This window comes from Manacus candei, unplaced genomic scaffold, assembly GCF_025592945.1.
Source record: "Manacus candei isolate 608988 ecotype Guabito, Panama unplaced genomic scaffold, ASM2559294v1 h1tg000139l, whole genome shotgun sequence".
Classification (NCBI taxonomy): Eukaryota; Metazoa; Chordata; class Aves; order Passeriformes; family Pipridae; genus Manacus; species Manacus candei.
In genome coordinates this window covers 1398269-1535659 of record NW_026138187.1, presented here as the reverse complement: position 1 = coordinate 1535659, position 137391 = coordinate 1398269, and the positions used below count along the sequence as shown (strand labels likewise).

Sequence of the window (137391 nt, the reverse complement as noted above, 5' to 3'; positions counted from 1 at the left end):
TCCCAGTGGACATGCTCTTCCCAAGGCCAAAGGATGCTCTCCCAAGGAGCCTTCCTTCCCCAGGGCTCCAGCTCCGTTCCTGGTGGGGGTTGGCAGCAGGGTCCCCTCAGAGGTGCCACAGGGCAGTGGGGCCAGGAGGGAGGTTTGGGGGTGTCCCCACTCCCCTTCCTGCTGCCAGCCCTGCCACAGCCACACTTCCCATCCCCACACAGCACCCCTGGGCTGCCCCCTGCCCTCGCCCATGCTTTGGGATGCACCTTGTCCCTCTGGAGCCCCTCCAGCTGCTCCCCAGGGCATCTCCGCCCGCGGCTCCACCCGTGCTCTGACCCCCTCCATCGTCCCACAGGCGCTGGGGACCCTTCTCTGGGGTGCCAAAGGCTCCACTCTGGGTGCCATGGGCAGGCCCCAGGGATGCTGAGCCCGGGATGCAGATCCCTGACCAGGGTGGGGGTCGAGGGGGTGGGTTGGGGCGCGGGGATGGGGCTGGGGGGCGATGGGTGGCCCAGGAACCCAGCTGGCCTGGCAGGGTCAGGCTCTGCCCAACGCTGCTCCATAGCTCTGTGACCAAGGCAATACTCCTGTGTCCATCTGTCCTGCCCGCATGCCTGTCCCACCAACCTGTACCAGAGTTCCAATAAACACATGGATGAGCTGAGTCAGCTCCTGGACCCTCCTGACTCCCTGTTTCCTTTCTACCAGCTCCCTTCCTTTCTACCAGAGCCCTGTCCCAGCTGTCCCAGCACAGGCAATGGGGATTTCAGCAGTGGATCCCCTCGAGGGAGGTGATTCTGCTCCTCTACTCTGCCCTCCTGAGATCCCACCTGGAATACTCATCCAGGTTTGGTGCTCCCAACTTAAGAAGGGCTTGGAAGTGTTGGAGCAAGTCCAGAGAAGGCTGTGAGGTTGATAAGGGAGTGGAGCACCTCCCCTATGGAGACAGGCTGGGAGAGCTCGGGGGGTTCAGCCAGGAGAAGAGAAGGTTGTGTGGAGACCTCACAGCACCTTCCAGGATCTGATCTGAAGGGGCTACAGGGAAGCTGGAGAGGGACTGTTCATCAGGAACTGGAGACACAGGACAAGGGGAATGGATTCCAATGGAAAGAGGGAAAATTGGGAAGGAATTCTTCCCTGGGAGGGTGGGGAGGCCCTGGCACAGGTTGCCCAGAGAAGCTGTGGCTGCCCCATCCCTGGAAGTGTCCAAGGCCAGGCTGGACAGGGCTTGGAGCAACCTGGGCTAGTGGGAGGTGTCCCTGCCCATGGCAGGGGGTGGGACTGGACGAGCTTTCAGGTCCCTTCGAACCCAGACCAGTCTGGGATTCCACGACTCCCTGTTGTGGCTGAGCTCTTTGCTCTCTCACCCATCTTGGAGCAGAGCCCATGGAAAGCCCACAGCAGAATGGCTTCAACATCCCTGTGGAATCCCTTTGCTGGAGGAAAGGCCCTGCAGAGCTGCCACATCCACTGGTTTTGCCTGTTCTCAGTATCCAAGATGAAACAAGCAGCACTATGGCCCAGCAGTGCCATCCTTAGGCTTTGGAGTGAACACTGGGTTGAGGTGCAGGGGCTGTTCCTCCCCGGGCAGCTCCGAGCTCATCCATGAGCCCACAGCTAACATTCCTGCTGGGGCTGTACCCCCCAGGCACATTGTGAGCCCTCAGAGACCCACGGAGACCTGGGACTGCCAGTGCTCCAAATCACTGCTGCCATGAGCTGGGAGGGGCTCAGCTGCCCCCCTACCTGGAGACTTTGGGGCTCCACTTGTTGACAGCCCTCCCCAAGGAGGCACAGGGACAGGCTGGGATGGGTCAAACCAGGCACAGAGCTGAAAAGCTGCTGTGAAACTGGAGAGCAAACATTCCCAAACGTGAGCAGACCGTGGCCAGGGGCCAGAGAGCGACTCCAGGGAGAGGCTCTGGGAGAGGCTGCAGAGCCCCGGTGAGAGCCCAGAGGTGCTGCCAGTTGTGCCAGGCCCTTCCTGCTGTGGCTGTGGCCATGGATCCATCCCAGGACCTGTGCTGAGGGTGCTGGAGGAGGCTCAGTCAGGTGGTGCTGAGCACCTGCATCCCCCGGGTTCTGTTCGGGGCCACGAGCACTCGGAGCATCAGGACCTGCTCCAGGGGGACCTCGAGGGGACAGGGTGGTCATGCTGGGGGGGGTTGGGGCAAAGCTGGCTGGAGATGTTCCCTGAACGTCCCTCAGCAGCAGGACTAGGTCCCTGCTCCGTCCTGGACAAAGCCTCTTCCCATCACCATTCTGTACTGCACTGGCCAAATGCAGCCTGTTCCCACTGGTCCCTGGGCAAAACGGGAGTCAGGAGGAACAAACTGGAGGCTCAGGGACTGAAACTGTCCTCAGGGATTCCCCAGCTCTCCTGGGGGCCCCCTCTCCTTCCTCTTTCCACTTTGGGAGAGGGGAAAGTCCATCTACACCTGACCCTGGGGCTACAGGTTGGGAATTGTGGTCCCAGCCTAAATCCGCTGTGGGGGTGGGTGTGATGAGTGGCCAAATCTTCCTGGAGCTGCATGAAGGTGGATGTGACCCATCAGCCAGGAAAGGTCCTTCACCCCAGGACCCCATGGGGGTGTTGGAATGCAGGAGAGGATGAAGCCCCATCCCAAATCCCCATCCCAAACCCCTATCCCAAACTCCCATATCAAATCCCCATCTGGTGCAGGCCTTCCTGAGCTCTTGCTCTGGATGCTCCATCAGCTGGGCTGGGCTGGGCATGGGGTGCTGGGCAAGGTCATGGGCATCTTGACTTCCCAGCAGACCATGGAGACATGGGGAGGTTGTGGCAGGTGCAGGGATGGAGATGGGAAAGGCCAGACTCCAGCTGGGGGCAAAACCCTCTTGGGGGAGCACCAGGATCAGGTGTGGAAGAGCAACAGCTCCTGGAGGGAGCAGAAATCCCAAAGGAAGCAGAAAGGGTTCATCCACGTTTTGACTGTCCCCACAGGGACATTTTTGGGTCCAGCAGGCAGTGGGATGCTCCCGGTATTCCCCACATCCCCATGGAGCAGAGGATCCTCTCCGGTGGCTGATCCCGGCCCAGCTCCGGCAGCCCCAAGGCTGGCAGGGATTTCCTTGGTGCCACTGCTTGTTTGGAGCTGCAAGACTTGGACTGCGGTGCTTTTGGCGCGACTCCCCTCCTGGCCCGGGTTCCCTTGGCTCTCCCTCCCTCCAGGTGCAGACTCAGCCAAGCAGGAGAACGAGACAAGGGATGAGGACAGAGCCTGGCACACCCCGACACTGCTCCCTTTCTTTGCCCAGAGAAAAATCACCCTTTTTCCCCCATCATGCCACAGCGTTTTCCTTCTTTCCCTTTGTTTTCTGCAGCCAAAGAGACACATGGAGGGAGACCTGGGGACATGTGGCAGGGAGGGAGCACGGGCAGAAAGACCCAGGGGGGACGGTGACGGTATCCCTGGCTCGGGAATGGGATTGGCCACCAGGTGCACTCAGAGGAATTTTAATCAACAGAAGACAGGGCTGTCAATAAAAACAAGAGCGGGGGATGAGAGCAGGGTTTTTAATCTGGGAAAGTGGCTCCTGGGAGGGAAGAGCACAGGGATGGGCAGCGGCTCCCAGGGAGCTGCTTCCATGCCAGGGATAACTGGCATGGGGCTGGATCTGGGCTGAGAGAGGGGCTTCCCACCAGCTGGGCACCCTTTGGGGTGCCACTGCAGGGGCAGGGGGTGGGGAAGGGATGGTGGTTTCTCCACAGCTGGTTTGTGCCTCAGTTTCCCCTTTCCTAAGTGGAGAGGGGGGGTCACTCCTTTCAGACAGCCGGATTTGGGGGGTGGGAGGGTAAAAGGAGGGGTTTGCAGGGAGTGGGTGAGGGCACCAAGGGCTGTGGGATGAGTGTGGGAGAAGGGCAGCAGGAGCTGAGCATCCTGCTGGGAGCAGAATGAGCCAACTCTGGGCAACGATGGGTTTCCAGAGCTTCAGGAAATGCCAGAGCACAGGGACCTCCTCACACCCTGTTGGGTGCAGGTCAAGATGCCTCAAGCACATTCCCCGACTTCCAAGCCTGACTTGGCCTCACACCACACTCATCTCCAGGATGGTGGCACTGCTGGGGGGGGGGGGTTGGAAGGGGGAAACTCCTGCTTCCCACTGAACACCTCGGGAAAGATGAGAAGGTGAGTCCCTGCCCTAATCCCAGCTCTTACCTGGGGACAGCTGTGCTTGCCACTGCCTGTGGAACTGGTGGGATGCAGGAGGTGGAGCTGGGAGCACTGGAGAGGTTCTAAACCTACCCCAGAGAAGCTTCTGTGGCCAAACAAGTTGCTGGTGCAGTTGATGCCACTGGTCATGGTCTCAGAGAGGGGATGGTGAAGAGAAGCGAAGGGATGAAAGGGGCTGCCTTGCTCTGTGTGGGACTGGGGAGACCCTACAAAGCCCTTTTCTCCTGCAAAGCCTCAGCCTCATGTGCTGGATGCACGTTGGCAGCAGGTGGAACCCCTGCTGGGTTCTCCTGGGACACCTTCCACCAGAGCAGGTGGAAGCCCCATCCAACCTGGCCTTGGACACTTCCAGGGATGGGGCAGCCACAGCTCTATGGGCAACCTGTGCCAGGGCCTGCCCACCCTCACAGGGAGGAATTCCTTCCCAATATCCCATCTATCCCTGTCCTCTGTCAATGTGAAGCCATTCCCTGTGTCCTGTCCCTCCATCCCTTGTCCCCAGTCCCTCTCCAGCTCTCCTGGAGCCCCTTTAGGCCCTGGAAGGGGCTCCAAGGTGTCCCTGGAGCCTTCTCTTCTCCAGGGGAACCCCCCCAGCTCTCCCAGCCTGGCTCCAGAGCAGAGGGGCTCCAGCCCTGGGAGCATCTCCGGGGCCTCCTCTGGACTCTCTCCAGCAGCTCCACGTCCTCCTGCTGCTGTTCCCAGGGCTGGGGCAGCTCTGCAGGGGGGTGTCACCCGAGAGGCAGAGGGGCAGAATCCCCCCTCCCCTGCTGTGGGATCAGCCCAGGGCAGGGGGGGTTTGGGGTCCCAGCTCACGTGGCCGGGGCGTGTTGAGCTTCCTGTCCCACCAACACCCCAAGTTCTTCTCCTCAGGGTTAGTGCAGGACCTACCCAAACGTTGTGCTGGCCCAGCTGGGTGCTGGCAGCCCGTGGAGGCAGCACTTCAGGGGGTTTGGGAAGATGCTCCTGGTGGGACTGTGGGAACTCACCATCCCTGGAATTTTGGGGGGGGATTGGGCACATTGATGACCAGGCCATGTTGAGCTTCCCATCCCACACTATTCCCACAATCCCTGTTTCTACCAGTGCATCTCCCCACTTCGAAGCAACTGGAACCAGCTGCTGCTGGGGAGAGGGATTTGGGATCTCTCCCAAGTGTTGGTTCAGTGCCCAGTGAGCTCCCAGCCCCCGGAATGGCTCTGCCTGGAAACCTCTGCCAGGGGTGCTGAGCCAAACACGGGGCTGGGATGGATGAATCCCCCCATCCCATGGAAGTGGAGACTGGAATGTCCCCCAGGGGGATTTACAGCCCCTGAGCCCTCGTGGCCCCCACCCCCCTCCCCAGTGATGCTCCAGGCTCTCAGTTAATTAGTCCTGGCATGGAGGGGCCCTTGAATGTGTCCAGTTCCCACTCTTTTAACGTGATGAAATCTCATAAATAACTCAAGCCCAGAATGGTGATTTTTTTATCACCAAGGAACGAACGAGCCTTGCAGCCCATTTTTGGCTGAGCCCTGCATGGATTTATTTTACTGCTCTGGCTACTCGGAGCCAATGGCCTTAAATCCCACTGCTGCTGGAGTGAACCCACAAAAAATGACCTAAACTGTTCTTTTTTTCCCCCCATCCCTACTCTGCCGTATTGTAAGATGTGTTGAGAAAGGCAGACGAGAAGGGGAGAGGCTTAGGAGGGGTCCTGGAGTGCTGGGAATGGCTGAGCCCTGAAATGGTTTTACTGGGAAACTGGGTTTTCCCACTTTGGGCAGGACAGGGGGGAATTTTCCACTGCAAAACCCTGTTTATCATCCACCCTAAATCCTCTGACTGAGCTGGGGATGGCATCTCTCCTGCTTCTCCAGATCCTGGTAGAAATAAAGGTTTCAAGCAGCATCCCAGGAATGTGGCCGTTCTCCCACAGCTGGGACGAAAACAAATGTGTAAATGCAAAGTTTCCCGAGAAAAATCAATCTCAACTCTCCATCCAGCTCTGCAGGAGCCTCCACAAAACCACTTGGATGTGGGTGCACGTCCTTGCCATGGACTTTTGGCCTTTTAATGAGGAGGCAGCACTAATTAGGGGTAGGGGAGTTCCCTGGGCGGGGTGTGGCAGGATGAAATGCTTTAGGGGCGAAGGGCAATGCCTGACCCCTGCTCCCAGCCGGGGGGAGCCGGGAAGCCTGGATTCACTCCCAGCCCGCAGACAGGTCTTGCTAAAGCAGGATTGTGCCTCGTTTTCCCCATCCGGGTGTTCCCTCCCTGGGAATGCTGCGCTGCCGGGAGAAAACCTTTAAAAAATAATATAATCCGGGAGTTGTTTGTGTGTTCGGCAAAACGCAGCTCCGGGAGTCAGCTGAGGACAGTCCCGGCTAATTGGGAGAGCAGAGCGGGGTTGGATTTGCCTATTACGGCCCCTGCGAGGCCGGGCTGGCACAGGGGCACAGCGAGGGGCTGGCACGGGGGCACAGCGAGGGGCTGGCACGGGAGCACAGAGAGGGGCTGGCACAGGGGCACAGCGAGGGGCTGGAACGGGGGCACAGCGAGGGGCTGGCCCGGGGGCACAGCGAGGGGCTGGCACAGGGGCACAGCGAGGGGCTGGCACAGGGGCACAGCGAGGGGCTGGCACGGGAGCACAGCGAGGGGCTGGCACGGGAGCACAGCGAGGGGCTGGCACAGGGGCACAGCGAGGGGCTGGCCCGGGGGCACAGCGAGGGGCTGGCACAGGGGCACAGCGAGGGGCTGGCACGGGAGCACAGCGAGGGGCTGGCACAGGGGCACAGCGAGGGGCTGGCCCGGGGGCACAGCGAGGGGCTGGCCCGGGGGCACAGCGAGGGGCTGGCACTGCCCGCAGCCCCCGGGCCGGTTCGCTGGAGCTCGACATCCGTCCCTGGGCCAGGAGCAGGGAGGGAGCAGGGAAAGCCCCGTGCCAGGTCGTGGCTCGCCAGACCCCCTCCCCAGATTGTCCCCGACCCCTCGCTGGGGACAGTTGGCTCCTTCCCCCGCCCGTGTCGGTGCCACTTGGCGTGAGAGCGAACAGCGCGTCCCTCCCAGCCGGCCGGGCAGCGGGAAAAGCCCTGTTTTCCTGCTTTTACACCTGGAAAAGGGCACCTTGGAGAGGTGAAACAAAGCCCCAGGGACCCCACGTCCTGCCTATCCATTGCTCCTTCGCCATCCCTGCAGCAGGGACGTGCTTTTCCCCACGGAGCTGGTGCTCCATGAAAGCTGAGACCCCACCGGGACCTCCCCCATCCCTGTTTTTTTTCCAGCTGATTCATGAAATTTCTGCTCTGGCAGCACCGTGTTGCTTTAAGCTGTTTACTCGAGTTCAGGAGGCGACAGCACACAGGGTATTTTTAGCTCGCCGGGGAGAGGAGAGGGATTAAAATGCAGTCAGTGTTACAGACGCTGGGGCTGAATCAGTATTCCTGCACAAGCGTCTCCGTGCCAGCGTTTTCCATTGAGTGTCTGAAAAACCCAAGTTTCCATGGAGACCCAGCTCCAGGGCAACCCGTTTTCCTTGCAAAAATAATAATAAGAAAAAAAAAAAAAAGGCAAAGGCAGCAGGTAGAGAGAGGGAGGGAGGGAGGGGTGAGGGACGAGGGACGGCTCCAGGGGGAGGGCAGTGCAGATAAATCCTGGTCTCTTCTCACCTGGGGTGTTGGGGTGGAAGCAGAGATGGGGGTGTGAGGTTGTTGCTGGGTGTGGGTTGTGTTGCCTGACCCATCCCGTACCCCTTTGGTGGGTTTGGGGAGTTGGATGTGCTTTTTGGGTGGTGGGTTTGGGAGGTTGGGGGTGGGGGAAGGTGGGGGCTCTTGGTGCCTTGTCTGGAGAGAAAAGGAGTGGTGTGATGCCGAGGAGATGGGTTTGGGTTTGCTCTCCTGGAACAGTGAATTCTCCCCCCCATCCCCAGGAATAAAATGGGTGAAATCAGCAGATTCTCTTGCTTGTGTTGGGTCTTTGTCCTCTTCTGCCTTGAGGCCCCTCTGAAGGGCTTTGCCAGGGCAGGTTGTCTCTGGTCCAACGTGCTGGAGCAGAAATGCTCCCAGAGGACATGAGGATCAAGATGGTTGTTTAGGATCCCAGTGCAGAACTGTCCTGTCTTGGTTTGCACGTTGGCCAACATGGAGACATCAACCACAAAACTCTTCCATGGAGAAGAGACACTGGGCTTCTCCTTTATTTTCTAGCTTGGTATCTCCCCTTTTTCCCTCCTCCTGCTGCAAATATCTTGGAAATTTGGAGGAATAAAAGAGAAAACTATTAATTCTTGCTGGTCATTTCTCTAACTTCTCCTGCTCGTGCCCAGCACCGTGGTCAAGACCCTCCTCAGCTGGTGCAGGGACAGTGTTGGGTGGCAAAGCAGGAGAAAACGTGGTGCTCCAGCGGGGAGAGGATTTGGCAAGAGGGACCCGGGGCTGGGTCTGCAGCAATGAGATGATTGGTTTTCCTAATGAGCTCAAGACAATTGGCCTGTGGACTCGTTCAGTGGCACCCTTGGAGGAATTGTTTTGGTGGGAACGTGGACGTGGGTTGTGTGTTGAACCCCAGGAGCTGATCTCTGCTTTCCTACCTGGGCCATGATTTTCCCAAACAAGCCCCATCCTTGAACCCACCAGGATCCAAGTTGGAGGTAGGGCATCTCCTCCCAGTTGCTTTCCCTTTACTATGATGGGACTTCCCACAGAAAACCCAACGTGGAACTACTTGTAGCTGCCCCAACAGAGGCTGAAAAGCACGATGGGATCAAGGACAAAGCAGAGGCCAGTTCTTGGTCCACCCCATCACTGCTTCCCTGCTTGGGAATGTTGGCTCCACAGGGACAGGTCCATGGGGGATGTGTAAGATGGTGCAGCTTCTGGGCAGGGTTGGGATGGATCATCTCTGGGGGGATGAGCTGCTGCTGGGAGCAGAAGGCTCCCCATGTCCAGACCTCCTGGTGAGATCTTTGTTCTGGAGCAGGATCTGAGGGTGGGTGGAATTCATGGAGAGAGGGAAGGCCACAGACAGACACGAGCCACCAAAGCCCTGGTGTGACCGAGCACCTCAAGGCCACGTTCTCCACGATGCAGTTCATCATTTTGACTTTTCAAACCAGTCAGGAGCAACCATGGTTGAACAAATCACTCCATTTTCAAAGCAGAGTCTGTGCTTTGCCATCCTTCGCTTGGGGAAAAAAAAATCTCAAATCTGCAGAGAAGCTTTTTGGGTTTCTCCAAGGTGTTCCCATGGAAAGGGAAATGGGAGTTTAACACACCACGTCCTCTGAGCAAAATCCAGCCTGAGGACGTGGAGCAGAGCAGGTGATTTTACTGCAGCCCTTCCTGGCCTGATTGATTCACAGTTTTGCCCAAGCAAAGGCGACTCTCAATGAAAAGGCTTCTTTTGATCTAAAAACTGTTGTCATCAGCTTTTTAAAATCAAGAACCACTTCCAGTGGCATCAGTGGCTGTTCCCCCAGCCCCAGCCTGTGCTCAGCATGCCTGAAACTGCTCCTATCCAGCGGATTCTTTTCCAGGATTGGAAGCAGCCGATGGGATTGGGCTTTCATCTCCATTCACGGTGAATTTAGGCAGACTTGTTCCCATTCAGGCTGTGCTCAGAAAATGGGCTGTTTTCTTGTTCTGGGTAATAAAAGAGAGGGAAAAAAGTAATCTTGCATCCCAGCTCCTTGTTTTTTGTGGTCTTGGAAATCGTGTCGTTCCCCATGGAGTCAAGGGGGTGCTACCAGAGGGACTTTGTGTCATGGTTCAGCTCTTGGATCTTGGTTTTGGCCAAAGTTTGGGATGGGCTGGGAGAGGACCAGCACCATGAGCTGGATTTGGGGTAGACATCCAGCTGGGATGCAAGACATGGCCTGGTCACCTGGATATGGTGTCTCTGGCTTTGGGGACCACATGCCAGGGCCATCTCTTAACCCTGCCAGATCCTCAGTGCCACCAGGGAGTTAGGAGTTAAGAACCAGGGCCTTTGTGTGTGTCTGAGGCTGCATCGAACACGTGCCAATGACTTCCCTCTTATCACTGTCCAGGCTGCTCCATCCTCACTCAGCCTTTGGATTTTTCCCAGGGTGAGCAAGTCCTCAGCTTTGCTTCCTGCTCCCAGAAAAGGGTATTTGTGGAACAGCCTGCAGGAAAAAAAAAATAGACAACAAAACAAAGCCCCCACCCAAACTGCAGCACTCCTGACTTTCTCTCAGTTCCCTGACTAAATTTTCCATGGTTTTCCCCTGGGAAAGGAGGATTTGTGCAGCTTCATTGAAAGGTTGGACTTGATGATTTGGAGGCTTTTGGCCAGGAGATGGGGGATATGTTATAAACCTGTGGGAAGCAGTTTGGAGCAGAGGCTCGTGTCCTCCCTTGAGCATGAAGGTTGCAGGAGGCTTGGCCAGGGGAAGAGGGGAGAATCCCAAAGAGCAGCTTCCAGTATGGAACATGGAATTTCAGACTGGTTTGGGTTGGAAGGCACCTCAAAGCTCATGTCATTCCACCCCCTGCCATGGGCAGGGACACCTTCCATTACACCAGGTTGCTCCAAGCCCCGTCCAACCTGGCCTCGGACATTTTCAGGGATGGAGGGTTGCTTCCAGCTGGAAGAGATCCCATCTCCTTCCAGACTGCCAGAAAAAGGAAGGTCTGTCATGTCCGAGCAGCTCTGCCAGGCTGCAGCAGCTCCTCGCAGGGTCAGCACTGGCACTGGCCCCTTGGAACGTGTTCCCTCTTTCCCTACAAACAGGACCCTCCACTCCAGCCCCTGCTTTGCATTTTCAGCTGCCACTCGCAGCTCTTTTGTTATTTTCTGCTGTTCAATAATAATAAAAAAAAAAAAGCAGCTGATGTTATCTCACTGTTCATGGAAGGAAACTATTCAGGGACGTAACTGGTGGGTTTGGAAAACTTACCATAACGGGAGAGCTGGGGTTCCTTCCAGCCCTGCATCCTCCCAGCTCCCTGCCAGCCAGGACACTTTTAATGGCCTGTTAACAACTCCAAAAAACACCCCACAGCAGTTTCTGGGCAGAATAATTGGGAGTCAGCTGGAGCTGGGGGCTCTCTGTGTCTCTGGAGTGCTCGTCCTGCTCGGGGAAGGACATCACGTGCCTGCAGCTCTTTCCAAAGTGTCCTTGGTGCTGAGTGGGGTGTTGAAAGCCAGAGTGAGCTGAGGAGCTTGGCAGGGCTGGGATTTGTGGGGAGAGATGGCCTTTTAAGAGGCTGGAGCTGAACTGAAACAACCCCTCTGGAGCAGCACTTTGGAAGCCGTCAGGGAGAAGCTGGGAGAGGGGCAGGGTCCCCCCTCTGGTCTTGGTCGTGGCTGTGGTGGGGGAAATGTGTCGGTTCTGGGACCAGGGTGGGTATGGAGGAGGGTGGATGAGGGAGAAGGAGGAGAAGAAGCACCTTTCTCTTCATGTCCATTGTCTAATCAGAGGGAGCCTGACTTTAAAGGCTTCACATCCATCGTCCAGCCCGCGGGGAACATCCATCATTAAAAATGTTCCAGGGCCTTTGTCCCTCAGGACCTCTTTGAAATTGCTGGCAAGGACCAGGTTTGGAGCAACGTGTTCTAGTGAGAGGTGTCTCTGCCCATGGCAGGGGGTGGAACAAGATGGTCTTTAGGTCCCTTCCCATCCAAACCATTCCATGATTCCAGAATTCCATGCCAGGGCCTTGGCTGTGCTGCTCCTTGCCCTCCACACCAGCCCCAGGTACCCCAACGGAGACTTGGCTTCCACAGAAAGCAATTTAAATGGAGAGCACAAGGAGTGTTTGTGCCCTCAGGCACAGGGTGAGATTGTTGGGGTGTCCTGTGCAGTGCCAGGAGTTGGACTGGATGATCCTTGTGGGTCCCTTCCCACTCAGCATATCCTGGGATTCTGGGAAACGCAGGAGCTTCCAGGGCTGGTGGCATCTCCCCATCCCAAAGTGCAGCCTGTGCTGGAATTGTCCTGTTTGATGTTCCCCCCTCTCCCTCTGGAGCTGCACAGATGTTACCGAGGCATCTGGGGACAAAACAGCCCATTTTGGTCCCAGGGATGTGCTCTCCTTTCTCTCCTGGGTAAGAAAGCAGCTGGGTTGGGTCTGGCTGTTGTTCCCCAACAGCTGCACCCAAAAAGCCAGGCCAGGGAGGGGGGTGATGCACGCTGGGATTCAGCTCTCAGACCTGCGGGGTGTATTTGGGGCAGGACCCGATTTTCTCCCCTCTGCTGGACAGTTTTTGGGGCAATACGGGGTCAAGACACTCTGCAGAAGGATCTGTGGGGGAGGAGACGTGGCCAGGGAGGCCGGGAAGGGGGGGGGGACGCTCCGGGGGACCGTGAGGAGCCCGTGACGAGGCTGCTGCTCCTGGAAAATCGATCCTAATCCCGTTGTCTGCGCTGCAGAGCAGGCACCGCCCGGGCTGGCGGAGGGCGAGGGGAGCAGGGGGAGCTGAAGGGAGGGTGGAAATCGGGATGGCTCCCGTGTCTCCAAAGCATTGGGGCCCTCACTGCGGTTGTATGATCCTAAAAGAGGTGCCAGGGGGGCTCCCAACTCCCACAGGGGGCAGGGAGCTGCCCGTGCTGCTGAGGGAGGGTGTCCTGCCTCTCGTGGTCATGGTCTGGCCCATCCTCAAAACCTCACCAGGAGGGAGGAAAACCAAGAAATATCTCAAAGAGCCCCCTCCCGTGTGAGCTCCAGCCCCGGGGAGCCCCAGCCTTTGCTCCTGGCACGTTTCCTTGCTGCTTTTCCCCCCCAGATTTCCAGCCTGCAGGACAAAACTATCATCTCTGGAGCTGCCCTCCCCCCCAGCCAGCACCCACACCCCGTCCCACCTCCTCATCCCAGTCCTGGCAGCATTTCCACAGGATCAGCCTCTTCCCAAAGGTCGGGAAGAAGCATTTTCCAGGTTTCTCCCCCCGGATGGAGGATGCAGGTGGATGGGGCTTGCCTGGCCTGATTGGAATTCGCCTCAGCACACCCTGGCTGGCTCAGCCCTGCAGATCCCCACCCTGAGCCACTGCAGAGCAGCTGCTTTGTCCTGAGCTGGCACCGAGCAGCTCCCGAGACCCCCCAGCCTCGGCAGATCCGGCTGGGAAGGAGGGAAACCCGCTGGGCTGGGGGGGTGCAATTAGTCTGCAGGGGGGTAGAATTCCTGGGAGAGGATGGAAATCATCCATCCACATCTGGCACAGGGCTGTGGAGCACGAGGCTCGTGGACACGGGTGGGAGAGGAGCAAAGCAGCCACGAGTCCTGTCACCATGCACTTTTCAGCCTCAGGCACATCTTTGAACTCCCAAACCGAGCTTTGATATCCCAAATCAAGGCTGTTCTGCCGCTTCCAAAAGGCTGCTTTGTCTTTGTTGCCTGGATTATGGTTATTTTTGTGGCTAGAAGAGAGGCCATTGTGCTCAGTAACTTTGACTTCCTGCATTAGACAGGTCCTAAACTGCTGCGTGGGGCTGAGCCTCGTTATTACATTTATTACTGCCGAGGGGGGGAGCAGCTCCACGGGTGGGGAGCTTTTCAAAGGAATCACCTACGGCCACACAACCTCTTATGAAAGCTCTGCATAACCAGGATGGGTTTGTTACGTGGGTAATTAGAGGAAAACCAACATCTCTTGGCAGAGAAGGGCCTGGTGTGTTTGTTCTGGGAATTAGGGGGGGTTGGAGGTGTTTCCCCCACCTCAGGGTTGTTTTCCTCAGGCAGGTGGATGGTGGTGGTTGCCAGCCCAAGGGTTGCTGGCTGCCTGGCTCTCCTTGTGGGCACGGGGAGCTGTGCTGGCTGAATTCCCAGGTGGGAGTTTGCAGTGCTGAACACTTGATGAAACCTTTGCCTGACATCCCCCGCGCTCACACCGGGCTCTGCGATGGGGTGGGCTCAGCTCTGCCCCCTCCAGCCCTGCTGCCCGACAGGACACTGCTTTGGAGCACTGGCAGCTCCACTCTGGGCAGGATCTCACTGCAGGAGGGGCTTGAAGGGCATAAAATGGGACCTGTGTGGTCAAAACTGGAGTGGGATTCAGTTTTGAGTGGAAAGCAGGAGCCAGGAGGAGCCCTGAGATGGGGGAAGAGCTGGAGCTGGGCACTGGGACAGCTGCCCAGGGAGGGTGTGGAGTCTCCCTCTGGAGACATTCCAAACCCACCTGCTCCAGGTGACCCTGCCTTGGCAGGGGGGTCAGGCTGGGGGATCTCCAGAGGGCCCTTCCAACCCCAACCAACCTTCCAACCCTCCTGTGATCCTGGGAAGAGCTGGAAGTGTCCCGAAGTCTTGGGCACAGGGTGTGGGAGCAGAGCTTGGAGGGGAGTTTAGGAAGGGATTAATGGGCACTGTGATCGCTGGGAGGTCTCCAAGGAGCAGGACAGGAGGAGGAAGGGATTTAGCACAGGAGCCACAGTCCCTTTGGTCTTTATCCTTGCCTGAGCCAACCCCCGAGGGTTTTGCCCACCTTGGCCCCTCTCCATCGCTGTCCCCTCTGTCCCTGTGGTCCCTGGGGCACAGGGTGACTGTGCCACCCCCTCCAACGGTGCCAATACCTGTCACCAGTCCACCCCACAAAGTGAACATCTCAAGACCTTCTGTTGACCAAAACGATTTGCAAAGAGCTTTGGGGGAGGAAATTTTGCTGCACCTGGATATTTTTTTTTTCTCCATCCTCCTTGGGGAGCAGAAAGGATGAAAGGACCTGAGGAGCTCTGGGGCTGGATCCAGACTTCAGCTGCTGCTGGAGAAGGGTAGTGCAGAGAGGGGGAGAGACAGGAGAAGAGCCTGAACTCCTGGAGACGCTCAGACTGGCTCCTCTCCTCCCTGATTTTGTTTAAATTAAGCCATCTGCTCACATTAAATGGTGAATTATCTCAGCTGCTGCCGCTCTCCCTGCGGGAACAGTGGCCAGAGGGGAGGGGGGACACTGCAGGGCTGCACCCCTGGCCCTGGATCCGGGGAAAACGTGGCTCCATGGAGGTGGGTGTCACCCCCCCTTCTGTATCCCAGGGAAACTGGAGCTGGTCACCTGGGAAGATCAGAGCCCTGCTCCACTGGCCCTGGAGGAGGTTGGGAGCTCTAATCCATCTCACCCAGCCGAGCGTGGTGTGACCTTCCCTGTCTGGTGTCCTTGGGAGCCCTTTTCTGCTCCTGCTGGAGCCATCAGAGCTCTCCCTGTGATGCTGCAGCTCTGAGGAAGGGAGGGGTGGAGTGCACCGGGATGGAGGGGCTGGAACGACACCCCAGGACCTGGATTAGCTCAGGGTGGGATTTTCCCTGATTTCTGCCTATTCCCCGTGTTGTTTGGCTTGGAAAGACCTTCCTGGTGATGTCCAGGGATGTCCAGCCTGCTCTGGGTGAGCACCTACAGTCAAGGTGGGGGGAACCTTCTTCTCTTTGGGCAGCTCAGAGACACTCAAACCCTTCTGTGGGGTCCCACCTGGGTCCCCTCAGTGTGGGCTGACAGCCCCTGGCACTGGGGTCGGGCCCCTTCTGCTCCTGCCATGCTGGATGATCTCTGTGGCAGTGTCATGGAGTAATGGAACAGTTTGGGTTGGAAGGGACCTTAAATCCATCCAGTCCCACTCCCTGACATGGGCAGGGACACCTTCCACTAGCCCAGATTGCTCCCAGCCCTGTCCAACCCGGCCTTGGACACTTCCAGGGATGGGGCAGCCACAGCTTCTCTGGGCAACCTGTGCCAGGGTCTCCCCACCCTCCCAGGGAAGAATTCCTTCCCAATATCCCATCTAACCCTGCCCTCTTTCAGCTTGAATCCATTCCCCCTTGTCCTGTCACTCCAGTTCCTGATGAACAGTCCCTCTCCAGCTTCCCTGCAGCCCCTTCAGATCAGATCCTGGGAGGTGCTGTGAGGTCTCCACACGACCTTCTCTTCTCCTGGCTGAACATCCCCAATTTTCTCAGCCTTAGCAACGACCCAGCTCCCACATGACCCTCCCTGCAGCACCCAATGCTGGGCCAGCACCCCAAAAAATGCCACCCTTTCTGTGTTGCCACAGCTTTCCAAGGGGAAGGAGACCAGGGTGGAGGTGAAAAGGTTAAACCAACGAACCGGTTTCTCCTCAGCAGCAAAGGCTGGGGTTTTCCACGGGTTTGTGTTTCTCTCCTGGCAGTGTTTCCATGCACTAAACCCACGTGTGTGTCCACACAAGCTCTGCCCTTCCCCTGAGGGCTGCCTTGGGAAATATCAGGCCCCACAGATGGAAGAGGTTGAGCTCCAGGAATGGGGGATTTTCCACAGGTGTCCCGTGAGGAAGGGGAGATGCAGAGCAGAGAAACCCCTCGGTCCAAGGGGGAAAAGAAATCAGGCTTGGGGCTCTGGCTGGACCTGCTGTTTCTCTCTGCCTTTGAGCAGGGCTGGCCCAAAGCATCAGGACCATGAGCAGATCTCCTCCTGACCACATAGATCATCAAATTTAAGATCTGGGTCTGAAAGGTCTGTTGGGTGCCCAGGCAGGGCTGCAGAGGGGAATATTCCCCCCTGGATGCTCTTGGCTGGGGATGGCAGCACCCTGCACCTGGACCTTGCTGTGCTCTGCCCTGGGCCAGCCCTGTTGCTATTCTTGCTCAGCCCTGTGTGCTCTTTTTTGGGCTGCTTTTTGTCTTCAGCCAGCCAGGCACCCCATCTCCCAGACAGGAGAGATGAAAATGAGCTCTTGTCCTCTTTGGAGGAGAAGATCAGGGAGAGACACAGAGGAAAAGTGAGGGAAATTAAGCAGAAATAGCTTCAGGGGTCATTTAAAAATATCCCCACGACTGCCTTAAATATCTGTTTAACAAGAATGCATAGTCCATGGCTGAGGGAGCTCCAGGCACCAAATGTACAGAGAGGGTTTGGATAAAGACCCGTGGGATCTGTCCCAGCTCAGAGGGGAAGGAGGAGGCATGGAGGTGGCAGGAAGATGAGGGAGATCCCAGGGCAGGAGGAGGCCCCAGGGTTGTTCTCAGCCACCCTCCCGTGCCCATGAACTGCCCCCACACTGCACAGAGCCACGTTTTGAGCATTCTGGGTCTCTAAAATAAGGTCCTTTCCCACGAGGATCTACCAGCAGCCAAATCCAGATGTCCTGCTGATGAAATAGGGCTGGAATCCAACCTGTGGAGACCCTGTGGGCTCCCACCAATCTTCCTCAGGCATGCTTGTGGTGCCACCATCCCATCCTTCATGGTTTTCCTTCTTTGGGAGTTGCCTGTGCTGGTGCCTCTGCCTGGATAAGGACAGCCTGTCTTGGGTCCTTGTCCTCAGGAAGGCTGGAACTGGACGAGGAGTCATTGCACTTCCAGTCCTTCTGGAAGTGACCTGCTGATGGACCAGCTAGAGGGATGGAAAGGCATGGAATTAAATCCATAACACAATGCCCATGAGGAGACATGAGTGGCAGGTATGGTCCCCTGGGAGGAAGAGTGTGAAGCCACCATGGGGACGAAGCTTGGTGGGCGTGAAGCACCAGGAGTCACACTCTGCCCCTTGCACCAGCTGCTGTGTTGGGACTGAGATCCCAAAGTGTTTCCCAGCTCCCATTAGAAATGAGATGATTTCCTTGTTCTTTGGAGCATCCTGGGCTAAAAACCCCAGGTGGAGAGCAGCCCTCACTGCCCAGGTCTGCCCCAGGAGCTGCACCACCAGCCAGCCCCAGGAATTATTCATGACTCCTGGAGGATCCCATTACACCTGGAGAAGGCTCTCCTTGAGCAGCACAGCCTTGCCCAGAGGTTGGAAACCCAAGATGTTGAGGGAATTCAACTCACACATTCCTTCCCCAGGTCCAGCAGTTGCTCTGAGGCAAAGTCAGGCAAGATTTTGACTTTGGGGCCCCGGCTGAAGGTTGGGGGGTGTCTCCTTACAGACCTGAGGGCTTTATTGATTGTCTCCTGCCTGAGTTCCCACCCCATCCAGGCGGGAATTGTTCCCCTCCAGATGACAAATGGAGCTGCCAGCCTCTGATTTATTTTAATTGCCATTTTTTCCCTCCCACTGGTGACATAAAGACATGATGAATCTGTGCTGGAGCACATCCGAGGTGGGATGTGCTGGGGCTTGGTGGGGGCATCATCCATCTGAATGTGTGGAAAAATCCTTCTCCGAAAACCTACAGCATGGGGACACTGAGGCACTGGAGCTGCTCAGGAGGAGCTGGGAAATTGTTCAGGGGTGAAAGGGAAGAGAAACTGTTTCAGGGCTGCCTGTGCATGGGGTGGGAAAATCCCAGAGTTTTGTGGTCAGGATGAGCTGAGGAATTCCAGGCTCTGTCTGGGCTCCTCAGCAGCCCCATGGGGTGATGCATTTCAGCACAACACCTTTGTCACTTGGGAAGCTGTTGGAGAGGAGGGAAGATGTCAGGAAGATTCCATGTGTTCTCTGCGGCTGCAGGGACAGGGACGGGGACAGGGACAGGGACAGGGACGGGGACAGGGACAGGGACAGGGACAGGGACAGGGACAGGGACAGGGACAGGGACAGGGACAGGGACGGGGACGGGGACGGGGACAGGGACAGGGATGGGGATGGGGATGGGGATGGGGACAGGGATGGGAACAGGGACAGGGGAGGATGTGCTGTTCTACATGACACCATAGCTGGAGTCTGTCACAGGGAAGAGCTGGGATGGGACACACACCACCCTGAACACTACAGGGGACTATCCTTGGAGGTGTGGAAGAGAGGCACGAGATTCCAGGGAGCCACGTGGCACATGGAGAATCTCCTGGGGGCATCTCCTTTGTCCCCCTGTGTAAGCACTGGACGCTCCACAGGCTGCTGTCCAGCTTCTCCCTTCCAGCCGTCTGGAAAAACGTCTTTTGCCACAGGCTGTGTCCTTGCTTTGCTTCCCGCTGGGACACCGGGAGGGGCGCGGGTCCCAGTGCCGGGAGCCGGTGCCGCTGTCCCCGTCTGGCTCCCCAGAGCAGCCCTGGCACAGCCTCTCCCTCCCGGAGCAAGTGCCACCCGTGCTGCAGACACGGCACAGTCGGTGCTGACGTTACAGCCCAGAGCAGGGCTGGGGGCGTCTCCCCCATACCCCCTCCCTCTCCCTATCCAAGGAGAATCCTTCGCCAAAGGCAGCCAAGAGCCCTGGCTGGGATGAAGTTTGGGTGTTTGGGGCATTTTTGGGACCTGTGGTTATGTGATGTCCCCCTTCTGGAGCTGCCACCTGTTTGGTGTCTGCCCAGCAAATCCCAGCTCGTCCGTCATTCCCGGCTGTGTCACCGTCCTGTGGTGACATGGAAATGGCTCCAGCGTTTAAAGGCGCCTGCCAGGATCGGGATCGGGATCGGGATCGGGATCATGGCAGGAGCACAGACGGGCTGAGTCCTCCTGGGTCCCTCTGCTCCTCCTCAGCAGGGAGAGGAACCGAGGCAGGGAGTGGGGATGGACCAGATTCCGGTGGAAGGGTCTCTGAGGGAGCAGGTTGTGAATTTGGGCTCCTCTGAGCACAGGTAGAGTTTGGAAGGCAAAGGCAGCAGCTTGCAGGGGGCAGATGGACCGGAGACAGAACAGAGCCAAACCACCTGGAGCTCATGGATGTCTAGAGCTTCCCAGAGCTCCTCTTGGATTCCTTGGGCTGCATCCCTGGAGGAGCCTCCTGCCAGGAGGAACCAGAAGTGGGCACCCAAAATCAGGTGGCTCCACCCTGTACAGGCATCACTGTCCTGAGTGGGATCATTCCCAGTGAGTCCCGGGGAGCCAAGGGCTGGGAGGTCCCTGGGTGCCCAGATCTCTGTAATTATAGATCCAGGTCCATGCACCAGCTCTCCTCAGGACACAGTGCTTTGGGAAGGACGTGGCCCTGCAATGTGATCCCGGATCCCTGATCCTGCCTTAATTCTTTCTGTACTTTGAGGGTTTCTTCTTCCTTCTCCATTAATCTCTGAATATTAGGTGGAAAGCAAACAATTACCACACTAATGGCTCCATAAATTCCTTCATTACTTATTAAACTCGAGCGCTCCCCACGCACCGGAGGGAAAGAGATGAAACGGAGAAGAAATGGGAGCGGAGGGGGGTGAGGAGCCGGGTCAGAGGGGCTCGGGCTGGGCTGCGGCAGCGGGGCCGGAGCAGACCCGGTAATTCACGGGCTGCCGTTGCCCTCTGCCGGCAACGGGACGGAGAGGGGCTGCTCTTCCTTGTCCTGCTCTTCCTCGCTCCTCCCTGCCCGCTGGCAGAGCCCCGGGGTCCCCAGGGCCATGGGCTGGGCAGCCCCGGGGAGTCTGGGCCGCCGGTGGGGAGGATGCTCCGCCAGGATGTCACCACCCTGGCCGAGGGCCCAAAGCTGTCCCCAAAGTGTCCCCAGTGCCCTCGGGGACGGCGCTGAGCAGCGCTGCACATGGATAACATGAGCCTGGTTTCAGGAGAGGTTGGTTCCAGCAGAGGCACAGGGATATTGCAGTCCCCATCCCGTGCAGCCGGACACTGCACGGAGAAATCCGCTCCCTCCCGGCTTTCCTCGAGGTGCTGGGAGCTGTTTGCTGCCAAACCTCCCCGGCATCCCGCAGGGGGCATGTTCTCCAGCCTATTTGCTGCTGGCCCGGGCGAGGTCTGACCTGCAGGGATCGCCGGGGATCGCAGCCGCCGCGCCGGGGGGAAGCTTCGCCTCCTCTCCGGGTCGGAGGACGCGGCAGCTCCGCTCCCGGGAGGGCCCTTGTGGCCTCGCCTAAGTGGAGCTAATGGATTTCCACGTCTCCAAGAGCCAGCTGGGATCTGAGCACATCTCCTGGAAGAAAGGCAGCTCTTCTGAATGCAAAACTGCAAACAAGCAGATGCCTCCCCAGCCGAGGTGCTCACGAGTCCGCCTGGATCAGCAGGGTTGGAGTGGGAGCTCTGTATCCTGCCAGGAGCCCTTTGCTCCTCCATCAGACTGACCTGCTCCTCCACCATCCACTCCAACCAGGTTTGCAAAGTAAAATGCACAGTTAAACTCCAAGAAAATGTGGGTTTTTGCAGGCAAACAGCAAATTTCTGTGGTTCTGCAACAGCCCGGTATCCTGCGGGATGAGCCTGGCTCCACAGAGGGACGTGGCTGCCCAATCCCATGGACACCAGATGTAATTAGATGTTTAGATCTAGGCCAGGGGCTCCAGGGCCATCTGGCACCTGAATTATTCATACACTTATATCTAAGCACAGGCAGAGCAGAGCACAGCTCCTTATCCAGCCTGGGCCCAGGGGGACATTCCTGCCTGAGCCGGATGGTTTTTCATGGCCTGACAGAGCCTGATCCTTTCCAGAGCTCCTTCCCAACGCTGTGATGCCTTCTCCCAGTGCCAAACCTCCTCCAAAACACACCAGAGATGCACAGAGATCCAAATCAGCAGCAGTTGATGCAGAGGTGGAAAAATCCCAGAGGAGAAGAGCCTCCCCTTGGAAGGAGAGGACCAGGAGGCCTGAAATCAGATTAAATGTCTGTCAGGAGGGTGATGTGGCCCAGTGATCCTCCAAGGTGTCTTTTGCTCCATGACTCATCAGTTGAGGAATTTTAATCCCTGTCTTTCTCTCCCAAGCCCAGGCACCTGAAGAGAGGACCTTGGTGATGGATTTCTTCTCCAGCCAGTGGAGCTGTGCCAGGTTTTACCATGTGGAACCTCAAGGATGAAGCTGAAATATGGCAAAATAGGTTTTCCCCCAGTTTTCCCTCACCTGTTTGAGGATTAATTCCTCAGCTCCTCTGGGCAACCTGGGATAGTGGAAGGTGTACCTGCCCATGGCAGGGGGTGGAATGAGATGAGATTTAAGGTCCCTCCAACCCAAATCATTCCATGATCCTATAGACACACTGGGACACGCAGGAGAGGAGCTGGCAGAGAGGGGAGAGGTCTCTGCATGGGATGTGGGGGCATCTGATCCAGACTGAAGTGATGCCTTTTTATTGTAAACTGGGACATTTGCTCTCTAAAACCCTCTGTGTGCTAGGTTTCATTCCTCCATCAACTCCAACCCGCCCTCCAGAAACCTTTCCAGCAGCTCTTGAAGTGAGGTATTGCTGGAAAATGGTACCATCTTGACAGAGTAAGAACTTTTCCAGGGGGATATGGTAATGCCTAAGCTTTATCCTTCAGCTGTGTCTCCCTGGGAAGTGGCTCGAGCAAGTCCTGGGGAGGCCACAGAGGTGATGATGGGACCTGAGCCCCTCTGCTCTGGAGCCAGGCTGGGAAAGCTGGGAATGTTCACCTGGAGAAGAGAAGGCTCCAGGGAGAACCTGGAGCCCTTCCAATGCCTAAAGGGCTCCAGAGAGCTGGAGAGGAACTTTGGCCAAGGCCTGAAAGGAAAGGACAAGGGGGAATGGCTTCCCACTGCCAGAGAGCAGGGTTAGATGGGATATTGGGAAGGAATTCCTCCCTGTTAGGGCAACGAGGGGCTGGGATGGAATTCCCAGAGAAGCTGTGGCTGCCCCATCCCTGGAAGTGTCCAAGTCCAGGCTGGACAGGGCTTGGAGCAATCTGGGACAGTGGGAGGTGTCCCTGCCCGTGGCAGCCAGTGGGGCTGGATGAGCTTCAAGGTCCCTTCCAACCAGCTTGGAATTCTGTGGTTCTACACAGTCACTACTGGGGTTCCTCAGGGCTTGGTTTTAGGGCTGGTCCTGTTTAACATCCTTACTGATGATCTGGATGAGGGGATTGAGGGCACCCTCAGGCAGTTCAAATTGGGTGGGATGTGGATCTGCTGGAGGACAGGAAGCTCTGCAGAGGGATCTGGACAGGCTGGATCCATGGCCAAGGTCAACAGTGTGAGGGACAACGAGGCCCTTGCGTCACCACAACCCCATGGAATGCTCCAGGTGGGGGGAGAGGGGCTGGAATGCTGGGAAAGGACCTGAAGGGTGCTGGTGACAGCGGCTGACTGTGGGCACGGGTGTGCTCAGGTGGGCAAGGGGCCAAGGGCACCTGGATTGCCCAGCCATGGTGTGTCCAGCAGGAGCAGGGCAGTGTCTGTTCCCTGTGCTGGGCACTGGTGGGGTCACACCTCAAATCCTGGGGCCAGTTTGGGGCCCTGCTGCCAAGAAAGGCATTGAGGGGCTGGAATGTGTCCTGGGAAGGGAACGGAGCTGCGGAAGGGTCTGGAGCAGCAGGAATGGCTGAGGGAGCTGGGAAGGGTCTGGAGCACCAGGAGCAGCTGAGGGAGCTGGGAAGGGTCTGGAGCACCAGGAGCAGCTGAGGGAGCTGGGGGGGCTCAGCCTGGAGAAAAGGAGGCTCAGGGGGGACCCTCTGGCTCTGCAACTCCCTGACAGGAGGGGGGGGCCGGGAGGGGTGAAATTAGGGTTTGGGGGATGAAATTGGGGTTTGGTTGGGTAAAATTAGGGGTGGAGAGGTGGGATTGGAGTCTGGGTGTTGAAATTAGGGGGGTTTTGAGAAGGAATTAGGGTTTAGGGGAATGATTTTGGGATGCAGGGGCAGCACTTCCAGCAGGGATGGGGAAATCCAGCCCTGCCAGAGCTTTGTCACCCTTTGAACCCTTCTACAACTCCCTCAGGCAGAGTAGAGAGGGGGAAAGAGGAGGAAGAGCCCAGGGCACCATATGGCAGTGGGAACCTCACAAAATATACGGATTAGAGCGGGATTGGGATCCTCACAAAACACAGGGATTAGAGCAGGATTGGGAGCCTCACAAAACACAGGGATTAGAGCCATTCCTGCCCCACGGGAATGTGTTTTCCCTGACCCAGAGGCTGAAGTGGCTCTGAACCTTCCCCTCAGGCCCAACCCAAAGCTCTTCCCCTCCCCAGGCCACTGAGCCGAGCTCCAGCTCTCCGAGGAAAGATGAAATAGATCGGCATAACGCTGTTTTTCTGAAGCTTTAAGTAGGTAATATTGGCAGTGGTTCGGAGACTTCGAGGCAGATCAGGGCCCTGCAGCTCCTCAAGGTCCCTCAGCGGGCAGAGCAGGGCAGGGCAGGGAAGTCCCAGAGCCCTGCGGGCTCCCACAGCCGCGCCGGGAGCGCTTCCCTGTATTCTCTGGGGCGGATGTGTACAAGGAAACAGTGAGAGGGCGGAAAAAGCACCGACTGTAGCCGAGCTCCCCCCTTCCCACCCCAGCGGGTTTGTTGGTGGGGTCTGAAGGGACTCACGGGGAACACAGTGCCCCGCCCCGCCTCGCGCCGCCGCCCGGCGCGCTCTGAGCCCTCAGCGGCGGCCGCGCCGCGAGCCCCGCCGGGGAACCACCCCCCTCCCCGCCGCCACCAATGAGAGCCGGCGCAAACGTGACTGATCTCCGCTGCACCCAATCAGGTGGCTGAGGAGATTTTCTCGTCCAATGGGGACCTGAGGGTGGGGTCGCGCGGAAGCGCGCGCTTCTCCCTGAGCGGCGTAAGGCTCAGCCAATCAGAGAGGCACAGCGACGGCGAGTGGTGACCAATGAGGGGAGGGGGCGGGGAAAGAGAGGCTCGCGAGAATTCCGGAGGGACGTTGGGAACCCGCGTCTGAGCGAGGGGGCCAATGGAGGAGGGCGGGGCGGGGCGATAATAGCTGGCAGGTAAGGTAGCCAATCAGAAGGCGGACATAAGTTCCTCCCAGTGGCCGACGAGCAGCGAAAATCCTCCCGTGGTTGAACCGCCACGATTGACAAACCGGGCCGCCCAATCAGAACGCCGCGCCCTTTCTAACTGATCAATGAGCGGGCTGCTGCTCTCCCCGCCCCTCCCTGGGGGCAGGCGGGCGGACTGACAGTATGACAAGCCAATGGGAACGCGGAGCGCCGGGCGGTGGGCGGCACCTCCCCGCGCAGGCGGCCAATGGGCGCGGGCACCGCCCCGGGCAGCCAATGGGAGCCGGGGGGTGGGGGGGCGGTGGCGCGCGCTGCCGGCGCGGCTCCCAAGATGGCGGCGGGTGCGTGAGCGGGGCGGGCGGGAGGGCCCGGCGGGAGCGCGGCCGCCGCCGCCATGAAGGGCAAGGAGCGCTCGCCCGCCAAGGCCAAGCGCTCCCGGGGCGGCGAGGACTCGGCATCCTCCTCCTCCTCCTCCCGCGGCTCCAAAAAGCCCAGCGGCTCCTCCGGCAGCGGCGGCGGCGGCTCCAACGGCGGGAAAGCGGCGGCGTCCGGCGAGAGCAACAGCGGGAGCGGCCGGCGCGGCGCCCACACGGACAAGGGCCGCGCCGGCAGCCGCGAGTACGAGAGCGGCGCGGCCGCGAGCGGAGGGGGCCGGCACGGCTACAGCGGGAAAGCCGCGGAGGCGTCGCGGAGCAGCAGCAGCCGCGGCAGCGGAGAATCGCGGGCGGCCGCCGCCTCCTCCTCCTCGGAGCCGGGCGAGTACAAGACGCTGAAGATCAGCGAGCTGGGCTCGGCGCTCAGCGACGAGGCGGTGGAGGACGGGCTGTTCCACGAGTTCAAGCGGTTCGGCGACGTGAGCGTGAAGATCAGCCGCCTCCCGCCCGGCTCCGGCTCCGGCGCCGACGAGCGCGTGGCCTTCGTGAACTTCCGCCGGCCCGAGGACGCGCGGGCGGCCAAACACGCGCGCGGCCGCCTGGTGCTCTACGACCGCCCGCTGAAGATCGAGGCCGTCTATGTCGGCGGCGGCAGCGGCCGCCGGCGCAGCAGCCGCTCCCCGGCGCTGCTGGACAAGGAGTCTCCGTACGGGGCGGCGGCGGCGGTCGGGGCCGTGGCGGCGGCCGTGCGGCACCCGCCGGCCGGGGCCGCGCAGCGGGCGCTGTCACCCGCGGGCAGCGGCGGAGCGCTGGGATACCGGGACTACCGGCTGCAGCAGCTCGCCCTGGGCCGGCTGCCGCCTCCGCCGCCGCCGCTGCCGCGGGAGCTGGAGAGGGAGCGGGACTACGGCGGGTTCTACGAGGCGCGGGTGCGGCCCGCCTACGGGCTGGAGAGGGTGGCCGGCGTGGCGGCGGCCGGGGGCTTCCGCGGAGGAGGAGGAGCGGGAGGAGGAGGTGGTGCCGGAGCGGCCGGCGAGGAGGAGATCAGCCCCGAGGATGACCAGAGGGCCAACCGCACCTTGTTCCTGGGCAACCTGGACATCACCGTGAGCGAGTCGGACCTGAGGCGGGCGTTCGACCGTTTTGGGGTCATCACCGAGGTGGACATCAAGAGGCCGGGCCGCGGGCAGACCAGCACCTACGGGTTCCTGAAGTTCGAGAACCTGGACATGGCGCACCGGGCCAAGCTGGCCATGTCGGGGAAGGTGCTGCTGCGCAACCCCATCAAGATCGGGTACGGCAAAGCCACCCCCACCACCCGGCTCTGGGTGGGCGGCCTGGGGCCCTGGGTGCCCTTGGCCGCCCTGGCCCGGGAGTTTGACCGCTTTGGTACCATCCGCACCATCGACTACCGCAAAGGGGATTCCTGGGCCTACATCCAGTACGAAAGCCTGGACGCGGCACAGGCGGCCTGCACACACATGAGGGGCTTCCCTCTGGGGGGCCCGGACCGCCGGCTCCGCGTGGACTTTGCCGACACCGAGCACCGGTACCAGCAGCCCTACCTGCAGCCCCTGCCCCTGCCGCCCCCGGCTCACTACGAGCTCGTGGCAGAGGCGGCTGCTTTTGGGGCTCACCGGGGAGCTCCCCCCGACCCTCTGCGGGGGGCCCGGGACAGGACGCCACCGTTGCTTTATAGAGACCGCGACAGAGACCTTTACCCCGAGACAGAGTGGGTGCCCCCGCCGCCCCCTGTGCGGGACAGGAGTAACCGGGCGGCTGCCTACGACCCACTGGAAAGCCTGGAGCGCCGCCGGGACGGGTGGTCCTTGGAGCGGGACCGCGGGGAGAGGGAGCTGGGCAGTAGCAGTCGGGATCAGCCCAGGAAGCGGAGGCTGGCGGAGGACGGAGGCCGGCACTTGGACCGCTCCCCCGACAGCGAGCGCTCCTCGTCCTCCCGAAAGCGCCACTGCCTGGCCACCAGCTCCCCGCCGGACCGCAGCCCCGAGCTCCTGGGGGGCCGGGAGCGCTACAGCAGCGACCCCGAGCGCTCGTCCCGCCTGCTCCTCTTGGAGCGACCGTCCCCGGTGCGGGAGTCCCGCCGGGGCAGCCTGGAGCGGGGGCAGAACGAGAAGCGCGACCGCAAGAACTCGGCGGAGCGCGAGCGGAAGCACCGCGGCGGTGCCGCCGCCCAGGAGGGCAAGAGCCCGGCCAAAAAGGATGAGCGGGCGGCCGAGGGAGGCGGGGGGGGCTCCCGCCTCAAACCCCCTCCCCAAAAACAGCAGCAGGACGGGGCGGCGCAGGCTGGGGCGGCGCCCAAGCTGTGCTTGGCCTGGCAGGGGATGCTCCTGCTGAAGAACAGCAACTTCCCGTCCAACATGCACCTGCTCCAGGGGGACCTCGGTGTCGCCAGCAGCCTCCTCGTGGAGGGGGCCACGGGGGGGAAGGTGGCCCAGCTCAAGATCACCCAGCGGCTCCGGCTGGACCAGCCCAAGCTGGACGAGGTGAACCGGCGCATCAAGGTGGCGGGGCCCAATGGCTACGCCATCCTCTTGGCCGTGCCCGGCGCGGCGGAAAACCGCGCGGCCGCCGGAGCCGCCGAGCCTGCCACCACCTCCACGCAGAGGCCGCTCAGGAATCTGGTGTCCTACCTAAAGCAAAAGCAGGCTGCAGGGGTGATCAGCCTCCCCGTGGGGGGGAACAAAGACAAGGAGAACAGCGGGGTGCTGCACGCCTTCCCACCCTGCGACTTCTCCCAGCAGTTCCTGGACTCTACGGCCAAGGCGTTGGCCAAATCCGAGGATGACTATCTGGTCATGATCATTGTCCGGGGGGCGTCCTAAGGGCCCTCGTGTTCTGTTCCCAACCCTGCCTACTCCTCCACCCAGCCCCTCCAGCGTGTGCCAGGTGCTATGGGATACAGCCTTAGCCAGCCCTGTTGTTATTTTAATTAGACCTTTGTTTGTAGGTGACTTTCCCAGCCTGATTTTCTGTTACTACGTTTTTCTATAAAGGTAGAAGCCAGAGAGGTTGGTTTAGGCGTAGTGTGAATAGGATATTTTGAGAATTCCCTATCAGTGGGGACAGCAGGGAGGCTAGGCCTGCTTTGATTTACAAAAAAAAATAAAAAAAAAAAATAAGAAAAACGAGAACTGGGGAGGGGGAGGGAGGGGGAAAAGAAAAAACTCCCGTCTTCTTGATTTTGATTCGTGTCCTTTTTTCATTTCATGTTTTTTAAAGCAAGTCCAAGAGCTTGTCCTCCGACAGAGCTCCAAACCCAACAGACCAGGTTTAAAGCACTCGTTGGAAATGGAAAACCACACGTTTAGTGACAGACTGGTGTCAGCCCCTTTTTTGAGCCTTTGAAATTCCGTATGGGCCGTGGGGATCCCTTCCCCTGGGAGCTGGAATGGTTTCCCCTTTGGGTCGAGTGGATCAAGGTTGATGTTTTACAGGTGAGCAGCACCTGCTCTCGGTGACACAGCAGAACACAGCTCCTTTTGGGAAAGGAATTCCTTTCTCATCCAGCCCTCCCCACCCCCCAGGTGCATGCACTGAAACTGGGCTTTTTCCCAGGTGTACCCCCCCATTTCCCGGTGTATCCCATATGTTTTGGGTTTGTAGCAGTGAGGAGGTTTGGTGACAAGCTGGGAACTTTGTTACAAACCAGGAATGTTGTGCTCACTCCTGTGTGCAGGAAACAAGGAGGTGCTTTAAGGAGAACTTGAGTTCTGTTGTGGGTTTTTGGTTTTACTGCCTTTTTTGTGTTTTCCAAGAATTGCAGGTACAGTGGGGTCTGGTTCCAAACTCTGAGTAAGTAAGTGCTTCTCTCCAGAGATGCTTTTAATTCTGGGATAATTTAATTACATTAAAGTTCTCATTAACATTTTACCTCTTTGTTAATAGCAAGGAACTGCTGTCTGCTAGGGACTCTTCAGGTACAGTGCAGTGGGCATTACATGAGGTTTATAATTTCCTAGGCACCTGGAGGAAAATGGTTTTAGCATCTTGGAGAAGTATTAAAAATACTCCGAGATGCCAAGGTTTGAGCTCTTGTTCCTGTGATTCAAGGATGAAACAGTTCTGCTTTTTTTATTTTTTCTTTTCAAAGAACATCGTTAATTTTCTCTTATTTTTCCCCAGTAATTGGGCACTTTTCTTCAGCTGTCTCAGCCACTTTGGTAATCCAGGCATTTAGGAGGGAAGAAGGGGTTTAAATCCCTGAGGGGATCTAAATCCCCAGTGCCCTGTTTAACAACCAAAAGGATGTTGCAGCAACTTCTAAACTGAAGTGTAAATCTGACTGTATCCCTTTACAAGCCCCAAAATTGTGATCTTGCACTTAACCCCAGAATGTAATCTTGCACTTAGCCATGTTTTCAGGGATTTGGGCCACGGAAAAGCAACGCTGCTCCAGTAGATTCCTTGGGTGATGGATACAGGGATGGGTTGATTTGTGGTACAACTTGATCACATTCAAAATGGGGAATAGGTTGTGAGTAGGAGATGAAGGAGGAAATGTCTTGAATGTATTGTATGGGTGTAACTGAACTTGCTTGAGTTTCTGCCACAAAAGTAGAAATTTTTGTTACTGAGCCACTTTGATTCCTTTATCTGCCTGGAGCGAGTGGACACCGTGTCCCAAGAACTAAGAATTCCAATGTGGCAGGAGATTCTGGTTTTACAGCTACTTTTCTTTCTAAGTGAGAAGATAAAAGCCTCATTTAATGCTCTTAAATTTGAGGGGTACAACTCAGGAGTTCTGGGTTGTCCTTCAGGGTGAATGTAAGAGATGGCAGAATTCAGCTGTTCAGCTTCCTATTAACAACGAGAATTCTGGGGAATGACACCTTAAATGCAAATCACTGTGTTTTGGAAGATCCAGAGTGTTTACCACTTAATGCAAAGAATGTTTTGGTTGGAGCAGGTGTCTGTTGTGTGTCAGCAGGGGATCAACTCTGTTCAAGTGCTACTTGTGTTCAGAGGGGGTTTTCTCATTGCATCCGACACGAATCATTTGCAGAGTTTTCTAGGAAAGAAACTTGAACCTCTGGGAATTCAAATCTGCCCTAAACCAGGGGAAAAAAAGCACCAATGTTTGTGTTGGACACTGGAAGTCGCTGGGAGCAGCGTTTGTTCCGCTGAGGCATAGCAGGCACCTGCTTAAAAGCCCATAAAACTTGGGGTCAGCGTGGCTGGTCAAGGCAAACTCAGTGTGGGAAGAGCATCCTGGGTGCTCTTCCACTTTTTCTTGGAAAATCCTGATGGTTTTAACTGCCACTGGTTGTTATGAGCCAAATTGTGCTGCAGTGGAGGGTGAAAAGGAGCAGGTGAGGATGTGTTTGACTCCAGGTTTTCTGGCTCCTTATTTCGTGGAGTATCTCCTTTAAATCTGGTTTATTTGTGGTGGCTGCTCTGTTTTGCAAGCAAGGATTTTAACACCCTTTGAGGGTTCTTATGACAAATAATTGACTGGCAGCACTCTGCCAGCAGTGGATTCCAGTGCTGCCATCCCGCATGGGCTGTGCTTTCCTCCTTGGTCTGAGGGATTCCCCATTGGAGTAACTGTCCACTGAAGTTGTCTTGGCCAGGGCTGAGCATTCAGAAGCCCGTGGGTGATACCACTGTGTGCAGAACAAAGTAGATGTAGCAGTTGTTGCTCTCTCCTTGTGTCTGGCATTCGTCGCTCTGGCGAGAGCTCGGTTTTCCTCCACATTGTGTGCAGCTGATGTTCCTGTATTTCACTAGTGTGTTGAATTAGCCTGGAGAAAGGATGTCCTTTTCCTGAATCATTTCACCCTTGTGCTTTATGCTTTAGGGAAAGAACCTCAAATGACTCATAGTTTTGTTGGAGATTTTAGTTCGTTGGGTTTTTTTTTCTTCTTTTAATTAGAAACATTACGCAACTTCCTTGGCCTCCATCCAGTTGCTTTGTTTGCTCCTGCTGAGCTGCTGTGGTGGGAACACCAAGGTTACTCTCAATCCAGAGGTTTTAGTGTCAGAAATACCAACACATCCTTGTCAGCATTGCAGAGAGAAGGGCCAGGCAGACAAATCTTGCCTTCTCTCTTTTGTTTTCCCACGAGGATGTTAAAGATGGAATATTTCGGTGACAACTTTCTCGGCCCCTGTGGAGAGCAGAGAATGAGCTGAAATTTCTTCCACGGGTTTGGGAACCCTCTGGTTGATGGCAACTGAGGTGAAAGGCCTCAAGTGTTAATGGGAGAGGAGGAGTGAATCAAAATTGTGAAGACAGGTTCAAAAACTCTGAGGACTCAGGGAAAAATGGCTTGGAAAATGGTAATTCCTGGCTCTAAGTGAAACAGTGTTGAGGGACTCCTGGGGAGTCTGTGTGCCCGGAGGGGAAGAAATGATGCCGTGTGGCTCTCGAGCTTTTGGGGTTCTTTCCCCTTTGTCCCCCGCTTTGTAGCATTGAAGGACAGATATTCCAATGATTCATAGACTGAACGACGAGGTGATTTTTGCATCAGGCTTAAAACAGCCCGGCTGGTTCAGAGAATGGTTCGTTGAATATTCAACTTCTTGCAGTTCCGATTGTGTGCGAACGATGGCTGAGAAATATGACTTGAATAGTAACAATTTTCAGTTCCATGGGGTGTGTCTTTGATTTGACCTTTCCTTTACTGTTGGCGCAGCCAAACGAGGGCAGAAGAGCTGTGTAACAACACTACATTTCATGGTTTTGGTGATAAGTTGCCTTCAGGAAATAACCCTGGGAGGAAAGTCAACCCAATTAGCCGTAATTGGGTTGGTTTTTCTCGTGGTTAATGGTTTCAGTGTGTCCCATCAACTGTTACTGCAAGTTGGGTAATCCTCAGTACTGTAAGCCTAGTTTAACCTTGGTCCAAAACGAAGCCCTGCACTACTTGTTTTGCATCTCTCCCTGGAAGGCGACTTCATTCCGAGGTTTTGTGCCCGTGGGTGGAATTGGTGCTTTTTGAAATCCAAGTAGAATATTCAGAAAGGCCTCGTAGCTGTTTATGTTCATCTGTATAATGTAGGGAGGGGGAAAAAAAACCCAAATCTGGTGTAAACATTTGTATTGAAATAACGTTTTCTTTCCTCCTGCAAGCAAATCTGGTGGACTGCAGAAGACATGGGATACCAAGCTCTAAATGGACCTTTGGGAAGAGAAGCTGTGGCTTATGTGGAATTTCCATGGGCCTCCTGATGGAAGAAAGCTTATCTGTTTAGTATTTGTGCATTTTACTAAAAATGGCAGCTTTAAAAAAAAAAAAAAAGTTGTGTATCTGCTATTGTGATGCCAATGCCCGTGTTTTAAGTGGAAAAAAAAAATGACCTCTTTGCTTTGTGCTGTGTACACAAGATTGCTGGAAAAAAAGTAAAGGAATACCCTTTTTATGGCTCACACAGCTTGAAAGTAGCTGTCACTCAAACATGCGCTCACAGTTGAGCTGATTTTGTTTCATTCTAAATAAATTGTTTCTTTTGAGGAAAAATGGTTTTTCTGCCTGGGAGTTGAATTGACGACAAACGTTTGGCCCCGGTGTCGGCAGCGGAGGGGTCCCTGCTGCTGCTGCCCCGTGTCTGAGCTGATAGTTGTGGGGCTTTGAGCAAGAACAGGGGAGAGAAACCGACACCTTTTCGCGTTGACCGACCTGTTGTGCCAAAGCGGAGGAATTCTAGTTCACTGCCTTGCTGTGACCCCCCTGGTCTGTGGTGAAAAAGGGGGTCACTCGCTGCCTCACTCCTCACCGGGACAGGGAAACGGTCCTGCTGCTGGCACACAAGGAGCAGGGAAGCACCACCCTGCGTCTCACAACTGTGGCCAAGTCTTGGGGCTTCGCTGGTTGGAAGAGCCGGAGTTCCTGAATTTTTAAGTTTCTCGATTTGCTTTGTTCACCCAACGCGTTTTGCCTTTAGTTTTGATTCTTGGTTGTTGGTTTTGGTTTTTTGTTGTTTTTTTTTTTTTTAATTTGGAAGAAAAAAAAAAACAGGTTCGAGATTGCTTTGAATGTTGCACGTAAAAAAAAAAGCCACCTTTGCACCAAAATTGCCAAAAGAAAAGAGAAATGAGTCCTTAAGAGTGTTTTAAGTGCTGTTAATAAAACGAGGCGCTCCTCTGTCTCCAGGGGCTTTTCAGCAGTTGTGGGTTTAGTGCTGAATGGATGAAGAGTTCCTGAGAGCTGGAGGCGGTAATTTAAACCTTTGAGTTGGTGTCTCAGTGCCTTATTTTGACCGGTTTTGAAGCCAGCACGCCTCGGATGTGCATGTACCCTGCTCACGCCCCAGGGTCCCCTTGCAGCCGCCTCCCGGGGTCAGCACAAATCGGAGGCATCCCGAAAATCCCGTGCCACGTTCTCCTGTGCCGGGGGCTCCTGGGCCGTGGAAGCTGTTCCCGAGCAGGAGCACGACTCCACGTTTGCTGCAGGAGACTTCAGGGCGTGTTGGAGGACCGTCATCAAGAGGAAGCTGCCCCTGTTGCATCGTTGGCTTCAGAACCTCTCGTGGCGTTGCTTGGGTTCAGTTAATGTGACGTGCGATGAAGACGCTTCGAGTGGCACTTTGCCCTGATTGCCTTGACATACTTTAACTTCCGTGGATAACGAACCTAGTGCTGTCATAGTGCAGGATCTGTGCTAGGATGCAGTGCCTTCCACCCTACGGATGCTCTGCAAGGTGCCTGTTCCCGGGGCAAAGCGCTGTGTAAATCCCTGAAACAGGTAAGGGGGTGGAAGAGGTTGGACTGAATTGTAATGTGAAAGAAGTTTGTTGTTCTTTTTTGATCTTGATTCTCCAGTTGACTAACTCTTACTAACGTGTTTTATTCCATCGACGTGCTGCTCCACCTGCGTTGGGAACGGCAGCAATGGAGCCAATTCTTGGATGTGCTTCTGTGTTTGTTTGGGGTGTCCCGTTAACAAACAGGGCCATGTAGACCAGATTAAGGGTCCTCAGCTTGGCAAGCTGGAGCTGTTATTTGGAATTCATGAACTGCTTGAATTAACACTGCTTTAACCCAGAAGAGTGTTTGTGATCTCTGTGTGTTGATAAGGAAAAGCCAAGCCAGTGATTTGGCAAATGATCTGCTTGTGGGATGCTGGTGGTGTAATAATGTAAATTAAGCTGTTTGTTGTAAATGGGAGCAACTGTAGCTGTGTCTGGTAATGAGGGGAAGGAATTGAGGAGGGGAGACTCGGGAGATGCTGTTTCTTCTAGAAGTTGGTGTTTGTAGTTAAAATTTATGTTTTTTGCAATGTGTTCCATGTGCTGTTAAGGTCCAACCTCTGAGTCTCATTGGAAGTCTTGTACAGAAGGTTTGGGGTTGGTGGCAATAATGGCAGCTGTGTTTCAGCCTCTTTACCTAGGCTGGGGGAAGATGATCACATGAGTGATCTGTCAGTGTAACCCAAAAAAAGGGGATGTTTTTGGCACCTGCTCCAATATCCAGGTGTGCGTGTCGAGTCTTGGGGCATCTTCCCACTTTTTGGTTAAGCTTTGACTTGTAGGTGGCTGTTCCAGAAGATTTCTGCCTCTCTGCCTCAGATTTCACTGTGTGTTTAACTGGGAGCTTGTTCCCTGTCTCCTTTACATTCTGTATTTATTCCAGGGACTCGGAGTTATCGTGGGATGTGGTGTGGGATGATTCTGCTGTGGACACTTTTGTGCCAGCAACTTGTTTTTCGGGTGCTGGGTCTGCCTTTTGAGAGGGTTAGAGGGATGTTCCGGAGCCCAGGCTGGTGTTAAAATCAGTCTCTTGGAAGGGTTAATGTGCACCATATTAATTTGGCTAATGAGACTTCTGGGGAAGGTGATTTCTAACGAGCACCATTTAATTTAACTGCGCTGCAGCAGAAAGCAGCACAAGCGGATTAGTCAGGAGCCAGTTATTGGAATTCACACTTTTTTTAGGACTGTGCTTTTACCAGCTGCAGCTGAATTAATAAGTCTCAAACATCAGATGGCCCAGATTCTGCTCTTGGCCAATAACAAGCTTATGTTGGCCTTATCCTGCTGGTTTTACTGCAAGATGCCAAATGCTCCTGGAGGATTCACTCCCGCCACGTGTCACGGGGGTTGGGACAAGACCAGAAAGGTTTTGGTGGAAACCAAAGAGGAGAGGAGTAAAAAGATTCTTGAGGTGATGGATTTGTGACTCTCGTGGGGTCTCCTGCAGTTACTGGCTCAGAGCTGTGTGCTGAGTGTAATTAGACCTGGCCTGGGATCCGGGTGAGGTGTAAACTCCTAAGGCAGAGTCAGTTTTGAGGGACTGGATCAGCTCCACACGGAGTGATGGGTTTAAGAAGAGCCTCCTATTTGTCTGTGTGCTGGTGGAGTTGAGGTGCCTCTGGTAGGAGCAGAGAACATGAATGCAGTGGCCCAAAGGTCTCCTCTTTGTCAGTCCCGCTCCGGGAATGTGCTGATTAGCCGTGGTTGGAACACAGAGGTGTGGATGTGGGAAAGGTGCTGCTGTTGCTGCAGGTTAATGAGTTGCCACCTCCCAGCCCTGCTCCTCTTCCCAAGCCCTGTGTGTTGTCCTGGGTGGGGATGGGATGGGATGTGTGTGCCCGTGGCCGGCTCAGAGCAGCGGATGAGCTGGAGATTAATTGTGGGTCAGGGCAGTTTTATCTCCTTATCTCCCTGCCTTGACCTTCACACCCAGTTCTGCAATTGGATCTGGAGATTTTCAGTTCTCTTCAGTATTTCCTGTCCCCAGATCCGGTGATAGGTCAGCCTGACTTTTAGCAATGCTCACAATTCAACCCAGCCCCAAACTGGCAGATTTCCCTGGCACTTCCCAGTGATCCTTCAGCCTGTATCTGCTTTCATGTGCACGTTCTGCATTCCCAGCCTGTAAAATTAGACATTTGAGGGGTGTCTGAGGACACACATGGGGTGCAGGAGGGTTTGAGTGAAGGGACACCAGTGGAGTCTCACAGGGGGGCTGTTAAGCTCTGGTTGCCCGTGGAGAGGACCCTGGTGCTCTCTGCACCATGGTGGGGTTTGCAGCCCCCTTTGGCTGTTGCCAGGCCAGCCTGGGGTGCTCCAGCTCTGACCTGGGCTGGGCAGAGGTTTGGGGCAGGGTGAGGTCTTGAACCCCCTGTTGAGCTGAGGCTTGTGGGGAGGACGTGGTGAGAAAGGGGATGTTGGTGTTCCTCGTGCTGCTCCTCTCGGGTGGATGAACACAAGGCTGTGTCCAAGAGTACAGGACTCTCCATCAGGAACTGCAGTGACAGGACAAGGAGGAATAAGTTCAAGCTGAAAAAGGGGAAATTTAGCTTAGAGATATGGAAGACTGTGGTTGCCCCATCCCTGGGGGTGTCCAAGACCAGGTTGGACAGGACTTGGAGCAACCTGGGCTTGTGAAAGGTGTCCCTGCCCGTGGCAGGGGGTAGAATTGGATTAATTTTAAGGTCCCTTCCCACCCAAACCATTCCAGGATTCTAAGACCTACTTTTTCCCATCTGCCAGCTCAGCTTTCTCCCGTGGCACAGATTCATTCCTGGCTCTCAGATATCTGAAGTGCCTTTGCTCTTCCTCCAGGCACTCAGAGCTGCATCCCAGCAGCAGTTGGAGTCTGGGAGAGCCCAATCCCAGATATCCCATCCCTGTGACCACCCTTGTCTCAGCCAGGGGGGCTGTGACTCCCTTTCCCTGCCTGACCAAAGGCTGGAGCTCAGTTTATCGATGTTTTATTCATCACTGGGGTGCTGTAAAGACACTCTTTGCCTCTTCCATTCCAGGGTACAATCCCTGCTCCATTGGGCCCACGTGAGGAATATCTGTAGGGGAAAGTTTTGCAAAGCTTGGTGGTGGCTTTGGAGGCAAAGTCTGCTTTGGCAATGGGACTTTGGCCCATGAATTACTTCTGGAATTGCCCGTGGCCGTGAGCAAGAGCTCCCATCTCCTTGTCGTTACTGCAGGCTGGGAAGTTCTTCCATGAGGATCCCTCAGCTAGAGCTGAAACTTCTGATTTTCCAAACACTTGATTTGATTTTTGTTCATTACAGTTGCTGCTAAATTCCCATGGACTTCACTGAAAACCACTGTGGTACCTTTAAAGCTTTTTATTGTTATTTTCTAAACACCTCCCACCTCCTGGGGAGGCTTTTATCTCCCTGGAAGTGAAACTTTTTAATCCAAACTGCTGAATTTCAGCCTAATGATGTTCTGCGTTGTAAACACGGCTGCAGGCTGGAACCAGCTCCCAAAAAAGCCAAATGTTCCTGTTGTCAGTGGGTTTGAGGGCGAGTAAACAGCAGAAACCACACATGGTCTCTGGCAAGGCGGGTGAAGAAGGAGCAGCCCTGTTTCCTGTTGCTGGAAGGCCCTGTTATGGGATCCTCACCCAGCTCTTTGAAATTGCTTTGTGCTTTTGTCATGTGGCCTGAGGGAAAAGCAGAAACCTCAGGAGTGTTGGGAGCTGGAGCATCTCTGGGGTGTGTCGTGGCCACCACCCCAAACCCAGGCCAGACACAGCTGTGAAAAAGCCTCTTGCTCTCCTTTAAAATCAGAATTACATAGATTTTTGTCCCCCTGAGTGTCCTGGAACCTGGTGTTTCTCACAGTGGGTTTGTGTTTAAAGTGACCAAGGTGCCAAGAAAGGGTCAATGTGAGATGGCAGGTCATGGGTTAAACCCAGAAATTCCTGCCCCTCACCCTGGTCCCAGCCCCCTGAGTGTCCCTGTGATTCCCAGCCAGTTTTCCAAGCAAACCCATTCCCATACACGTGCCAAAAACAGCTGCAATAATTCCAGCCCAGCCCTTGGAGGGGATTTTATTGCACAATAAAGGTTGTTCCTTATTATACAATAAACATCAGGATCAACTTCCTCTGGATCCAGTGCCTGGGTTTATCTGATGGCAGCATCTGAGGAGTGCTGGGGAAGTCACAGCTTTGGTTATTAGAGATTATTTTTTTATCAAGGGCAGAGCCTGACCATGGAGACGTTTACTTTGTGAACTTAGGAAGGGCTAAATCCACGTTTTAAAAGCCCTTCCCTGACTTTCCATGACCCAGAGCAGGTTTCTAGGAATACAGAAGGAGGAAGGGGCACCTGCAGCTGATAACCAGGACCCTCAGTGATGTTCAGTGACTTTAATTAATGTAAAATGTTAATATAAAATAATTCAAGTGTGAGTCAGGGATGCAGGTTCCTTTTGTGATCTCTGATTGCACCGACTTCCAGAGCTGGGATAGGCCCGAGCTGAGTCTTAGCAGCTTTTAATCCTGGCATGTGTAAAACCACTTGAAGAAAGTTTAGGACCCAGCAGGTGCCCACACCATAAACCAGTCCTGCCAAAGCCTGGCACAGGCTGGGATCAGATCCAGAGGGTGCCCAGGCTCCTCCTCCAGGATTACACCTGGGAGTCACTGACTAACAATGGAAAAGCATTTCCTCCTCCTGAAACCTCCAGGGAGGTTGGGAGCTGTTTGGATGGCACAAACCCAGCATTAACTGCTCCTTGACTGCAGCAGTGTGTGCTGCAGTGTCTTGTTGGAGAAGCCAATTCCATGTTTTTTCCTTGCTTTCTTAATCCTGTGGTGTTAAAATTAATCAGGATTCAGGGAACCAGTCCCCTGTCTGTTGGTACTGAGAGAACTAATTATCTAAATGAAGTTTTGTTGGTTTTTTTTTCCAAAGGAACTCAGGTGTTGTGCCAGGTTTTTGTTGGAATACAGTGAAAATTGGGGGCTGGCTGTTTCCTTGGGCTCCTTGGAAAACCCTTTGGTTACTCAAGCTCTGGAGGTCACAGGGTCTTTTGGAGGCACCTTTAGTGTTTTGTTTCTTTGCACTGTGAATTTGAGAAGATTTTTTAAATCAGTGAATCTTGGTTAAAATGCTTCCAAATGGGATTTCCCATCAGGATCCAGCCATGGTGTGTTACCCCCTGGGCAGAAGATGAGTTTGGGGCAGGAAAACGTTCCACTGAGGGACTCCAGACTCGAGTGCTGTTACAGGGTTTTTGGTTTATTCCAAGTTAAATTATTTTCTTGGAAAGATCCAGGAGGTTATTGGTGATTTCTTTGCCATATGAAGTGTGGAGATGCTGCTTGTGAGGTCCACATGGGTTGGAAGCAGGAGGGAATCCAATCCCCTCTGCTCCTGGTCCAGCACCTTCCCAGGACCAGGAGGGATGGCTGGGAGGGCACCACATTTAACCAGCATTTTATTTGTGCTGAAGATCATTTTTAGCCATTGCTGCTCATTTTCTTCTACCCTGTGTTCTGCAGTTGAGAAAGGGAAGAGTTTCCCTTGAGTAAGGGAAGGATTTTCAGGAATAATTTCTTCCTGGGGCGGGTTGTTAAGCACTGGAATGAGCTTCCCAGGTTGGTGGTGGAATCACAGCCCTGCAGGTGTTTAAGGATGGGGCACTCAGTGCTCTGGTGTGGTTGAGAAGGGGGTGTTTGGTCACAGGTTGGACTTGATGACCTTGGAGGTCTTTTCCAACCTTAATGATCCTGTGATTCTGTGAAGGGAGTGGGGACAAAAGGACTTTTCCACTCAGCCTCAGAGATCACACCTTTTAACTTCATTTGTGCCCCAGCAACCCCTGCTCTTGCATTTGTCCCAGCTCTCACCTATGCAAAACCAGCTTTAGGAAGTCATTTGCAAGATGATTTCACTGGGATGGAGAAATCTCCCTCTGGGCAGGTCTTCCCACCCTCCACTGTTTGTTTCTCTAATGCACAGGTTCTGTTTTGCAAGTAAATAAATGCCTTTGATTTCTAGAGCTGCAAAGGAAACTAAAACATCTGCTCTGTGCTTCCCTTCCCAGGCAAAGGTGTGAGCAGAGAAGTGTGTTTGACCACCTGATGTTACCCTGAGCTTGATCAGCTGAAAGACAAAGGTTTGAAGACTCTTTTCCCACCTCCCATCCAGATGGAAGGACTCCCAGGGCACTGTTGTTTTCTCATTATGGACACTGGTTTCCTCCACATTTTTTTGGATAGATGAGAGGTAATTGTGGCTGGAGAAAGGCACTGTGCCCGTGCACAGGGATTTTGGGGGCAAAGAAAGGCTGGTGGTGCCCGTCTGGGAGGTTGGATGCTGTGGGAATGGGATCTCCTGAGCTTCCCTGAGGGAACAAGCACTTGGGAGGTCCATTTTGCTAACTAAGGGTAAGGAATTGGTCTGATGGAGAGGACAGGGAGGGCTCTCCTGGAAAAGCTGGAGGTTTGGAGGCAGCCCATGTGTTGGAGCACACAGGATGGGAGAGGTGGACACTGTGAGTAGTTCTGTGGTGGCAGAGCTGAAAGTCTGACAGGGATTGTGTTGAAAGGATGAAGGTGTTGAGCAGAGAGGTTTTATTCCCAGGGATTGAGCAGAGCCTGGGGAGTCACGTGGAGTGAGAGCCAGGGGGGCAAGGATGTGGTGGGTTGGCTCTTTGTCCCCACATTGCTTTGGCCTCACACTGTTAATAACTCAAAGCTCTGCTGAGCTCAGGGAGGTGCAGAACAAGAGGGTTTTAAAGGTTTGGGATTGGAAAACCTGAAGCCAAATGTCCCTCATAGCCCCTGTTACAGCAGCAGACCAGAGCTGCTGGGGATGTTTGGTTTGCTCAGCAGGAGAGTGAGGATCTCCAATGTTTCAAGAGGTGGAAATTCAGTTTTTTCACTAAAATCATCATCTCTGCTGCAGGAGGGCTTGACTGAATTAGTGCAGGATTGGCTGAGCCAAACTACACAGCATCAGCTCCCCTTCCTAAACCCCAGTGCCTTAAACTCTTCTTAAATAATAATCTTCTCCTTAAACCCTGGTGGCTTGGGAAATGTCCCCCTGGAGATCCTGTCCTGGACACAGACATTAACTGCTCCATCTGGATGCAGAGTGTTTGATGCTGTGGTTTGAGGTGTAAAAGGATGGGGGTTACAGTGTAAAAGGACCATTCCCAGAGCACTTCCTCCCTGTGGATTCCTGGGAGAAGCTACAAAACAAACCATTTTGTAGCATATTCCCCATTCCCTTTAATTTTTCCTGGTTTCAGCACAGTTTCTCTGCCACTGTGTAGTTGTGTAACTGCTGAATTTGGTCCATCATCTATGGAGGAGCTTTTTTTACCTATGACAATAATTCCTTTATGCTTTTATAATATTCCATAGCTTTTTATTAAATATAGACCACTTAATTTTGGGCTTGAAATGACCCATTTGACAGTTTAAAGGAGTGTTTCTATTGGGGAAACAACTGTCTTGATGCTTTAATATTAAAAAAAAGGGATGAAGAAAAAAAAGAGTGAGGGGAAAAAGGATAATTAAATCTCTTTGCAATTTAATAATAAAAAAAAAAGAGAGAGAGGAAAAAAGAAGGATAATGCCAATGGCTGGAATGAATCCTATGATATTCCAGGCTGACAGAATAATTTCAAACAATAATAATGCAAAAAATTGCAACTTCACTACTAGAAAGAAAGTCATAGCAGCTGTGTTGTGTCTTGACCTTCAAAATTAAATTTATGGGATGCTGGTTAAATACAGGCTCAGCATTGGAGCTGCCTTTGTGTGCACATGGAATCCAGGGAATCTCTGGGTGGTTGGGAAGGCAGGGAAGGGCAGGGGAGGCTGAGGTGGGGTTTGGTCTCTGGCTTTGCTGTGTTTTGGTTCTGGTTTAATTGGGCTGGTTTTGCCTCCAGGTCATCCATGCCTTGGGAAATAACAGATGCTGGGAGATGGAACTGCCATGTCCTTCCTGCAGGAGAAGAGGGCTCTGTGGAGCAGCTGTTGTCTGGATCCTCCTGGAAGTATCAGCCTCGTCTCCCTGTCCTTGGATCCCTCCCCAGGGCTCATGGGTTGGGTCTGAGCAGAACGAGCTGAGATCTCTCTGTGCTTTGGCACTTGGGAGCTCCTTGGCCACCCCATCCCAAGAGGTGACTCAGCTTTGCTCCTGGGAATGCTCAGGAAGCCAAGGGATGGCTCAGGTTTGGAACTGTCTGGATGGGCACACCGGGATGAAATCCAGGCTCTGGAAAAGCACAGCTCAGGAGCAAAAGCAGGTCCAAGGGGCTTGTTGTTCCCATCAAATGACACTTCACGTGAGAATCTCTCAGGTGGCTTTAATGAGGAGAAATAGCCAGGTATCCAAACAGAATCTAATCAGGAGAAACACCCAGATATCCAAACAGAATCTAATCAGGAGCAGTATCCAGATATCCAAACAGAATCTAATCAGGAGCAGTATCCAGATATCCAGACTGCATCTAGTCAGGAGAAATATCCAGGTATCCAAACAGAATCTAATCAGGAGAAATATCCAGGTATCAAACTGAATCTAATCAGGAGCAATATCCAGATATCCAGACTGAATCTAGTCAGGGGAAATATCCAGATAAAAAACCATAATCTAATCAGGAGCAATATCCAGATATCCAAAATAAATCTAATCAGGAGCAATATCCAGATATCCAAAATAAATCTAATCAGGAGAAATAACCAGATAAAAAACCATAATCTAATCAGGAGCAATATCCAGATATCCAGACTGAATCTAGTCAGGAGCAATATCCAGATATCCAGACTGAATCTAATCAGGAGCAATATCCAGATATCCAAAATAAATCTAATCAGGAGAAATACCCAGATAAAAACCCATTATCTAATCAGGAGCAATATCCAGATAGATATCCAGACTGAATCTAATCAGGAGAAATATCCAGATACAAAACCATAAGCTAATCAGGAGCAATATCCAGATATCAAAACTGAATCTAATCAGGAGCAATATCCAGATATCAAAACTGAATCTAATCAGGGGCAATATCCAGATATCAAAACTGAATCTAATCAGGGGCAATATCCAGATACCAAAAATAAATCTAATCAGGAGAAGTATCCAGATACCCAAAGTGAAGGTAATTGGGAGAAATATCCAGATATAACCCCAGAATCCAATCAGGAGCAATATCCAGATATTCAGACTGACCCTCTCCTCTGCAATTCCCGTCTCCACTGTTGCTGTGTTGGGATTCCCAGGACAGCTGGGCAGTGCTGGCCATGGCTTTGCCTGTGTCATACAGCTCCAGCCTTTCCCCCTCAGCCAGCCCTGGGGCTGGGGCTCAGACGGGCCCGTTTGAGTTTCCATCTCTGTGCCCAGGGCTCGAGGCAGAAGGACAGGGGCGAGAGCAGGGCACAGGCCCCGGCCAGGAGGAAGGAGCACGCGTAGGTCTGGGTGTAGTCGTAGAGCCAACCTGAGGAGACAAGGCTGGGGTTAAAGCTCTGGCATTTCCCTCACTGGAAAAAGTCATGTTGGGGAGGTGGGGGGGAGGCAAAGGTTGTGTGTTCTCGTTTCAGGATTCCTCAGTTATTTAAGCTCTTCCTGGGCAGCATTTCCAGTCAGCACTAAATGTGTCTTCCTTCCCAGGGCCAGCTTTGATCCTTGTTGTGGGCATTGGGTTTAATTTGATTGAATTTAAGCCCTGATTTATTTTTTTCCCCTGTTTAAGTGGGCCAAAAGCAGGGTGCCTGAGCAGGTGGAAGATCCCAATGGAATGACAGGATGACTTGCACGTGTTGGTGTTTCCAACATCTGGGCTGCAAACCCCTCGTTTCTCCAGCCTTTTTTCTGGTGCCCCAATTTAATTCAGTTTTCTTCAGCCCCAATTTAATTCAACCTGTCTAAATGAGAGACCCCAGGCCAGGAGCTGGGAGTGGACTTCCTTAAAAGCAGCTTTGTGAGGACTTAAAAGGAAAAGCTGAATTCCATAAAGCCTCAGGAATCTGCGAGGGTCACCTTTTAAAGTGACCTCCAAGTGTTGTGTCTAGTTCTGGCAAAGGTGGGCAATCACTGGAAAGGGGGATAATTCCTCTGGTGGAATCTAGAATATCCGGAGTGATGGGAGATGCTGCTGCACGTGGTCAAATCCTGACACACTCCCAAGGCTGGCATGGGAGGTGGGGGAGCAGCTGAGCCAGATCTGCTTCTGGTGAAGTGACATTCCTTTGGGGACATCCATGAGCTTCCAGGATTTCCACAAACAGCAGGTCTGGCCTAAATCTGGGATTCTGAAACCCAGGAAGGAACCTGAAGCATCCCTGAGATCCTGGGCTTGGCCTGTGGGAACTTTGATGAGCAGGCAAGGGAAGAAATGGGGCTGAGTGTGAAATGTGGGGCTCAGTGGTGGAGCTGCTCAGTGATTTCCCGGCTGCAGAAGGGTTTGTAAAGGCAGCAGAAGCTGCTCTTCCCCCCTTTCAGTTCCTCCTGGCTCATTCCTTTCTCAGGGGAGCTTCTCTGGGTTTCTTTCAGGAATTTCGTGGGAGCCACAGCGCAGGAGAAGCTGGAGCTGTTGGAGAAGGGGCTCCTGTGTTGCTGGACTCGGTGACATTCCCCTGACCCCGAGGGGTTTATTCTCCAAGGTGGGATCTGCTTTTCCTGCCTCAAGTCTCTGGGATGTGGAGAGGAGAAGGGATGCTGACCCAACCCTCTGGGAGATGTTCAGGACAGAGCTCCAGCTGAGCTCAGATTTATTGGAATTATTGGTAATTTATCCTTCCTTAAATTAAGGATGAATTACCCTTATTTTTAATATGTCCTTCAGAGTATTTTTTGATTTTCCTGTGGGTTGAAGGGGATTTTTTGGGACCAATGGGATTGAGGAGCAATGGGATTTTCCAGCATTGCCTCCTCAGTGGCAGCACAGCTTCACCTCCCACCACATCACACCTGTAAAGCACCTCCAGGGTCTGTGCCCCAATTTGTATAAGAAATATATATATTTTATATACTATATATTTCATATAGTAAATATGTTTTATATATTCTACATATTCTCTATATTTTATATATATTTTTTATATGTGTATTTTCATGTATCCATAAATTTTATATATTCTATATATTTATATTAAAATATATATTCTATATTTATATATTCAACATATTATATACTTCAGATAGTCTATATTATGTATATCTATATTCTATATTATATATATTCTCTATATTTTGTATATAGAATATATATTTATATATTTTCCCATGTATCTGTATATTTTATATAAGTATATAATATAAATATATATAATATATTTATATATTTAATATATACTTATAATTTAATGTTAATATTATATTATTAATAATATTAATTTAAATAGTAATATTTAATATATACTTATATAAGTATATTCTATATACTTATATTAAAAATACATATTATGTATATTTTACACATTCAATATACATTTTATATATTTAATATTTTATATATTTTATATATTATATATTTTTATATATATATTTATATATTGTATATGTTAATATTAAGATATATACTTTTATACATCCTATATAGTTATATTAAAAATATGTATTAGGTATGTTTTATATATTTTATATATTATATATATTTGACATATTTTCTGTATTCTGTATATTTATATTCAAAAATAATCCTTCCTGCTGCCAAAAACCGAATTAGAAGCTCCTGGTGTCCAAACACCAGCAGAGCAGCAGTTTTGGAAGGAGTGCTGGTAAATCCCAGGCACCAAAGCACTCCAGATGAAACACTCCTGGCACTGCTCCTGCTGGGCTCAGGTGGTTAAAATTACTCCTGATGCCCTAAGTTGGAAAATTCCGTGGGAAGGTGAAGGTAAAATGTCAATAAAAGTGCCAGCCCAGCTTTTGAGGGGGCCCATCCTCCCCCCTCCCAGCACTCAGCCTTCCTGGGGCTGCAGTTTGTGTCCTGAAATTGGGGTTGGAGGCAGAATATATCCTGAAATTCAGGTGATATATGTATTCTGTAATTTGGATTATGTTATATTCAGTTCTTTTGCACTTTGAATTAATGATCTGTGCTGTTTGTGGAAACAAAACAAGCCAAAATAATGTTTTTCTGATTTGATTTGATTTGAGGGGTTTTACCAGTGGTGCTGGTGGATGGGGAGCTCCAAAGGAGATTCCAGACTTTTCCCTCTGGGCTTTTCACTGAACAGATTTGCAGGTAAGTCACCTTTCCTTGCATTGGGCTTTCTAATGTGCAATATAATAATATTTGAAATATTATTAATTTTAAATGCACTTATTTTACATCTAGTATTTTAAATATTATTAATTTTAAATACACTTATTTTACATCTGATATTTTAAATATTATTAATTTTAAATACACTTATTTTACATCTGATATTTTATATATTTTATAATACTGTTATAAATATTTTAATAAATCTTAATGAAATCTTATAATTTTATAAAAAGTGATAAAATGAATTTATATTTTTGTGTTTTATAAATATTTACAAATATTTTGGTTTTTTATAAATATTCTTATAAATTATATAATTTATAGAGTATATGACAGATTTAATTATTGTTAAAATATTACAGTAGCTATAATATAACAATATATAATATTGTATATTGTTACATTATGTAATACTATATATTATATGTTTGAAATTATATATATATATAATATAATCTTATTTTAATATTTTTGACCATTTTAACCTTTGCAGTTCTCATTATCCATCAGGTTTTGCTGCATAAAAGCACTTGAATTTTATAAAATCCTAATTCTTGAGGTTTAGGGAGGTCAGAGCACCAAACCCCAAATCCTGAACTCTGGGTTTGGACACTTCATCAGTAGCATCTGGTTATATTCAGTTTTCATGAGAAAATGGAAGAATTTATTTGGATAAATTAATAACTGAACAATAAATTAACAAATGAATTAATAAATAACCTGGATCTTGAACTCTCAATTGTTTCCCTCTGGGTGGATCAGTGAGAGTTTTATTTCCTGGCTCTATTTGGCCTTTCTTTATCCCACCAGCATTAAACCAGATATCTTAAAAATCTGGAAAAAGCACGAAAAAGTTGGAAAAAAAGCTTTTTACTGGAAACCTTGTTTTCCACAACCCGGAAATGCAGCACTTCAGGGAGCAAAAGGCTTCCAGTTAATGAAAATACATTGCAAGGGCATGGAAATAAAACTGCAATGAGAGGCAGCCAAGTTATTCAGCTCCTTCCATGCTCTTCCCATGGAGGGAGTTCAGAGGGATTGCTTTGTGCTGGGAATTCCTCCCGTGCCAGCAGAGATCCCTCCCCCAGGGGGGAGCTCCCTGTCCATGAAATAAATATAAATGAAAATGTTTGGGCTGCTCGAAGTTGGATCCACTGACAGAGTTTTACCAGCCCGGAGATATTGATCAGAAAAATCAATTTTTGCCTGTGCTGGCCCTGCTAAAACTTCCCATTGAGCTGGGATTTCCAGAATCCTTGGCAGCTTCCAGCCAGGGGCCTTGGCAGGCCTTGGAGGGCAGGAGGCAACAAATGATGGTTTGGTTGGAAAGGACCTTAAAGCTCCTCCAGTGCCACGGGCAGGGACACCTCCCACCATCCAAGTTTATCCAGCCTGGCCTTGGACACTTGCAGGGATGGAGCATCCTCTGGGAATTCTGTTCCATCCCTCACCACACTCCCAGGGAAGGATTCACAGAATCACAGAATCAGCTGGGTTGGAAGGGACCTTTGAGATCATCCAGTCCAACCCTTGATCCAACCCCGCCGTGGTTCCCAGCCCATGGCACTGATGCCACATCCAGTCTGTCCTTAAACACCTCCAGGGATGGAGAATCCACCCCTTCCCTGGGCAGCCCATTCCAATGGCTGAGCATTGGAATTCTCCCATTCTCTCTGGAAAGAAATTCTTCCTGATCTCCAACCTACCCCTCCCCTGGCACAGCTCATGACCCAGCCCTCTTGTCTTGCTGATGGTTGCCTGGGAAAAGAGCCCGACCCCCCCTGGCTCCCCCCTCCTGTCAGGGAGTTGCAGAGAGTGAGGAGGTCTCCCCTGAGCCTCCTCTTCTCCAGGCTGAGCCCCCCCAGCTCCCTCAGCCTCTCCTCACAGCACTTGTGCTCCAGTCCCTTCCCCAGCCTTGTTGCTCTTCTCTGGACCTGCTCCAGCACCTCAATATCCTTCCCAATATCCCATCCATCCCTGCCCTCTGGCACTGGGAAGCCATTCCCTGTGTCCTGTCCCTCCATCCCTTGTCCCCAGTCCCTCTCCAGCTCTCCTGGAGCCCCTTTAGGCCCTACCAGGGGCTCTCAGCTCTCCCTGGATCCTTCTCTCCTCCAGGAGAACCCCCCAGCTCTCCCAGCCTGGCTCCAGAGCAGAGGGGCTCCAGCCCTGGAGCATCCCTGGGGCCTCCTCTGGACTCTCTCCAGTAGCTCCACGTCCTCCTGCTGTTGTTCCCAGGGCTGGGGCAGCTCTGCAGGGGGGTCTCACCTGAGCAGGGCAGAGGGGCAGAATCCCCCCTGCTGCCCCCACTGTGGAATTTTTCTGGGCTGGAAAATGCAGGGAGAGGAAAATATCCCAGGGACAGGAAAAGCTCTGCCCTGGCCAAGCTGTTTGGAGGAGAACAATTCCCGTGTTCCCAAGCAGAGGTGGGAGACTCACTTCTAAGAGCTTGAGATGTGCCAGATCCTCCCCAGTGCCTTGTTTTCCTGGCAGAGGAAGAAGGGGAAAAGCTTTTCATCCTCCCTGTCTTTGGGCCCAGCAGCTCTCAGGGCTGAGCTCTGGGGTCTGTCCCCAAACGAGAGGTTATTGAGGCTTTTCCTGATGTTCCAGAGCCCCTGTTTTATGGGAATGCTGCTGAGCCCATCCCTGCTTCACCTTCCTCTCCTTCCCTCCTCTCCAGTCCAAATTCAGTGTTAACTCCAACACTGTTGGGGGAAAATCCACGGGAATGGGGTCGTTATCCTGCCGTGGTCGGGGTTAAACTGGGCACATTTCCCAAGCTGCTGGTTGGGTTTTGCAAATTCCCCAGCAAAACGTTGCCTGTGTGGAAAGACATTCCTGAAATAGGATTTTACCCCCCCTGTTTGAACAGAAAACCAGGATGGATCCATGTGGGAGAGTGAACCAGCAGCACTCTTTATCACTGGATGTGTGTGGGGTGTGTGCATATATATATATATATAAAATACATATAATATTGTACTATATAGTATAAATAATATATAAAATATAGGCATATTTAATATTGGAGATGTATAAGAGTACAGAATATTAATGTTTATAATATAGAGTGCACAATATAGAATGTATAATACATATTGTATATTCTAATATATTATATTATATTGTATTATATTTATATTATACTTATATTATATAATATTTGTATTATATTTTGTACTATTTAATATTTATATTATATTTTTATTTTATAATCTATTATATTATATTAATTATATTATACTATATTATATTATATTAATTATATTATATTATATTATATATAGTATTTACCTGCCAGAGGAGGTCCTCCAATGGCTGCTATCCCTGCAAAGAAGGCAGCAAACCCCAGGTAGCTGTGGAGCTTTTCCACACCCACCAGATCCACCTGTTGGTAAACCAAAATGGATCATTAGTGATGGATTTCATGGGAATATGTGAACAGAAGAGATGTATTGATTTGTTTTTAAAGCACAAGAGATTAACTGATGTTTTTCCTGGGGAGTTTCCTCTTCAGCTGCAGCTTTGGAAGGACTTTGCCCCCCCTAGGTCTGATCCAGCCTGGAATCCCTTCGCCTCCCTAAGGCCAGGATGGAAATTACTGGGATGTGAGATACTTTTCTGGCTTCCAGACAATAAGACTTTGAGGAAGGTGTTTTAAACTGTAAATTCCTTCCTAGAAAGAAATGCCAAATTATAATTATGCCTCCTCATCCTGATCATGGAATCCTGGGATGGTTTGGGTTGGAAGGGCCCTTAAAGCCCATCCAGTGCCGTGGGCAGGGACACCTCCCACCATCCCAGGCTGCTCCAAGTTTATCCAGCTTGGCCATGGACACTTCCAGAGATGAAGCAGCCACAGCTTCTCTGGGAATTCCATCCCAGCCCCTCACCACTCTCCCAGGAAAGAATTCCTTCCCCATATCCCATCCATCCCTGCCCTCTGGCACTGGGAAGCCATTCCCTGTGTCCTGTCCCTCCATCCCTTGTCCCCAGTCCCTCTCCAGCTCTCCTGGAGCCCCTTCAGGCCCTGGAAGAGGCTCCAAGGTGTCTCTGGAGCCTTCTCTTCTCCAGAGGAACATTCCCAGCTCTCCCAGCCTGGCTCCAAAGCAAAGATTCTCCAGCCCTTGGAGCATCCCCGTGGCCTCTCTGGATTCCCTCCAGCCAGATCCTCCCATGACTGATCCCTGTGTGTTCCAGACAGTTCTGGGGTTGGGAGCAGGTCAGCACAACTCACCAGCACCGGGAGCACCAGAGCCATGAACCCCCCACAGGACACGGAGAAGGCCACGGTGTAGGCGAGGAGCAGCGGGAACGTCGTGGCCAGGGGCCCCAGGAGGTTTGTGAGCCCGCTCAGGACCAGGTAAGTCACGTGGAAATGGTACTTCTTGGTCCAGTTCTGGTCGGCCACCCAGCCCGAGAGCAGCTGGCTCAGCATCTCCGTGATGCCTGAGGGAACAGGAGCCACCAGAGCCTCAGAAAACACTTCATTGGGATAGTTTTTCCTCTTTTTCCTGGTGTCACGTCCCAGTTTCACCTGCCTGCTACGACCACAAAGGGCTGAAACGCCAAAGAGTTACAGGAAGGTGTTTTTAGGCTGTTGTAAAATTGATATTTGGGTTTTTTTTGCCTTTTCCCAGCTATTACCAGTCGGTAAAAATTCAGTCAAGGGCTCTGCACTCAGCAGAAATCTCTGAAATGCCCTTCAGTAAAAACAGGGGAGATAAACTTGCTGTCTGATCCCTTTTCTGAGATGGAGAAAAAGCGGAATATTAAGAAATATGTGCACGAGATTTTAATTTTTCTAAAGAAGCCAATTGCCCAGCATTTCTTTAAAGGCTCAGCAAACTTTTGATACTTGTTTTTTTACATTTCTCAATACATTTTTATGAACCAAAGATCAGAGGAGAGCTCACTGTCAGCTCGTGTCTTGCACCACTGTGTCCCTCCTACTCTTAGTTCAAAATACCCCCTGAATTTCTGGGTTCTCCTAAACCCCTTGACAGCACATCACTGCTAAATATCCCACAGCTCTGTAGAAGGAAAATGTATTTTTGTACAATAAAATATTTGAATATGACTGAGATTGGAGCTGCTTTCTTAACCCAGCGTGTTAATCCCAGTTTATAATCAGGCATGGGGTTGTTTTTGGGGGAGTTTAGGTTGGTTTTTCCACCACCCCGTGGAGGTGGATTTTTTCCACAATATTGAATTTTTCTCTCCTGGGTCAAACTGGAGCTCTTTGGGTTCTGAGTGATTTCTGTGGGTTGTGGGTTTAAGCAAGGCAGGGATGGTGGTGAGGAGGCTCCAGGAGGACAGAGAGCACCTTTTTACTGGAAAATTTGGTTTGTTGGGAGCAGGGAGGATGGGGAGTCATCCACGTGGGGATGGGAGAACCACCCACCCTGTGAGAGCAACTTGTGCTGTCCAGAAGGGGATTCTGAACATACAGAGGGATCAGGGCTGTGAGCTCAACCTCCACCAGGAGCATTCCTTCTAGGACATATCTGGGACTATTTCTTGGCAAAATTTGGGTTGGTTTTCTCTTCTGAAATGGGTTTAAAAGGTTCCTTTGCCTACCAGCCACTGAGATGAGGTAGGAGCCATCCATGCTGCTCATTCCCAGGGTCTTGGCTCTTGCCACCAGGTGAAAGAAGGGCACGAAATAGGCCAAGTGGCTGAACAAAAAAGACCACGTGAAGATGAAGAAAACAGGATCCTTCAGGGGGGACAAGTCCAGGAGAGGCTGAGGAGTTTCTTTTTTGGTTGCTGAAAGGGGTTTGTTGCTTCTCTTGGCCCCTGTGGCTGTTTCTGGTGAGGATCTGCCTGGGGTGGGTTTCTCCAGCTTTCCCAAAGCAGGTGGATTTGTGGGATCAGAGACATCTTTGCCGTGGGACATGAGGAGTCTCTCTGTGGTGGGAAGCTCCTGTGCCTTGTGAGGGTGTAATTCCCTGTCAGTGGTTCCATCTAAACCTCCATCAGGAGTTTCTGGGTCCTTCTGTGCCATTGGTGACTCACAGCCTTGGGTTTTGGCAGAGGAGTGTCGGGTGCTGATGGGTCTCAGCAACAGGCTGGAAGGCACCAGGTTCAACATGATGCCTCCAAAAATCAGGAGAGTTCCTGAGGGAGGACAGGAGGTGTTTTATTCTTGGAGTGAGAAGGAGGTACAGTAGAAAATAAGCTTTTATAACAGGCCGTGCATTGAACATGGAGAAAGTCTACCATAAGGAGAAGGCATTTTGCCCCCTCCTTATGGAGGAGGTAACAAAACAGGAAGTTTTATTCCTGTTTTTCTGCCTAGAAGTCCTTTCTGCTCTGATGCACACAACAAATCCAGAGCTGCCTCTGGGATCTGGGAGCTTGTTTTGTTTACCCTCATTAGAAGTTGTGATGGACCTTCAAGATGGCATGAAACTGCAGTAAAAGGAGGGATTTTTGGGTTTGATTTCTCAGGTCTCTGTTTTGACGCCGATTTTAATGCGTGATTAGGTGTTTAATCATTAAGATGTCCCCAAACCATCCCGGAAGAGGCAGAGCTGTTGAATTTTAATCTTTAAAAGGAGCCTCTTCCCGTGCCCAGCTCTCCCCAGACGCCCTCTCAGCGCTGATGAATTTGGCTAAGCAGGAGATCACTCACCTTGCCAGCCATAGAAGTCGAGGAGGAGCTGGGTGAAGGGTGCCATGAGGAAGGTGAGCCCCATCCCAGAGCGGGCCAGGGCGTTGGAGAAGCCCAGCCGTGCCCGGCAGCGCTTGGCCGTCATCACTGCGGCCGCCTGGTACAGGCAGGAAAAGCCCAGCCCTGGGGAGGGTCAGAAACAACACATCTGTGCCCAAACTGTACCATGAGCTCTTGGAATGTGAAGTCATGCCATGCCAAGTCTCTGGGATGCAGCGTTCCTGGGGGGGTTTCCCCTGAACGTGGGATTTCTGCTCTTGGAGTCAGTGGAGGTTTTGTGTGTGGTGTTAAATGTCTGGGGGGTTGGAGGCTGTGCCCTTTCAGTGAGAGGTTTTAAAAGGCCAGGATTTGTTGGAGCCAGAAAAAAATCAGAGTTAGTTGGGTCTAGTGTGTTGAAACTCTGTTTTATTCTCCTGAGCATGGAGTTTTGAGGGTTCACACAGCATCTCATAGAAAGGAGCTGGGGATGCTTTGCCACTCGAGGTTTACAGAATCACAAAATAATTGAGTTGAAGGGACCCCCAGGGATCATCAGTCCAACTCCTGGCTCTGCACAGACACCCCAACCATCCCTCCCTGTCCCTCAGAGTGTTGTCCAAACCCTCCTGGAGCTCTGGCAGCCTTGGGGCTGTGCCCACTGCCCTGGGGAGCCTGGGCAGTGCCCAACCAGCCTCTGGGGGAAGAACCTTTGCCTGAGATCCAACCTGAGCCTACCCTGGCACAGCTCCAGCCGTTCCCTGGCTGCTGTCCCTGCTCCCCCAGAGCAGAGATGGTTCTGCCCCTCTGAGGGAGCTGCAGACCCCCGGGAGCCCTGACCTGTCTCCTCTTCTCCAGCTGAACAATCCATGTGCCCTCCACTTCCCCTGCAGACCCTTCCCCAGGTTTGAGGTTAAAGGAGCCGATTCCTTGGTGGTGCCCAGGGGAAGGTGTGTCAGAGGCTGCTCACCCAGGAGGAGTCCCATGGAGATGCAGAGGAAGGGGACACTGGTGGCCTGGGTGCTGACCAGGCACCCCCCGGCCACCAGCCCGGCCCCGAGGAGGGAGGTGGGACGTTCCCCCAGCCCCCGGCACACGATGGACACGAGCGGGGCTGCAAGGGAGAGAGGGACAGAGCTCAGGCTGAAGGTGATAAAAGGGCCTCCCCACCCTCACAGCCAATTCCTTCCCCATATCCCATCCATCCCTGCCCTCTGGCACTGGGAAGTCATTCCCTGTGTCCTGTCCCTCCCTCCCTTGTCCCAAGTCCCCCTCCAGCTCTCCTGGAGCCCCTTTAGGCACTGGAAGGAGCTCCAAGGTCTCCCTGGAGCCTTCTCTTCTCCAGGAGAACACCCCCAGCTCTCCCAGCCTGGCTCCAGAGCAGAGGGGCTCCAGAATCCTGGAATCCTAGGATCTTTTGGATCGGAAGGGATCTTGAAGCTCAACCTATTCCACCCCCTGCCATGGGCAGGGACACCTTCCACTAGCCCAGGTTGCTCCAGCCTGGCCTTGGACACTTCCAGGGATGGGGCAGCCACAGCTTCTCTGGGAATCCCATCCTCACCACCTTCCAGGGAAGGATTCCTTCCCAATATCCCACCTAAATGACACACAACCCCATCTTTGACCACATTCCTGTGACGTCACGTGTGGGTACCAACCATGTCCAGCTTGGAGCAGTCTGGGAAGGGAATTGGATCTGCAGAACATCATCAGTGCTCTTAAAGCAAATGTGCCTGGGGTTGAAGCACTGTCCCAGTCCTGGGGAATGCCAACTCACCTCCTAGGAAGCGCAGGGAGGACATGATGGAGCCAATCCAGCTGACCTGCTCAGAGGAGCCCCCCACCTCCTCTCGGAAAGCCACAAAGAAAATCCCAAAGGTCTTGAGCATCCCCATCACGAGGACATTGACCTGAGTCAGGAGCAGACAGAGGTGAGGAGCCACAGGGGATCAGGAGGGGGGAAAAGCTTTTCCTTTTGCTTTTCTCGTGTGGGTAATTTGTTATGATGATGAACAAACTGGGACACTTGAGCTGGTGTTGGGGATTGTCAGCAGGGTGAGCTCATGGTGGCCGTGCTGCAGTTTCATCTTAACAGACCCTCAAAAACCCCTCTGCAAACTGCCTTTTCTAAGAAAAAGAAACAAAATCACACTAGAACCCAACTCTTCCAGGATATTTTTGCTCTATGAGTTACTTTTTAATACTAAAGCAACAATTAAATGGGTCTTGGCACTGCTGGAGATCCCTGGGAGTGGATGAGGGGGTGAGAGGAGCAGGATGGATGTTATCCAGGGCAGTTTCCCAGGCTTGTGCTGCCGTGGGAGCAAAGGACACACACGTTGTGTCCTTAATTTTAACTCCCTCTCACCTCCCTGGTAGCAGGGGGTTAATGATTGGCAGCAAGTTACTTGGGATGGGGTGGAACTGGGGAAAGCTTTCCCAGCTTGGAGGGTGGTGCCTTCATTACAGTTGGGCTTGACGACCTTAAAGATCTTTTCCAGCTTTAAGGATTCCTTGATTCATCACTGGTGGGAAGATTGTGTGGTGTTAAATCCTGTGGAATGGAGAACTGGTGCCTTTGAGTGGAGAAGGGAGTCCCAACTGTGTGTGTGCTGCTCTCAGTCAACCCCTGGCTCCATCTCACTGCCCAAGGTGGGATCCCACCCTTTCTGAAGGGACAGGACTCCCCAGTGGGGTGTGTTTGAGTAGAGAACAGTCATTTTATCCTTGCAAGGTGCCTTTGGCCCTGGGCTGTGGGCTGGGGACCCTCATGTCCATCCCTGGGATGTTTGCAGCTGCCATTCCATAGGGAAAGATGAAGCTGGGTGGGATCAGCCTGTCCTGTCCTCTGAGTGAGATTTGAGGCTTTCCCTCTACCTCAGATCACGGAGGGTTCAGTGGGATTTATTCTGTGCTTACCAGGAAGAAGTGAAGCACCACTGCCCAAGCCCACCCTCCATGTGCTGCTCTGGCCCCTGGGCTCTTCCCAGCTTCCTCAGGCTCTTCATGCTCCTTCCTTTCCCCTGAAATGGGAGTTTCAGGACACATTAACACCTTCCTGCGGTGCTGTTTCAGTTCAAAAGCTGTTCCCCTGAAGGCAGGAACTGCCTTGGAACCCCTTGGCTGCTGCCAGAGCAAACCCCACACTCTGCCTTCAGTTTGGAAGGTGGGGGAAGATCCACCAGCTTTTGTTGACAAGGGATGTTAAATTACACATTATCCCTGCCTGGAAACTGTTTAATATTCTTTCTCTTTCCCACCAAATTACTGTAACGACTTAAGCTTTAAGGGCTTTGAAGGGAAGCACCTTTACAGCTTTAGCAGTTTGGTTTGTGCCCCAGTCGGGGGGTCACGTCTGTCTGATCCAGTTTTGAGCCCCCGGGAAGCTCTTCCAATCCCATCCTCTGCTTGTCTGCCTTCCATCCCCTCTGGCAGAGGAAGGATCCTGCCCGAGGGAGCAGCTGGACCCTGGAGCAGCTGGGGCTGATGATCCTGAAATCTTTCCTTACCTCCTTGCTGCCTCATGCTGGAAAATCCTCCCCAGAACAGTCGATGGTGAAGAGGAATTGTCTCTTCATTTGCTCCAGAGCCTGAATCCCCCCTTCCTGACTTGGCAGCCCAAAGTCTGCTCCTTCCTTCACATCCCGAGGGGATGATGGTGTCTGTCCTTCCTGCGAGCCCCAAAGCAGAACGTGGAGCCTGGCAAGCGCTGGGGCTGAGTTACAGAGCCCATCCTCCTCCCCCTCCTCCTCCTCCTCTCTGTTAGGCCACAAGGCCGGAGTCCCTCCCCTTCTCCAGCTGGGAGCAGGAAATCCAGGGCGTTGGGAGCAGAAATCCTGTTGGGAAAGAGGAGGGGAAGCCTGCAAGGGCTGTAACTCCAGGGGAAGCTTTGAATGTGGCCGGATGAACGGAGCGGAGGTGGCAGTGCTGGACTGGATCCAGGCCTGTCCCTGTCCAGCCCTTGGCTTGGGAAACTGTCATTTAGGAGGGGATAGTCTGGAAAACTTTGGCGGGATGGAGCAGCTGGGATGGAGCAGCTGGGATGGAGCAGCTGTGCTGCTGCAGCCCCGGGACTCAGCGGGGTTGGCTCCCTGCCCCCAGTGTAAACGTGCCCCAGCTCCTGGATAAACGTGGCCCTGGTGCTTCCTGCCCTGCTCTGGGCTGACTGCCACCCCAGTCGGCATTCCTGAGCTCAGAGAAAACTGGGATCACTGTGGGACCCTGATACTGATCTCTGCTCCCTCCCTTGGCAAAGTTCCATCTTTCCAGAGGAGCCCAAGAAATAAGGGAGTCTCTGAGCTTTCCCTGTAGGAAGACTTTTAATACTTGTATTAGGCTTTATTTACATGGGATGGGGTTTGCAGGGAGGGTGGTTTAAAGGCCTGAAGGAGAGGGGGGGCAGCAGGGGCTGGGAGCAGCAGCATCTTCACTCAGAGCTCTTGGAATTCCAGGGGGAAATACTCCAGCTCCAGCTGCTCCACCTTGGTGGGATGCAGGTAGAGCAGAGAAGGACTCTTCGAGGCCACCACAGAGTTTGGGCATGCAGAGATCTCAGGGCTTTACTGAGAACTAACACTGAGCTGGACAGGACTGTGGACTCAGCTGTGCAGAGCCTCCTCCTGCCTGTTCCACGGGGGACTGGCACTGGCACTGCTGAACAGAGCAGCTCGTTGGAGTCCAGTCAGAGCAGCCTGAATGTCATTTTCTCTCTGACCCAGCCCAATTTTCACCTCATGCTCTGCTATGAAACTTCCCTTCCCCTCCTGCATGAGACCAGCTGCAGCCCAGCTCCTTTTCTCTCCCTGCCACACAGGAAGCATTGGAGTGTAGAAGCTTCCCAGGGCTTTTTTCAGGATTGTTTCCCTGCACTGTTTCAAATCTGGGGTCTGGGTTTGTGAGGATGTTGCCAACATCCATTTCCAGCTCACACAGGGCCAGCACATCCAGTTTTAATCCAAGGCACAGTGAGCAAGAAATTCTCCCACAGAACGTTTAACTCGAGGAGGTGAAATGTTTCCCAGGAGAAATTCCTTGGGAAGTGTTTGTACCTTTCCTGCTGGAGGAGCCTCCATTAATTCCACTTTCTTCTCTAGAGAAATGCTAATGAAGGGAGTGGGAGAAGTTACCTCACTTGGCTTTGGAAACAAAGCACCAGGCCCTGTTCCCACAGTGGACCAAAGAGAAGCAAAGGGGTGTTTTTACAGGTCATTTATTGATTTCTCCAACCAACACCACACATGCACCTGGTAGGATCTGACCTTCCACGAGCTGGGTGAGTGACCACGTGTCACCCTCAGCACCACAAGTGCTACAGTGGGAGTTGGAGACCTGGAGAGCTGCACAGGAGCTGTTCAGAAGAGAGGGAGAGCCTTCACCCCAGGACTGGGGTTCCAAACCAGAGCTGGAGTGCAGGGTTGTGCAGGGAGGAGGGGCTGGGAGTGCAGCTGGTTCCAAGGATCAGGATGCCAACTTATGCACTGCTACAGTGATGGTGTCGTGCTTCTGGATCATGATGTTCCTAAAACAAGGAGACAGTGCTGAGGGAGGGGAGGAGGAGCTGGTGGAGGTGGGAACTGGACCCGGGATCACTCAGCAGCTGCAGCAGCCCCAGCTCCAAGCCAGATCCTGCCTCTCTTCCCACTCTGTGAACTGGAGCCATCCCTGCTGCCACACTGACTCCCACAGCACCACCTGAGTTATCCACAGGGATCCCAAGTGTGGAAAAGGAACAGAGCTGCAGTAACCACCCCCCTCCCAAAAGCTTTCCCACTGCTTTTACAGTTCCTGCCTCTTAAAATCCTGTTAATCCAGTGAATCCCTGTGCCTGTGGCAGTGCCTCCTCCACAGCTTCAGAGCTGGGGCTTCCTCCAGGAGCTGCTCCCGAGATCTGACTCCGGGAGGCTCCCAGGGCTGGGGAAAAGGAAAACGGGGGGAGAAGTGGCCCCGGCAGGCTGGGAACTTACCCGGTGTCCGACTCCAGGCACACCACGGGGGTGTCCGTGGGGTCCGAGCTGAGCTTGGCCGCCTGCTGGGCCAGCACGGAAATGATCCCGGCGTGTTCGTCAGAGAGAGTCCCTCGGCCTGGAGGGGGGACACGATGGAAAAGCTCCGTGTGAAACCCATTTGCCTCCCCGGGGCCAAGGGGGGCTGATCCTCTCCCCAGACTTGCTCTCAAACCACCAAAATGTCCTGAATTTCGGTGGCAGGAAGGGCCGGCTCTGGTTTCCTCCACAGTGCAGGTGGGTGGTGGCCCCTGGGGACACCCAAAGGTGGGGCCAGGACAGCAGGGCAGGGCCTGGTGTCCCCAAAGCGGGGTTCATGCAGGACAAGGCCAGGTACCCCCAAACGGGGTGGGGGGGTTCCAGTAGGGCCAGTCCTGGTGCCCCCTCATCCCCCGTGGAGTCCTTACAGGGGATGGGCAGGGTTTGGGGACCCCCAGCCCGGGGACCCCCTCGGGGTAGGAACAACTGCCCCCCACCCCCGGGAGCTCTTAAAGGGACTGGGCGGGTCTTGGTGCCCCCCAGCCCGGGGTCCCCGTGGGACAGCACCCGGCGGCCCCAGCCCCAGGAGCCCTCAGATGGGACGGCAGGACCCGGGACCCCCACCCCCGGTGCCCCCAGCCCCGCAAGCCCTCGGAGGGCCCGTGCCGGCCCCGGCCTCCGGCGGCGCTCGCTCACTCACAGCCCAGGTTGAGCCCCTGCGAGTCGGTGCACAGGACGCCCACCACGGCCGGGCTCTTCATGCTGCGGGAACACAGCGCGCTCAGGGCCGGGACCTCCGCCCGCCGGGGCGTCAGGCCGGCCCAGCCCCGCTCCCCCATCCCCCCTCCGGCCCTGCCCGCGTCCCCCGTGTCCCCCCGTGTCCCCCCGTCCCCCCGTGTCCCCCCGTCCCCCTCGTGTCCCCCCGTGTCCCCACGTCTCCTCCAGGTGCTGCTCCAGGGTCCCCTCCATGGCCCCGCCGCCACTTCCGCCCCGCTCCGGGCGGCTGCGTCACCACGTGACCCCCTCGGACGGCGGCTCCGCGCGCCCAAAAGGGGCCGTTCCGCGTTCGGCGTCAGCGGCGCCGCCGGGGGAAATCCCGCCCGCGGCGTTCCCGGGATCCCCCCGGGAACCCCCCGGGATCATCCCTCACCATCCCTCACCATCCCTCACCATCCCTCACCATCCCTCACCATCCCTCACCATCCCTCACCATCCCTCACCATCTCTCACAATCCCTCACACCAGCACCGTGCCCTGATCTGGGGGGAGCTCGCAGCAAACCCGCACCCCCAAATCAGCCCTCCCTGGGTGCCTTTTCCCCGCAGAGCGTGTGATAGAGATGCAATTTTGGTTTTTTTTTTCCTTCCTTTCTCGACCTTTTCCCGCCCGAGCCTGGGTTAGTTGTGTCCCGCTCCCTTCCCGCAGCACCGCTCGGGGTTTGTGCAGCCAAATGAAATTCAAGCAGGGTTCTGATGGAGTCCCTGCAACTCTTCCCCGGCAAGAGCATCCTCTTGGAGCTGGAGCACGGCGGGGGATGCAGGTGGGGATGCAGGTTGGGATGCAGGCTGGGATGCAGGTGGGGATGCAGGTGGGGATGCAGGTGGGGATGCAGGCTGGGATGCAGGCTGGGATGCAGGCTGGGATGCAGGTTGGGATGCAGGTTGGGATGCAGGCTGGGATGCAGGTTGGGATGCAGGCTGGGATGCAGGTTGGGATGCAGGTTGGGATGCAGGTTGGGATGCAGGTTGGGATGCAGACTGGGATGCAGGTTGGGATGCAGGCTGGGATGCAGGCTGGGATGCAGGCTGGGATGCAGGTTGGGATGCAGGTTGGGATGCAGGCTGGGATGCAGGTTGGGATGCAGGCTGGGATGCAGGTTGGGATGCAGGCGGGGATGCAGGTTGGGATGCAGGCTGGGATGCAGGCTGGGATGCAGGTTGGGATGCAGGTTGGGATGCAGGCTGGGATGCAGGTTGGGATGCAGGTTGGGATGCAGGCTGGGATGCAGGCTGGGATGCAGGTTGGGATGCAGGTTGGGATGCAGGCTGGGATGCAGGCTGGGATGCAGGTTGGGATGCAGGTTGGGATGCAGGCGGGGATGCAGATTGGGATGCAGGTTGGGTGCAGGGACATGAGACACGAGGATACAGCTGGGGCCCAAAATTTGCAGCCATGCTGGACCCTCCTCACCTTCCCACTGGGCAGAGAGGTGATAAAAGTGATTCTCAGCCCAGATTTCCATAGAGAACCCCCTCAAAATCCAGCCCGTGCCAGACCAATAAACACAGTGGCAGGACAGCCAGGACCCCATTGCCCTCCCGAGGGGCAGAGAGGTGTTAAAAGTGATCCTCAGCCCGGTTTTCCACTGAGGACCCCCCCAAACTTCATCCCTGCTGCCAGCAGAGGGTGAGAGGTGATTTATGGCACAGCAGCCCCGGGCTGGGTGACGTTAATGAGGCCCCGGCTGCCGCCGCCCCCGGCTGCTCCTGCCGGTGGGTTTGGGCTTGGCAGGTCAGGAAATTAAAATGTTATTGATGGGGGGAGTGAAGTGCAGCAGGATCGTTTATTTTTCATGTGATTTTTCTTTCTCCTTGGTCCAGCTGGGAGCTCCCTCAGGCAGCACAAAGAGCCCCCATTCCAACTGTCCCGGGGCTTCCCACTGCATCCCACCCCGTGGGATGGCTGGGAATGGAGTTGCCTTTATTTGTTTGCTTTTCTTTTTTTCTTTTCATGCTTCTAGGAAGCAACCCTGGACAAAAATACAAATGGAGATGAGGGGCTGCAACCTCTCTGTCCCATCAGCCCCTTTGCAAGGAAACCTCCCCAGACCAGCAATTCCTGAGCCATTGTGGGCTGTGGGATTGCTGGGAGAGGTTTTTGGGAAAGTGGGGATTAATTAATTCAAGCCCAGGTGGAGGAGACTTCAGTGATGCAGCAGAGCAGCTGCCACATCAAAGGCTGGCCTGGGGGCAGGGCAGTGTTGGGGTTGGTTTTAACTAATTGAACTGATGATTTAGCACCAGATTGAACCTCTAGGGAAAAAATAAAGTTACCCAGAAAAGCCCCCTCAAATCCATATTTCAAATCCCAACCCACCTTGGGCCACGTTTCCCACATGGGGCGGCTCCTGGTCCCTGATTTGCCCCCATGGACCAGGTCTAGCCCCAAAATCAGCCCCGGGGTGTTTGTTCCTCAGTGGGAAAAACCAGAAGAGATGGAATTCATGGTGCTGGTGAGGAGCTGGGATCCCACCGGGGGGGCTCCTGCAATCCAGGGCTGAGAAAATCCGTCCTGCTCAGTCAGAATTACGAATCCAGTTTCTTTTTTTTGGGGAAAAAGGAATTTTATTCCCTGCTCTCATTGCAAAAAGGGTCTTGGGCATCATGTCTGCCCCAGCCAGCACTGGGAGCTTGGTCTGGGGAGTCTCAGACAAGTCCAGGATGCAGGATCCCAGGGTGGGTTGGCCATGGAAGGGTATTTAAATTTTTTAATTATTTTAATTCTTTTTATTGCTTATTTTATGGCTGAGGGTTCAGGAATTTCTTGCCCCCTGATGGACTGTGGTGCCTGGGGGTGTTTTATTTGAGTCCCCAAGCCCTGAGCACATTAGGATGTTGTCCTTTGCATCCTCACAGGAGGTAGAAATTAAAAAAGTAAGCAAATAATTCCACCTTTTCCTGCCTTTTTAGCCATCCTCTTATTCCCCTGCACTCCCAGGAGAGGCACCAAATGCAATTCGAGGTAGATGGGTTGTACTTTGAGCCATAAATCAACATATTTGCACATTATATTCAGATTGAAATGATGAAAAATACATTATTCCCTTTCTGCCTTCTTTTATTCTCCCAAATAAATGCAGCCAAGTCTCTATTTCTGGGGGATATTTATCACATTATTGCACCTTGGGCTCTTCCAAGATGGGGGGGGAGCAGCAGAACTTAATTCTTAGGTTTTCTTTTAGCTAAATAACCCCAAATTTTTAATTAAATTCTTCCATACACCTGTCAAGGCTACATATGGATTTAGGGGTGTACTTAGAAAATCCAGCTGTGCTGATAAATCCCCCTGGGGGGGGGATGAGGGTGGAGGGAGGAGACTTTTTTTCCCTTCTTGGTGATTTATTAACATTTCTTTGATGCCATTGGAGATTCAGGTCTTACCTGCTTCTTCTGGGATCATCAGGGGGGGAAAAAAAGCCCGGGATGGTGGAGCTGGAGGGGTTATAAAGGGTGTGAAGTGTGAGGCTGCTCAGAATTCCAGCACCATGGGCCTCATCCTGCAGCTCCTCTGCTTCCTCCTGCTCCTCCGTTCCTGCCCCTGTGCTGTCATCACTGGGGTAAGTCCTGCTCCCACCCCCCAGGGTTTATGTGGATTCATCTTCGTTATGTTGGGAAATAACACAGCAATCAGCCCTTTGTGCTGCTCGGTTTGTGTTGTTCTTCCCCCCCCCCCCCATTTTTTCCCAATTTATCTCTCATTTTCCCGACCTATGGGTGCTGTTCCCTCCACCAGCTTCTCCTCCCAGCCCCGTGTCAGCAGGGAAATGTGGGATTTTGGGAAGTTTTCCAGCAGGTAAAAATCAGTATATCTTTATGGACATCTCCCAGAGCATGTTACCGATTGGAACAAGGGTTCAAACACCCCAAATTGTCCTTTTTCCCCCTAAATTTAGAGGAATTATTAACAGAGGTGGGAGCTGTCAGGACGCCAAGGGCCGGTGATTGCTCACCCTGTCCATGGACTCAGAGTGTCCCTGAGCAAGCACTGGATTGAGGGTGGTGCTAAAAGTGAATTTTAGGGACAGAATCCAGGTTTTTGTGGTGCTCCCAGGGTCTGGATGCTGGTCTCAGCAAAGCCAGGCTTGGCTGAACCCCTCTTTTTCCTCTGGATTTTTCCTTGAAAAAACCAAGCATTTCCATCCCACTGATTTCTCCACTGACTCCTCAAAAAGAGGGATAATGATGCTTTCCTGGCTTTTCCCAGCCAATGGGAATTTGGGGGTTGACTTCAACTGGCTCTTGGCTCCTCTTTCCCTTCATAGCCAGACCTCTTTCTTTGCAGCCTGTGGTGATTTTGATCTCTCCAACCTGGAGCTTCAGAGCCAGGTCAGGGGGATCCACCTCCATCCAGGGCCAAACAGACCCAGCAGCTCCTGGAATTATTCCAGGACTTATCCCAGGGCTTGAAATTATTCCAGGGCCACATATTTTTAATACCACAAGGAAAGAGTTTGGATGTGCAGCTCCCTGGATACCTGCAGCCCCCACCAGCCCCCTGAGTCTGCAGGTGGGGGTTATTGAGATCTGATTTTTAACAGAATTTGGGATTTTTAAGGAGCTTTGGAAGCTCAGGGAGAATCAGGTTCCCACCAGGAAAGGGAATACTCTGTAAAATCCCCTTCCTGCCCAACCATGAGAGGGCTGCACCCCAAAACTTTGCTTTATGGTGGGTTTTTTTTTGTGGTTTTGCCCCAGCTGCAATTGTCACATCTCTTCAACCACAGCTTGTGCTGGGAACTCCTGGGACAGAAATCCCCTGGGAGGGGAGGGCCCCAGGGGGGTGTTGGGTGAATCCCATCAGTTCTCCTTGTGCTGCCAACCCACCATCAGGCAGAGGGGTCAGAGAAGGTTTGGGGAATGCAATGAGCCTCTCCAGTGAGGGCCACGACATCCTGAGGGGAAAAATGGGACCTGCTTGGGGCTCAGAATCTCCCCATCCACCTCTCCTGGCATCGTGGACTGCCAGGTGTGGGGGAGAGCTGAGGCAGTGTTTCCACCTGGGCCTCAGTTTCCCCATCCCTGTTTTCCAAAGTTTTGTGTATTCTTTGGAGGGGAGAGGTCGAGTTGTTGGAATTACTCTCCTCCCACTAACAATACAATTAAAGCTCTGGGAAATTGGGTTCCTGAGCAGTTTTCCAGGCTCGGCTGGGCAATATTCCCAGATCTGCACAGTGGGTTTATCCCTCGATGCTGCTGCTCTCCCTTGGCACCAATGCTGCTTTAAACTTTCCCTCTGTGCCTCCCCCCACTGTGCCCATGAGGGATTTCCCCTTCATCCCACAGACCTCAGCCCCCCAATCCCACCCATGCCCTGCCCCGAAACCTCCCCAGCTCAACCCAAACCGGCAGAACTGGGAACTGTCCCCTCCTTTTGGTTAAATCCCAACCCCAGCGTGGGCTGATTCCACCACTGACCCCCCCAAAAAGAGGGATAACGGTGCTTTCCCCTCCTCTTTTGGTTAAATCCCAACCCCAGCGCGGGCTGACTCTACCACTGACCCCCAAAAAGAGGGATAACGGTGCTTTCCCCTCCTCTTTTGGTTAAATCCCAACCCCAGCGTGGGCTGACTCCACCCCTGACCCCCCAAAAAGAGGGATAACGGTGCTTTCCCCTCCTCTCCTCCCCAGGCCTGCGAGCGGGACCCTCAGTGTGGCCGCGGGACCTGCTGTGCCCTGAGCCTGTGGCTGAGGGGGCTGCGGGTCTGCACCCCCCTGGGCCGGGAGGGGGACGAGTGTCACCCCTCCAGTCACAAGGTACAGCCTGGGAAGGGGGGACACAGACCAGGAAGGGGCTCCAGGCTCCTCACAGGGGGGAAGCTCCATTAAACCCTGGGGTGCAGAAGGGGTTGGTGTCGGGGGGGGGTTGGGAGGGTGGTTTTCCGGGGAGGAGGAGCTGGGAATGGAGCTGATTCCCGAGGAGCCGGGTGCCAGCACTGCTGCAGTGATGCTGTCGTGCTTCTGGATCGGGATATTCCAAGGAAAAGGTGCTGAGGGAGGTGAGGAGGCAGCTGTGGTGGGGGTGGGAACTGGACAAGGGAACCCAGTGCCAGACCTGTCCATCTCCAGCTCTTCCTCCCACTGCCCTGAACTCTGGGATGGACGTGGGGGACTGAGGGGGGAATTTGGGGTGAGGCTCTGGGTGGCACTGTGGGGTCCCAGAGCTGGAGCAGCTGTTTCAGCCTCTACATTATCTTGGGCAATCCACTGCATGTTCACAGCACCCGAAATCAGGGACTCATGGAGTGATTTGGGGTGGAATGGACCTTAAAGATCATCTTGTTCCACACCCTGCCGTGGGCAGGGACACCTTCCACTAGCCCAGGTTGCTCAGAGCTCCATCCAACCTGGGCTTGATCCCTCAGGAATGCTGTGGGTCTTGGCTGAGGGCTGGGGTTGAGCCACCAGCCCATTCCTTTGCAAGTAAAGCACAAACCACACTGCTCCAAACTGAGCCATAAATGCTCTGCTGAGCCAGAAGAAGCCAAGTTAAACCCTCAGAGCTTCCCCAGCTCCCTGATTTCTGTCGGATAAGAGCCCCCAGCACACTGGGATTAGCCCAAAGCCTGGTGCTGCTGCAGTCCCAGTGCCAGGAGGATTTAACAGCAGCGTTCCAGCCTCAGGGAGAGCATCCCCCTCCCTGTGCTGTATTGATTTAACGCTCTGGGAGCAAGATTTAATGACTCTGCACCTTCTGCTTGCAAAGGAAGGGCTTCAGAGGGATCACAAACTAATTTCAGGCACATTCCCATTAAACCTTTGAGAAAATCCACCGATTTTCTCAGGGCTATGGTGCCATTGATCATTCCTGGGGCCGTGACAGCTCGTTTCTCTCACTGTTTCTCTGCAGGTCCCTTTCTTTGGGAAGCGCCAGCACCACACCTGCCCCTGTCTGCCCAACCTCCTGTGCTCCAGGTTCCTTGACAGCCGCTTCCGCTGCTCCAGCCACTTCAAAAACATCCATTTTTAGGGGGATTCTCCCTAAAATCCCACCCATGAGCCCACAGCACCCGTGTCTTGCCCCTTCCCGTGGCTGTCAGGTGCCCACAGAGCACCAGGCAGCCTCAAAGTGCTTTTCTGAGATGGATGGTGTCGTTTTGAGCTGTTCTGGGGGGAAACTGAGGCCAAGCTGCTCCAACATGTGGCTCAGCAAAGCTCTGCCCCAGCAAAGCTCTGTCCCAGCAAAGCTCTGCCCCAGCCCAGAGCAGGATCTGGCTCCAGCATCCTCTGGATGTCCCTGGACTGAGGGACAGTGCATGGCAAATGTCTGTGGCCTCACAAATCCCTTTTCCCCAAGCTGTTGGCTCCATGTCCTGGATGCTTCCAGGGAGTTCCCACCTCCCTGCTTTGTTTTATCCAGCAGAAGTCAAGGATGAGGAAATTTGAGGAGTGAAAGCAGATGCCAAGCAGCCAAGAGCTTCCTCCCATGTTTTTTTAATCCTGGCACATGATAAATTTTGGGATGTGGAGCTGAGCAGCATCATCTCATGTTCCAGAGCACCTGCAGGGCTGGGGCAGACGTAGTTTAACCTATCTCATATTTTTCAGTTGTGTACAAGGAAAAACAAAAATCAAAGGGGCAGAAACTTCATTTTGTGGGGAGGTGGAGCATTTTGATCAACACCCAAAAACTGCAGCTTGTGCCCAAACTGCCCCAAATCCAAACCCTCTGCAGCATCCTCAGAGCTGCTTTGTCTCTGCAATTCCCACTGGATAAATCAGCTCTGTAATGATGGTTCCCATCGTGGCACTGCCCAGTTGTGGCTTATCAGGATGGTCTAATCTGACCCACAATTAGATCAAATCCATACCAAGTAGCTGTGGGGAATCAAGGAATGGCTTTTCCCAAAGTCCAGGCAGGAAGAGGCTGAAGCAGAGCTGGTTGGAGCTGTGCTGTGCCAGATGTGGGGCTGGGATGCAGGGAAAGGTTTTCCAGCCTCAGCATCTCCCTGAGGTTCAGGCACTGCACCAGGTTTTGGGGGTTCTCTTTCTGTCAGGTGAATCTGAGAGGAGAATGGGACATTAAAGGTCATTAAAGTGCTAAAAGTGATTTTGGACACGTGTTTTCAGTTCTGCTCTGAAATACATTGTGCAAAATGCGTGTGTTGCTTGAGTTTCTCTCCAGCTTCCAACAGCAACCCCCGGGCACAATAAAGACAAATATTAAAGAATAATAGACAGCATTTACAGCAAAAAAAATCTCAAAATTATTGGGAACCTTTCAGGCAGAAGCAGGGCTTAAACACAAATCTTAATTTTGGGTTTGGGTTCTCCTTGTGCAGAAATGACCTTGGAAAACCCTTGGAGTTGGGTGCTGGGGCTTCACCCTGGTGAGGCCTGGGTTTGGTGGGGCTTGCTGGGATTTGATGGGGTTTTGGGGGGGCTTACTGGGGGTTAGATGGGGTTTGGTGGGGATTAGTGGGCATTTTTGTGGGTTTTTGGTGGGATTATCATGGAATTTGTTGGGGTTTGCTGGGGCTTGATGGGTTTTAGTGGGGTTTTGAGGGGTTTGGATGGGTTTTGGTGCTATTCCAACACCTATTTCTATTTCTCCAGCCCCCAAAGGACCCCAGTGTGTGGCTGTGGCAGGCACTGCGTTGGGAGTTGGTGTTTGAGGCCAGGCAAAAGCTTCTCTGCACTTGTTCTTCCCCCCAAAAATCATAAATTTGGTGAAATCTAACCACTGCGACGATCAGGTTGATTCTATTTTAGGGTGGGGATTATTGTTTTACACATCAGAATTTTTGCTTTTTATTTACAAGAGAAAAGTCCTGCAGCATCTGCCCAGGTGGGTGAGTTTGTGCTACCATCACCTGGCACTGTGAACACCACAAAAAAAACCCCTCTAGAAATGGATCCCAGAGCAATACTGAGGGGAAAAGTCAAGAAAAAAACCCCATAATAATTCATAAAACTGTTAAAAATATACATAGTTTCATGGTTTGGGCCTGTTTCCTTAACCTGCTTTCTCTATTAGCTGCCTCTGGCCACCCACCAGCTTGGAAATGTGCAGAAGGGGCTCTGAGTTTGGGATTTTGTTTAATTTCTAGAGAACTCCCAGTGGAAAATATTGCCAAGTATTTTCTCCCAGCAGAAACAACAACAACAAGAAGAAATAAAACGACTTAACAGCTCCTTCCCATCCTCAGTTCCCATTCTGGGGGGACCTCCCAGACTCCAGGGCAGCACTGCCTGGTGGGAATTATCAAATTCCTGGTGGCTTTTAAACTACCGGAGGTGACAGTTTAGCGGGAAGTCACTGGATTCTGGCACAAATAGAGGAACATTCTCATTGAAAGACCAGGCTCTGCTTGATTTTAAATCGTAAATTGAAGGAGTCAGGAGTTGTCCATAATAAAGATCATGGATAAGGTCCCTTTCCTGCATCCCTGCAGGGTTTTCCCTGCAGTTAAGCAGAAAAAAAAACACTTTTAAACTGCTTTCGAATTGCATTTAGGGGAGCAAAACTTAGAAAATATCCTTTTTATTTTCCCCTAGAGGTGCAAAGTTCCACCCAGAGCAAAAGCAGCAAAGCTCCAGCTCCGTCCTCCTGGGGGGGCAAGGAGGAAAGTCAACTTTCCCTTGAAATCAGGAGCACCAGGGGCTGTTTGATTCCCAGGAGCTGCTTTTCCCCCCTGGAATGGTGCCAAGGGCCCCTTTCATCCCCCAGCACGTGTGTTTGATGTTCTGGCTCCAAGGTGAAACGTGCCTGGCTGGACATGCCAGAGTGGAATGGGACAGGGAGGGGACATGGCTGGGATCTGAGTGGGACAGGGTTTGGATCTGACTGGGACAGGGTTGGGATCTGACTGGGACAGGGCTGGGATCTGACTGGGACAGGGTTTGGATGTGACCAGGACAGGGTTTGGATCTGACTGGGACAGGGTTTGGATGTGACTGGGACAGGGTTGGGATCTGGTCAGGACATGGCTGAGGTATCAGAAACCTGCAACATCCTGGTGATGCTCCCAGGTCTGAATATTTTACACCTAAAATAATTGCATGGAGAGTTTCCAAATAGCAGGGAAATATTCTATTCCTATTCCTATTCCTATTCCTATTCCTATTCCTATTCCTATTCCTATTCCTATTCCTATTCCTATTCCTATTCCTATTCCTATTCTATTCTATTCTATTCTATAATTCTTCTATTTCTATTGTTATTAATCAATGCTGTTCTATTCTAATTAAATTCTAATTCTCTATTCTTCTCTAATGATATTTTAGTCTAGTCTATAATTCTCTTCTCATTCTCTTATTCTAATTGGTTCTAATTATCTTATGTTCTAATTTTCCTCTCTATTCTATACTATTCTATTTTATTCTAATTATTCTCTTCTCTAATGCTACTCCATTCTATAATTCTTCTATTATTCTACTCTACTCTGTTCTATTTTAATTATATTCAATTCTCTGTCCTACTCTAATTACTCTTGGAAGTCAGGGGGTAAATTTGATCCAAGAGCAACCTTTGGAAACTGCTTGGCTGTGCCAGAATTAATACTGGACTTTGGGAGCTTTATATACACATTTTTTTTGGGGGGGGGAGGCTTGGAGTGAGTCTCTGTTCTCAAGGCGGTTCCTAAAATTCATCCCAATGGTTTTCCTCGTTTAAATCCATCTTAAACTCCTGCCCGAGACCAAATTGGGATGAGCTTTGTTGCCTTTTTGGTGACCATAGCCCAGCCCCAGCCCCTTCCCACTCCTGCACAAACCACCTGGACGATTCCAGATGGTTCCCTTCCTGAAAAATCATTATAAATTCCCATTTCATTCAACAACAAGATCACAGGAACCCACTGACCCCCCTGACATCCCAGTGGGGAGGGGATGGAGGGGCTCTGCCCACAGCATCCTTCCTAAAAGTGGCAGTTCCCGCAGGAAATTCAACAGGAAACTAAAAATAAAGATCCAAAAGCCAAAAAGATCCATAGATCCATGCTGTCCACAGAGGAATCTCCTGCAGCTGCCACCAGATCTGGGGGTCTGGAGCAGGTGGAGTTGCTCAGGATGTGCTGCTGAAATAAAAGCAGCCCCAGGGGATGCCATCCAGCATCCACATCCCACATCCCACATCCCATCCAGCATCCACATCCCACATCCCACATCCCACATCCCATCCAGCATCCATATCCCACATCCCACATCCCAAACCCCGCCGAGAGGGCTCAGCGCCCGCGGGGTCACCTTGTCCTGTTTGCACCCAGCGGGACTAATTGGATTTTCCTGATAACAGTGGGCTCCGAGCAGGAAAAACGTGCATAACCCCCCCCAGCCCCTCCCCGGGGGCTCACACACGTCAGCACCCAGTGGGGCCCCTTCCCCAGCCCAGCCAGGGCAGGGGGGGTCATTAATGGGGGATCCCACTGATGTTTGCCAAGAAAGGTCAAAATCCTGCCTCTGGGGTCCAACATCAGGATGTGGAGCTGCTGGGAGTGAGTCCAGAGAGGCCTTGGAGATGCTCCAAGGACTGGAGAACCTTTGATTTGGAGACTGGGAGAGCTGGGGGGGTTCTCCTGGAGAAGGGAAGGCTCCAGAGAGACCTGAGAGCCCCTTGCAGGGCCTAAAGGGGCTCCAAGAGAACTGGAGAGGGATTTGGGACAAGAGATGGAGGGACAGGACACAGGGAATGGGTTCCCACTGCCAGAGGGCAGGGTTAGGTGGATATTGGGAAGGAATTCCTCCCTATGAGGGTGGGGAGGCCCTGGAATGGATTTCTCAGGGGATCCCCATCCCTGGAAGTGTCCAAGGCCAGGCTGGACGGGGCTTGGAGCAACCTGGGCTAGTGGAAGGTGTCCCAGGAGAACCCAGCAGGGGTTCCACCTGCTGCCAACGTGCATCCAGCACATGAGGCTGAGGCTCTGCAGGAGAAAAGGGCTTTGTAGGGTCTCCCCAATCCCACACAGAGCAAGGCAGCCCCTTTCACCCCTTCTCTTCTCTTCACCATCCCCTCTCTGAGGTTGCTTGGAGCGACCTGGGTTAGTGGAAGGTGTCCCTGCCCACGGCAGGGGTGGGACTGGATGGGATTTAAGGTCCCTTCCAACCCAAACCATTCCAGGATTCCATGGTTCTGTGCCCAAAACCAGGCAGTGCCTGGTTGGGATGCAGGATCTGGTGCCTGAAGAATGGAGGGTTTGGGGGGGGGGGAATCCAGGGGGGAGCATGAGCACGATGGAATCCCCCCCCCCCCCCCCGGTGACGTGTTTGCCCCTGTTTGCCGAGCCCTTCGTTCCCTGCCTGTCACCTGCCTTGGCTGGGTGCCCAAAGGAGGGGAGGGGGCATCTCCCGTTGGGCCCATTGGCTCCTGGCACTGCTGGTGGAATTCCTGCTGGCTTTATAAAGCCCCAGGAATTCTTCCTGGCTATCCTGGGATGATGCAGCTCCTCGTGCTCCTCTGCACTGCCTCTGCCCTCGCCCAGGGGCTCACCAGGTGAGTCACCACAGCGTCACCCCGGGGCCACCTGAGCCAGGTGAAGGGAGAAGATGAGTGATCCGAGCCTGTTCATGGCTTTGGGATGTAGAGGTGAGGTCTGAGGCTTGGGAAAGCTGCTCCAGGGGTGCAGAGAATGATGGGGTGCCTGGGGGAGGGCTGGTTTCTAGGGTTGTTTTGGGGTTTTGGAGAAATCCTCCTGACTCAGAGTTTTTTGGAAGTTTCCTGTGTTCCTGGAACAGCAGGAGCATTGAAGGTGTTAAATCCTTGCAGGAGCTGCAGGCAGCAAAATCCCATCAAACTCTTCTTTTTTCTTTGTTTTTTTTTTTTTTCTTCTTTTCATTCCTTCTTTCTTTTCCTGCTTGTTCCAGACTGCCCTTGGAAAGGGGGAAGAAGCTGAGAGAGATCCTCAGGGAGAAGGATTTGCTGTGCCAGTTCTTCCAGGACCATCACTATGACATTGGAACCAAATTCCCACATGCTTTTCCCAATGGAACCAAAATGGCCATGGAGCCCCTGCTGAACACCCTGGACGTGAGTGTGGGCTCTCATCCCCAGGGCTGGTCTGTGGGATGTCCATCCCTTATCTGCATGGGCCAAACCCAAATTCTTTCACCCCAAGTCTCACATTTTCCCCCTCTCCTTGCCCTGGACAGAGAGATGTCCCCCCAGAAGCCCTGCTGGAGTCAGGGTGTCCCCATGAAAAGGGAGACCGTGAAAGCTGAAAGCCTGCAGAAGCTCCGGGTTTGGTTTCATGCCTTAAAATCCACCCCTGTCCCTCTGTCCCACAGGTGGAGTATTATGGGACCATCTCCATTGGCACCCCACCACAGGACTTCTCCGTGGTCTTCGACACCGGCTCCTCCAACCTCTGGGTTCCTTCTGTCTCCTGCACCAGCCTGGCTTGTCGTAAGTGAGAGCTTCCCATTTGAGCAGGGCCAGGTCCAGCTGCACATCCTGGGCTTGTAACTGAGCCTAAAAGTTGGGTGACACTGCCAGGGAACTGGGATCACCCCCTGGATCCATCCCATCCGTGCAGGGTGATGAGTGTTTGGGGTGTAGGACCTGCTCAGTGCTCGGCTCCACGGGGGGATAGGATTAGTGCTCACCTGTGATGGGGATTCCTGTGGATCCCTGGTTCTGGAGGAGGGGGAAGGACACGCAGCAAATTCTCACAGCTAAATTGTTCCCAAAGGCAGGATGATGAGCTTCCCTCCCCCCTTAGGCTTGGCCTTGCTCAGAGGCTTCGTTTTGTGGTTTCCCCCTTATCTAGAAACCCACCAGGTGTTTGACCCATCCAAGTCCTCAACCTACAGGAGCACGGGGCAGAGCCTGTCCATCCACTACGGCACTGGGGAGATGGAGGGAACTGTGGGCTCCGACACCGTCACCGTGAGTGTGTCCCCTGGGCCTTCTCCACCTGCTGACACCAGCATCCCAGGGCCTGATCCAGACCTCATGGCACCCTCCCCATCCTTAGGTTGCATCTCTGGTGGACACCAACCAGCTCTTTGGCCTGAGCACCGCGGAGCCCGGCGAGTTCTTCGTCCATGTCAAATTCGACGGGATCCTGGGCTTGGGATTCCCAAACCTGGCAGTTGATGGGATCACGCCGGTCTTTGACAACATGGTGAATGAGAGCTTGGTGCAGGAGAACCTCTTCTCAGTCTACCTGTCCCGGTAAGTCCCGTGGACCCCAGGGATGGGGGAGGTGGTGGACGCATCTCATGCGCGTTGTTGCATTTTGTGGTGGCTCCAGCTCTGTTGTCACTGTTGCCATCAGGTGTTGTCTCTGTATCATGACATGCTGGGGGCCACCACACTCACCGGGGACCAGTTTCCAGGCACGCAATTCCCTGTTTTGAGGTCCAAAATCCTGCCCCTGTGCCGGTGCCGAGGGCGGTGGACGTGGCTGTGCCATCACAATCAGTGTCTCACTCCATGGGACACACACTCCTGCACTGAAGCCACACGGCAAAACTTCCCCTGTTTTTCTTTCCTGTGTCACCCAGTGAGGCAACAGGGAGTGTGGTCATCTTCGGGGGCGTCGATGAGTCCTATTTCACCGGCTCCATCAGCTGGATCTCCGTCTCTTACCAGGGCTACTGGCAGATCTCCATGGACAGGTAAATCAGCTCTGCTGGTCTGTGCTCACTTTGACATTGCTTCTGAAGAGACTTGGACCCACCACCATCAGAGCCTTTCCACTGCCATCTAACACCCCGTGGCTGGGGGATGAAGAAGTTAAGGGGCCAAAATCTGTAGTACTTTGGTAGTTGCCACCCAAAATGAGGATGCTTTGGGCCTGGGGCACAGCCCAGTTCCTACCCTGTGGTTTTGTCTCTGGTGATGAATAGAGCAAAGTTATGGTCCCAAACCTCCTTTTTTGGGCTCAGCTGGGTCTCACCTTGCTGAGCTGAGTTCAGTGCTCATGTGTGCAATGCTGGCTGTGTTCCCACTGGCACTGCAAACTCCAGGAGGGAAAAGGCTCAAGGGAAGAGCTTTGGGTTCACCCAGCTTTAATAAAAGAAGTTAAAAACCATCACTAGGCTCCATCTAGTTGTTTAATGCCCCCGTGGTTTGTCTCCCCTCCCAGCATCATCGTGAACAGCCAGGAGGTTGCCTGCAGTGGAGGCTGCCAGGCCATCATCGACACCGGCACGTCCCTTGTGGCTGGGCCACCCCTGGGCATCAGCAACATCCAGAGGGCACTTGGGGCCAGGCAGGACAGCAATGGAGAGGTGAGAGTCCTCCCTGCTCACCCTGGAGCCCACCTGGCACTGTGGAGCCAGTGCCAAATCTGACTCCGTGCACAGGGACAGTGCTCGTGGCAGACATCAGGTACCTCCAGTAGAGCTCCCTCTGAGACACCCCCAGTCTCCAGCTTATTCCAGGAAATCACAGAATCAGAATATGCTGAGTGGGAAGGGACCCACAAGGATCATCCAGTCCAACCCCTGGCCCTGCACAGACACCCCAAAGTCCCACTCTGTCCCTGAGAACATTGTCCAAACCCTCCTGGAGCTCTGGCAGCCTTGGGGCTGTGCCCACTGCCCTGGGGAGCCTGGGCAGTGCCCAACCACCCTCTGGGGGAAGAACCTTTTCCTGAGATCCAACCTAAACCCCCTGACACAACTCCAGCCATTCCTTCAGGTCCTGTCACTGGTCACAAGAGTGAAGCAATCTGTGCTGCCCCTCCACTGTCCCTCCTGAGGATATTGAGGACCCCAGCAAGGTCTCTCCTCACTCCTTGCCCTCTGAACACGTTGTTTCCCTCCTAAGAGCCCCTTCCCTCTGCTCCCTGCAGCACAGTGTGAACTGCAGCTCCATTCCTGCCATGCCTGACGTCATCTTTGTCATCGACGGCCTCCAGTACCCTGTGTCTGCCTGGGCTTACACTGAGCAGGTGAAGTGGAACCAGCTGGTCCTGCTTGCGAGGACCTCTCAAGGTCCTTCTCCTCTCCTCAGTGGCTCTGGTTCCCTTGGCTTCTCCCATTCCCATGGGAGACAGCAGACGAGTGGCCATGAGCCTCCAGAGCTGCGCAAGGAAAGGCACCAGCTCACATCTCCTCCGTTTGCCTTTTCTTGCTCCACTGCAGCACGACCCAGGATCCTGCACCAGCAGCTTCCAGACCACCTCTGGAGACCTTTGGATCCTGGGAGATGTCTTCCTCAGGGTGTACTACAGCATCTTTGACCGGGCCAACAACCGCGTGGGACTGGCCAGGGCCGTTTAGACCCACCCTGGTGCTGTGGTTTCACCTCCTGCCAGCCCACAGCCGTGGCTTTGGGCACAAATAAAGTGCTGATGGTTCAGAGTCGGTGGCTGCACGTTTATTTCTCATGGAATGGTGAGAACCAGGAAGGAGCTCTTCAACACCTGCTGCTTTGTGGTGATTTAGGAGCATTTGGTCATCACAGGCCCACAGACTTTAAGAGCTGCAGGGACCGAGGGGGGGAAGCCAAGATTGACTCTTTTATTGGGGCTATATCAAGAGAGTGATTCTGGAAAACCCAGATTTCCACCTAGGGAGGGTGAACTCACCATCCCAGACACAGCCCGTGTCAGAGCAGATCCCTGCAGACCCACAACCATGTCCCACCAGTAGCTTCCATGTCCCATGACCCAGTAACTCCCCATCTCTGGGCTCAGGGCTGGGGTCAGGCAGCCCCAAAACATCTCAGGGCAGTGAATCCCTTAGGAAAACGTGGCTTGGCTGGAGTTTTCCCTTGGACAACCCAAGAGAGCAGGGCAGGAAAAGGCTCTCACCCAGTGCCTCCCATGGAGAGGCTTTTACAGAAGCACAGAACCTACAGAGCTCCCATTTTCCTAAAGGAAACGACCTCCAGACATATTGAACCCTATTAAAAGTGGAGGTTGCCTCTTTCCCTGGGAGCAGCTGCACTGGAATTTCTCAGCAGGAAACTGGGAGAGAAATCCAAGTCTCTGCTGCTTCTTCATTCCTGCTGTGCTGAGGAAAAAGGAACTATTTGCATTATTTATTGATCAGTGAGGCTCCATCACCGGGCCTCATTCCTTACCTGATGGGAACAGGGATGTAGAGGGAGAAATCCAGGAAATCAGAGTTGGAAATTAGTTTTTCTCTTCTCTCACTGTGCAAAAGTTGAGCTGACCATAAAGCAGGACGTGATGTGGGGTGGTGGTGGTGGTGTGATTTATCCCACCCCAACTCCCTGGGATCACACATTCCCAGGGTTCCCAGCCTCAGCTGCTGGGAATCCCTCGTGCCCAAGCAGAAGAGGGATGGCAGCCCGGATTTTGGGCAGAGGGACCTTTCTCTCAGCTCCATCACAGGAATTTTCTCACTGTTACGAGCAACAAGAAATGAGGCTGGTGCAGTGGGACCCACATCTCCAAGGATCAGTGGTCCATGGACCTTCCCTGCCGGGATGGACAAGACCTGCAGGAGCACCCAGGGGCTGTAGCTGTGCTCTGAGTGAGTGGGATGGGAGTGGGACGTTGGTCCTTGCCCCTAAATGCTGTGCCAGGAGGCAGATCCTAAACCCTCCTGGCATGACCATCCTGCACCAGTGCCAAGAGGCCCTGGAAAACATCCCCCTGGAATGGGCTTCCTCCATGGGAGCATCCCTCCGGCCAGGAACACCCTTCTCACGTCCATGTTCACACGTGCAATAAAGGAATGAACCAGCTAAAAGCTTCCAAGCATGAATTAGAGGGAGGGAAACACAGGTCTGGACTGTCTCCAGCAGGGAATGTCTGTCCTGGAGTGCCATCTCCTGGCGAGATCTGAGCTCCTGGGCACCAGATCCCATCCCCGGCAGTGTCCAAGGCCAGGTTGGATGGGGCTCAGGGCAACCTGGGCTAGTGGAAGGTGTCCCTGCCCGTGGCAGGGGGTGACTCTGGGTGGTCTTTAAGGCCCCTACCAACCCAAACCGTTCTGGGGTTCTCGGGAAATTCCGCTCCAAGGAGGAGGGAGATGTTTCTGGATGACGAATATTTCACGCCTGGCCTCAGGTTCTGATTTGTCCCAGGGATAAAAAGCAGCCAGGAAACACCTTTCTGATAAAGCAGAAGACAGATTTCTTGCCTTCTTTTTAGCTTTTCCTTTGGCAAAATTTCCAGAGGGAATTCAGCCTGTGTGAGGGAGGACATGAAGGATTGGTTCCTTAGGGCTTGAGTCCAGAGCAGGACTGTTACTGAGAGCTTTTTATGGATTTCACTGAGCTCTGAGCTTTGGGCTTGTATTTGGGAAGGCACCAAGCTGCAAACTGTGCAGGCAAATGGGGTTTCTGGCAGGTTTTTATCAAGCACCAGCTGAGTGTTGACACTTTGAATTCACAGCCTGGTTTTCCTCCCCTTTAGGATAAATAGGAAGTAAGTTAATGAGTCTGGAGGGGTTTAATGGCTCTGACCCCATCCTTGTGATATAAATCAGGGATTCCCTTTGGACCTGGCTTCCCACAGTGGATGGTGGGAGCCAAACTGCTGGGGAAACCTCTGAAGAGCTCATGGGTCTGGAGAGTTATAATTATCTGTTTTCCAGAGAAGCTGTGGCTGTTCCATCCCTGGAAGTGTCCAAGGCCAGGTTGGACAGGGCTTGGAGCAACCTGGGCTAGTGGAAGGTGTCCCTGCCCACAGCAGGGGGTGGAATGAGATGAGCTTTAAGGCCCTTGCAACCCAAACCCTTCTGGGATTCTATAATGTCCTGTACTTCAACCCTCCCACACACAATCCCCAGCTGGGGACCAGTTGGAATTCCCAGCTGGGAGCAGCACAAAGCCAAGAACAAAAAGCTGAGTCCAAATAAACAATGTTTCCTGCATGCCAGACTTCGAAGCATTTATTCCTTTATTTGAAGATAAAGTTTACAAGTGAATAAGAATCAGGTTGTTCATCCTTTCATCTGTCCCTCCCTCCATCCATCCATCACTCCATCCATTCCTCCATCCACCCATCCATCCATCCCAGCACCATTATGGTCCATGTTTGCTGAGGGAGCAGAAGGAGAGAGGAGCTTATGGCCAAATATTTCCCAGCCCAAACCTTTTCATCAGTTTCCTGTGGTGGTTTCCCAAGGAGTAAACAGCAAAAGTGCTTCAGATTTGAGGGGTTGGGAGAAAAATTGGGGAGGGGACCATGAAAAATGTAAAAGAATGTAAAAAGTTTAAGTTTTCCAGGGGAAAAGGAAAGAGAAGCTGTTATGAAATGAAAATAAGGATGTGGAAGAGTTGCTGGAGAGAATCGAGTGATGAATGGGGAGGAGCTGGGGATGTTCCCAGCTGTGCCTTCTCCAGCTGTTCCCAGCTGTGCCTCCTCCAATCGTCCCCACAGATGAGCAGAACTTGAACAGAGTGGGAAGGAAATTAAATAGCTCTCACAGCTTCTCCTGCCTGAGATGATAGTAGGGGGTTTGCAAGGGATGGAGTAAAGAAAAGGATGGTGGAGGGATGGGGAGAAAAACAGGGAGAGTAGATGAAAAGATTTGTCCCAGATGAAAGAGGGTTTGTACTTGTTGTGTCTCAGATCCATCCCCTGGGATGCAAAACACCTTATTGCAGAAAGACAGTGCACAAAAAAAATGTAAAAAAATGCCCCAAACCAAACCAACCACCCCCACCAATCAGAGCCGTGGGATTTCTGCCACGGGGAAAAGCCCAACAAGCCCAAACTCGCATTTCCCATCACGCCAGGAATAGTCAGACCTAATCCCTGTTTCACCACTGCTTCCTGAATGAAGTTGCAAACCAGGGATGGTGGAACCTTCGGGAGATAAGACATCAAAGGTAGCAGGTGTGGGATAACAGCAGGTGGGAGACACTGCACGAGAAACCGTGATTTGATGGAGGCAGAGACATCCAAAGGAACATCTGAGTGAGACACTGAAGTGGCAACAAAATGTCTTTGTCAGAAGAAAACCTGCTGGCACTGGAGAGGAAGGCAAAATGAGCTGCTGCTGGCTTCTCCCATCAAAGTGCCACTGGAAATTTGCATGTTTTAGCAAATCAGAAGTGCCTTTTTACAACAGGGAAACGTCAGGCTTCGTTTTTCCTCTGTGGATTTTCTCTGTGCCACATTTGCAGCAACAGAAGTGGCAATAAAAACCACAAGGTCACTGTGGTTTGTCCCCAAACGTGTTTGCATATCAGATAACCCCCAAACTGAGCATTTGTTGCAGGAGAAATCCCATTTTGTTGCAGGAGAAATCCCATTCCCTCTCTCAGAGCTCAGTTTTCCATCACAAACCCCGGTGCCCTGGATGCTCCTCGTGGCTGTGCCACCATCCCTGGTCACTATCCCTGTCCTTCTAATCCCCTCACCTGCTGGCTTGGGTCCATCCATCACTGCTGTGCCAGCAAAATTAATTAGTCAGGCAGACCAGGGAACTCATCCAGCTAAAAATATCCCTTCTAATTTCTTTTTGCCAGCTTATTTTCCAGGCAGAGCAGTCCAGGTCTGGGAATTGGTCAGATCCCCAGATCCGAAGTGGTAGGTGGGGAGGAATTATTTCAATGGATTAAAGAAACAGGGAGCTGGACCCACCTTCATCCCTGGCCAGTTGGGTGCCACCAAGCAAAGCATTTTATGTCATTTTGCCCTTTTTCATCTCCAGTAAATGGGGGAAATCTCTGAATGTGGGGAATTCCACTCTGATGCCACGGACAGAGGACAGATATGTCAAAGCAGATGAGCATCAAATAAAAAACACCAGACTGATGGGCAGGGCAGAGAGATAAGAAAGATGGTATTTATTTGAACAGCCACAGGAAATCAGAGATTGAAAAATGTCTAGAAAAAAAAAAAAAAAGCAGCAGCACATTTGGTTTAAAAAAAAAAATAAATTAAATCAGAGCATGCAGATATTTGATACCTTCTCCAGCCAATCCCACCTGACAGTGCCCAGTCCCATCACGGCCTCAAGGGTCATTTTTTGGCCTTGTCTCGAGGGTAACCCCCATTGGTCTTATTGAGGGACTCCATGCTGCCGTTGCCCGTTGCCACGCTGGCCAGGAGCCGCTCCACCTCCCCGGGCAGGATCTGCTTCTCCTCGTTCTCCGTCTCCCTGTGGTAGAAATAGTTGAAGTTGGAGACGATGACGGGGACGGGCAGCGCGATGGTCAGAACCCCCGCGATGGCGCACAGGGTGCCCACGATCTTCCCCCCCAGCGTGGTGGGACACATGTCTCCGTAGCCCACCGTGGTCATGGTCACCACGGCCCACCAGAACCCGTCGGGGATGCTGGAGAAGTGGGACTGGGGCTCGTCGACCTCCGCGAAGTAAACGGCGCTGGAGAAGAGGATGACGCCGATGAAGAGGAAGAAGATGAGCAGGCCCAGCTCCCGCATGCTGGCCTTGAGGGTCTGCCCCAGGATCTGCAGCCCCTTGGAGTGCCGGGAGAGCTTGAAGATGCGGAAGACCCGGACGAGGCGGATGATCCGCAGGATGGCCAAGGACATGTTCTGCTGCCCGTTGAGCTCGCTCTGCTGGATCAGCTCGGTGGTGAGCGTCACGAAGTAGGGGATGATGGACACGATGTCGATGATGTTCATGATGTTTCTGAAGAACTCAGTCTTGCTGGGGCACACGATGAAGCGGACAAAGAGCTCGAAGGAGAACCAGACAATGCAGGCGGTCTCTATGACGAAGAAAGGGTCCGTGAAGGTGCTGTGGGCCAGCAAGGTGTCTGTCACATTCCTAGAAAGCTCCTGGGCAGACTTGAACTCCCTTTCCTCTCGGAACTCCGGCAAGGTCTCCATGCAGAAGATGATGATGGAGATGACAATGACCAGGACGGAGACCAAAGCTACGCCCCGGGCCGCACTGGAGCTTTCGGGGTACTCAAAGAGCAGCCAGAATTGCCTGTGAAAGTCATTGGTTGGTAAAAGGGTCTCAGGATCCTTGATGAACCCTTCATCCTCCCTGAACTGGTCCATGGCTTCATCGCCCAGCTCATAGAAGGTGATTTCATCGGCGAAGACGTCGATGGGGACGTTGGCCGGGCGCCGTATTTTCCCACCAGACTGGTAATAGTACAGGATCCCATCAAAACTGGGCCTGTTCCTGTCAAAGAAATACTCATTCCTCATGGAGTCGAAGTAGCGCATCCTCTTTTCCGGGTCCCCGAGCAAGGTCTCAGGGAACTGGTCGAGGGTCTTGAGCCGCGTCTCAAACCTCAGCCCGGCGATGTTGATGATGACTCGTTGGTCCCCCTCATCCATGCCCACCCTCTCCCCCACCAGGTGGTCGCTGAACTCGGCAGAGAACCTGGAGAAGATGGTCTCATTGTTGGCGTTCTCGCTGTTGATGAGGATCCTCAGGTTGGAGAGCAGGTTGGCGCAGCTGGGGTGGCCCTTCCGCGACTGCCCGGCGGGGCTGAGGTCGTTTGAATAACAGGGATCCTCCACGATCTGATCAGCGTTGTCAAAACTGACTAGTGCCACCTCCATCTCCTTCCAACTGGACACGTCCATCATACACTAATCAGATTAGCAGCATAAATCCCCGGATCCGACGCCGGCAGCTCGAGTCTTTCCCACGCTATGAGGATCTGCAAGGGAAGGCAGAGGGAGACCATGCTGAACTGGGCTAAGCACACAGGTCACTTGGAGAGCATCTTTTGGGCCATGGGGTGGGGAATTTCCCAGACTGGCTCTGCCAGGTGCTCGGGAACAGTCACTGTGTCCCCAGAATCTTCCCGGGCATCTCCCCAGCACGGCACTGACATTGCTCTGAACTCAGAGCAAAGTCAAAGAGGAGCCCAGGGACCAAGTTATGGAGCTGGGAAATTACCTGTCCTGCCTCGGGGAGAGAAATCAGGTATTAACATGGAACAGTTCTGGGGAGATTTGCCCCAAAATGAACTTTCCAAGTAAACTCAACATCCTGATTTATTTCCCTCCAAATATGTTCTCTGGACAGGAGACACGACAGAGGGGCACGTGGAGCTGCTCTGTGTGACCACGGGTCACCAAGGGCACAGTGGCTTCCTTACCCAGGGAACTTCAGCAGAAGGGAGTGAAAAACCCCAGGTGCCCTGGACAGCCAGGAATAGCAACACAATTTAGGCCACGGAGCAGCAGCGACGCTGGGGCCGGTCCTGTGACGAGGATGGGCCCCAGTGCAGGGTTTGCTCAGTCCATCCCAGTGCTGAGATGATACCCGTGGAGACCGAGCTGCTCCCGGTGCCTCAGCATCCCAATTTCACTGAACTAATTCAGGGCTGTGAAGTTTTTTCCTCCCCAGAAGCAGATTTGTGCATCCTTGCTGACACACAGCCAGGAAAGGGGGGTAGGACAAGCCAAAAACCCAAATCTGTTGCAGAAATAGACTTCAACATCCTGTCTTGTACAAATCCTCCCTCTTCTCCTCTCAGCTTTACAGCCCTGGCAGCAAAACTTCCTACAGGAACCAGCATCCACATCCCAGACAAGGGTTTAACCTCACTCTTTCCTCGGCAGAGATTCTGGATTTGGGGACAAATCCCAAAATTTGTGATAAGCTGTTTACAGACCATGTTCCTTTGCTTAAACCAAAGCCACAGAGCACGGCTGTTCTTAGGAATCCATCCCTGTGGAACTACTTTGGGCTGGTTTTGTGCCAGTTTTCCCACTTGGAGACATGGAGAAAAGAGCGTTTGGGGCAGGGGGGCAGAACTGATGCCTGGAGGAAGCAGCAGACACGTGATTTTGCCCCTCAAAGTGATGTGCTACAAATCTGAGGAGCCTCAACAGCTCCAAACCTGAGCCCTCCAGCCCCAGTTCTGTCCAGCTTGGAGCTGCTCCAGCCCCAGGACCAGCTCTTCATGAGGTTGGATTCTTCCCAGGGTTAACTATTTGGTGACTCTGTGAAAGGTGGTGCTGGAGGGACAAAATGTAACATCAGAGCAACAGCCCAGAGCTGTGGATAACCCTGATTTCAGGAGCATCAGGAGGCAGACTAAGGGATACCACAACAAGCCTGGCCCAAATAACGCTCTTTTGGATCTTTTGAGGGAAAACTAAGTATAAAAGAAAAAAGAAACAGCAGCACAAATCATTCCCTCCTTGCATCCTTATTTTTTTTCTTAATATAAATCCCCCCAGATGATTTTAAATCCGAAAAAAAAGTAAAGAAAACAAGTTTGAATCAGACTTTAGTGTTCAGTGGATGTGGGAGTTGACCTGACCCATCACACCTCCAGCCTGAGGGGAGAGCCCAGAGGGGTCCACCTGCCCAGGAGCTTCTCTTGGCAGTGGGACAAAGTCAGAGCAGCTAAAACTGGCCGTGGAATTGCATCCTAAGGCAGCACCATGAGATGACCTTGGTATTTTAAGCATTAAGTGCTTATTAACTCGTAATACTGCTGGGCAAGAAAGTTCCCCAGCCCCTGTTTGAGGGATGTCTTCATCCCAAGATTTTTGGTTGCAGAAGGAATTGTGATGTCTTCAAACCTGGCTTTGCTCTGGAGCCTCCATGAACATCAAACTAAGCCCCCCCTGCATCATCCCTTGTGGGGAAACTGAGGCACAGAGCTGTGATGGGACAATTTACACACCATGGGCAGGGCTGAGGGTGGAAAATTGTCCCCTCTGGGACATGGAAAGGTGATTTTCAGCTCTGTTTTAAGCCCTTGGGACAGCGTCCCACGGGATGCAGGGCTCTGAGGTTCCTTTTCCTGCCTTAAAGCCCCCAAATATGCTGATGTCTGTCTGTCCCAACACCAGACAGACGTGCCCCACCTGTCCCCAGGCCCCCACACCGCCTTATGTGTCTTGTTTTTCATTTAGACCAAAATTAACGGCCTGTCCTGAAGCCACAAAATCCCCTTCCAAAGCTTTTCCCTGCGCTCCGGCCGAGGTTTGAACTAGAAAGTTGCCTCTTTTTTTCCTCCTAAATCACCCAACATCTGCTTCTCGGAATCTGATTAACTGATATCCTTCAGCAGAAATCCCTGGCTGCAGAAAATAATAATAATAATAATAAAAACCATGGGAGGGGGAGCAATGGAGAAGAGAAAGGTCATTTTGAGGGAGAGTTTGTGTTTTGCCCATCACATCCCAGGAAATCAGGGCTGTGGTTCCCACCAGCCCCTCTGTATCCATCAAAACCTGGAATTTCCCTACGCTTCCCATTCATCCCACTTTCATCTCCCTCACTCTCCCGAGGCAAAAACTGTCTGTTTCCAAGGTTTTATAGAAAAATGGAAATGCTGTCACCTCATCCCCTCCCTGTGACCCCTTTATGGGATGGGAAGGGGGGTGGCTCTTCCCGTTGCCCACCCAAACGAGCACCCACAAGGACTTACCTGGAGAGGGCACGGAGGTGCCAAAGCTCTCTGCATCTGGGAGAAGAGTCATTAACCACACATCGAGAGGTGTAGGGAAAGCAGAGGTGGAAAAAAACCCAGTCCAGCCATAGCCTGGGAAGATCCCTTTGGGATAACGCGGCCAATGTCGTTTGAAAGGCTCCTCTCCCTCAGTTTCCCCGTGCCATTGGCCGGGGGTGGATTTTGGCGGGCACGGCGCTGGCACCCGGCACAGTTCGGGGCCGCCATCCCCCCGGGAGCCCTAAAACCAGCTGAGGGGCCACGAGGAAACGGGGCTGGACAGGTGCAGGGGGCACCCCATTGCCGGGTTCCACTGGCCTGGGGAGGGGGGACGCGGCCCCCCAGCTCCTGCCCCCGCCCGCCCGCCGGGCAGGAGAAGGGGAGGATGTGCCCTGCTGGCTGATGCCACCTTTAATCCCCAACAAAGCTCCGGATGGTCCAGCGGGGACAGGTCCTGTCCGTGACGTGGAGAGGTCTGAGCTGGTCCCCGGGAGAGAGGCTGAGAGCGGGGACGGGGACCCGCACGGCGCTGGCACCGGGAGAGAGATCCCCAGCAGGAGAAAAGGGCTGCTTTTAGCACTAATACCTAATAATGATGTGAAAGAGAGAAGGGGAGGGGAAAGCCAAGGGTCGAAGCACCCCCCGGTTCCCACCTACCTCTTGCCTGTGGCCACGGGGACAGCGGGAGCTTTTCCAGGAGGGGCCGGTGCCACCACCACGTGGGACATCTCCTGTTCCCACCCCGGGATGACTGGGACCAGTTGCAGCAGCAGGTACAGCTGGCACAGCCCTGCTGAGGGCATCACTGGGGAACAAGGGAGAGGGGTTGTGCCCCTTCCTCACGCCTGGATCCCAGCTAGGCGCTGGATTTATCAGCTCTGGTAATTAACTCATAAATCATTGAACACTCAGGGCAGATGGGACGGGGCAGGTTGGCACCATTCACCAAAATAACTGGGATTTTGGGTTTCCTTTCCCATATTTTCTTTCTTTCCATTCCATGCTCATGGCCATCCTCATCTTGGGTGCTCCACAGGGGTTTCATCCCTCTTGGGTGGATCCCACCCCTACCTTCACCCAGGTTACCTTCCCACCCTCCTCGTCCTCCTCCTTCGTCCCCTCGTCCTCCTGCCAGGCATTTGGGAAGGCAGAGGAGGGAGTGGCACATTTCTCCCCGTGTGCTTCAGCCTGGATTCCTCCACGGTGACGTTCTTTTGCTCTTGAGGGACACGGTCACCTCGATTTCCCTCCCTGCAGCACCCTTGGCTGTCCTCTGAGGTGTTTCTCCCGCCCTGTGACGTTAATGAGCACATTAAGCCTCCCTGTCCCAGAGGAGAGCCCAGCTTGGAGCATCCCATACTCATCCATGGCCTTCTGTGATGGAAAGGGGACATGAGATTATCCAGACCTTTGATCAGGCCCTTCAGGGCTGCTTTATCATTTTATGCACCCCTTCTGCACCTGTATGGATTACAGTCCTTTCATTTCCTCTCATCCCATTGAGGCAGCTGAGGCTCTATTGAGAAAAAAGGAATTAAATTGATATTCTTGGCACTCCAATTCACCCTGTGTCCATTTCCCCTTCAAACCCAGCTTTGGCAGGGCTTTGACCACAGGGTGATCGGGTTTATAGGCGAAGTCTGACCTCATTTGAGGTTTTTTGTCCCTAACATCTGCCCAGAACTAACCAGGGTCACATCCTGCACCCAGACAAAGAACATCTGTGGCCAAGGGAAATGCAGGGAATGAAAACCACCCAGAGGCCCCGCTGATCTGGCTTGTGCTGGGGCTGAGAAGCTTTAGCAAAACCCTGCTGTTAACAGGAATGTCCCTGCAGTCAGAGCAGGGTTGTGGTCCAGGGGAGACGGGGACGGGGGGGAGATGCCCGGAATGACATCGTTGCCTCCAAGAAATAGGGCGGTTACACAACTCCCTCTCCGGAGGGTTTGGCTGCACCCTGGACACCCTCAGGAAATTCTGCCTTTGTGTTCAGCCAAGGTGACTTTAAAAAGCCTTTGGCACTAGGATTTCAACCTCCCCCAGCCAGGCTGCTCCAGGCATTCCTCTGGTGCTTCTTTCCCTCTAATCCTCTGCTCTGCGCTCCTGGTGTCCCCAGTGCTGCTGGAATTTATCCCAGATTTGGACCCCAAAGGGTGTTCTGCATCCAGGAGGGACCAGGATGCAGTGAGTGATGGCAGGGGAGCACTGCCCAGCAGCTCTGCACACACAGCTCTGGCACCAGAGGGGAGAGAGCTGGACACCCCCAGCCCCACCCAGTGCAGAGAGGGATTACTTGGCAAAGGAGGGACTTTTGGCAGCAGGTCCCTGAATTATTGTTTGCACAGGGAGCTTCATTTTCCCCGGGGGGAAAAGTGCAGCTTGTCACCATTTCCCTGGGATCTGACACGGGATGAGCTGGAGTAGGGTGGGAACAAGGAAGAGAAGACAGGAGTGGGGAGTGGTCCTGGAACATAAAAAGGTAGTGACACTTCAGCTGGGTTTTCCCTAATTCCCAAGCAAAATGATGCTTCTGGAAATCCATGTGGGCTGGGCTTTGCCCTGTGCCAGGCACCAGCTTTGGTCCACAGAGCAATTCACCACAGTAATGAGCCTTTGCTAATTATTCTCTCTCTTTGCAGCACTAATTACCTGGAGTTCAGCTCTATTCCAGCCCCATGGCTCTGGGATGGAGCTGAGGTGGCTCCACTCCACCTCCACAGTGGGAATTTTTTCTTTTTCCCTGCTAATTGAAGTGCCCCTCAATTAGCAAACACCATCCCCCTGCATCATGAGGGGACTTCAGGATGTGCAATATGCAAACCCACAAGTTAAACACTTCAATGCCCTCGATTTAGGGCTGAGGTTATTAATATTTGAGCTCTGGCTCAGGCACAGAGAGTCCTTGGAGGCTTAGTGAGGTGCCCAGGGCATCTGTCATGGGTGGGGCAGGGCAGGAATCACCTCTGGAAGGAAAACAAGGAGCTGCAGGGGGAGATCCTGCAAAACTTCGGGGCTCAGAAGAGGTGTTTGTGAATCGAGCTGTTTAAACTCCAGGCAAATGTGTGCAGCTGTGAGGGAACGAGCAGGAGGGGAGATGCTGGTAGTCTGTGAACGATAAAAATACAGGAAAGAACAATTCCAATCTTCCAGGGGATGACAGGGGTCTGGGAAAAGCTGCCTCTGGTCTGAAGTCCTCAATATGGGAATAGTGGAGAAATGGAAAGGGGGCCAAAACACACTGAAATATTTGGCAATCCCAGGGTTTCTCCTGCCCCGTGGCAATGAAGGATTCCAGGGCTCGGGAGCAGCTGGTTGTGAGACTCCTTTGTTTTTAAAGCAGAGGTTAAAGTGTGTCTGAGGCAAAGCAGAGTAGTACTTCTAATATTTAAACCCACACATTCTCTTTAAACGGCCAGAGGGCAGGTTTGGGTGGGATATTAAGGAGAAATCCTTCCCTGTGAGGGTGGGGAGGCCTGGCACAGGCTGGCCAGAGAAACTGTGGCTGCCCCATCCTTGGTAGGGTCCAAGGTCCCTTTGGATGGGGCTTGGAGCAACCTGGGCTAGTGGAAGGTGTCCCTTCCAACCCAAACCAGCCTGGAATTCTATGCAGTTGCACCAGGAGATAAAGGATCAGCCTGAAACAAGCACCACCAACCCCTATGAGCTACTTCCCTCTCCGTGCCTCAGTTTCCCCAGATCTGGTGCTGTGCTAATCCAGCCAGGACGGAGCTCTCTGGGAAAAGATGTACAGAAGGAAGATCCCAAACTGGATTCCTGGCACTGGGATGGAGGTGTCCATCCCTGCTGACCCCCACAGCAGGCACAAAAACACCCCCAGCCAGAGCCCTGTAACCCTCCCAACTTCTCAGACCTCAGTCTGATTTTTCCGCCCGTAATTTTTTATATGAAAAAAAATCAGATTATCAGAGAGCCCGGGACACACAGGACACGCCACGAGACAGATGAAACCTTCCTTATACCCAGCCATGGAGTCCAAAATTAATCAGCTATGGATTAACCGGGTCAGGACGTAATTTAATAACAAGTGAGGGAGAGTTCCTGCTCAGAGCCAACGTGGTCCCACACCAGGTGTGCCTGAAAGCTGCTGCAGCCCAGCACAGACAGCAGGAAAATGGGAAAGCCAGGTGGGATGAAATGGGCTCTGCAGGGCTGAAGGAATGGGGACCATCTGGGTCCAGGCCAGGCTTGGCTGCAGCTGAGCCCTCCTCCTCTGCCCGGGGCTCAGAGTCGGGATTTTAACCTGATTCAGGAAGACTGAGATGGGTTTTTGACTCTGAGGGTGCTGTGGTGGCTTTTGGGGGTGCTGAAATGGCCCTTTGGAGGCTGAAGGTCTGCTCTGTGCTGGGATTCATGGAGCAGTTGGTGCTGCCAAGGGTTTGACACACTTTAGGGAGCATCTGATGAATGAAACATGGACACAAAGCACTTTGGAAGGGCTTTGATAAGCCTGGACCTGAAGAGATGTGAGGAAGTGGGTGCCTGGAGGGAGCTCTTCCCTCCTGAGCATCCTGGCTCCACCCGGGCGCCTGGCTGGGGCCAGGGCAGGCAGCCACCCCTCACCCCCCTTCTGCTTACTGCCCTGTAACACGATAAAGAACTCGATTCCAAATCGATGGGAAACTTTCCCAGGCTGCCCAAAAGTGCTGGGATAGAGGCAAAGCCCCCTCCCTGACCCAGCAGCAGGAGCTCAGAGCTGCAACCTCAGTCTGCTCCTGGGGGTGAGCAAATGACTTTGTCCCCCCTCAAAATCCGCACTGGCAGCAAACCCTGGAGGAGGACGGTGGCCAGAGCCAAAAACGGATCGAAGGGATGAATGGAAAGCAATAGGAAGCTGCTAATCGGGTCAGACAGGTTCCTGCATCGATCCCAAGGTTTGCAGCAGCAGCACTAAGAGGAGCCCGTGGTAGGTTTGGGGTCCCGGTGTCGCTCAGGGTTTGTGGCATCACACGCTGAGCCAGAGCCAGTGCACAGATCAGGGCACCCCCCAGCACATCCCACCAACCCACAGACCCCCCCAGGTGAAGACACTGTGATCTGGACCCGGCAGCAAAAAATAATTAAGAGTAATTAAGTAATTGAGATGGTGCCAATGAGACCCTCTGACTCCTGGTAAACCGGGGTTCATCCAGCACACCCTCTGGGATCGGCAGCACTTCACCCTCCCTCTTCCTCCAAGGACAAACCAAACTTCCCCTGTGGTCACCACGACCCAAAAAATACCCCCCAAAAAAAGAGGGAAACAGCGCCCGACTGCCCCAAACCCACTCACCAGCCTCTCCTCCCCCCTGTCCCCCACGTTCACCCCACCACAACCCAACCAAGAAGGGAGCAACAAACCCGGCTTTTGCATCGTCCTCATCTTCCTCCAGCGCGAGGGGACCCCCGTCCCCCCGTTCCCATCCCCGTGCCAGGGGGGGCTGCCCAGCCGTGCTGCCCCTTCCCCTCTCCCGGGCAGGGCTGGGCTGCTCCAGCCTCTCCTGCGGAACGGCGGTGCCAGTGCCCACGTGAGCCCAGTGGGACTCCTTGCCCTCGTTCTCCTTGTGCCTGAAATGGGTTCTTTGCTCCCTCCCTGGGCCCTGCCCGGCAGCAGCAGCGGCGCCCAGGACTTCCAGCCACCTCTTACACGTCTCCAAAAGTGTTCCACGGTGTTTGCTTGGCAAGTAAGGGCGAGGAAGGAGCAGCCTGAAGCAGAGGAGGAGGAGGAGGAGGAGGTGATGCTCAGATGAGACCTTTTCTGTCCCCTCCATGCAGAGCTGCTTGCTGGGACAGTGCTGGTCTCACAGGGACCGTCTTTATTTGCACCCAAGGAAGGAGCAGCTGGAAAAACAGGGGTCTCCACTGCTCCCACCCCCAGCACGGCCACACACAAAGGAACCAGCCAGGTGGAGGCACCCAGGGCTCTGCTGGCCATGGGGCCCTTTGTCCAGGCACTTTTCCAACATCTGGGCCTGGCTTTGCTCCGGTACACGGGAAAATCCCCCGTTCCCAGGAGCCTGTGATCACCATTGCAGGAGTTCCCAAAGTCCTGGAACTTCAGGAGCAGGAACTGCCTCCCCAGAGGGCTTTTTCCATCTTGTTTTTATATGATCAGGGGAGCCTGTTCCTCCACGAACCCCTGTGGGGGGTCACACCCTGATGTACCCCTCTGGATCCTGGCTGTGCCTTGGAACCAGCCTGGAGCAGCCCCTGGCAGGTGCTGGGCAGAGGTTCTGGATGTGGCCACAATCCCTCTGTTATTCCGAAGATCCACTGGGGTGTGACCATCACCCACTGTCCCCTGTCCAGGCAGATGTTTCAACTCCCTGCCTCCTTTTCCAGAAGGATTTAATGAAACCACAACCATTTCCATTTCTCCCCCCAGCCCCTGCAGGGACCTCTCCCTTCCCTCCCTGTCCCAAAACTTCACAAGCAAAGGTAAAACCACGGGTAACACCCTGGGAAGGGATCAGACACTGAGGACTGGGGGAGCATCAGCCAGGGCATTTCTAGGCTGACCTCCAAAAGTCATCTGCATCCTGAATCCTCATGCCAGCATCTTGGGATGCTGAGCTTTTCCCTCAAGCTTTATTTCATCCTGTGTAATTGGGGCAGGTTTCCATGCTGTGCCGTTGAATTGGGAAAGGAAAATATTGAGCTCAGCCTGTACTGAGCCCTTTCAGGGCATCCCAAGAACAGGGGTGTGGGGGGTGTGCAAAGTTGGGGTCTCCCAGAGGTGCTGCTCCAGAGAAAACCCAAGCAAATAAAAAGAAAACTAGATCCTGGAAACTCAAGTCTGGAAAATCTCCCCATAACCGTGGGGAAAAGGACATCTCAAAGGTCAGACAAAGCAAAAAGCTGCCCCTTGGGGCCCTTTTTCCCTGGCAGCCTCAGGCTTCTCATACCAAGTTGTAGCTGATTTTGCCTTGGAGCAGTTTCCCAATCTCCTTCCCATGACCTCTGAAAACAGATCCAGCCATGCCCCAAGGCAGCCAAGCCTGGGGGGTGTGTGGCCACCCTGGGTCAGGGGGGTCCTGGTCCCTTCTCCACACCTGGGGGAGCCCTGACACGACCAGGGCAAAACCAGTTTTCCCTGTGCATACCATGAGCTGAATTCCATCTTGGGATGCAATGGAAAATCAGCCATGGGGCCCAGACATAGAATCTTGGCTGTAAAAACTGCAGGTTTAAGCCATTTTGGGACTGGGGGAGATGTAAAAGGGAACAGCTCAACCAAGGAGACCAAACCCTATTTCTCTGGGAATCAGCAAGACAATAATTTTTTCCCCATTAAAAATTAGGCTTTATTTGGTTGAGGCTTTGCTTGGATGGAAATTTCTAGAGTCTCTACAGGGATTGTCTCCCACTGAGACCATGGAATTCATCACACAGCAAACAGGAACTAACAGTTCTGGAGTAAATCTGGGGTGCCACTTGATTGAACTTGCACCCAACACCAACCAAGGAAAGTCTCTGGCATCTCTGAGCTCTTCCCCCCAGTCCTTATCCCCAGGGACTCATTTTCTATGGACTTATCCACGAGAATTTGGAGGATGGAAGTGCTGTCAGTGCAAGCACTGAGCACTGAGCCAGCAGCAGGACCCACAAGACCAGGGAAGACAACCAAACCCAGACTCTCTGAAAACCCCGTTATCCTTCACCACTAAACACAAACTGTACCAAACCCACTCGAACCAGCAGCAGTTTTGACCCAGTATTCCCATTAACCCTCCCCACACTGACCCAGTGAGAATTCCCACATTCCCTCCCCTAGGATCACCTAAAACACCCCTTTCATTTCCAAACCCACCTAAAAGGAAACACCCCACGAACTGTTATTATTGCAGCCTGAACCTGGTATCAATCACACCTGCATCCCATTCCCTCCCCACTTAATTCATCCCCACAGAACACACACTCCTGCCACTGCTTTGGGCTTTCAGTGACTGCTTGGCACCCTGGATTTCAGCCTGCCAGAAACACTCTTTTCACCCCAGGTCCTTGTGGTTTAATTGGAGCAGGCTGAAGGAGGCAACTAAGATTTTCTGGGAGTGTTTCGAGGTCTTCAACGTTTCTCACACATGTTGCCATTAAGCAGATTTACAGCAGCTGAGGATTTTCTGATGGAAGCCTGGCAAATCATTCAAACACATTAAAAAGATCACAGCTAAAAGTGACCACTTTATTTAAGCCTTGGAAGAGAAACAGAGGCTGTAAATGCTCAAAGCACAGAGTGTTTCTGAGTAGGCTGAGGCACAAAACCAAGAGCAGCCAAAAATCCTGTATCAGCACAATTTGGTATAAAAACATGAGTCAAACATCAGTTTAGCTGGAGATAAAGGGAAACCTTTTCAACCAGGTGATTCTCTCATATCCTAGTGATAACAGAGTAAAATAAGTGGCTTAATGTAGGTGGGAACTTTCCATGGATGTTGGGCTATAATGGTTATATTTCCATTATATCATCAATGTCCTCCAGGCTTCTATAAGCACAATAAATACAATTAAAACCAGTCACTCACCTCCAGTGTTGTTCAACCAGCCCAAATGACAGCCCTTCCCTGAGCAATAGGAGGATCCTGGGTGGCTCTGGACGTGGCGAGTGCCTGCACGTCTCTGACACGCAGGTGAGGATTAGAGTTTGTCTCAGGAAAGACTCAGATTCAGAAATCCTACACCCTCGTGAAACCCTACCTTGCCTTGCTGTCCTTGGCTTTAAAGGAAACACAGTGCTGCAACCAGGGCTCTGGTGCATCTTCACACACAGGGTAACAACTGACCCCAAAAAAACCCCCAGACTCCTCAGGAACCACCCCCAAGGCAGAGGTTGGACCCCCAAGAGCCCAGGTCCTGAGCTGAACCCTCCCAGGGAGAGTTTTAGTACTTGGGAACAGATTTATCCCCACATGGGGTGAGGGATTCCCTTGACATTCAGACTTTCCCACTGGGCAGCAACACCTGTTTTAAGAAGCAGCATTTGTATTTTAAGACCTAATGGCACCAAAGAGTCCAGCAGTTCTTGCCTGGCAATATATGGGTCTTGGTCCAGGCTCCTGGTCCCACCAAGGCACGTTCCTGCCTCAACAGGAGCTGCACAACCTTGGGATTGGGCCCTGGTCTCACTCTCTTCCCTGTGCAAGGCTTTAGGGAAATGAGTTCAGAACTGTGGGGTCCGGTTGACTTGTGGCCCCTCCATGTCCCAGGGAGGCCCTGGGAGCCTTTCAAGGGATTTTTCAGGAGACACTGAGCATCCCACCCTGTGGAAAACTCCCAAAGGAGCTCTGCATTCAGCTCCAAGCAGCACCAGTGATGCTGGGGAAGAGGGAACACGCTCCAGGGTCACAGAGGGGTCTTCTCAATAGCAAAGACCCACCTCGTTCCCACCAAGCACCAGCTACAGGAGATTTTGGTTGCTTTGGTGGGTCCTTCCAAGCCTGTGGTAGTGTCCTGGTCATCTTTATCCCAAGAATCCATGGGATGAGTTAAGCCCATCATCTTCTGGTGAGGAGGGTGGGAGGAAGGTGCACCCTGGAGCTGCAGCGTGGCCATCAGCTTGTTGACCAGCGTGGATGGGTCTTCTCCACCTCTCCTTGCTCTCTCTGAGCTGACTGCATCTTAATATCAGGTATATCCTCCAGTCCTGCAGAAATCATGGACAGCAAGAGGTAGCATGAAAGGTCCATGGCTTGCCCAAATCATCAGCTTGGCCATTTTGCTTTAACCCAACCCAGCAGGAATCCAAAGTCCTCCCTCCTCCTTCAAGCACCACCCAAGGCCGTGCCTGCCCAGCCCCCTCAGAGGTGGGAATTTCCCAGGGGTTACAGTTACACCACAGCAATGGGGAATCTCATTAATTACTCGTTCAGCTGAATGGTGGTAACGAAGGCACGGGACATATCGAGAGTCATGTTTGCATGGCAAGTGGCACAGGAACACCCAGAGAGGGTGATGCTCCACAGAAAGGCCTGAAGTTGTTACAAGGACGTCAGAAGACTTGATACAAAAAGCTGGCTCATTAAAAGCTAATGAGGGAATAAATTATGCACCCACTCAGGTGGATTGTGTTTCTCCCTCCTCATCACCATCTCCATCACCTTCCTGCTCACTGCTTTCTGTCCCACTTGGGATTTTTTTCTGCTTTATTTTCCTACTTTGCAGGACTTATATCTGATCATCACCAAAAGCCTCAAAGCTGAACCCAGCCTCTCCTCAGGTGATGCCCAAATCCATCCGGAGCAACCCAAGGGATCACCTGCCACCCTGAGCCCTCCCTGAGGAGGGCCAGACACTTCCCCCCTCACACCAGGGCTGCTCCTGCTCCCAGAGCCCCCTCGATGCCCTGGAAACCTGAAAGAGAAGCTCCAGGCAGCAAAACAAAAGCTTTCCAGCGTGTTTTTCTGCAGGATGTGCCGTGCCCTGCCTGCCATCTGCCCGGCCCGGCGGGAGCAGCCGGTGCTGGGAGCAGCCAAGCGCCAGCAGCTCCACTCCAGCCACGCTCCAGTGGGTCCCTGGCAGGTGGAGAGGGGTGGGGAAGGCTGAGAGAGGAGAAAAAGGGAGGGGTTCTGCACTTGGGACTTGGGGTTCCCAACATCCCCAAAAACCAGCCCAGGAGAAGGGAAAGCTGAGACTGAGTCAGTGAAAGGAGATTTGGGGGTTCCCCGTTCCCTGACTCGGCCACTGCCCCAGTGCTAAGAGAGTTCTGGCATCTGCCTTGGTAGAGCATTCCCAGCTGGGATAAGGCAGCAGCTGCCTGGGCTGTGGGCAGGCTGGCACTGCCACCCGCTGCTGTTTCAGCTGGGACAGCGATTTTCCCTCTTCCCTTCCCCAGCCACGTTTCCCTCCTGGTCTGTGGGCAGCACTCCGGTGTCTGCCCGACACTGAGCCGGGTCTGTCCCGTCCACTGCTCCCTCCTGAGCTCTAAATCCCCGTCCTGAGTCCATCTGCAGAGCTGTTAAAGGGAACCAAAGTCTGTGGGAGTGAGTGTTCTGGTAAACACCTTGGATTCCACCACCCCTGTGCTTTGGGGTTGGCTCCTGCCAGTCAGAGGGAAAACAGGGGATGCTCACACAGGAGAACTCTCCATCTATTACTTTGATTTTGAGGTGTCAGATACCCCAACCACTTCCCCAATACACAGAGGAGGTGAAGAGCATTTAGGACAGAGCCAGGAGTGACATCCCAGCCTCTGGACCAGCTCTTTGATGGAAGGAGGATGGTCCCTGTGCCCTGAGGCCCCTTTTCCCAGCTCTCCACCTTCTCTAACCTTCCATTACCACTTTCTCTGCCCACTCTGATTTCATGGCCTGGGCTATGCAATCCCTCATGCCCACGGTGGGGCAATCTGATCCCCCTCCCCTCGTCAGACTGTCCACAGACACCATCACTGATCAACCCAGACCCTACAGTGACCCCAGTGAAGTCCCTCCCTGCGGGACTTGATGCCCAATTCGATGCTTCCTCAGCTCCTGTTCCGTGCCTGTCACCTCCCCGATGGGTTTGGATAACCCCAACCCACGTCACAGCAGCTCCTGGTCACCAAAATCAGGCTATTCTGTATCAGTAATAGGAGACTCCCAGCACCTCTGACCAGGGCACATGTCTGCTCCCTGGGGAGAGCAGCATCTCACCCCCCTGTCCATGGAGGATGGCATCAAAGGATCCTTCTCCAGCCTGAATTTAATCCCCCAACAGTCTCCTCCCTGAAGGGTCGTTGCTGCATCATTTTTCTTCAGCCAAAGGATGGGGAATCACAAAATGGTTTGGGTTGGGAGGGACCTCACAGCTCATCTCCTTCTGTGGGCAGGGACACCTTCCACTAGCCCAGGCTGCTCCAAGCAACCTGGCCTGGGACACTTCCAGCAATGAGGCACCCACAGCTTCTCTGGGCTGAAGGAAAGGAGAGGGAGATGGTTTCTTTTCAGATAATGGGGGAAGCAAAACCACACGGGTGGAAAATGAAAGGCTGAAGCAAGGTCATAATGAAATTCTTCCCCTTGGGAGCCCCTGGAAACCAAGGAAATATGGAGGAGGGGGAGGAAAGTGGGAAATTAGGTCCTTTCTTCTCTCTGCACATGCTGGGGACAGCCAGGAGGAAGGCAAGGGGGTGGCTGTAACTGGGCTCAGGGGAGGGGAAGCTCCTCCTGGGAGGTGCAGGAGACAAGGATGAGCCAACATCCATCCTGAATGGACATTCTTGCTTTATGGAGTCACAAGGTCAAGCACAGCATCACTTCCTTGTCTCAGAACCCTTTCCAAAGCGAGATTACAGGTGGGGAAACTGAGGCACGAGAGGGTTGAGCTGCCAAAACATCCCTCACACGGGGTGTGGGAGGTGCAGGTTTGTTCCCTTCACTCCTCTTTCCATCCACAGCCTGAGGGAGCAGCTCTGCCTGTTCAGGTTCCTTCAGCTGAGCCTCCAAATCATGCTCCTGCAGCAGCTGGAGCCTTGGAACAGCCAGAAGAGCTTGCTGGTGTCTCCAAAGCAGCAGTCTCTGTCTGCTCTTTGGTTACTGGCTCTTGTCGGCCACGGGTGACTCTGAAAAAACGACCAAGAAAATTAAAGTTACTGTCAGTAATCTTAAATTCACCTTGCAGGGAAAGTGTACCCCTTCTGGAGAAGCTTCAGTGGACAGTAAACCACAAAAAAAGATCAAAATAGCTCGTACCAGGCATTAAATCCAACAGTGCCCCTGTCTGGGGGATGGAAATACAGCAGCTTCATCCAGGAGGATTTTTACAGCACGACACATTTATTTAAATCTCACCACGATTTGGGACAACCCAGAGATCCACTGGCTGCATCCAGCCCCAAATCCAGGACTGTGCTGCTGAGGAATTGGGGTTCTCTGCAGGGGGGAGGGAGGGAACGTGGCTCATTCATCCCAAAAAAGGGTCCTGCAGGTCTTGGCAAGTGGCTGTGGTATGACAGCTCCTGCCAGAAGAGGACAGTGGCGCCCGTGTTTCATTTAGGAATGCACCAAGAGGGATGGAGGGGGCTCGAGTTCCATCTTTGCTCTTAAAAATCACCCATTTCAACACCCACAGCAGGATCTGAGGGGGATCGAGGCTCCTCCATCGAGCTGTGGGTGCAGAGATGCTCGAGGAGAGCATCAGCTGCAGCAGGGCTGGGCTGCTGGGAGGGAGAGGGGATGAGTTCCAATGAAAACTGAGTCTGGAGCCATGTTTTCACCTCCAATAAAATAGGATTTACTGGGCCTTGGAAAGGTGAGAAGGGAGCTGCTTCAGTTGGTGCCACCACTCCTAGGAAGGAGATAAAGGGTGTGCATGGACTGAACATTCCTCTTCCTGCACTCAGGTAGAGAAAAAACCAGAATGGAAACACCTACATATCAATATGAATTTAAATATGATATTAATATGCATATAAATATAATATAACTACACAGGAACAAGGATTCAAGCTGTTCCCTGTGTCTTGACATACTTTCCTGACCCCAAACTGAGGTCATCTGACCCCAAAGGTGAGCCTTGCCCACAGCAGAGGGGCTGGCACAGGCTGCCAGGAGAATTCCTGGCCTGGAATTACAAAGCTGAGGATCTAAGTGGGAATCTGCCAGGCCCCACTCATGAACTGGGGTCCTGCTGCTGCTCCTTGCTCTGGGGAGGAAGGTGAAGGTGGGAATATTGGGTGGGACTTTCTTGCTACCAAAAATCACCAACTTAGGGATCTAGGAAAAACAAAACACCCCATGGATTCAGCACCAGCTCTCAGGTGTTGCAATGAGAGATGGAATCAGAGCTGTTTCATGTGCTGAACCTCCAATCTGTACATCTCCCTCTAAAAAACATTCACCGCAGGATGAAGAGCCAGGATTGTCCACAAACAAGTGTTTTCTCGGCCCCACTCCTCTGGGGCAGGGGGAAAGGGCCTCTTGGTGATGGACACCAACGTTTGGATGCTGCAGGAACTGGGAAGAACCTGTTTCCACTTCAAATTCCTGCAAAACCCTCCCTTTCCTGCTGGCTGGGAGCTCAAACAGGCTCAGTAACCTTCACTCCTGTGAGGAGGGAGGACTCAAAGGGCAAAGAGCCCGTCCAGGAAGGGTCTTGGTGGAGATGAGCCTTCCCAGCATTCCCCTCAAATACTGTTTTCTTTCCCCAAAGCTCAACCCTTGCAATCCAAAACCCAAGAGAACTCCCAGAGCTTGGCAGATCCACGTGATGACCTGTCACATCCCACTTCATCAGCTCCCTCTGCAGCCCTGCTTGACCAAGCAGAAATGATGGGAAAAGACCTGACAGGCAGGAGCCCCTTCTCCTTCCTTTAATTCCTTCAGCCATTCCCTCCCTTTTCCTGATGTTTAAAACCTCCTGTGGCTCCTCAGCTTCTGCAAACCTGCAGTGATGGCCCTGGAATTTAAGGGGGGACAAGAGCCCTCTGGAAAATTTACCCTGTTTGGGATGGAAAAGAGAAAAAACACCCACTCAGCACCGAGCAAGTCCCTTGGGCTGGGAGAGATTGCACTTAAACATGGATAGAATCATCAGGAGTTCCTGGACACTGAAATATCTGTCACCCCACAGCTTTCCAGGGGCAAAATATTTAAAACAAATGTTTGAAAAAAGAAAAAAAATCAGCATTTTTTCCTAACTCCAGGTGGCTCCTGGGGAGCCAAAGCTTCCCCTCCACCCCCCCCTCCATTCTCCTGCTCCTGCCAGCCCAGCAGGAATCACCCCCCACCCCCCTCCTTCCCACCCCGTGTGCCCGGAAAAGAGTTGGGAAAATTTGCTGCTGTAAAACAAACCAACCCACAGAAACCCACCTCGGCTCATCCCTCCCATTAACAATCTCTCTTCCCCCTCTCGGGATCCCACAGGGGAGGAGGATGAGACAGGAGCTGCCAGAAAACTGTCACAACATCCCCGGCACCGCTGCCTGTGAAATGCAGATCCGCTCCCTCCGACAGCCACATCCTGGGGTTTATTCCTGCCTAAGGATCTAAACTCAACCCATCCCTCCCTTACACTCTTCGTGGCCCCACTCACCTGCTCAAATTCGAGATCAGTACATACCTGGCTGCCCCAGTAACACCAGCAGACCGGGGATGGTCCTAAACTGGTCTCCCTTTGCCAGACGTCCTTCCCTAACCTCAGGCAGGTGGAGCTGCTCACCAGATTATCTCTCCTTAGGTGCCCAACTAACCCGCAGCCTTGGGAGGCTCCAAATCCTCTGAGAATGCAAATTAGCCGGTTTTCCTGGTGGTTGGGACCAGAAAATCTGGGTGAAAATCTAGGAATGGATAGGGAATAGGAAGGAAGAGGTGATGGTGCTGGGCATCCTGTGTGAGCCCAGATCCAGGGTGATTGCAGCCTCCTCCCTTCCCATTCCCCACTGTTTCCCTAAGAGGGTGAAAAGCAGTGATGGAGATGCTGGACCATCCATGAAGATGCAGGATCATCTATGGAGATGCTGGACCATCACTGAGGGTTGGCCCATCCTCTCTGTCCCACAGATCCCAAGCAGAGACAAATTCCAGCAGAGTCCAGTAGGGCTCTGCAGCACAGTCCCCAAGGTGCACATCCCTAGAGATGTGACATGGGAAAAGTCTGGAGGTATCATCCCCATCCCTGTCCTTCTCCATGGTCCTTCCTGGAGGAGCCAGGGGCAGACAAACCTCTGTTTGCACCCACAGAACAGCGAGATGTCCTGCACCCCTTGGAGAGCTGAACTGGGGGAGCCTCCACGTGCAATTCCCAAGTGGGAAATAGCTCCCTGGGAAATAATCCTGCTGGGATTAGGGAGAAACACTCCTTTTCATCCTTTCCAACATTAGCTGCCCCATGGCAGCCCATGTCCTGACTCAGCCCTGCAACTTGCCACCATCCTCCCAACTCCGGGGGCCTCTTGGAAAAAACTTTTAAGCAAAATATTAGAGTTGTTCCCCCAACTGTGATAAATTCCTGAAATCTGGGAAGGCAGAGGTTGGCTTTGGGGGTTCACAGTGGGAGTTCCTCTTGAAATCCCACATCAAACTGGATCTGCCTCTGGTTTGGGCACAGGGACAGAGATAGCCCCTGGCCTGGGCTCCCCCCATCCTCGCTGGAATAAAAGGTCAAAATAAGAACTGTATTTCTTGGAGCCAGGAATGACTAATTCTCCTCTGGGAGCAAAGAAATAATTACGGGTCTTTCCCAGGGAAGGGAGAGCCCTTAATTATGAAGCTGAGCAAACCCTCGGCGTAACCTTCGGAATTTCTCTCCTCCTCTGATCAACTCCTGGCACCTGATTTCTCCATTCACTAAGTGGAAATGATCCCTCTCTCCCACCTCACTGGCATGGCACAGCCCTCACTGGGACACCTCCGTGGGATTAATTCTGCAGAATCATTCCATTTTTTTTTTGGTTTTATTGTTGAATAAATTCTTAGGGAAGCCCCAGAGGTGGTACGTGCCCACTCATGCACAAACAGGGAAATTCAGCTTTTTCCATCTACAGAAATCCAGGGAATCCTCTGTTTGCAGGCTAATGGTGCTCACCAGGCATGGAACTGGTGCTGCTCCATAAGAACCCCCAGATTTTGGGATGCAGGCATCCAAATGCTGCCTTTAATTTCCTCTGGGGGGAAGGGGGGTCTGCTAGGAAACCCTTTCCCAAGAAAAGCTAAAAAATCATCAGTTACAAACCTAATCCCCCAGATCACTGGCTTGTGGCTGTTTTGGGCATTGGAAAACTGAGACATGGAGGGATCGTTCTCCCAGTGCAGGTGGGAGCTGAGCCCAGGGCCAAAATGGGGCAAAACCCAACTGCATCTGTGGAGTCCAGGGACCAAATGCCCATGGAGACACATGTGGGATACACACATGGGGTGTCCAGCAAGTCTGGCTGGATCCCACGCTTGGGAAGGGAGTTTATAGGATGGATAATGGGAAAATGCCTCTTGGAGCTTGGCATGGGTGGAGAGCAGCTGCTCAACCGCCCTGGCAGCCCCGTGGGGCTCAGTCCTGCTCTGTGCTGCACCAGGAGCTGCTCCCTGGCTTCCCACTCCTCCTCGTGCTGCTCCAGGAAGGATTTGCAGCCTCCGCGGGGCCGAGGGAGCTCTGAAACCCCTTTTGAATTCTGCTCTCGCCGGGGATGGAGAAGGAGACAGAGCTGCAAATCCAGCAGCCTCATTCCACGCCTCCCGCCGCCCGCAAGGAACGAGCAACAGCCCGGGAAGCTGGAGGGGAAGGGATCCTCCCGCGGCGGGAACCAGGGGAGCCGCGGGACAGGGATGTCCTGCGGGAACCAGCCAAGGGACAGGGATGTGCAGCGGGAATCAGCCAAGGGACAGGGATGTGCTGCGGGAACCAGCCAAGGGACAGGGATGTGCTGCGGGAACCAGCCAAGGGACAGGGATGTGCTGCGGGAACCAACCAAGGGACAGGGATGTCCTGCGCGTTCCAAAGCACAGCAGTGACGGCACGGCGAGACGGGCGCTGCCTTCCCTCCCTCTGCCCTGGGAATCTCTGGGATGAAAGAACCCAGCAGGAGGCTCCTGGGTTCTTCCCCATGGCCGTACTGGTGAGGCCGCTCCAGCCCCGGGGCTATTTCGATGCAAACAAGATACCACTATTTTAAGAACGAGCCCTAATCCCAGGGAGAAGAGACACAGAATTGTGGGTTTTCTTTTCAGACGTGTTTCATCCCCACTCCTCCCCTCCAAAAACATCTGAATTTTTTGTCACCTGCTCCTCTTTAGGTCCAAAATGGTGTCAAATTCCTCTGCAGGCTGGTGGGAGTCAGTCCTGATAGGAAGAAGCTGCCAGGTACAGAAAGACAAAGAGGATTTTCCAGCCCTATTTTGCAGAAGAGGTTTGAAACACTCATTTCTGCCTCGAGGGTGTGATTGAAGCCCTTGAGTCCCCAGAAAAACTGTCTTCAAGGGGTTGTGTTATGCTTTCTGCAAGTATCCCTGAGGAAAACTGCTTGGGAATGAGCAGGAGTATGGGGGGATTTGCAGCACATTCCCAAGGACAACCTTACCTGTGGGAAATCGGTCCCTTTCAAGTCACACAGGTGGGTTATAAGACCACCTGGTGCCCAAGGTGGGATATAACCCCTTTGACATCCCCTCCTTGCTCAGGGACACACGGGCTGAGGGCCGAGCCTGAGGCAGGATTTCCATCCATCCTCGGGGGCTCTGCCGTGCTCCAGAACGTCCGTGGGGCCCCCGCTGTCCTCCCATGCCCCACTCAGACATGGCAGGAGGGAAAAATCCCTCCGGTATCGGCGCCAGGTTCATCTCCCCGTGCCCAGACTGCGGCCACTGCTTCCCCTGGACAATCCAAGACTCTCCTTCCCTCCCCACATCCCCAGCCCGTCCCTGTCAGAGGAATCCTCCCCGCTGAACACAACAGCCCCTGCCAAGATAAAAGCGAAGCTGTGAATAATTCATGGCTCAATCTTTTTTACCACCGTCTGCTGTAAATATTTAAATAGCTCCAAGATGTCTGAGCTGAACTTCGGGAGGATGAACCTCCGGCTCAGGAAGCAGCACCACGGAGAGGGGGAGCTGGGAATGCGGCATGGGGAGGGTGGGAGATGCCATGGGGATGGAAGGGAACGTTCCTGTCTGCTCTGGGGCAGGGACGAGGGAACCCCAGGGGAAAAACTGATTTATGTCTCCATAAGGAACAAATCTACAAGCCTTTCTCCCCTTCCAAAACCAGGGAAGTTCAGAAAGGGACGCATTCCCACTGCAGGATACATGAGAACATGGTTCAACTCTCCTCCCCTCTCCTCCACTGCCTCGGTGGAATTTCACTCGAATTTCTGATCACCAAAAAAACGATCAGCAAATTCTCTTTCCTCTGGTCTGCAGCTCCCTGGGCTCTGATCTCCACCTGGAAAACAGGAAAACAGCATCTGACATTAAAGCAGCATGTGACTGTGGGCCATCTCCCAGCTCCCGGTGCAGCATCCAGCCCAGACACGAGGGGGTTATTTACCTAATCCCAGTGCTCTGGAACCATCTGGGAGCTCACTGCAGGAACCAGGAAACCCCTCCAGGGACAAACCCCATCCCAGCAGTGGGCTTGTTTTATTTCTATTTGCGGTGTGTGGGAGAACAGCACGTCCCTGAGAAGCTGCTGAGTGGCCACGTGTCTCCTCCTGCCTCAGCATCACTGCGGTGTTTCCCAACCCTTCCCACTGGGAATGGCTTGGAGCAGTTACTGCCACCGTGGCTGCAGAAATGGGGCCTTCTGGATCCTTCCCTGATGTGTCCCATGGCCACCTTGTTCCCCATCTCCATGTCTCCCCAGGGCTCTCTCTCAAGCCCCCTTGGGGAATGTGCTCAGCTGCTGAAAGGAACTCTGGGCATTTTCCTCCTGCAGATTTAAGTGGTTTTCACCAGGACTGGGGGTTTTCCAAATTTGCAAGAATGGTTTTAAATGCGCCAAGTTCTCTTCACTCTTCCCTTTCTCCCTGACCAGTGTATGAAACATTCTCGTGGTCCTCTTGGTCCTCTTGGTCCTCCTCCTGGCAAGACTCTGGTTGCAAATTCCTTCTTCATCCTCCAGTGAAAAGACCAAAAGACACTGGGCCATGAACAGGGAACAAGGAACACCCAGCACTTCCCACTTGTACCACCCTTGAGATGTGCAGCTCCATCAGCACAGAGGCTTTGGGGCCATCCTTGGATAAAAACCATGTCCAAGGTACCTCCATGGAACCTGACCCTGTTATTCTTTTTTTAAAGGCAATTTATGGTCTGGAAACAAGGGAGAATGGTTTAGATTGGATATTGGGAAGGAATTCTTCCCTGGGAGGGTGGGGAGGCCCTGGCACAGGTTGCCCAGAGAAGCTGTGGCTGCCCCATCCCTGGAAGTGTCCAAGACCAGGTTGGACAGGGCTTGGAGCAACCTGGGCTAGTGGAAGGTGTCCCTGCCCATGGCAGGGGGTGGAACTGGATGAGCTGCAAGGTTCCTTCCAACCCAAACCAGTCTGGAAATCTATGCAACAGCTTTCCCACCTCTGGAGGCTGTTGGTGAGGTTGGTTGGTTGTTTTCCCTCTCTGGAATTAGAGTAAATGAAGAATTTGGGACACCAAAACAATTTGCAGTTTGAATATTTGAATGAGTGTTGCTCTTCAGCCAAACATTTAACTCAGTTTTAACCTTTTAAAAAGCCTTTTCTCAACCAAATTAACATTTGAAACAGAAGCGATTTTGTTTTCTCGACGGGATGCTTTGATAACTTCAAACCTTTTTTTCCTCATCTCCATTCCCAAGCCAAGATATTAATCAAAACAATATGTTTCCCACAACTGCAACAACAACAAAAGGCTTTGAGTCAATGAGTCATCATTTTTTATGTGAAAAAAAAAAAAAAAAAGGAACATTTCCCCAGTGCTCAGGAATGGCACAAATCTCCACACCAAGCCCTGCAGCTGGGGGGGGTCCTGGCCAGATGTGGAGGAGTCCTGAGTGGAGGTGCAGGTTCAGGTAGTCTGGGCAGTGTTTCCTCCTTCCTCTGAGGTTGATGGCAAGATCTCCAAGCTTTGGGACATGGTGGGCTTTGCCAGGTTGACTTGTCTCACCCATCCCCGGAGATTTTGGAGCCTCCAAAGGGGAAGGAGAGTGCGCGGATGAACTAAGCACAAAAGCGTTGATCTGCTGGGGATGTTTTCCCAGCTCTTGGTTGTTCTTCCTACCTCAGGGAATGAAAATAGAGGGAAATACCCATGCACAGGAGAGATTTTACCAGTTTGTGTGGATTGAAACACCCCAAAGAAGGATCTCATCCACTTTCAGCCCAGGGATTGCACTGAGCGTGGTGAAGCCCGTGTGCAACTCAGATCCCACTCCACGGGCCCCTGGCCTCTGAGTGGGCTCAAAATGTCCCCAAAACACAAAAAAGGGGTTCAAAAGCCACTGGGCAGAGGGACATCAGTTGTGGGTCTTTATACCACCTCACAAGAGGCGGGACAGGATGGAGCCCTTGAGGTGCTGCTGCCAAGGGGGCCCAGGTGCCTTCAGAAAAACAGAGGAAAAGAAAGGAAAGGGGAAAAAAAAAATAAAAAAAAAAATCACAGAGCTGAAAGCCCTGGCTGATCAATTTTCCACAGAAGGCTGTTGGAAGGCTGGAGGGTTCACTCTGTACTAAGTGGTTTATAGATTTCCTCTAAATAGGAAGATGCAGCTGCCGGTGAACCACGTCACGTGGGTACGAGTCTGGCACAGGGGGGCAGGGGACAGAGTTTGGGACTGCTAGACTGGCCCCTTTCTCCTTTCTCCCCCAGAAAGCACATTTAGCAGGGGTTAATGGGGGGAGAGACCCTGGGAAATGCTCCTTCCCCCTCGCTGCAGGGGGATTGGGTTTTAAAACCCCACAGGACACCAAGCCCCTCTTTTTTTTGAGGATTTGTGCTAAAGGAACTTGCCCAAGGCCTTCTAGGGGGGAGAAAAGGGGTGGAACATCCTTTCCTGTGGGGAACAGGGCCAGGCTGAATTTTGGGCATGATCCTGCCTAAATGTACTACCTGCTTTGCCCCAGTGGTGATCCCAGAGTGGGGATCCATCCCACCAACACCTCCTCATCATCCCACTCCAGGGGTCTGAAGAGGGATCCCACAGGTAAATGGATGAGCAAGGATAAAACCAGTCCTACACCCAAGCCAAGCTGAGATCAAAGGTGAAGTAGAGATGCTTAAACATCATCCCAATCACACTCTGGTACCAGAGTGGAGAAGTTTCCATTTAAGCCAAAAAATGGTCGAGGATGAGAGGCCTGGAGGGCAGGGAAGGGACTGATCAATCCACTCATCATTTATTTACAAAAACAGTCGATGGGAGTGGGAGCCACAGACCTTGCAGGAGGATTTGCGAGGAAAAATGGACAATCAAGGCAATAACTTTGGGATGGACAGTCTTATCTGGAGGGTCAGATCAATAGGGAGAAGAACCACATGACACTTCTTGTCTCTGCCAAAGGCCACTGGAAATCTGCCCATCCTTCCCAATGCTTTTAAGAACTAAGAAAGTCACTAAAAAAGGTGTAGCTTTGCTCCACGGTAGGAACATCACCAGGACAAGCTGAGAAGGACATTCCTCACTCTGGAGAGACCCGGATTCAGCCTGATCTCCCTGCAGATGCCTTACCAGGTCCCTTGCAATGTCTTTTCCTCCTCCTTTGGATGTGGAAATCCTCTTGTAGACAGATCTGGTAGAGGGACTCATCAACTTGGCCTGGGAATGTGTAGCCATGAGGCAGACCCCATGGGCAGAGCCTTCAGCCAAATATTAGGAGAGCAAAGAATAGGATACTCTGACAAAAAAATATCTGGGGGCTCCTACTCAGGAGTCAGCAAGGATACACATCCAAAATATTCACCTCCAGGCAGAGTCTGGGCTCTCCCATGGGACCCTGAGGGTTGAGCCTCCCCATTGCCATGGGATTTGGGCACCTACACCCTCACCTTCCCTTCCCTGCAGCAAAACTTCACCCTCAATGAAGCCAGGGAGGCAGGACCAGGATCTCCAGGCATTTTAAGGTCCATTAACTGGCTGGGTGAGGCCTGAGCCTCATCAGGCATAAAATCAGAGTAAATCCAGGGACATGTGCAGGGGCAGGGCAACAGAGCAGTGGCAGAGGGTGCTGGGGCTCTGGCAGCTCTGGGAACCAAAGGCAGCCTGAGCTGTGCAGTTGGGGATGAACCAGTTCAGTCATCCAGAAAATCCAGCACTGAGCCCTGTGGACACTTTCATTGCCATGGGGGGACCTTGGTACTCCTCTGGGTTACTCACCAGCATCAGCCACCACTGCTGTGAGCAGGGATGACTCAAGGGTACGAGAAGTTGACTCGTATTTGATGTGGGAAAAGATGGGACCTTTGGGAACACGGAGCCCCTTGACTCTTCTCCTCGTCTCTCACATGTGTGGGGACATTCCCAGGAGAACTTCATGGGTCTCGTTGCCAAAACCACCCTCATGGTCAGCAGAGAGAGATTCTCCACATCAGCAACCGAGCCCCATTCAGGTATCTGCCTTCAGGTAGAGCAATAATGCCTTAAAATTGCCATTTCTCTGCATTTCCAGTGAAAGGATTCAGGGAAACAAGCTCAGCTGGACCACAGATTTTGGTGCAAGAGATGCCACCCAGCAGAGCCACCCTGCTGTCCCCAAACCCCCTCCCCTGTGCCATCACTGAGGCTTGTGGCTGTTAGGACTCACCCCAGAAAAGGGGGGGGGTAAGTCAGGTTCTTATTAATAAATCCCTTGGGGTGGATTAGAGTGAAACGACACTGAATAACCGGTGTTTGAAAACATATATATGCAGGGTTTATTTTAGAACAATTTTGTTTCAAAGGTAAAAAGGTATGTCAGCATTCTGGGTGTTATCATCTCTATCTCTCATCTACAGCAACATGGCACAAAGAGAACCTTTGGGGAAAAGGCTTAAGGGAGAGAAAGGAAAGACAGGATAAGGGTAAGGGAGAGGAAGGGAAAGAAAAGCTGAGAGTGGAAAGATGTCTATAGTCACCACCCACGGGGTCCAGAGATGGAACTTGGGAGTTGCAGCTCCCATGTCTGTCAGTTGAAGTGGTGGCCTTGATCCACTGGGGGTGAAGGAGGGAAGCCCCCACACTCCAAGGAGTTATGAGTTGTTATATCCATGGATGGTGTCCCGGGCCGTGCCTCGAGCCTCCAAGGTCTGCTGGGCCTGCGCAGAGTTCCCCTGAGGGGCCTGGGAAAAGGGTTTTTCCCACTTTTCATGGGCTTTGCTGGGCCATGCCACGAACCCCCAACATCTGAGACGGCCCAGAACAGAGTTCATGTGGAGGGCATGGCAAACATGGCTCTTCTCACCTCTTCAGGGCTTGACACCTTCAGCAGCACTGGAGGGGGAGATGGGCCCAGCTGCCCATCAGAGGGATAATGCCTAAATCATTAACTGTTTCACTCTCTGACAGGGGCACCCACAGCACTGTGTTGGTTGGACACTCACCCCATCTTTGCTTGGCAAGGGCTTTCCTTGGAAAACCATCCGGCCGAGGCGTGAGCAGGCACTGCTCCACCACAGCAGATGGTGGGAGCACAGGCAGCTGGGGAAGCAGATCCCAGCACACCAAAGGCACGAAAAGAGCATCCAGAGGGGTCTTCTCTCTTCTCTCGAGGCATGAAAGGCACCAGCTGAGAGAGCAGAGGGAAACGTTCTTGTGACTCTGCTGTGGAAACACAGATCTGGGCCTGGAGCTGGTGGTGGGAAGTGGTTACAGCCATGGGAACCCCACCTGGCAGCCCTGCTCTGCCTGGGCACACATCAAAGCCATCCCATCCCACACAGCCTTTAACAGGCCTTCAGAAGGGTCTTCCAGGTGTCCTGGAAATCCAAGTGGCACCTGAAAGTGGAGCCTCTGTGGTCCATCTGAGCTTGTTTCCCTGACTCTTTCCACCATAAATGCAGAAAGCCAGGTTCTTTTCAGGTTTCCTTCTTCTTGTCCCAAGGCAAAGGGTTAAATTAAGCCAGATGAATCACATGGAGGAGTTCCTCTGCTGAGAGAAACACTGAGGCCAAGTGGAGAGTCCTCCTGGGAACACCTCCATGAGATATCCCCCCAGGGGACCAGCCCAGTGAGGGGCCCGGCTCCAGAGCTCTTCATTCCCAAAGAGAACCACCACAGTGAAAAATCCTCTGTTCCTGGCCACAGGGTCAGTCCCTGGGTCAGCACAGGGTGGGAGGAGGACGGGGAGCAGGACAAGGACAGGGATCAATAGGACAGTCACCTCCCTGCACGCCAGCAGCCTCTCAGAGTGCATTTAATCCACTAAAACACCTTCCCCCCATTTGCTATTTATGGCAAAGAAATGCCTAAACCTTGAGCTTTGTGCTGAGCTGGCGGGTCTGTGGGTGCTGCTCGTGCTCCAGGAGGGAGAGGACAAACTCCTGGAAGCCACATGTCACAGCAGAGCCCAGTGGAGACACCCCCAAGTCCCTACCAGGGAGAAGCTGCCTGAGCAAACTCTCTCCCTGCCATCCCACTTACCCTACAAGGCACCAAAGCAATGCCTTGTCATGGCTAAAGGGGCCTTGGCTTCTCTTTTTGGAGTTTTTGGGGGTTGTTTCCTCCCCATGACAACTCCCACCATGCCCACCGTGCCCCCATCCCACCTGGAAACCACTTGAACTAAACTCTTGAGTCATATTCCCCTACAGCACCGTCCCTAAGGCTGAACCAGGGCATGGAAGGACCTCAAACCAGTGCTTACTGGGATTTAATGGGTGTGTTTGTGTGTCCATGCATAAAGGAGTGTGTCCATGAACACATCCCATGGATGTGGACCAGTTTGGGGGACCCACCTGTCAACCAATGCAATTTTCCTATGCTGAAGGAGCCAAATGGCAAAGGCAGCCAAAAAACTGAGTTCCCACAGGCAGTGGAGGGGTCTAGACCAAGGCTGAGCTCACTGCAAATGCCCTCAGGGAATCAGCAGCTCCTGTGCTGCCCCACTTAACTCAGGCTCCTTCCAGTGCAGGATGAACACCAGCAGCACCCAGGAACATCAGTGTGGGTTTGGAGTGCACCCTGGGGCCCCAAAGCTGAGGAACAAAATTGAGCCCATCTGCCCTTGGGCTGGGCTTCTGTTTTCCAAGCAGTATTTCCACCCAGACAGTCCCTCAGTCCAGCTCCCCTCGAGCCCCCCTGCCCAGGGGTGCTGCAGGCAGCAGGAATGCAAGGGGGAGGCTGCAAGGATGAAGCTGCTGCTGCTCCAGGGACAGTCACACGTGTCTGGAGCCTGAGCATCCTCCAAGTGATGGTGGAGGGCAGCTAATGTTACCTGCTGGCACCCAGCCAAGGCGGGGAGGGAGAGCAGAGGAGGATTTGTGCTGCAGAGCTTTGCCAGGGAGCTCTTCAGTGCCCTTTCTCTCTGTCCTTGCACCTCCTGTGTGGTGCAAACCCCTCCAGGGTGGCACAGCAAGTGCCCTCCCTCAGACACCTCACATCTCTTCCTGCCCTGGGAAGGCTCCTGCTCACATGAATGTCCAAATGATCCAAAGATGGGATTTTAGCATGTCTGCTGCATTCATTGGAGGTGGAATGGGAATGTTGGAGGGGGATGGAAGGGAGGGGCATACTCATGGAAAGGGGTTTTTCAGGACCACAGCCCTCTGTGCAGCACAGGGAGACTGCTGGAAGCTGAAGAGTAACTAAAATGCCATTGGGAGCTGAGCAGAGGACACCCTTGCCCTGCCACCAGTCAAACTGCAGGAAGAGCTTCTGCACAGACCATTGCCTGTTCTCCTCTGCTGGAATCACTGCAGACAGACCAGACATCTGAATCTTCTCTTTCCTAAAGCACTTTAGAGCTCCTAATGAAAAGCACTGTGTGAGAGCCACGAAATGGCAGCAACAGAATAATAATAGTTACTCTCTGTGCCTGCCTCTTGCCAGCCTTACTGGATGCCACAACCTTTTTTTTCTGTGTCTGTCTTCATGAAATTATGCCCTGTTTATACCAAATGCTCTGTTGTTGTGGGGTTTTTTCATCTTTAAGGGTTTCAGGGCATTACTGTAACTCAAACCCCTTAAAAACATTTGTGAGCAAAGTGCTTTGGGCTGCCTGGCTGGGAGATGTTACACCAGTGCAGAGCATCCTTCTTTCTGATTTGATGGAGGTCCTTCAGGGTTAAATCCTCTTTCTGCCTTTTAAAGAGTGGAAATAACCAGCATGTGAGTGTCCAAGAGCATGGATCAGACTAGTCTGGAAGTGGAAGAAGTTGCAGCCATCTGTGCTGTTGCTGGAGGGAGGCCAACAGCCAAGGGGGACCTCATCCCCCTCCATCCCTGGGAGGTGCCAGTCTCTCTACAGAGCACATTGAGGCCCAGGTGACCCCAGCAGGCCAAACTGCTTGGTTTTAGACATCTGAAGCTGTAAAAACAACTTCCACCCCTGTTCTTTTCCCCTGGGCCTGCCCAGCCCTCCCAGAGGGATAAAACACGAGATCTGGAGCAAAGCAGGGCTTGCAGTGGGCAGGGAGAGGCTGCAGCAAAATGGGAACCATCACCCATCTTCCCTCCACCCTTTCCACTTTCCCAGCCTGATTTTGGGCTTTCTAGGACCTGGGACCAGCCTCTCTCACCCTCCTCTACAGCAACTGGAGCGGGGTGAGGCCCCTTCCAGATGGGATCCAGCTGCCTGCAAACATTTCCTTGGGGATGAGAGGACTTGGATCTAGAACAGCTGCCCAGATACAAATCTCTGACTGCTGGGACGTGATTCACTCCAGCTCTTCCCTGCATCATGCCAGGGATTGGTGGGACCTTGCCATGGCCATGTAATCTCATGGGATCACAGAATGGTTTGGGTTGGAAGGAACTTTAAATATCCTCTTTTTCCAACCCCTCCTGCCATGGGATCTCTGGTGTCCTGCTCAGGGAGGACTTGGGAATTTAGCTGATCCATCCAACTGATTCCTTTGTAAACTCGGACAGAATGGGGCTGTATCTGCTGTTACCTCCTTGTACAACTCAGAAATTTTATTATCCCCAGAGCCAAAGCTGGTAAAGCTGTGAGATAAAAATGCTATTTCTGCCCAGGATTTCTGCAGCTGCCTCCAAGTATTTGCAGCCACTTTCTAGTTATTAAAGCTCAGCTATGAAGAGCTGTGCTCCTTCAGCAGAGATTTGCCTTTAATTAGCCAAGGATAAAAGGACAGTGGAAGACAACCCCTCTCCTAAGCGGAAGAGGCTCCGCTCTCAAACGCTGCGCCGTCGGCGTTTCTGCGGAGGCAGGGAGCAGGTGCCTGGCAGAAGGGATTTGTTCTGCTTCCCTTCCCCTCCCCAAACCTTAACCTCTCCCTGGGTACAAAAACACACCCCTGGGGCCCGATCCTGCCCGGTGCCTGCGGGTCTGAGGGGAGGGACGTGCGGGAGGGAGGTCACGGCAGATGCGGGGGCAGCTGGTGGACTGTGCCCAGCTGATCTCCGTGGGGATGTGAGGAGCAGGATGACCTTGGCATCTCCAGCTCCCCAGACCCCGGTGCTGCTCTTGCCAGGAGCTGGTTTGGGCGGCATTAAAGAAGCAGCAAAACCAACTCAAGAGTTGTCGGCAGCCCTGGGGTTTCTCTGCCAACACGGGGGCTGCACTTTCTGCCCTTGGGTGCCTGTGAACTCCTCTAAACCAACATCCTCCCAAAGCCTCCTTTGAGGAGCATCATGGAATTCTGGTGGGTCAACACCCTCAGCTCCTGTGCCCACCCAGGGTGGTGAGAGAGCTTTGCCCCAACAAAAGCAAGCCACAGAGAGCAGGAGGGGGGCACACCTTCTGCTGAGCCCTCAGGAAACTTCCCAGATTCCCCAGACCCAGATTTTCTCACTGTTTTTTTAGGATGAAAAGATAAAAAACTGAGGCAGTCTCACTGTGGCTCTTCCCTGGCAAAGAGAGGCACAGGGCACTGAGATGTCCAAGCAGGACCTCAGCACTCCAGGATGAGAAAGGTGCCTCCCCTGGGAAATCAGGGTGACATTGGAACAGGGTGACAGGGGCCCAAACATTGGGGTATATCTAAATATTTGGGTAGAGCTGGCTTTAGTCCTTGGATCTTATTTGTCTGCCCTAATGCTCTGTAGATGTGAGGCCTCAGCAGACTCAGCTCTGACTCTGTAAAATTCAGATTCATGTTTAGTACACCCAAATATTACTTCATTTGCCTAACCCCCCCTTCCCCCAGCCTGGACACCATTCCAGGGTGCAGAGGAGAGCTCAGCTCCCAGAAATAGGTTTTTCAACAGCCGGCACAAATGCAAAGGAGGGAGAAGAAGGAGCAAGGAGGAAGTGGAAAGGAGAAAGAGAGACTGGCCTGATTTCCAGAGCTGCAGGATAAATGTGCCTCTCGGAGCTGTGTACGCTCCAAAACTTTGCCTAGAGGTTACCTAAAGATAGACTGTGGGGGCCCCGCTTCACACGCCCACCCTTGCAAATCTTGTGTTCCCAGCTGCCCAGTTAAGGCTCTTTGGAATCACCAGTATTGCAGCAGCGATGGCTCAAATCAGCACCAGCTCCCACCCGAGTCCCACCATCCCAGGCACCTACAGAGCATCACCAGGAGACCAGCAGCATCCTGAGCAGGGGATCATTTTCCCTTCTCTCAACAACCCTCACAGCTCCAGCCCAGGAGGTGCCTTCAGGGTTCGAGTGCCCACTTTGCCAAATGGAAGTGGACTCGCTCACAGCTAAAAACTCCTGCTGGTCTCAGGGAAACGTGCCCTGGGGTTGGAGCACCCCAAGCTTTCAAGAAGCAGCACAGGTAACGCTTTCTTGGCACTTGAATCCTTGCCTTTCTCAATGGGAATGAGCAGGATTTGGAGGGATCCAGCCCCTCAGCAGGGAGAGGAGCTTCTGCAAAGGTGTGTGGTGTGGTCTTCCCATGACCGGGAGCATCGCTGTGCCACCTTGGAGGCCTCTGACTTATGAGCTCCAGAGCAGATCCATGAGGAATTTCATGGGGTTTTGGTTGGCACAGGTGACACTCAGCAAAGAAAGTGGCAGAAAGTAGGTCAGTCAGCACGGGCAAAACCAGCCAGGCTGCGCTGGGTGGGACCAGCCGCTCCCTGCAGCCAGGAGGGCAGGCTGGGAGCCTCCAGTCTGGGGAGGAAAGAGCTGCCCAGGCATGGGGAGGTCTCCCGTTGGACAGGGTGATTCTTCCATCCTCTCCTGAGCTCCTTGAAGGGTGTGAAAGCACAAGCAGGTCGGCTGGAGGAGGCGGCAACACCCCGATGACATCTCCCACATCCTCGGAGCGTGGCCAGGATGGTGCCACACGCTGGCATTCCCACAATTTAAAATAATTACCGAGGCTCCCTCACAGCATCCTCCTGCCACAGCTCTGGAGAGCCTGTGCAGAGCAGATGGTTCTGCAAACTACTTGTTCCACTTGGTGTTTAGGTATTTATGGGCCCACAACCAACAGGACACTGAGAAGGAGAGGGTTTGGCATCTGCCAAAACGGCTGGAGCATCTTCTGGGCTTGGAAATGGGGCTGAGAAGCACAGACTGGTCCAGTTTGGGGGCTGCTTCCACTCAGCATTATGGCAAACACGGACATTTTGTTCAGGGTGCATTGCCCATAAATGCTTCTGTAAATTTTTTTGCTCTTTGATGGTTTTCTGTAGTTAAATGTTTGTAATTGGCTGCTCTTAAACACTTTCTCTCCCCCCAACAACATCCATCCATGGGTTCAGTCACCCCTTTATGCATTTTCATTGTCCTAATATTAAGATTTGCGATTTGCTGGGTCCTTGGAGGCAGCTTAGGAAGCTGTTAAGGACAGGGAAACTGAGCCTGGAATGGGACATGACATCCCTGGGTCACACAGTGGCCACGCTGGCACAAGTGACACTTGAACCCAAGACTCTGAGTCCCATACCAGGGGCTTCTCCATGACCAGTGTGAGGGGATTTGGGGGAGGTTGAGATGGAGGTTTAGCACTAACCCTTGGTTTACCACCTCCCAGAGCCGAGCAGGACCAACCCATCCATGGGAGATGGAGATCTCTTTGGTCTCTTGTGTTTCATCTCCATCCCATGAACACAGGTAGGGGGGGTTACCTCGGCTCTACCCTGTAAGAAAGGAAACCCAGAGCAGCCATGCTGCCTGTGAAAGCCACCAAGCAAATGGATAAACCCCCAAACATGAGCACCAAGGGCCCCCAAAGCCTCCCCTGCCCTTTGCTGCCCCAAGACACTCATAGGAGAGGAGAAAACAGCAAGAGAAAATATTGTTACAGCTGTTCCCTGGGGATGGACAAACAAACCATTCCTCTGCAAGATTCCATTCCCCTCTAGGAGACATCTCCAAGGATACCAGGCCTGTAACCCTGCAGAGGATATGCTACCAGCACCATCCCTGCCTATTTGCTTCTCCCTCTTCCAAGAGGAATCATCAGGTTAAAAAACACCCTTTGGGTGCCCACAAAGCTTCCAAGAGCAGGTTTATCCCCCAGCAGCAGCCATTCTCCATTACCTTCATGGACATGGCTGATATCCAAGCTGGAGGAGTGGAGAACGATGGGGAATGTGGGTTTGACCCCACTTCCAGCCCCTTCCCCTGGAGCTGGAATCTCTTTTGGAGCAAATCCCGTGGGAATGCCGTACACACCATGCAGCGTGTCCGTAATCCTGGAGTCTACCACCAAGATCCCTCAGCTCTTCCCTGAGCATCTCCCCCTCCACCAGCCCCTGCAAGCTGGCTGATGTTGGAGCACAAACTGATTTTTCCATGGCTCAGACTGATTATTTCTCTTCTCACAGAAGGTTTTAGTTGCAGATAAAAACACATCAAAAATACAACCACTCGTCTTTTCCTCTCCCACCCTCCACAGAGCCGATATCAAACTCCTCAATAATATACATATTTATTTTCTCTTAATTAGTGCCAATATTTACAAAAATCGTGATACTTTGTGAAGAATAAATTATATACACTCATGATAAACCAGACAGCAAATGCTCATTTGGGATATGTATGTACACAGATCTATATACCTATATACAACGGGCAGCCTTATTGACTCGGGGGCCCCTCACCCCTTTCCACCCGACCCCCCAGACACCCCCCCAGTCAATAAGGGCAGGAACGTCTATAAACACTGTGCAATTCAGGTACAGCTGGTGTCTAAATTTTTTGTCTAGCAAACGCATGGTTAAATGACTTGAAATTCCTACCAGTTTAGAGGCCTCTCTCCATTCCTGGTCCCATTCCTCCCGTAACCATGGAAACAAAAGGTTCAGCTCCAGCATCCTTAGGATGAGTCCTTCTTGGATTTCCTCTTCCTATTGATTCGCTCGAATTAGGCACCACATGCAGGGTTGATCCAATACCCATTTTTTTCCCCTTGCTGTTTGGGGATGACATTGGAGGACAAGAGCGTGGTCTCAAGCAACGAGGGAGCGAGAGCAAACTGATAATTACAGTCTTATAGGCAGCAGAAGATATTAAAAAATAATAATAATAATCAAAAAAAAAAACCCAAACCCCAAAAGACCAACCCCAAGCTCAGGACAGCCAGGCAGGGCTGGGGAGGGGACGTAGTACCTCGTGTGTGGGCCTTGGGTGGCTACACAACATCCAGCAGCTCCTACAAGCCAAACCATCCCCTCTCCAGAGGAAAAACACGGATACGGAATTTCTCTCTCATCACACACAGCTGGGCTGGGGGATCTTGTCCCTGGGTATAAATCAGTGCTGTGCTCCCAGGGAGGATTCACATCACTGCAGGCTGGTCCCTCTCCGCTCGGGTGGGATGAGGCAGGATCAGGGAGCTCCGTTCTGAGCAGGGGGGTGAAATTTGGGCAGTAACGTCACAGGGACACTGAGGCCATGGGCTGGGGAAGGGCAGGGCTCTGGCCAGAGGCTGGACCCTGGGGGAGACCCTTGTCCCCCTTTGGGCCTCCTGGCATTGGCAGCAGCTGGTGCCCAACAGGAGCAACCAAGGGATGTGACAGATGTGGAGAAGGTCAGATGCTGCCAGGGGTGCAAAGAGAGAGCCATAGCCTTATTTTAGGTGCACAACAAAATGGTTTGGGGCTGACTCCTTTTTTCTCAGCCCTTTTTACCCTGGCAGCACACTGACCAGCTCCCATGGATGACTACCATGGAAAACTACCATGGATAACCACCATGGATAACTGTCATAGATAAAACTACACCCATGGGTGTAGACCTTGAGAGAAGGTTTCAAGGCCAGGTTGGACAGGGCTTGGAGCAACCTGGTCCAGTAGAAGGTGTCCCTGCCCATGGCAGGGAGTGGGCTTTAAGGTCCCTTCTAACCAAACCCTTCCATAAATCCATGATAAACCTACCCTGGCTCCAAACAGGAGCTACCACACTGGGACCAAAAGTTGCCACAGTTCAAGGGACTTAAATCCACCCATTAAAAAAAATAACCTCAAAACCCCACCTGGTGAGACAGCACTTGCATCACCACCAAATACCTTCAACTTCTCCTTGGCTTTCCCTGCACAGTCACAGAAATGGTCATGATGGGCCCAAGGTGGGGATTCAGGATCAGGAGCAGAGACTGCTGGTTTGCAGAGGGTTGCAAGGAGATGAATGTCCCCAGCCCCTTGGGAAACTCCTGTTTCCAAAGCCAAATCCAGCTCTCCTTCACTTGGACCCATCCCCAAGTGTTTTGCAAGCTCTGGGAAAGCTACAAGATTTTGGCAGCGATTTCAAGGGCTGACCCAGGAATTATCTGATAACAAAGCAAGGCCCTTCCTGAAATATCTCCTCCTCCTCTGTCTTTTTCTCTCCTTCTGTGTATTTATGCACAAATATGCCCATATTTATACACCCACGTGCCACACTCTCATCACGCCAATCTAGAGATCCTCTTCTTCTTATAGCTCACTATTCAAATCTGGAGGACTTGGACACAAAATTTCTCTGCAGAGACTAATTCTTCCAATAAAACACAGTGCCCTGTGCAGATCATTTTTTCCTAATCACATGGTAGCATCCAGCTGGTATTTGAGCCTCACCCATTGCTCTTAGCAGAGATTTTGGAAGATAATAAAGGGTTGACAGGTTGCTGGAAGGCTTGGGATGAGGTTGGGTGTAGAAGACAACCCCCATTGTAATCCCAGTTTTCCATCTCTCCAAAACTGTGACACAAAGGATAATCTAAGAGAGACATGCTCTCTCCTCCAGGAGCACCTCCACAGACCAGAGAGCTCCAGTCCTCCATCCCAACCCTGCAGAGAGGCAAAGTTCTCCTCAGGAGGAGGAAAGGAACCAGACCACCTCCATTAAGTGGCCTCATGCAATCAAACATGGATGGTGGGACACCCCCCCTTTCCCGGTCCCTAATTTAGCATCCTCAGTCTGAGCCATTTTGCAGCTCATGTTTGCACCCTTTCAGAGTCAAGAGGAGGTTGGGATGCTCAGCATCTCCACAGAAACAGGCCCAGAGCCTCTGAAACCAAATTCCTTGAGAAAAAAAAAATAAGAAAAGGAAAAAATATCACATTCTCCTCCTGAAAAACTGGTTCAAGATCACATCAGTGAGTCAGAAGCAAAGCTAGAAATAGCACTAGAGCTCCGACCTGCAGGCACAAATCCCATTAAAAGCTATAGGAGAACCATTTCTGTGTGCAAGGGAGAAATCTGGACCCCTCTGCTTCGTGCAGACGGACAGATCCCTCCCAGCCACGGCCTCCCCCGACCTTTCCCACCCTGAACAAACATCTGAGCACTGATCTGGTTGTTTGCCCTGTTTCCCAAACTAGTGCAGAACAGAGCCAATCCCCCACCAGGGCTTGTCTTCCCCAGGAACCTCTGCTGGGGTCAGTGCAAGAGGAGCAGGATGTGTCCTAAGGAAGGACTGGCTGTGCCAGCCCTGCCGTGGGGACAGATGCCAGCACACATTGGTGACAGCAGGGGAGTGGCCTCTTGCTCTTCGGCCCCATTTTTCACTGGAATGCACCTCTGGGGCTTCCAAAGGCAGCTGGGCCCCCCAGTTTGGTGAGAAGGTTTGGATAGGACTGATCCTGCTCACGGATCTGCTCTCCCCTCCCGCCCGGCCTTGGAGAGAACAATATTCCCAAAACACCACCTACCCAAGGGAAAACACAACCTTCTTCCTCCCCAAACCACAACGGCACTCGTGCTCCCAACGTGCACCAAGGCTTTGGCCAACCATCCCAAACCATCCCAAGCTCACAACCAGGCACTTTGCCAAGTCTCACCGACTGACAGAATCCCAAAAAACGTGCAGTGAGACCAGGAATGGGATCACCAGGTGAGGAGGGACCCAGAGGTGGGTGAGCAGCATCCCAGCACATCCAGCAGCTTCCCTATGCAAGCTCATGTCTCCATGGACCCACCAGGAGCTGGATCAATGGGAGCTGGCTGACTGCCCTGGGAATTGTGCCCAAGCTGGAGACTCCTGCCAGCCCTGCCCCATCCAACATGATGAGCTTCAGGAGTCAAAATTTATTGCTTTGGATTGTGTTGATTTTTTTTTTTTGGGGGGGGGGTTCAGAAGCTCCCATTCCCAAGCTGCTGCAGGAAGTGGGAGCAGAAGGCTCCCAATATAATGAGATTAAAGAGGGGTTGGGTGCCCCGTGGTGCTGAGCACACTGAGCCCCAACCCCTGGATGCTGCTGGTCCTTTGCCCCAAGCAGAAGGCAGGACTCTCGTGCACAAGCCATGGTATTAATTATAGCCAGGCCGGAATCAGTCAACCAACCAATCCAACAAAACTGAGGAGTGTTTCCACCTGGCTGAAGGAAGCCACATCAGCACAAGATCTGGCCCCAGAGCATCATCTGGAACCATTGCTGTAGAATATGTTAGCACCGGTTGGTTTATTGTTATTTAGTAGAGTTTTCCTCTCTGAGCTCAGGAAGGGTCTCTGACCTCCCCCATATGCTCTGCCAGAGGATTCCTTCCTTGTGCCCACACTTCATGCAGTGGTACAGCACTGACTGTGCCCCAATTCAGCCCAAATTCACCCCAACTGAACCTTGTTCCACAGCCCAGGGAGGCTCTGATTGACCACGACCTTGACAGAGATTTTCATCCCTCTCCCCTGACCTATCAGAGGAACAGGACACCTGTCCCTGGGGATTGTCAGCAATGAGGGAGACACAAGGAAACCCAGATGGGAATGGGGAAAGCAGATGAGATCCCCCTGGATCAACAGCTCCCATCCCCAAATACCAGCAGGGATGAAGAAGCAGAGACAAACTCAGGCTCTCTGCACCCCAACTCACCGCTCTAAAAACTTTGGAAGAAGGCAAAGCAAAGGCTCAGAGGCACCAGCTCAGATCCAGCCCACCCCCAGCACATGCCCTCTCCATCACAGAGAAATAAACCCCCAGCCCTAGGGCTCTATGTGGTTGAAAAAGAGTTTTCCAACCCAAAACACGCCCTGCCCTGGTGATCCCGTGGGCTCCACGGGGCAGGTCATCCTGCTCCAACCCACGTCCCACCATCCCAGCACCCCTAAATCAGGAAATCCCCGATGCCTCAAGAGCTCTCTTTGCTGAGGATTCGGCCCTGTAGTCGCTCTCTAAATATCTACATACACACACACAAGAATTATACAGGAACGGCTGAAAACTGCTGAACAAACAAACGAAGAGAGCAATTCCACCTGCTCCTCGTGCCCTCTCTGATCCTCCGTGGTTTCTGCTCCTGACACCAAGATTAATGACTAATTACTCGCCCCATAATGAGTGCAGGTGTTTAACTTTCAGCTCACCTTCCGTTGCACTAGTTGGCTCTTGGGTCTGAATGCTCAGACACTCAGGCTTTGCCTTGTTATCTATCCAACTGTTGTCAGCACATGCCTTCTCCATCCTGTTTTTAACTATAGTTGGGATTTTTGAACTCCCATGAATCTCCTTTGAGCCACCGGAGAATCTATAAACACTATAAACATGAATATTGTATAGTCTACTAAGAAAATATATATTTGTGTGTGTATTAAATATTCAGATTCATGCAACAAATATCCATGCAGCTGTACTGTATTACTGGTTAAATTTCACTGCAGTATAAATATATTATAGGCCACAGCATAGTTGCTCCAGTTTTATATATAGATGTAAAAAAAGATGCTTTTTCCAACTCATTTTCAACATATTAGTGGAGATGTCTTTGGTGAGCCTGGAAATATTAGGGATGGAAGTGTTATCTGAAGAAATACTAAAATCCAAGCGCTTGATTTATTTACCTGGCCCTCCCGATGCCTGGCACAGAAAATTTAAGACTTAATAAATAATGTGCTGTCACACTAATTATCCCTCCCCTGGGCCTCACACTGGCACACTGCAGTGGCTGAAACAATTGCAGCATGCAGCATTTTCAGTTATGAAACACGAGCCTGGGCGACGCGGCCGGGCTTGGCATTCCCAGGGTGGAAACCTGAGCCTTCCAGCAACCCGGACACTCGCCCGCATCGTCCCTTCAGCGAGTTCTGCCTGACCTTTCCCAGCCCTTCCCTGGAAGGTGGTCGTCACCCCGGACAGGGATCTGGCACAGCCCGGAGCTGCCCCTCGTATCCCCATCCTGCTGCTGGAAATACCTCCCATATCTTCGGAAACCCACAAGCCTGGGATGGGAGAAGGGCAACAAAATGGTTTGGGTTTAGTTTGTCGGTTTGTTTTTGTTTTTTTTTTTTTGCACAGACGCTTATTCAGTGTGGAAATAGAAGGTTAAAAGTAACTTACACAGCTATTGCTTCCCATGCAGAACCAAATATACACCGTAGAAAATACTGTGTTAACTACAATGCAGAGCAGCACTCAATATCTGCAATTGTTCCACTTCAGCTTTAAATACATTACTAGATTTTAGCTACTAGACATCGGTTAGCATTTTGGTGATATTCACATAGTTTGTGTTAGCTAGGGTGCAATTGGCTGTCTTCAAGTTCTCCTCCCTAAAATCCTCATTGCTATTGTTTACGCCTTCCTGAATCTCCATATAATCAGACTTACTAATAGTAGAGGCACTTCTGCTTTTCTTTAGGTCAGGGGAAGAGGGGATCTTTGGGCAGCTGGTTACTTGCAGATATTGAGCCTGCTCCTCTCCCTCCGTCTCCCGGTGGTAGAAGTAGTTGAAGTTGGACACTATGACGGGCACTGGTAAGGCAATCGTTAATACGCCGGCAATGGCACACAAGGAACCCACTATTTTCCCCCCGATGGTTGTGGGGACCATGTCTCCGTAGCCAACAGTCGTCATGGAAACCACAGCCCACCAGAAGGCGTCGGGGATGCTCGGGAACTGGGACTCGCTCTCATCGGCCTCGGCGAAGTAAACGGCGCTGGAGAAGAGGATGACGCCGATGAAGAGGAAAAATATCAAGAGGCCCAGCTCCCGCATGCTGGCCTTGAGAGTCTGCCCCAGGATCTGCAGCCCCTTGGAGTGCCGGGAGAGCTTGAAGATCCTGAAGACCCGCACCAAGCGGATGACTCGGAGGATGGCCAAGGACATGGCTTGCTGGCCTTGCTGGCCATCCTCTGGCTTCTCGGCCAGCTCTGTCCCTAAGGTGATGAAATAGGGGATGATGGCTACGATGTCAATAATGTTCATGATGTTGGTAAAAAACCCAGCCTTGCTGGGGCAGGCGAAAAACCTCACCAGGAACTCGAAGGAGAACCAGATGATACAAAGTGTCTCCACGATGAAGAAGGGGTCTGTGAAGGAGGTGGACTGCTGGTACCCCATGCTGCTGTTGGAATAGGGGAGGTGGCTCAGCCCGCTGCCATGCATGTCTTCATTCTCATCCCGAAAAATGGGCAACGTTTCCAAGCAGAAGCTGACGATGGAGATTAAAATCACCATGACGGAGACAATAGCTATAATCCTGGCAGGGCCTGAGCTCTCGGGGTACTCAAAGAGCAGCCACACTTGTCTCTGAAACTCGTTCTCAGGCAGTGGCCTCTCCTCTTCTTTGATGTAGCCCTCGTCCTCTCGAAACATCTCCATCGCCTCTTCCCCCAGTTCATAGAATCGAATCTCTTCCGAGAAGATGTCCAAGGGCACGTTAACTGGCCTCCTCAACCTCCCCCCAGACTGGTAATAGTACAAGATCGCATCGAAGCTGGGTCTGTTCCGGTCAAAGAAATACTCGTTCCGGAGAGGGTCGAAATATCTCATCCTCTTTTTAGGATCCCCTAATAAGGTCTCTGGGAACTGGGCGAGCGTCTTGAGCTGCGTCTCGAAGCGCAGCCCCGAGATGTTGATGACCACCCTCTCGCAGCACTCATGGTCGGTCTCAGGGTTGTACGTGTCCTGCGGGTGACCGGGAAGAGCTGCAGCTTCATCTGCAGGATCTCCGGTAGCAACTGTCATATTGGGGTTTCAAAGAAATCCTTATGCTAAGCTCTTCCCAGGACCCAGTGGTGGGCTCAGGTTCAGGGCAGGGCTACTATCCTGCAGAAGGACAGGTACGTAGGGTTGAAAGAGTCTCATGAAAAGGCAAAGGGATGAGATAAAAAAAAAAAAAAGGAGGAAATAAAAAATTTAAAAAAAAAAAAAAAGGAGAAAGAAAATCACCCCTGCTGAGAAAGAGAGAGATGGAATAAAGCTGGGGGGAGGAGAGCAGATCCCTTCACTAGTATGTCTATGCCCTTTCTTGTGGGGTTAATTTGCCTTCTGTGATACAGAGTTCAACAACTCCCCTCTAAACCCATTAGGTGGAACAGAGAAAACACCTGAGGAACCATCACCTGTTCAAAACCAGCACGGAAAAACTGGCATTGGCAAAGCAGGGCTTTTTTTTTCTTGGCTAAAAATCAAAATTCCAATTAAAAAGAAAGAAACCAAAAACAAAGAGGGGGAAGGGAAGAGAAAGGAAGAGAGAAAAATAACCCCATCCAGACCTAGAGTGGCAAGGGGACCCCAGGGGGTGCCGGGCTCAGCTCATTCCCAGGCATGCAGTGAAGGGTTAATTAACATTTAACCGTGCGATCTCAGGCAATCGACCCTCCAGAAAAACTCGAACTCGGCTTTTAACACCTTCCCAATCCTCTTGCCCTAGCCACGAAGCAGCGGCTGGGCGACATGCTGCCCTCCCTGCCTGCAGCCAAGCTCTGGAATGCGGAGCCAGCGATTCCCCACGGACCACCGCAGTCCCCCTCCTCGGCCGCTGGTGTCCCGGCTCCTGTCATCCTTTGCAAACCACCATGGCACACAGAAAACAAATCACGTTACCTGGAGAAGCCAAATCTTAGTCTCTTAGTAACACCGATTATCTGACCCCGGGGAAATCCTAGAGAGAAATACAGGCTTCCAAGATCCCCATAATTTCCTCTCTCTTCAAAGTTAAAAATAATGGTGAGTCATCGTAGAAAAAGGAGAAGGGACATAAGAGGGGTTAAATTCCCAGATGGTGGAAGTCAGGTCTTGTAATGGTTTGGACTGGAGAGAGAGAGAAAAGAGAGACAGAGAGACAGAGAGACAGAGTCTTCCCGGGAGCTGTTGCAGATATGCACTTCAGGGCAGATGAGCGTCTGTCTGATGCCTTTGGTACGACGGTGAAAAGCTGCTAAGCTCAGCAAAACCCGATGTCTCCAGTGTCCTCGGGAGGTGTGGCATCGCCTGGAAAAAACACCGAGAAGGTAACAAGCTGCCGGAGGTTCCAGAGGAGCATCTGCAAAGCCGCGGCTCCTCCGGGCACCCCTTTTTTTTCCTCCCCGCGAGCTGTTTGCCCGCTGCTCGCCCGCCCCGCACTGCAACGCGAGCCGAGGGCGAGAGCGCGCTAGAGCCAGGGCGGAAAAAGCCAGAGCCCAAAAAGCCAGAGCTCCATCTCCCTGCGCTCCGCTCGGCACCGCGGGGCCGCTGCCCGGGGGAGCCGGTGCCAGGCGCGGGGGGGGGGGAACGACGCAGCCCCCCCGCCACTGAGGCTCTGCAAAGCCACCGAGGGTCCCCACCACCGCCAAACCACGGGGCACAGCACCCACCGGGCACGGTACCCACCGGGCACAGCACCCACCGGGCACGGCACCCACCGGGCACGGCACCCACCGGGCACAGCACCCACCGGGCACAGCACCCACCGGGCACGGCACCTACGGGGCACAGTACCCACCGGGCACGGCAACCACCCGGCACAGCACCCACGGGGCACGGCACCCACGGGGCACAGCACCCACCGGGCACAGCACCCACCGATCACGGCACCCACCGGGCACAGCACCCACCGATCACGGCACCCACCGGGCACGGCACCCACCGATCACGGCACTCACCGGGCACGGCACCCACCGGGCACAGCACCCACCGATCACAGCACCCACCGGGCACGGCACCCACCGGGCACGGCACTCAGGGCGCTGCGTCGCGTCCCCCGGTAATTCGGGAGGCTCCGGTTTCACCCACCAGCTCGACCCCCCCCCAGCGGTCCCTGTGTGTCCCCCTCCAAGGCCCCCTGCCCCCCGCTGGCAGCTCCAAGGACCCGCACTGTAGGCCCCGACCCACGCGACCTCCATCCCCCCTCCCCGTCCTCCCAAAAGCCAGCGCTCCCCCCCGGCCGACCCACCCCCGTGGGAATTCGACTCCGCCGGGTGAAATTTCTCCTGGGGATGTTGAGGCTCGTGTCCCCGGTGGGTGCCGGATCCTCACATCCCTGCTCCCGGCGACTGCTCCTCTGCATCATCCTGCATTGCCTCGCGCCACGGAGGTGCTCAACCCGGGGAGGCACAACCAACCTCTCATTTTTGCTTCCTTTTTTTTTTTTTTGTTTTGTTTCTCCCCTCCCAAATGAAATAAAAACCCCTCTAACCTCCCTTCTTCAGCTCCAACTCGACTTGTCTACTTTGAGCCAGGATTACAGAAATGGGTAGGGGAGGCAGGTGGAAAATAACCCCGCGGTGCCAATCTCCTCGGCGAAGATTTCAGCCGTCTCCCGGCCATTTATGCCTGTTGGTTCCTCTCTTCATCCCCCGAGGTGCAGATATTGCCGCAGATCCCTCTTTTCTTGGAAATTTCCCTTTTCCGTGCAACCCTCCTCTCCCTTCTCCTTATGCACTAGAAAAAATAGTACAACCCTGACGAGGCTTGCAGCATTCAACCGCTTCTCTTAACCCTTTTCTGCCAGGCCCAGAGGAGGGGAGGTCACATTTGTCCCAGTTTTTCTCCTTTTCCTGCATCTGCCTCCCCACCACTCGCTCCCCAGCGACTCACTCAGGAGTTTAGCTGGATTTGACCTTCCCTGGCTCCTCCAAGCATCATACCAGAACACCACAAACACCATCTTTCTGCTCCTGCAGGAAAGGTCTGGCAGCCACAAATGCCCATGTCACCAAAAAATCGACCAACCTTCAAGATTTTATTTATTTTTCTACTAAACACGCAGGTTTTTCTCCTGTCCGTAAATTCTCTCCTCCCCTTCCTCCCTTTCCAAAACACCTCGAATTTGTTTAACAGCACAGAAATTTCCTTTTTTTTCTTATTTTAACAGGTTGATTTTATTTGTCATAGGCTCTGGGCTTCTTTCCCTGACTCCAAGCAGTGATGCTCAATGGAGAGGGCTACGACATCGTCTGAGTTGACATCACCTATCCCAGCACTCAGTTTCTCCTACTTTCTCCCCATCACCTGCCTTCCTGGCAAATAACCTCCGCCCCCCCGCAAGCATTTTTAGGGTTAATTCATGCAAATTTAGGAGGTGGGGGGATGGAGGTGGCGAAGATTTGCCCGAAGCCCCGGAGTTCTCTCCCTGCCCGCACTGCAGGCAGGAGCCATGGCTGCGTCTCGGAGGGGTGAGATTCGGGGTCGTGTTTGCGTCTAAATCAAAAGTCCCTCCTTTTGCACCGTTCCTGGCCAGGATTATTTAAGCAGGGGAGCAGCGGGAAGAGGGGAAGGATGCGGGGATGGGGGGGATGGAGGGGGGGAGAGAAAAAGGCACCAACTTACAGTCGGCTCTGCAGTCAGGCATGCAGCGAATGCACAAGCAGCTGCTCCGCGCCACTGCCGGCACCTCTCACCCCCGGCCCCCCAAACTCTACCCCGGACTCAACCTCCGAAGCCAGCAAAGCTTCACCGTGAATATTCATAAGATTAATACGAGCGTCTCCCCCCCTGCCCACTTCCCCCCCACCCCGCACCCCTCCTCCCAAGCAAGAGACCTAGATTTCAACCACTGGGAAATAATCATATCCCTGGATACATGATGCTGCTTTACCATGCGGCTCCAATCCATACCATAGCCTTGGTAATAGCCTGGATCTGCTAGGGGAGGACGGGGGATGGAGAAGCAGCAGCTCCCTGCAGCTCTGGGGAAGGAGAGGGGGCAGGACTGGACTCTCGGCTTTGCCCTTGGCTGGGGTGGGGAACGTGAAAAGCAATTATTTTGTATCCCTTTGCCTTTACTGAGGTCCCTTCACGGGGAGGCTTCTCCCACCCCAAAGGAAGGACGTGGCCAAGCTCCTACAAACAAATAAAACCTATGGATCAACCCCTGCCTTTAGGCACAATGGAGATGCATCTGCTTGGACCCCTCTGCCATCCCCTCGTGGTCCCACAAAAAGCATCAGGGAGTCCCACAAGGCTCCTGAACACCCAGCAACATGAGAGCTGGAGCAGGGAAATGGGGGATATTTCTCTTCCCATACACAGTGGTCAAATTTGTATGGAGCAATTTCAGACAGTGATCACTGCAGAGACACCCTAAGGTGGGATGGAGGGCGTGGACTCCCCTGAATGCTGGAGCAAATCCGTGCTGGGTGTAGTGCCCAGTGATCCGGGGGGATGTGGGGATGTGGGGACATTGTTTTATCTCCCTAAAGGTCCCAGAGCAGCAGGAGGCACAGACAGAGAGCGGGTGCAGCACTGGGGGATGCAATCACTCTTCATCCTGAAACAAAAATTGTATTTCCACAAGCCCCAGCCAGATCCCAATATCAAAAATTAATGTCTAGCCCTATGGAAAAACTGTGGATCCTTTGCAGACAGCCCTGGCACTCCATGTTTCCCTCCTGCAGGCATCCAGCTGGGAAGGAGGCTACTCTGGGTGAGGGTTTTTAATGTCATCTGCAACATTTCAGCCTTTTCTGAAGGCGGATCTGCCAGAGCAGGGTAGGTTGAATCCAAAAAATGACTTGCCCCAGGCTAATCTTTATGCAATATGCAGAAACTGAGGCTGGGCAGGGAACAATTCCAGTAGAGCTGAAATTCCAACTTTCTCTTCCTGCTGTCACCTTGCCAAGGTTCTGCAATAGCAGGGGGAGTTTGTCCCCTGAACAGCACCAGCTCTGAACAAAGAGCCAAACTCCAGAAAATCAGGGGAATTTCTCTAGATTGAGTGATGTTCTCATTTACTCTCCTAATTGTGAAGCTGTTATTGTCTGTGTGTCTGCACTCACCTCCTCCAGCCACGTTCACTGCTCCAGACATATCCCAGCCCTTTGGAAAACTGGAGTTCTGCACCCACTTGGCTCTTTCCCAAGGATTTAACCAGCCGACGTCTTTGCATCAATATTATTATGAAATAATAATTGCCTTCTGAATCATTTCCATCTCAATGGATTTTATAGACACCCAAAGTGGAAATCTTACCCCATCTGCGTGTGTGGTGCTGGGAAAGGCACTTTGTGTCCTGCTGGGGACACCATCCCACCTCCAGGGCTGGAGCAGATGCCAACAGCCACGCCAGAAGGAGGATCCCCAGTGTCCCAGGGACAGGAGAATTGGTATCCAGGTCCCATCAGGAAACAGATGATCTCTTTTTGTTTCACTGTCTTTTTTCCCAGGGAAGCCCTCAAGGCTTCAGACCATCTGTTTGTGAGTTTGCAGACCACCTACAAATAGAAAAAATGTGCTTTTTTCCACCCTTTCCCCCCTCCTGTATCCGGCTGGTGGTGTGCTGGGAGGTGCTCTGGGATGTGATGCTGTGAGGGATTTATTAAAACCACAGGGCAGGGTTATCCTCAGGACTGGCCTCATCCAGAAGAGCAGGCAGATTCCCAGTCCCAGTGTCACTGGGAGTCCAGACTCATACCCAGCCCCATTGCTCAGGACTCCCAGGGTGGGCACCTGCACATGCCAAGGGCAGGGGTGGGAGAAAGTCTCCAAAGAGGACAGACCCTGTCCCACCACCTGCACACCTGCATAGCCCCAGATGGTCACATCTCCCCGTGGTGTCACTCCTGGGACCCCATCCCAGCCCCTGCAAAGGCAGAGGGACTGTGAGGGCTGGACTGGATGCCAGCAGCCATTCCAGAAGGAGCATCCCAGCTGGACCAAGGCTCGCCCCTGGTGCCCAGCGAGGTTGGACAGGGTCTGTCACTGACCCCCATCTCCACCCCAACCACGGCTTCCCAGCTGAAGGGGTTGACAGAACTGGGCCTTGTGTCATTTTAGGAGCTGTGAAAGCTGTGAGTGAGTTCCCAGGACTGTGAGCCACCTCCAGGGAAAGCATCTGACCTCCCACACACTGCCAACATCAGAGGATGGAGTTCTGAGACCTCCAGCACCCCCTCACCCCCCCCTTTGAGTGGTGACAAGAGGAGGGGACACCAAGAGACATCAGTGACCCCGATATGGTGGCACCGTGTCTAAAAATGAACAGCCTGGGGACAAAGTGACACAGCCCCACGGAACAGGAGATCTTCCACAGCAGATGCTGCTGGTGAATCCCAAAATACTGTGATGAGAGAGGTCAGAGCAGCTTCCCCCAGCCAGGGAGACAGGGGAAGGTTTGGGGCTTTGCCTGGAGTGATGTGGGAAAGGAGGAGCAAAGCAAAAAAAAAGATGCTGGGCGGGGCTCCTGGTCCCTGGGAGAACCCTCAGGATCCTGGGGGGGTTTCCTGGGGAATCCCCTGGATATTGGGAGGATCTCCTGCAAAATCTCTTGGTTCCTGGGGGAATCTTCTGGTCCCTGGGAGAACCTCCTGGATACTAGGAGGAACTCCTAACCCCTGGGAAAATCTCTTGGTTCCTGAGAAGATCTTCTGGTCCCTGGGAAGGCACAAGAGCCAAAGGAAAACCAGCAAAAATCACCTATCTACAGAGTTAACATTAAATACCTTCCCCTTCTGTATTTCTCCAAGGTTTTTTTTAATAACAAAATATCCAGTTATTTAAAAATAGCTCCTTTGGGTTCAGTCTGAATTCTCAGTTGGTCAAGGCCACTGAGTTGCAACGCTGGGCCTCCAAAGATGCTCCACCAGCCTGGACAGAGCATCCTGGACTCTACTCATTGAAATAAAAGTCTTTTAGCTCAACCAGAACATGGCAAAGAACTTCAGTTCTTGAGCTGACTGTGAATATTTCATGCCATGGAGCAGCTGCTCCAGCAGAACTAATGGATCTGGGCTGGCACAGGGTGGGCGTCAGGCCTGGAGGGTGTCTCCCACCTGAGCTGCTCCAACCTCTTCAGTTAAAAGGCTCTCAAAGCCACTTTATTTCACTTGCACAAACAAAAAGGATGGGCCAAGCCAAATTAAGGAACAGGAAAGGAATCAGTGGCCTCCTTGCAGGCAGTGTGAGGCCTTTCTGCAGACGCTGTTTTTAGAGCCTGTGGGTCTCAGGCCCAAGTGTCTCCTGGCACTGAGTGGGGGCCAAGAGCTGCTGAATTATAGAATCATATCATCGAATCAGCTGGGTTGGAAGGGACCTCAGAGATCATCAAGTCCAACCCTTGATCCACTACCCCTGTGGTTCCCAGCCCATGGCACTGATGCCACATCCAGTCTCATCTTAAAAATCTCCAGGGATGGAGAATCCACCCCCTCCCTGGGCAGCCCATTCCAATGGCTGAGCACCCTCTCTGCAAAGAAATTCTTTCTAATATCCAACCTAAACCTCCCCTGGCACAGCTGAAGACCCAGCCCTCTTGTCTTGCTGATGGTTGCCTGGGAAAAGAGACCAACCCCCCTCTGGCTCCCCCCTCCTGTCAGGGAGTTGCAGAGAGTGAGGAGGTCTCCCCTGAGCCTCCTCTTCTCCAGGCTGAACAGCCCCAGCTCCCTCAGCCTCTCCTCACAGCACTTGTGCTCCAGTCCCTTCCCCAGCCTCGTTGCCCTTCTCTGGCCCTGCTCCAGCCCCTCCATGTCCTTCCTGAGCTGAGGGCCCAGAACTGGACACAGCACTCCAGGGGTGGCCTCACCGGTGCTGAGTCCAGGGGCAGAATCACTGCCCTGGACCTGTTGGCCACCCTGTTCCTGAGCCAGGCCAGGATCCATTGGCCTTCTTGTTCCCCTGGGCACACTCTGGCTCCTGTTCAGCTTCCTGTCAGTCCAAACTCCCAGGTCCCTCTCTGCCTGGCTGAAGGTCAGATCTGAGCCATAGAATGGGGTGAGATTTTTCCCAACACCCCAGACACTCATCCCTCCTGAGGAGCAGCAGGACTGCAAATGAGCCAGGAGGAAAAGTGGTGTGAGAGGAGGATTTCCCTCTTCTCTTCCTCCCTCACAGAGATGTGCAGGGAGGTGAAGCCACAGTGGGGATGGTTGGGCTGGGGGGTGCCTTCCCTCTGGGGCAGGCATGATGGCACTGTGGGCACGGTGGCAGGGGGCAGCTTCAGCCCTGAGATGGCACTGAATGGAGTGACACAAAGTGTCACTGAGCTTTCCTGCCCTGCACCAAGTTTTGGGACGTGGCAGCCCCATGGCCATGCCAAATGGTGAGACAAACCATGGAATCCCAGACTGGTTTGGGCTGGAAGGGACCTGAAAGCTCATCCAGTCCCAGCCCCTGCCATGGGCAGGGACACCTTCCACTGTCCCAGGTTGCTCCAAGCCCCGTCCAACCTGGCCTTGGACACTTCCAGGGATGGGGCAGCCACAGCTTCTCTGGGCAACCTGTGCCAGGGCCTGCCCACCCTCACAGGGAGGAATTTCTTCCTTATATGGAATCCAAATTGACCCTCTTTTTAGTTTTAATCCTGGCTCAGGCCAGTCCTCGATCTGCACCAGGTTCTGAGCTGTGCCAAAACAAGGGCCACATCATGGGCCAAACTGTGGATCATGCCAGACTGGGAGCCGTGCCAAATTCCATGCCTTCTCCACCTGGCCCCTCATCTTGCCATAAGCCCCTGGCTGCCATCACCATGCAGCCAAACCCCCCCTGTGTCTTTGCTGCCCAGCACAATTCCCTTCCCTGCTGGTATCCCCTTGGAATGTCCATGCCATGGTGGAAAATTCCCAGAAGAAAAAACACAAGATTTTGTGTACTTTTTCAAAGCATTTGGAAGATCTCCATTATTTTATCACCTCTGCTGAGCCACCAGGGGTGGCAGGAGATGCCCCATGGTGGTGACACTGCCCTGGCCCTGCATGTCCCCAGCTCTGGGCTCGCTGTTCTCAGGGTAACTCGGGCAGGTCCCAGGTGACAAGGATACGAAACAAGGGGACATTCCCAGGCTATCTGAGCAGGCATTGTCAGAGCCTGATCTGCTTCCCCTGGGTCCCAAGTGAGCTCAGACCCCACATCCCCTCTCCTTGATGCCTCGGGAATGCCACACAGAATCCTCTTCCCCGTCATTCCTGTATTTACTATTTCTTCATTTCCCACCCTCTCTTTTAGGAAGAGACAGACTTCCCCGTTTCCACGGAAACACTCCCCCTCTCCCCTCGTTTCTTCAAAGAGTTTTTTCATCCATTTATTTCAAAAATAGCTATTTTTAGCCACAGCTTCCCTTTCTTCCCCTCCCCACCCTTCCAGGTCACGTTTTCCCAGACAAGCAACACCCACCGGGGTTGTCACTGCTGACACTGAGGGGAGCTGTGGCATCACCCACACGCCTTGGTGTGGTGCCCTAGTGACTTGGGCAGGGCAGGAGCAGCTCAGATCCTGGTGGTTCCTTTGATTTGTGCTTAAATGCTCTGGGGTTGTGGAAAAGTTGCTGTATAAAGGAAATGATTGTGTTTGCAGGAAGGACCATTCAAAATTCCCATCACTCTGTGGAGTGACCATCCCTGCAGCGTCCTCTGATTCCATAGATTCCACAACCCCATGAAGCCAAGGCAATATTTCCTTTCCTGCCATCAGGATAAACCAAGAGGTGACACACCAGCTACTGACAGAGCAGGAAATAAAAACTGTTTCCACCCTCCCCAAATACAGAAGAGGAGAAACAACCACCTAAATCCTCAGGACCCGGGACCCTGCAGACAAGTGAGAGGCTGGGACTGCAGCACTGGTCAAAGAGACTCACAAGTCAATTGAATAAAAACAAATAGCCTGGACAAGGTGCTGTAAAGTAAAGGAGATTTCCATGGGGGAAATTACAACCTTAGCAGTCCCATGGATAAATGTGGAGCAGAGGGATGGACAATATCCCTTGAAAAAGGATGCAATGCCTCACTGGTTGGAATACAAAGGAAAATCCCTTTGGGTGCTACCATCCATTCAAAAAATAGGAAGTGAAGTGTCTAGAAAAAGGGCTCCTTAGCAAGGCACAGCTTGAGGAGCAGGGAAATACCTTTAAGAGCCTGACTCCAAGTTGGAAGAGCCCCTCTACAGCATCCTGGAAAAGTCATGGTTGAAAGAGCTGGATGCTCTGACTTGGAAAGAGGGACATGCCACAGGCCATTAAAATCCTGCACAGTGGTGAGGGAGTGAGCAGGGAATGATTAATCAATATTTCTTCATCATGCAAGGAAGAAAGAACACCCAGGGAAATTCCCAAGCAACAAATTCCAAGGCAGCAAGAGAAGGATTTACTGCCCAGCTCCGTGGTGTGCAGGGATGCACTGCTGGAGGGGAGGCTTCCAAAGCCACCCAGTCCTCACGTGGGTAAGGAAGAGACAAACATCAACCAAAAGGCAGCAGAACCCAACCCTTGTGCAGCCAAATTCCTCCAGACCCTTATTTTAAGCTGAGTTTATCCATCACAAACCCAGGGAGCACTGGTGCCTGCTCCACGTGTGGCTCTGAGCAGCCAACACTGTGTTAGTGCTACGAGGGCATTTTCCACTGTTTACAACCTCTGGGGATGAAGCAGGAGACATCCATCCTGGAATCACACTGTGCCATCCCTAGGCTGACCTGCACCCCACCAGCCTCTCTGCTTCTCTCAGCTCTTCCTCAAAATATTGGCAAATCCAACCCAACTCCGGGCAAAAGAGTTGTTGGCACTGACCACGTCCAGTCCCTCTGCAGCTCCTTGGTGCAGAGTCCTCTCCATCTGTTCATCACTCCAGGTACGGGCTGGAAACTCTGCAGAACCCACAGGGGCTGGGCTGGGCTGGGCTGGGCCTCAAATCAAGGTTCCCCCCTGAATTTGGCACAGGAACATGGCCCTCCACCCCTCACTGGTGCCAGGGAAGGTGTCCTGGGGCTTTGCAAGCAGGCCCAGGTGGAATGTGCCAAATTCACCTTCCTCCAGAGCTGCTTTTGGCTGCTGGTGGTTTCACACCACCTCAAAGTTTGCAACATCCTGTTTGCCACGGATGTTTAAGCACCCCCCAGTTCACCACATGTCAACTGAAACCTGCAGCTGGAGCCACCACGGGGAGGGGCTGAGAGAAATCAAGGTCACAGCATGGAAAGCAGCAGCAAGAGCTCCTGAAACCCCTGAACCAGAGAGGGGCACTCCTCCCAGCCTGAAATCTGCCCCTGCCACCCACACTGGACAGGAGCTACTGTGGCCCCATCCTGCATGGCCACACTGGGATAAATTTGGGAATATGTGAGCTGGACCTGCTTTTGCTCAGCATGGATCGTCCTTCCCCTAGCACAGCAAACCTCGAGAGCAAAGAGAAAAGAAACCACACAAACCCTTTCCTCCCTCAATGCTGCTTTACTAGGAACTTCTTTGACCCTTTCAGAATCCTTGAGGCTGACAGGGTCAAGTGAGTTGTTTCCTCACTGCTGAATTCCTCTGGTTTCATCCTGCCCAGGGATGTGGGTACAAGTGGCTGATGTTCTGCTCCCAGTCCTGAGCCTTCCAGCTCAGCTCCTGGAGCCTCTTGCAGGATTTATGCCTGGAATTCAGTCCTGAGAATGGGATTTGCAAAAATAACCGAGTAACTTGGGATAACAGCCTGTGCTCCTGGCTCAGTGACCACTGAAATAAAATCCCCTGGCAGGAGCCTGGGACCTCCAGCCATGGGACAGGGCCCAGGAGCACTTGGATGCACAGTTCAAGTTATTTTATCCTGGAATCATTCAGTCATGGAATCCTGGAATGGTCTGGGTGGGAAGGGACCTTAAAGTTCATCTTATTCCACCCCCTGCCATGGGCAAGGACACCTTGTGCTATGCCAGGCTGCTCCAAGCCCTGTCCAGCCTGGCCTCGGACACTCCCAGGGATGGGGCAGCCACAGCTTCTCTGGGCATCAGACATCAAACTTCCACAGTTTTAAGGCATCCAATGATGTAAAACAAAAGCTTTGACACTATTTGGACAGGTTTGCTTTTGGGTGAAGCTCAGACAGGGTTTGAAGCCAAGAACAAGGTTTTCAAATGAACTCCACACCTCATTTTGCAGGATTTCCGTCTGTGATTGGAGCACAGGGGTCACATCCCCAGTGGGCACCTCCACTTGCTTTTGCTTTGCCAAAGCAGCATCAGTGACATTCCTTTTTGTGATGCATCATCAAAATTTAAGGGTTTGCCTGGAGCCTCTTCAGCCCATGCAGAGTGTGCACATCTTCAGATGGATGCTTGGGATGCTGGAAATGTGCAGATTTTACCCCCAGATTTTATTTGTCTCACACAGCAAATTCTACTCCGAGGAATGGCATTAAATGTCAGGTTATTTCACCCTGAAAAATTAGTTCATCCTCCTCCCATCCTTCCCAGCCCCAGTATCTTCCCTTCACCCCACTTCAGTCTCAAACACTGTGTTTCAGCCATTTTATTGAAGTTTGTGTATGAAATAACAGTTTCAAGTTCTAATGAGGAAAAAAAAGAACCATTAAAAAAATAAATTCAACATCAGGTAAAAAAATCCACACAACCAAAAAAAAAAAACAAAAATCACTTTTTTTTTACTGGTAACTGAACACAAAGCCCACACCACGGTGGAGTCACCAGGACAACGGGAGGCAGCAGTTTGGTTTAGCATCAGACTGGTATCAAAAAAACCCAAGTTTTAAACTATTGGAACACAGCTCACTGGCAAAACCAGAGTTTAAAATTAACTCAGAGTAACAAGACTGCGTTTAACACCTCCAGTCCCAAATTGCATTGTTCCTGTGGCACCAGATGAGTCAGGATTTAGTGAAGAGTTTCCTTTTTCAGTCCCATACACTGAATTTCACAATATTTCACTGTTAATACACCCAGTGTATGTCCAGTTGAGACAGGCATGGAAAGCATCTCAGCATTACCCAGTTGCACATGTGAAGGAGGGAAAGCAAAGCCAAAATTATATCCAGCCATCTCCATCCCAGGAAGATTCCATGAAAATAGGATGGGAAATTAAGAAACACGAGCTGCTGCTGTGCTGGAGGTCGATGTGACCTTTTGCCACATTTTGGGGTCTCAGGTGATGAATTAAGAGCCTGTTCTCTTGAAAAATTCTAAATTCCAACATGAGAAGACCTGACTCTCAGCAGAGAGGGGGATTTTCCTGCAAAACCTGAGCAATTTGGACAACAAAGTCCAGTTCCAGCACATCAAGAGCAGCCTAAGGAACGTGGCAGCAAACACATCATCTGGTATTAAAACCATATTGTATCTCAGGCCCTTCCTGACTCCATTTCCCCTTAATACCACCTGACTCACAATTCCAGCTCTATCAATGACTTGAGCATTGCCAGGTAAATTGTCCTGCTCCAAAATCATCCTCTGGAACAGGATGGACTTAAATGGACTTAAACCCAGCATCAGTGCCTGGCCTTGCAATGGTCAGAGTTCATGTGTTATGGACAACACCAGGCAGTGTCAGAGGCATCTCAGGCCATTCCCTTTAAAACCTGATGATGTAATCTTGGAGAAAGAAGAAAAAATGGGAAAAAGAAACATAATATACCTGTATCAGAGGCTGGTGGATGAAAATACTGGGATTAGAAATGTGTAATTTAATTCAACCAGGGCTGCTACAGGACTTTAACCTCATGTTGAGGGATGACTCTGTGCCTTCCAGCTGACTCTGAGCAATGAAAAGAAAAGCAGGAGAGTGAGGAGCACTGTATCTCAGAAAACCCTTAATTTTAAAAGGATTCAGTAGCAATGACAGCATTTGAACACCTGTCTCAGAAAACACCCAAGTGTGTGTGGGAATGAAACTTCCAGCGTGGTCTAGGGCTGTTTTCTGAGATGTCAGTCCTGGGGGGGGGTTGCCAGCACCTGTGGAAAGAGGCTGGAGTCTGGGATGGGACTGCAGGAACCACAGAATCATAACTTAATAGAATCCCAGAATAGTTTTGTGTTGGAAGGGGCCTTAAATCCCACCTTGTTCTACCCTCTGCCATGGGCAGGG

At 52.9% G+C, this 137391-nt stretch overlaps 9 protein-coding genes and 2 long non-coding RNA genes across 22 annotated transcripts in view; 5 read left to right on the top strand and 6 right to left on the bottom strand.

Annotated features, from left to right (window-relative positions):
* Nucleotides 1-444, top strand: part of KCNC4 (potassium voltage-gated channel subfamily C member 4) — a 22999-nt gene extending 22555 nt beyond the window's left edge. For both annotated transcript variants that reach the window (XR_007900553.1, XM_051771665.1), the window contains one exon: nucleotides 1-444. This exon is cut by the window's left edge. The gene's annotated coding sequence lies outside the window, so the exon portion shown is untranslated.
* A 24077-nt stretch (nucleotides 445-24521) lies between these two features.
* LOC127462789 (uncharacterized) lies at nucleotides 24522-42495 on the top strand. Its single transcript, XR_007900555.1, has 4 exons — nucleotides 24522-24617; nucleotides 32097-33708; nucleotides 39767-39948; nucleotides 41621-42495. It is a non-coding gene; the product is annotated as an uncharacterized LOC127462789 (long non-coding RNA).
* RBM15 (RNA binding motif protein 15) lies at nucleotides 24662-28300 on the top strand. The gene is made up of 2 exons (XM_051771658.1): nucleotides 24662-27910; nucleotides 28244-28300. Exon 1 carries the CDS (start codon nucleotides 25024-25026, stop codon nucleotides 27844-27846), a length of 2823 nt encoding a protein of 940 aa, XP_051627618.1. The 5' UTR covers nucleotides 24662-25023; the 3' UTR covers nucleotides 27847-27910; nucleotides 28244-28300.
* On the bottom strand, nucleotides 42026-56430 carry SLC16A4 (solute carrier family 16 member 4). Of its 3 annotated transcripts, XR_007900554.1 has the most exons (10): nucleotides 56108-56429; nucleotides 55518-55621; nucleotides 54376-54508; nucleotides 53566-53709; nucleotides 52581-52742; nucleotides 51524-52063; nucleotides 50181-50392; nucleotides 49238-49331; nucleotides 42650-43171; nucleotides 42026-42465 (listed from the first exon to the last, which is right to left on the bottom strand). XR_007900554.1 is itself a non-coding variant. In XM_051771679.1 (9 exons), exons 1-9 carry the CDS (start codon nucleotides 56121-56123, stop codon nucleotides 43017-43019), a joined length of 1560 nt encoding a protein of 519 aa, XP_051627639.1. In that variant the 5' UTR covers nucleotides 56124-56429; the 3' UTR covers nucleotides 42026-43016. The 3 variants fall into 3 exon arrangements, 2 of the variants coding, with proteins under 2 accessions (XP_051627639.1, XP_051627640.1); XM_051771679.1 differs by having other exon boundaries at nucleotides 42026-43171; XM_051771680.1 differs by lacking the exon at nucleotides 53566-53709 and having other exon boundaries at nucleotides 42026-43171; nucleotides 56108-56430.
* Nucleotides 56431-57791: 1361 nt separating this feature from the next.
* Nucleotides 57792-59621, bottom strand: LAMTOR5 (late endosomal/lysosomal adaptor, MAPK and MTOR activator 5). The gene is made up of 4 exons (XM_051771701.1): nucleotides 59514-59621; nucleotides 59280-59341; nucleotides 58562-58679; nucleotides 57792-58116 (listed from the first exon to the last, which is right to left on the bottom strand). The coding sequence occupies exons 1-4, from the start codon at nucleotides 59546-59548 to the stop codon at nucleotides 58056-58058; spliced, it is 276 nt and encodes a 91-aa protein (XP_051627661.1). The 5' UTR covers nucleotides 59549-59621; the 3' UTR covers nucleotides 57792-58055.
* PROK1 (prokineticin 1) lies at nucleotides 58810-67377 on the top strand. The gene is made up of 4 exons (XM_051771700.1): nucleotides 58810-58837; nucleotides 62727-62915; nucleotides 64987-65112; nucleotides 66206-67377. Exons 2-4 carry the CDS (start codon nucleotides 62844-62846, stop codon nucleotides 66323-66325), a joined length of 318 nt encoding a protein of 105 aa, XP_051627660.1. The 5' UTR covers nucleotides 58810-58837; nucleotides 62727-62843; the 3' UTR covers nucleotides 66326-67377.
* Nucleotides 67378-71729: 4352 nt separating this feature from the next.
* Nucleotides 71730-75522, top strand: LOC127462780 (embryonic pepsinogen-like). Its single transcript, XM_051771692.1, has 9 exons — nucleotides 71730-71785; nucleotides 72157-72319; nucleotides 72577-72694; nucleotides 73059-73177; nucleotides 73266-73465; nucleotides 73798-73911; nucleotides 74382-74526; nucleotides 75093-75191; nucleotides 75385-75522. Exons 1-9 carry the CDS (start codon nucleotides 71730-71732, stop codon nucleotides 75520-75522), a joined length of 1152 nt encoding a protein of 383 aa, XP_051627652.1.
* Nucleotides 75523-79993: 4471 nt separating this feature from the next.
* KCNA10 (potassium voltage-gated channel subfamily A member 10) lies at nucleotides 79994-90097 on the bottom strand. Its single transcript, XM_051771681.1, has 2 exons — nucleotides 89930-90097; nucleotides 79994-81814 (listed from the first exon to the last, which is right to left on the bottom strand). The coding sequence occupies exon 2, from the start codon at nucleotides 81738-81740 to the stop codon at nucleotides 80190-80192; it is 1551 nt and encodes a 516-aa protein (XP_051627641.1). The 5' UTR covers nucleotides 81741-81814; nucleotides 89930-90097; the 3' UTR covers nucleotides 79994-80189.
* Nucleotides 90098-96925: 6828 nt separating this feature from the next.
* On the bottom strand, nucleotides 96926-99672 carry LOC127462790 (uncharacterized). The gene is made up of 3 exons (XR_007900556.1): nucleotides 99602-99672; nucleotides 98925-98980; nucleotides 96926-97103 (listed from the first exon to the last, which is right to left on the bottom strand). It is a non-coding gene; the product is annotated as an uncharacterized LOC127462790 (long non-coding RNA).
* A 16232-nt stretch (nucleotides 99673-115904) lies between these two features.
* Nucleotides 115905-127225, bottom strand: KCNA2 (potassium voltage-gated channel subfamily A member 2). 4 transcript variants are annotated; one of them, XM_051771685.1, is made up of 4 exons: nucleotides 127207-127225; nucleotides 125563-126050; nucleotides 124236-124622; nucleotides 115905-123455 (listed from the first exon to the last, which is right to left on the bottom strand). In XM_051771685.1, exon 4 carries the CDS (start codon nucleotides 123372-123374, stop codon nucleotides 121875-121877), a length of 1500 nt encoding a protein of 499 aa, XP_051627645.1. In that variant the 5' UTR covers nucleotides 123375-123455; nucleotides 124236-124622; nucleotides 125563-126050; nucleotides 127207-127225; the 3' UTR covers nucleotides 115905-121874. The 4 variants fall into 4 exon arrangements, with proteins under 4 accessions (XP_051627645.1, XP_051627644.1, XP_051627642.1 ...); XM_051771684.1 differs by lacking the exon at nucleotides 127207-127225 and adding an exon at nucleotides 126939-127059 and having other exon boundaries at nucleotides 115905-123580; XM_051771682.1 differs by lacking the exon at nucleotides 127207-127225 and adding an exon at nucleotides 126939-127059.
* An 8581-nt stretch (nucleotides 127226-135806) lies between these two features.
* The window catches only part of KCNA3 (potassium voltage-gated channel subfamily A member 3), a 19519-nt gene continuing 17934 nt past the window's right edge, over nucleotides 135807-137391 (bottom strand). For all 6 annotated transcript variants that reach the window (XM_051771669.1, XM_051771671.1, XM_051771672.1 and 3 more), the window contains one exon: nucleotides 135807-137391. This exon is cut by the window's right edge. The gene's annotated coding sequence lies outside the window, so the exon portion shown is untranslated.

Excerpts from the sequence above, each read along its gene's own strand:
- RBM15 (XM_051771658.1), top strand. The coding sequence starts at position 25,024 with ATGAAGGGCAAGGAGCGCTCGCCCGCCAAGGCCAAGCGCTCCCGGGGC.
- SLC16A4 (XM_051771679.1), bottom strand. Across the intron at positions 52,743-53,565 it reads CTCCATGGGACTCCTCCTGG|GGCTGGGCTTTTCCTGCCTG; the intron begins GTGAGCAGCCTC and ends GACCCTCCCCAG. Across the intron at positions 52,064-52,580 it reads CGACTTCTATGGCTGGCAAG|GAACTCTCCTGATTTTTGGA; the intron begins GTGAGTGATCTC and ends GTCCTCCCTCAG.
- LAMTOR5 (XM_051771701.1), bottom strand. The coding sequence starts at position 59,548 with ATGGAGGGGACCCTGGAGCAGCACCTGGAGGAGAC. Across the intron at positions 59,342-59,513 it reads GAGCAGCACCTGGAGGAGAC|CATGAAGAGCCCGGCCGTGG; the intron begins GTGGGGACACGG and ends GTGTTCCCGCAG. Across the intron at positions 58,680-59,279 it reads GCAGGGGCTCAACCTGGGCT|GCCGAGGGACTCTCTCTGAC; the intron begins GTGAGTGAGCGA and ends TCCCCCCTCCAG.
- PROK1 (XM_051771700.1), top strand. The coding sequence starts at position 62,844 with ATGGGCCTCATCCTGCAGCTCCTCTGCTTCCTCCTGCTCCTCCGTTCC. Across the intron at positions 62,916-64,986 it reads CCTGTGCTGTCATCACTGGG|GCCTGCGAGCGGGACCCTCA; the intron begins GTAAGTCCTGCT and ends TCTCCTCCCCAG. Across the intron at positions 65,113-66,205 it reads GTCACCCCTCCAGTCACAAG|GTCCCTTTCTTTGGGAAGCG; the intron begins GTACAGCCTGGG and ends GTTTCTCTGCAG.
- LOC127462780 (XM_051771692.1), top strand. The coding sequence starts at position 71,730 with ATGCAGCTCCTCGTGCTCCTCTGCACTGCCTCTGCCCTCGCCCAGGGG. Across the intron at positions 73,178-73,265 it reads TGGGCTCCGACACCGTCACC|GTTGCATCTCTGGTGGACAC; the intron begins GTGAGTGTGTCC and ends CCCCATCCTTAG. Across the intron at positions 74,527-75,092 it reads GGCAGGACAGCAATGGAGAG|CACAGTGTGAACTGCAGCTC; the intron begins GTGAGAGTCCTC and ends TGCTCCCTGCAG.
- KCNA10 (XM_051771681.1), bottom strand. The coding sequence starts at position 81,740 with ATGATGGACGTGTCCAGTTGGAAGGAGATGGAGGTGGCACTAGTCAGT.
- KCNA2 (XM_051771685.1), bottom strand. The coding sequence starts at position 123,374 with ATGACAGTTGCTACCGGAGATCCTGCAGATGAAGCTGCAGCTCTTCCC.